This window comes from Arachis stenosperma, chromosome 5 (genome assembly GCF_014773155.1).
Source record: "Arachis stenosperma cultivar V10309 chromosome 5, arast.V10309.gnm1.PFL2, whole genome shotgun sequence".
NCBI lineage: Eukaryota > Viridiplantae > Streptophyta > Magnoliopsida > Fabales > Fabaceae > Arachis > Arachis stenosperma.
In genome coordinates this window covers 140,444,918-140,565,189 of record NC_080381.1, presented here as the reverse complement: position 1 = coordinate 140,565,189, position 120,272 = coordinate 140,444,918, and the positions used below count along the sequence as shown (strand labels likewise).

The 120,272-nt window shown below is 30.7% G+C and overlaps 8 protein-coding genes and 1 non-coding gene across 13 annotated transcripts; 4 read left to right on the top strand and 5 right to left on the bottom strand.

Moving 5' to 3' along the window:
- Positions 1-2,901: 2,901 nt before the first annotated feature.
- LOC130980215 (uncharacterized) lies at positions 2,902-4,480 on the bottom strand. The gene is made up of 2 exons (XM_057903872.1): positions 3,240-4,480; positions 2,902-3,141 (listed from the first exon to the last, which is right to left on the bottom strand). The coding sequence occupies exons 1-2, from the start codon at positions 4,339-4,341 to the stop codon at positions 3,059-3,061; spliced, it is 1,185 nt and encodes a 394-aa protein (XP_057759855.1). The 5' UTR covers positions 4,342-4,480; the 3' UTR covers positions 2,902-3,058.
- Positions 4,481-9,606: 5,126 nt separating this feature from the next.
- On the top strand, positions 9,607-14,225 carry LOC130982122 (polypyrimidine tract-binding protein homolog 3). Of its 3 annotated transcripts, none has more exons than XM_057905988.1 (15): positions 9,607-9,727; positions 10,138-10,204; positions 10,537-10,608; positions 10,705-10,781; positions 10,956-11,034; positions 11,357-11,480; positions 11,756-11,820; positions 11,916-11,965; positions 12,058-12,099; positions 12,208-12,259; positions 12,371-12,428; positions 12,541-12,557; positions 12,846-12,953; positions 13,058-13,201; positions 13,278-14,223. In XM_057905988.1, exons 2-15 carry the CDS (start codon positions 10,148-10,150, stop codon positions 13,665-13,667), a joined length of 1,335 nt encoding a protein of 444 aa, XP_057761971.1. In that variant the 5' UTR covers positions 9,607-9,727; positions 10,138-10,147; the 3' UTR covers positions 13,668-14,223. The 3 variants fall into 3 exon arrangements, with proteins under 3 accessions (XP_057761971.1, XP_057761974.1, XP_057761973.1); XM_057905991.1 differs by having other exon boundaries at positions 9,621-9,727; positions 12,371-12,419; positions 13,278-14,225; XM_057905990.1 differs by having other exon boundaries at positions 9,718-9,855; positions 13,278-14,224.
- Positions 14,226-15,115: 890 nt separating this feature from the next.
- Positions 15,116-19,390, top strand: LOC130979164 (5-formyltetrahydrofolate cyclo-ligase-like protein COG0212). Of its 2 annotated transcripts, XM_057902533.1 has the most exons (7): positions 15,116-15,563; positions 15,818-15,908; positions 16,186-16,412; positions 16,570-16,645; positions 17,171-17,296; positions 17,516-18,915; positions 18,998-19,390. In XM_057902533.1, exons 1-6 carry the CDS (start codon positions 15,177-15,179, stop codon positions 17,668-17,670), a joined length of 1,062 nt encoding a protein of 353 aa, XP_057758516.1. In that variant the 5' UTR covers positions 15,116-15,176; the 3' UTR covers positions 17,671-18,915; positions 18,998-19,390. The 2 variants fall into 2 exon arrangements, with proteins under 2 accessions (XP_057758516.1, XP_057758517.1); XM_057902534.1 differs by lacking the exon at positions 18,998-19,390 and having other exon boundaries at positions 17,497-17,641.
- A 19,571-nt stretch (positions 19,391-38,961) lies between these two features.
- Positions 38,962-42,111, top strand: LOC130981787 (ethylene-responsive transcription factor ABR1-like). 2 transcript variants are annotated; one of them, XM_057905490.1, is made up of 2 exons: positions 38,962-39,948; positions 40,717-42,111. In XM_057905490.1, exons 1-2 carry the CDS (start codon positions 39,342-39,344, stop codon positions 41,559-41,561), a joined length of 1,452 nt encoding a protein of 483 aa, XP_057761473.1. In that variant the 5' UTR covers positions 38,962-39,341; the 3' UTR covers positions 41,562-42,111. The 2 variants fall into 2 exon arrangements, with proteins under 2 accessions (XP_057761473.1, XP_057761474.1); XM_057905491.1 differs by having other exon boundaries at positions 38,964-39,948; positions 40,720-42,111.
- Positions 42,112-56,945: 14,834 nt separating this feature from the next.
- LOC130979309 (mitochondrial import inner membrane translocase subunit PAM16 like 2-like) lies at positions 56,946-60,492 on the bottom strand. Its single transcript, XM_057902719.1, has 4 exons — positions 60,201-60,492; positions 59,522-59,609; positions 57,386-57,519; positions 56,946-57,295 (listed from the first exon to the last, which is right to left on the bottom strand). Exons 1-4 carry the CDS (start codon positions 60,201-60,203, stop codon positions 57,152-57,154), a joined length of 369 nt encoding a protein of 122 aa, XP_057758702.1. The 5' UTR covers positions 60,204-60,492; the 3' UTR covers positions 56,946-57,151.
- Positions 60,493-61,658: 1,166 nt separating this feature from the next.
- Positions 61,659-62,452, bottom strand: LOC130982964 (uncharacterized). Its single transcript, XM_057907121.1, has one exon. The coding sequence runs from the start codon at positions 62,372-62,374 to the stop codon at positions 61,853-61,855; it is 522 nt and encodes a 173-aa protein (XP_057763104.1). The 5' UTR covers positions 62,375-62,452; the 3' UTR covers positions 61,659-61,852.
- Positions 62,453-63,205: 753 nt separating this feature from the next.
- On the bottom strand, positions 63,206-67,558 carry LOC130979444 (protein S-acyltransferase 8-like). Its single transcript, XM_057902891.1, has 5 exons — positions 67,243-67,558; positions 65,496-65,681; positions 64,676-64,975; positions 64,275-64,508; positions 63,206-64,068 (listed from the first exon to the last, which is right to left on the bottom strand). The coding sequence occupies exons 1-5, from the start codon at positions 67,282-67,284 to the stop codon at positions 63,571-63,573; spliced, it is 1,260 nt and encodes a 419-aa protein (XP_057758874.1). The 5' UTR covers positions 67,285-67,558; the 3' UTR covers positions 63,206-63,570.
- A 10,044-nt stretch (positions 67,559-77,602) lies between these two features.
- On the top strand, positions 77,603-82,772 carry LOC130983195 (peroxidase 12). Its single transcript, XM_057907380.1, has 3 exons — positions 77,603-77,849; positions 78,639-78,824; positions 82,049-82,772. Exons 1-3 carry the CDS (start codon positions 77,664-77,666, stop codon positions 82,670-82,672), a joined length of 996 nt encoding a protein of 331 aa, XP_057763363.1. The 5' UTR covers positions 77,603-77,663; the 3' UTR covers positions 82,673-82,772.
- A 28,836-nt stretch (positions 82,773-111,608) lies between these two features.
- On the bottom strand, positions 111,609-111,716 carry LOC130983671 (small nucleolar RNA R71). The gene has a single exon (XR_009087651.1). It is a non-coding gene; the product is annotated as a small nucleolar RNA R71 (small nucleolar RNA).
- Between the last annotated feature and the right edge of the window lie 8,556 nt (positions 111,717-120,272).

Genomic DNA, 120,272 nt, shown 5'->3' with positions numbered 1-120,272 from the left:
GTGCCATTTTGGGGAGTTCACCAATCCAAAACCGGTCAGTTTTGTCAGTTCAACGGTTAACTGTCAGTTCAATTGGTTTTTGAACCGATTTTTTGCCAAGTGATCTTTGAGATTAACCAAACCGAATTGATGACCAATTTTTTAACCTGATTGAACCTCTTTGAAGTGAAAGGGATGGTAACTCAAAAAAATTACAAAAATATGAAGAGAGTGAAAAAAATCTATTACACATATTCGATAGAAGTGAACGGCACTTTAATTTATAAAAGGTATTTATTCTTTTATTTTCTTATTTTTTGCTTGATATTTTGTTTATATTATTTTTATATGTAAACATGACTTTTAACAATGTTTCATTTGACCATAATAGAAAGCGATCAGTTGAAGTATGATGTACACTGTACTCACTCAGAGAAATGGAACATATACATTGCATATCGTCAAAAACAAAAGAAATAGAAGGTTAGGAGATACGGTAATCTCCATCCTTACATGCAAATAACATTAGGCTTCAACTATAGAAAATTGGATTCGAAGGTAGTAACTGAACACGTATTTTCTATAGTAAAAACAGATTCTACTATCAATATAAATTCTTTAAAGAGTAAAGAATAATTGCAAAGATATATAATAATTGAAAAACATTGTAACGAGCATTTTAGGTGGTTATTTACTATGCAAATGTACTTATCAACTAAGATTGATTATTTATTTAACGCATTACTTATAGTTCATTATATTATATAAAGAAGTACATCATGTGGCTGATAAGTTGGCAAACTTTCTTGAATCCAATCAAGATACTATTTGCTTGAACATCCTCCTTCTGAGATTTATTTAAATTTGCTAGCTGATAGTAGTAGAATTTTTTTTTTTTCATTGTAGTGGAGTTTCTTTTTTCAAATTGAGTAAGTTTGTTTTGTTCTTTGGTTTAAAAGGTGTCAAGTATATATATAGCTTTCTATAAATTAGAAACACATTTTATCCTTTATTCCTTTTAAAAATCATAGAATAAGTATCTGTGTTACCAAAAAATACTAAATTACAAAATTTTAAAGAGATTTGTTCCCTCGTGAAACAATTTTATAAAATTATTTAATTATACTATTAAATGGAAATTTTGAAAAATAATGAATATAATTGAGTCATAAATTTTTTTTTTTGAACCGTAATGCTGATATCTTGAAATACATAAAACTTTTTGTATATAGGCATATAGATAGTGTAGTTAGTTGAGGTGTTAGTTAAGCTGGTAATAAGTATCCTTATGTGAAAGTTTGTTAGTACACATTTTAAGATGGAAGGCTATTCCATCATCACAATATTAGGGCAAATCATTTAATCAAGTCATGGTGACAAAAATTTTACACAAATCGCCAAACTAAAATCTAGTTCATGAATCAATGTAAGTTTATATGTAGTTCGAACAAGTTAAATTCGAATTATATTTACATATAATCAAATCACCTTGAATCGAATTATACATTCACGCATACACACTAATTCGAATATTATTCGAATTACACCCACGCACGCATTTTTAAATAATTCCAATTTGACTTATTCGAATTATTCATGGTAATAATTATGCTGTTAAAAAATTAATAATTTATTAAAAAAATTTATTAAAAAATTAATAATTTAAAATTTTAAAAATATATATATTTTATTTCATACATTAAAAAAAGCTAACAAAATATTTAATTACGAGACTTTTTAAAAATATTGATGAGCTATCAATTCAAATCCCATACAATACTCTTTTGTCTATTTTTAATAGCTCATGAATATTTTTTAAATTTTTTTAATAAATTTATTTAAATTATACTACAAAAAATATTTTATTCTATGCAAAACACCATAATAAGCCAACATCACTTCAAATTTACCTATATCAGCCAAAATGAAAATCGATACAGCAATGAGCCAATCGTATTTAAATGTAATTCGAACCAGGCTAGTTCGAACTGCATTTTCATATAAATCGAACCAGGGCAGTTCGAATTACCAAGAAAAAATTGAAAGTAAATCGAACCAGATTGGTTCGAACTAGCATTGCATGTAATTCGAACCAAGCAAGTTCGAATTATAGGTAATTTAGGTCTTCAAGTAATTCGAACCACCCTGGTTCGAATTATTAGTGATTGGGCTATATAAGGAGTTCGAATCAGCCTCATTCGAACCATTCTCACCTTCCCATACCCCACCAAATCTCAGAAAAACGACCCAGATTCTCTCCGACAAAGACCTGAACGGAATACTCTGCTGATAGGGAACGATCCGGCACGGTTATATCGCTTGGACGGAGTCGCCCATATAGCTGGGGTCATCAACGAGGAGGTTAGTACGGAAATAACTTTGTTCTACCGGTACATGTGACTTAGTGGTTTTGCATGTGGGTTAGATGGTGGTTTAGTTGGTGGTTATGTTAGTGGTTTATCTTAGTGGTTTATGTATATGGTTTATAAGTGGTTTAGAGTAACGGTTTATATTAGTGGTTTATGTTAGTGGTTTATGTTAGCGGTTTAGTTGTGGTTGTTTACTCCACAATCTTAAAATCTTCTAAAAAAACATGTTGACTCCTTTGGCAATAATGACAAAAATATGTGATTCAACAATTCTTTTAAATTAGGATTTATACTTAATAAAGAAAAGAACTAATCACCCAATAAAAAAAAGGAAATATAGAAAGCTTTGATATTTTTAGCTTTTGTAGAAAATTGAGGTTAACTACAATGATCTTGTATATCCTAACATATGAAAATATGAAAACCACTATGATACGCAATTAGGATTATGTTGGGAGGAAGATTTGAGAGATAGGATAGAATAAGAATTTTTCTAATTAAAAGCAAGTAGAGAGAAGAGAGTAGAGAGAATCCCAATTATGGACAAGGGGAAAGGAATCCATTATTAAAATTATCCATTACCATTTAGGCATTTGCATTCTTCCTAATATCTATTTACAGTAGTTCAATTACCAGTAAAGCTCCAAACATAGAAATGTCTAACTGAGAGATCTGATAAAATAAAGCATACATGAACAAGGTGAAGTTAGTCATTCTTGTTCAAATGATGTTGTTGGGTTGCTTGGATTGGTCCCACCAGCTAGCTTGGGGACTTTCCTTGGAGAGATGCAATCTGTAACATAATTTTGTTGTGAGGTCTTAAGAATAACAAGTCTTTTAAAAAATAAAGAAAATTTATTCACCAAATCTCTAACAAAAGCAACATTATACCCTGGGAGTATGGATGTTTGCCAGGCATTCCCTTGCTGAGCGAGAAAATAAAAGAGGTGCAGGGCACTTCAAGACTGCGGTCCTCTAAGTTATCAGGCACCATATCGAAGACTCGATTGACGAGTACACGCACAGATAAGAACCTTTGCTGCTCCTCCTCTTGTACCAACCCTAATTCAACTACTAAAATGCAAAGGGATGGAATGCGTTCTGCGAGACCACCGATCATAACGCATACTTTGCTGTTGCCAAGGTCAACCAAGCTGAGGTCTGAGTCCGAAGCTTTAAAGAAGGATGGTTGGATCGCCTCCCACACCTCATCAAGGCGTTGACGGCGATGAACACGATAATCTTGATTATCCACCAGCAAAGCGTGTATGTCATATTTCACACGAGATCGGCCGGGAAGACTCTTCATTCTCCCTGTCAGCACCACGCTGCGATCGCCTACATCCCCAGGGGGCGACACTAACACAAAGGATGGGAGAGAATGATGATCAGAAGGAGAAAATGTGGACTCCAGTCTAGTCCATTTGTTGGCTGGGGGGTCGTAAACATAGCTAATTCCTCGTGCGGGCAAGGGACACAGGAACAGCTTGTCTTTCAGAACGAAACCAAAAGGACAACCAAGATTATCAGAGTCGTATTCGGTTGGAGGAGCGGACACAGAAACCCATTCCCTGGAATTGGAACGTAAAACCCATAACCCCGTACCACATAATCCCTGTGCGTCAAGCTGCCCCACGAAGTAAACGTCACCTTTAATGTTTGCAATGTAATTCGGGAAGCCGGTCGGTAGCGGAGGGATTGCGCCCGTCGCTACCGCCTCAGATATTTCCACCGTATCGCCGCCGACATAGGAGATTTGGTAGATCTTCGTGCCAGAATCGTTTGGCTCAGTGGTTAAGAAAAGTTTCGAGGCGAAGATAAAGGGAGACATGTTGACCTCTGGAAGCTCCAAATGGAAATCAAAGGGAGCCGGCTCAAGATGGGATTTCCAATCCCTAACCTCATTCTTCCCCAATTTTTCTAACTTCTCAATGCGGATGCCAAAGATTTTGTTGTCTGTCATCATCCACAGGCATGCTCCTGTATCCATCATCAACAATATGAACACAGAGAAGAAAGGATTTATTTGTTTGTTATATAGAAGGCAGACGTAGGCTAGGGTTTCGGACTTTCGGTTATAGAAGATTGGATGCAGAGACCCCGTCGTTTATATGAATCCAAGAAAAATTCACATAAATCATTCATTTAACAAATCTAATTGGAATTGGAGGATATATAAGGCTTCTTTGGGTGAGTTTTTAAGAAAAAGATTTTTTTTAGTTATCTTTTTTTAAAAAATTTTATAGAAAAGTAAAAGTAATTTTATGTTTGAATATCTTATGTAAAAAGATTTTTTTATCAATCAATTATGTTTGGGTATAATAATATAAAAGTATTTTTTTGTTTATTTATTATATAAAAAATATCTTTTTTTTTAAGAAAAAAAAAATCTTTTAAAAAAGATGTAAATTATAGCTTCTCAAAAAAGATCTTTTTTTATTTTACTAGTACTTTTACTTTTATTACTACAAATTTGTCAAACACATTAAAAAATAAAAAAAAATCTTTTTCATTAAAAAAAGATTTTTTTTAACAAAATAATGGCGTCCAAACATGCACATAATCTGCCTTTAAAGCTAATGTGATCTTAGCTTATGATCTATGAACTGTGGCAAACTTGGGCCCACTTTGAATTCTCTGAAGGACTCCTCTTCCTTGTTAATCTTAGTTAATTTATTTTGCTTTCTTTATTTTGGTCGAACTTTTTTTTGTTCTGTTAAGATTTTTTATTGGACCCTTTTTTTTTTGGGGAGGGGGTGGGGGGGCGTATATGGCTCAAAGACTACTTTATATGGACTCTTCCATTTCCTTTATTGGGATTATATGACTGAACGGGTCCATATGTTATAAAAATATATCAATTAATATTCATATTAATTTAATATTTTTAATACGACAATAAATAATTAGATGTCAATGTAACTTTTTTTTCTCTATTATCAGTGTATAAAAATTAAATCACATATATAACAAAAGTAGATGATATGATATTTATTTGAGTTTTTTTTTCTTTTGCAAATTAAAAAAGATAAATAAATAAGTTATATATAAAAATGTTGTGTTTTATATTAAATGTAAAATTTAAAAGACTAAGGGCCCGTTTAGGAAACTCTAGAAGTAACTTTTTTTAACTTTTGACTTATGAAAAGTAGTAGTATTAAATTATTAATGTTTGGTGCAATTTTCAAAACCAAATTGTAACTTTTTAAGAAGCTATTTTGGAGCTTATAGAGAAGTTAAAAAAAATGACTTCTCTCATAATACTTCTACTTTTCATTACATTTTTATAAAATAAGCACTTTTAGAGTTAAAAATTCAAACACAAAATAACTTATTTATAAATTACTTTTAACAGAGTCATTTATTGTTTAAGTTATTTTATAAAAAGTAGCTTAATTAAGTTGATTACCCAAACTGGACCTAACTATAATAAATAAGTAAAACTTATAGAAATATATTGTGTTTTAGATGTATAACTTAAAACTCAAAAGATTATATATACAGAAAAACTATATGCACATATATTTTCTGAAAAATATTGCATATGGAATGACTTTTACTCCAATTAGATTAATTTTCTAAACTGAAATAATTTATTTTTTACATTTTACACAATCATGCAATCACATCCGTTTTTTTAGATGATCATTCGCACAGGTAATGTAAAATATAATTATTTTTACTAATGTAACGTTATATAATTGAATACGTGTGTAATAATTTAATTTTTTTATTTCGATAGACAATTTTTTTTTAGTTTTCAACACCCCTATTTATTATTATTTATATTTTTTAAAAGAAATTAAAAGTCTTAAAATTTCAATCAATTGTTTGAGGAACTCAAAAAATGCCTTGTAAATGAATAGTCAACCTCATTTTCAAGGTTAATTAGTCCTGGCTAAAACCTATTAGGTAAGCTATTATCCATTAAAACCACTGACTGTAATGAACAACAATATTGAGCCATCAACAATATATATAGAATGTTGGGAGCTGCTGAAATTTAACCTACTGCTGATTAGGATCACGATCACGAATAAACTTGTCAACATCTTGCTCTATATGCAAAATTGGATAAATTAAATGAGAATGTTTAGATCCAAAATATATAAGTGAATAACATACTACTAATGCTTTCATAAGTGAAATAATAAAGCCTTTAGAAGTTTAGAACAATAGCAAGTAAAATCATCATAGAAAGACCCGTAACACAAATATCTAGTATCATGAATATTTTATTGTGTTTTTTTTTATTGACTCATATGCTCTTATTGATTCACCTATTCTCTTTGACTAAAACTTGATATTTTCTCAATTTTGTGAATGAAAAAGATTATAACCTAAAAAGGTACAAAATGATATATGAACATTAAAATTCTACTAACATGTCTAACTTTATTTAATAGCGAAATAAACACATTAGTATTCAAAATCTGATAAAATAAAGCATACATGAACAGGTTGAAGTTAGTCATTTTTGTTGGAATGCTGTTGTTGGGTTGCTTGGATTCGTCCTACCAGCTAGCTTGGGCTCTTTCCTTGGAAAGATGCAATCTGTAACAACTAAAAAATAAACGGAAATTACTTAAGGAATAAGAAAGGAGAAAAAGAATGAAGAGGAGGAGGAGGACATGAAGAAAGAGAAAAAAAAAAACGGAAAACAAAGCGTATAATTTAAAAAACAATTATAACAACTTAGTTAGACTTAATTAAGTATTTTGTTTTAGTATAGAGATTTATTCTATTTTATTTATATAAAAATTTTCTAATGTTGTTTTATAAATATATGTTTACACAATAGATTTTATTTAAAAGGGAATTTTTGTCCTTTAAAAATTAGCTACAAAGTTGATTTACTTTTTCATAATTAATTTAAATTTTTAATTCAAATTAAATAAATTTAATGCTAAAAGATATTTTAGTCTTTTAAATTAATCCTAGAAAAATATTTTTATCTTTTTAATTTTTTTTTCATAATTTTGTAATAATTTAATATGAATTAAAGTATAAAATAAATTAAAATTAAAATAATAAAATAAATTTTTTTTAACCCAAACAGAATTTTAATGCTTTTTTCTCTCTTCTTAATTGTGGGGTACTTCTCTCTCTCTTTAATTACGAAGTACTAAACCTTCATCTATGAACTTTTTTTCTATTCCCCATTCAACATTACAGCAATTCTGCAGCAGAATTGACAGAATAAAAAATATTAATTGAAAAACTGAAAAATTCTGCAACAACTCCAACAAGCCAGTAATTCATATAATTAACAGAATAAATATTAATTGAAAAAGTGAACTACTCTGCCGCAACTCCAGCAAGCCAGCAATTTATATCATTAACAGATTAAAAAAAAATAAAACACTAAGAAACTCACTGAGTAAGAGAGAGCAGAGACGGCCTAGAGTGGCAGAGAGATGCTCGGCAGGACAGAGGCGACCGACAACAGAAGCTACAACCTAACCTTCAAATGGACCACCCAACGATAACGACGGCGACAGAAGCTTCAAACGGACCACCCGACGACGACGACGTGACAGAATCTTCGAGTGGCGATGGTGGCAACGGCTGGGGGCCACTGCCGGTGCTGATAGTGGTAAGGACGGTGGAGTGGAGGCGTTCTTTTTGGCTTCAGTCACCTCGTTGAGGAAATTAGGGTTGGAAGGAGAGAGGAATGCATTAGGCTGGAAGGGATTGTGTGGGTTAATGGGTTTCAGGTGTTGAGAAACTTGGGCACACTTTGAATTAGGGGTATTCGGGGTCGGTTTGGTTCGGTTTTTTAAAGAAAAGTCACTCGATCCAATAGTTTAATTAAACTATGGTTCAATTTGGTTCGATTTTTTTTATAAAGACCATCCGAACCAAACCAAACCAATTAAAATTGGTTTGGTTTGGTTCGGTTTGTTTGGTTTTTTTAATCAACTCAAAGAAAAGTCTGTCATACTATTTCGCAAAATTATAACATTAAAATCATATAACACAAATATGCAATAACTAACAAAAGTATTGATTCAATGAAATTGAACGACAAAAGAAATCAAAATAAATGAAACTCGGAATCACAATTTCACAAACATGTCAAGGAATTCCTAAATGTAGTAAAACAAATGAACTAACTCTATTAAATGACACAAAATAACACAAGACTCACAAAAAAATGTAGGCAATACATAAATACATTGTGCCCACCTATTTCTCTTGAAACTAAAAGCCGCAACCGAGACATGTGTAGAAAGACCAATTACCTTAGACAATTGCACCTTCTGTTCATCAATTATATTAATTCCAAGTTCTCTTCTTATATCCTGCCAAAGACCAATACCAGATCATGAACAACAAGTACTAGGAATCAACAACAATGAACAATAATGAACAAATAATTAAAATAATTAAAAAAACAGAGGCAGAAACACAACAAAATAAAATTACTAACATTCAGCAACAATGAACAAATAATGAACAACAATCAGCAACAATGAACAAATAGATTGAGCAGAAATTGAATACAAATAAATCACAAAATCAACTCAAAACAACCAAAATCACAGAATCAGAGTTATTAATAAATTAAATCACAAAATCAATTCAAAACAAACAACCCAAATTAACAAAATCAGTAAACAAGTACAGTAATTCATCAGTATCATTAACAAAATTTCAAAACAAGCAAAATAAGTGCAGAAAACCAAAAATTAATTCAGAATCACATAATCACAGAATCAGAATCACAGAACCAGAGAATCATAGAATTTAAACTAAACAAAACAAGCAAATTTGAACCCATCAACTCAGATGCATAGACTACTTGATATAAATTAATATATCAATTAATTTTAATTTCATATTTTTTAATATGTCATTAAATAATTAGATGTCAATGTAATTTTTTTTTCTATTATCAGTGTATAAAAAGTAAATCACATATATAACAGAAGTAGATGATATGATATGTATTTAATTATTTATATGAGTTTATCTCTTTTGCTAATTTCTAAAAAAGATAAATAAAATAAGTTACATATAAAAATGCTGTGTGTTTTATACTAAATGTATAACTTAAAAGACTAAACTATAATAAATAAGTAAAAACTATAAAAATATATTGTGTTTTAGATGTATAACTTAAAACTTAAAAAAGATTATATATACAGAAAAACCATATACACATATATTTTTCTGAAAAATATTAACTTTTACAGTTTTACTCCAATTAAAATATTTTCTTAGCTGAAATAATTTATTTTTTTGTCCAGAAAAAAAAAAAAACTCATTGTTGAGCCAGTTGCGTAGCTGAACGTCTATGTTCGTAAGCAATAGGGCATGAAATTCACAGCTTAGTGCGTCGCTCTCTCTCTCTCTCTCTCTCTCACTCTCTTCAGGCAAGTTCTCTCTCTCTCTGAACGATTTGTACTCTGAGCTGACATGCTACGATTTCGATGAACTTTTTGTGATCTTTGTTGGAAATTGGAGAAGCCCTTTTGCTTCCTAGATTCAGGACTTGAATTGGGTATCTGGTCTTCTGTTTAATTCGCTTGAGCAACAGAAAGTTTGTTTTTTTTTTTTTTAAGCGATTTACACAATTTGGAATTCGAATCTGGAATATTGTCAATTGAGTTTTGCAAAGAAATTGTAATGGGTGAATATTTTGTACCTTTGTTGAGTTAGAGAGTTAGCATTTTAATTCAAAGCATGCCCCAAATTTTACTAAAGAACTTTTTGGGGTTTGTTGCTATCCTTAAATTGGGAAGAATGTTAACAAAAAATATTCCCTTTTTCATTGTTTTTATAGGTAATTTGCAATGGCTGAACCTTCCAAGGTCATTCACGTTCGAAATGTGGGGCATGAGATATCTGAAGTATATTCTTTCTCTCTCTCTCTCTCTCTCTCTCTCTCTCTCTCTCTTGCTACTTTGTTTGGTGTATATTATTCCATTGTTTTGTAACATGATCATCATATCTATATTGTGATATTCACTTTTTTTCTGAAAGGAAGTAACTTTTCTTAAGACCATCTTGTAATCAGTTGATTCAGTTCTACATTCCATTTTCTGTTATTTATAGTGACAGTTTCTTCTTTAGCTATAATGTGGAACTGTGGATTCTAATTATAGTCACTTCATTCTAAGCTGTGTTTTGAATTTCTCTCAAATGATTTATGTATATTGTATTGTTACTCTGTTGATTGCAGAATGATTTACTTCAGCTATTTCAGCCTTTTGGAGTCATCACAAAGCTTGTTATGTTGCGTGCTAAAAATCAGGTTTCTTTATGCCTTCAAATTAGACCATGTGTTTTTCCCTTGCTTTGTGAAATTTCAGCTGAATTAGTTATGTTGCACTATCTATCATCCTTGTAGGCTCTTCTCCAAATGCAAGATGTTCCGTCCGCAATTAGTGCTTTACAATTTTATGCAAATGTTCAGCCTAGCATTAGGTATAAATATATTATGTCACATCTCTTTTAAATCCTTTACGGTATTTCATTGAATGCTATTTTGATAGCTTGACCTTGGACATCATGTTTAGAGATTCGGAAGGGCGCTCCTTGTTCGCATTGAGTTCTAGAATATTGCCGTAATAATCTAATTGTCTTTTTGTTTCATTCCAGGGGGAGAAATGTTTATGTCCAGTTTTCCTCACATCAAGAACTAACTACAATGGATCAAAATCAAGGACGTGAAGATGAGGTTGGCATTTTATAATATTTTCTTAAACATGAAAAAATATGCCCGGGCTTGTTGATTATGTAAAATATGAAACATCAGTAAGCTTCTTTTTTATTTTGGCAGTCACATTTTTTAGTTTTTAATGCGAGACTTTCCTCTATACTATTTATATAGTTCCATTGAAGTGGGTTGTGTTAAGTTAGTATCTTCTGTAGTTTCTCGTTCTTTTTTTTTTTTGGTTGGCTTCTTCCGTATTCAATGTACTTCTCTATTTATTCTCCTTTCTCTCTATCTCTCTTTCTTTCTCTATGCTCTCTGCTGTTGGGAACTGCTGGATGCACAGCCAAATCGAATTCTCTTAGTTACAATTCACCACATGCTGTATCCTATAACAGTGGATGTGCTACATCAAGTGTTTTCCCCCCATGGATATGTTGAAAAGATTGTAACGTTTCAGAAGTCAGCTGGTTAGATTCTCTTGGATTCTCGCTCTCTTTCTTTCTTTTACCTATTCGCTTTTCCACTCTTTTCTTTTGCCTTGGGCTTTAACTCGGTGAATGAGGGAATGGTATTTTGGAATAGATGAATACTTTGGTTGTTCTTTTTTGTAGGTCATTGGAAAATGATGGAAGATTGTTCATTAATATTAGCAAATTTTTTATGCTTCTGCAAATTTATTTTATTTTTAGCTTTTTTGTGTATTCTACTGTAAATTTCATCATATATTTGCAAAACTGTGTAGGCTTTCAGGCTCTCATCCAGTATCAATCACGTCAAAGTGCTGTTACCGCTAGAAGTACACTTCAGGTTGTTTACAATTTACTAGGAGCTAGGCACTAATTGGCTTGTTAATTCTGATATTGGCTTGCTAATATTATGGTTATATTTCTGAAAAATTCTAGGGACGCAACATATATGATGGTTGCTGTCAACTGGACATTCAGTTCTCGAAGTAGGTTAAATTTATCTCAAGTAATTTCATCATTAATTGGTTTCTGGGTTCTAAAACTTACTATTGGATGTTAAATTCATTGTTAATTGCAGCCTTGATGAATTACAAGTGAACTACAACAATGATCGATCAAGGTGATTTTGTTGGTTCTTTCTTTTTTAACATTTAATTTTTCCTACTTCAATATCTTTTATTTACATTTCGTATTCATTGTTTCTGTGTTTTTTAATAATGTTCCGCAGGGACTTCACAAACCCAAATCTTCCAACAGAGCAGAAAGGCCGATCTTCACAAGTATGCTCTGCGTGACTCTTTTCTTTATCTATTTATCAACCAAAATTTCTTGTTGATCTTTTGGAGAGCCCATTCTAATATATTTTTCTTCCTTCATCTTCTACGAAATAGCCTGGATATGGTGATGCAGGAAGCATTTATGGTGTTCAAGGTTCTGGAGGTAGAGGAGGTGCTAAACCTTTTAAGTTGCTTTGGTTGGTTTGTCGTGTTTGTATTATGTGCTAGTTTTTATTAAATATTATGCGCTAAAATTTTTCTTTTCTTTTTCTCTTTTTTCACAGCTGGAGGATATTCACAGGTGGGGTACCTTTCGAGCCAAGTCGAAGTCACTATTTGCTAATTTTGATGCACTATTGAATATATGAGGAAGTCATTATCCTTTTGGCATTTCATGCAAAGTAGCATTTGAAATGCCTAATGGTTTATGTCTCCTTTTTTAATTTATTTTTGCATTTGAAGAAACATTGGTGAATGTACTAAACACCAGGCTTGCTGGATTATTCGTAATTGATTTTGGAGATTGAGTTTTCTGATCTTGAAACTATTATTAATTTGAGTTTTTACCAATTTGTTTTGAATTTTATAGATGGCCAATGCTGCAGCAATTGCAGCTGCCTTTGGGGGAGGCTTGCCTCCTGGGATAACCGGAACAAACGACAGGTGTACAATTCTTGTTGCAAATCTCAATCCTGATGTAAGCATGTTGTCCTGGAATTTCTGCGTTCTGCTATAAAGTTCTCTCTCTCCTCTTTTCCCCCCTTTTTTCTTTAAAGTTGGCTCAAACTCTGTTTATTTCAGAGAATAGATGAAGATAAACTGTTCAACTTGTTCTCCATTTATGGGAACATTGTCAGAATCAAACTTCTTAGGAACAAACCAGATCATGCGCTTATCCAAATGGGGGATGGTTTCCAAGCCGAATTGGCAGTACATTTTCTTAAGGTTTGTTACTTAGGTGCTTATATCTTTACTAGAGGTTCTTGTGATTTTTATGGTTAATACTATCTCTCCAATGTAGGGAGCTATGTTGTTCGGGAAGCGATTGGAGGTCAACTTCTCGAAGCATCCAAATATAACCCAAGGTGCCGAAACACACGAGTATGTGAATTCAAATCTCAACCGGTTCAATCGTAATGCTGCTAAAAACTACCGGTATTGCTGCTCGCCAACCAAGATGATCCATTTGTCAACCCTCCCACAAGACATCACTGAAGAGGACATTGTAAGCCTTGTGGAGGAGCACGGAACCATTGTCAACAGCAAGGTCTTTGAGATGAATGGAAAAAAGCAGGCTCTTGTTCAGTTTGAAACTGAGGAGCAGGCTACCGAGGCCCTTGTCTGCAAGCACGCAAGCCCACTTTCTGGCTCGGTGATTCGAATCTCCTTTTCTCAGCTGCAGAACATTTGATCGAGACTTTTGCTACCGACTCGAGCGCTACCGTCTTACGGTTCTTAAGCTTATTTGGGACAAGGATTCTGAACTTGGGAAGGATAATATTTATGCAGATGATGCCACTTTCATTGTCTTGTAATGGTCGAATTGCTTATTAATATACAGATAAAACCTGTTCTCACTTCTCATTTCACTTTTAATCATTTCTCTTCTCATCTTCATTCCCTCTAATACTAGATCTTTAGGTTCTGACATAATGGGAGTGGGGATAGATTTGTGATTACATAGAGAGGGGCTAATCTACTACCTTATGTTTATGAAATTATTGTTGTAATTTATGATAAGTAGGCCTCTTCCTTTTGTATTCTCAATCCATGTCAATTTTCCTTCTCCAACAACTGAAAAAGAAACAAACCTTTTCCTCACTTCCTCCTTCTTCTCCTACCTTTTCCCTCCACATCTTTCTTCCTTAGATGCACATGGATTGAGATCATGTTCTTATGTTCTGTGTGATATTCTGATCTTCCTTCACCCTCAGGTCTCAACCTCCATTTAAAGAATGAAGAACGTAGCAGCATTTAGGAATGAATCTTTGCTTGGACCCTGTATCTTTGCTCCTTTTATCATGCAATTCAATAGTTTTGACTTTTGATGTTGGTTTGTCATCTTCGAAAATGGGTATTATTGAACCATCATTTTTATCTTAAATTATGTGAATAATTGTTAAAACTAGAAAAAAAGAAAGTGAATTGGGTCATAAGAACTCCAAATATGATGAAATACAATAAGAATGGATGTACTAACGTCTTTTAATAATCTCTCCTGGATTTGATACTTATTGGAGGATGGGAATGGAGTTTGCTTATTTAGGAGAGTCGTCCACTTTGTATCTCTGCAATATTTGAGAGATTAGTCATTAGACTTTCGACTTGATAGATATTCTGGTACACAAAAAAAAAAGAATGAATGTACTATCATTTCAACTTAGGATTATATGAAAACGAGTTTATTACAATGACCACTACCTTACCAAATTTAAAACAAAACATATGCATTATCTCATGAAATAATTAAGAAAAATATTAGGTTGGATACAAGATTGATTAATGATTTTTTTTCTTATTTTCCAAAGTATTTTTAGGCTAACAAACCAATGATTAACCTAAAATCGTTGACCAATTCATTGTTGATGATGTATACACAAGTGGAATTTGAATCTCTCAACAATTACTTGAACAGACGAATAGGCTAATCATTTAGCCAATTCAATTTGGTTACAATGTTGATTAACGAGTATCCATTGAGAAAATATAGTGACATATGTTTTTCTTTTTTGTTTGATATACTCAGAATTCAAACTTTAAACCACTGAAAAAAAGAATTAAAACATATTCACCTAACACGATTCAATAATGAAATAAATAAAGTATATAATAAACCAAAAAAGAAAAAGAAGATAAAAATGAAAATCTAAGAATAGAAAGTTGTAACGTGTAGCTCTGTAAGGTGAAGAAGCTTACGAACATGGATTTACATGCACTCCGTTTATCGCATCCCTTCTTCATTCTCAACAACACCAACACCAACGCTCTCTCTCTCCGCAACACAATTTTAGGGTTTAATCGTCGCAGTCGCCGGTGGTTGAAGCTGGAAGCCACCAACACAAACGGCGCCGCTTTGGACGAAGCTGCTTTCGAGGCGGAGAGGTTGGCCCTCGACGCTGAAGCTCGCTCCGCCATGGCTCAACAAGGCCAAGCTTCCATCTCTGACAGCAACGATCCCAAGGCTTGGAAATGGATCATCCGAAAGAGGATTTGGGATTCCATGGAAGCTCACAACTTTGCTCAGAATCCAAGACCTGTTCATCACCGCATTCCCAATTTCGTTGGCGCTTCCTCTGCTGCTGATAAGGTTTAATGTTTTCTCTTTTCCGTTTATACTTTGTTGTTGTAAGGTAAATTATGTTAATTTTAGTGTTCTATATCATCCTATTGTGATAATAACAATTGTTTGGCATTTAGTTTATAGTTCCAAAATCATATTTTTTTTGAGTAGTTAAGTGAAGTAGTGGTTAATTTCTAAACTTTTCATGAGTGCTTTCCGTTTAGAGTGATTGAGAACTGAATGTGTTCTTATGAGTTGAGCTGAATTGTCAATTTTGACAGATGAGGTTGCTAGATGTGTTTCAAGCTGCGCAGTGTGTCAAGGTTAATCCAGATTCTCCTCAGAAACAAGTCAGGTTTCTCACTCTCTCAGGTTTGATACCATAAGAAGAAGTTGCTTCATGGGTGTCTTCTTTACTTGTTGCTTAATTTCACAGCTTGAGATGTCTTGGTATATATTATAGGGTGCTGAGAAATGGTGATAAAGCACAATGGATTTTAAATTTATATAGGGTCATCGTTAGTGGAAGTGTGATGCTCGCATCATCAGTTGTATGTTCAACTATACATGATTGCATAAAATGGCTCAGCTTAGAACTTGTCATGTTGGTTGAGCAGTTCAAAGTTAAAAATTGGATCTTCACTTGCAGATGGAAAGAAGTTGTTAACTCCTCAGCCACGCTTAAGGACAGGATTTTTCTCTATACTTGAATCCAATATGTTACCTCCAGGTACCATCAAGGAAGCCTGCACTTCTGTTGGGGTTGCCAAGCACGGACGGCCAATTGGGTTAGATGAAAAGATAAAAGTAGATGTTATTGTTATTGGATCCGTTGCTGTTGATCCAAAGACAGGTGCTCGACTGGGGAAAGGAGAGGTTCGGCTCATGTCTTTTAACTTTCTTATTATGTCATGTTTATTCTTCCATGTATTTGGGTTGCTTATCCATTAAAGGCTAGAGCTATAAAAGTAAATTATATTTCCTTGGCAACATATATGATTGTGAATTCCAATGGGAAAGGTATGAAGTGCAGGGATTTGCAGAACTTGAATATGGTATGCTGCGGTATATGGGAGCTATTGATGATTCAACCCCAGTTGTCACCTCTGGTAATTTTGATTCTTACTTCTCAACTTTCCTTTGCCATAATATGATTTTGTGAAACTAAAACGAATTGAGGACAAGAGTAAATTAATGTATATCCTTAGCTCATATTCATGATTCAAGCATGAATATGACAAAAACTTGTTTGTAAAACCTCAAATTTTTGTTTTTACAAAAGGAAACATTTCTCTTCTTTATAAGAGCTAATTTACATAATTGCATATTATTTGTATTTTTTTAAATAGTTGTCTAACCTCTATGATATCCTATTGGTTTGAGGAAGTTACATTAAGGAAGGTGAAGCACCTTTGATTAGTGAAGTCATTTGATTGCACAAACACTGAACTGCTAAGTAGATTATATTCACCCTATGATGCAATCTTTTCAGTTCTATGATAATGATATCATAATGTCTAGTGGTATGCATTACCAGTTTATTCTTGATGTCTTAAGACTTATGGATTACAATTTCTCTTTGTTAAAATACAATGTATACTTGGATATAACATCAGTGATAACTACCCTTGCAGTGCATGATTGCCAATTAGTGGATGATATTCCAGTTGAAAAGCTGTTAATCCATGATGTGCCGGTGGATATCATTTGCACACCAACCCAAGTCATCTTCACGAACACATCTATTCCAAAGCCTCAAGGTTGGTTAGAACAGTGCCATCCAGATTTAGTATTGTCATTTTGCTAACCGTGCCTTGTTTTTAATCATTGTAATGCCATTGAAAACATGTAATATCTGTACTAGTGTTCAACCTTGAACAACGTAGTTTTTCTTTTTTTCTTTTTCTCCTCCTATCTATTGGATGCATAACTTAAATTTTTCGTTTTCTCAAAGAGACAGACTAAAATGTTCACTACAGGAATTTATTGGGATAAATTGTCTCCTGAGAAGTTGGGACAAATCCGTATACTAAGAGAGCTCAAGAAGAGGATTGAAAGAGAGACTGGACAAAAGCTTCCTACTGGCCCTTCAGAGAAATTGCCCCCTACTGCACGAAGAGGGCAACGGGGTTAAGTGGGATTGTGAGTTTTTGATGAATATGTATATAAGAAATTTTTTCAATAAGTTATATATAAATAAAGGGGGGAAAAAAAGAAAAGAAAAAGAAATGTTCAATACATTATTCTGAAATTATTGTTTTCTATCATTGATGATGTTTGGGGAGAAAGAACTACTAGTAAATGTTGCTTATTAACGTGCAAGAGGGATCACAAATATGAAACCTCTTTGTATTTTTATTTCATAGGTGGTAACTCAAAAGTCAAAACACCACTTTCTCCTCTTCTTTCTAGCTTAATATTGAAATTCCCCAACTGTTATATTTAGTTTATGATATGATGACTTGTACAGTTGTACGCCTTTTGGTGTTTTGTATGATGATATATATTATTTTGTTTATATTGTTTCCATCCATACTCAGATCTTACTGTTATATAAAATGCAATATTTGATGCATGTATCTGCGTTTGTAGCATAGGGATGATATGGTACCAGCGAACTGCTCATTTAGAACCTAAGTTTGTGGGAGTTAATATGTTTTTAAAGCAAAGGCAAACTCTGCTGTATTTTATTCAGGGGGAATTAAAGAAATTTTGTACTGACTTTTTGTTAGAACAAGACGCTAAATGCAAATTCCCTTTTCTGCTCAAGAGTTAGTTGTCACTTGTCAATGTCATATGACAGTAACATGGTTAATGATGTTCACTATGCTTCTTTGTTGGATATGTAGCTTTCAGACCAATTTTTTTTATACTTAGTCATGTTATCAGTCTAATAACTAATAGCAGTTCTTTTACAAGGATTCTTTTTTTATTTTTACCTCTTAAAGACTCATCTATTTCTCTTCTTTAATATGTCTTGAACTAATATTTGTGGTTATTAGTTTTTAATGGTAACCTAGACATGATCATGTATCTATTATCTCATCTAATTGGTTACTCTGTCTTGTTATTTGTCTCTTTTGTTTTTCTTTTCATTGTGCTTTATATGCGTGCTATGAGATATATAACTGAGCCTTTGTTTTCAAGAAGTGAGCTTTCTAAATCTATCCTTGAAATAGTGGTTATCATAATAATTTGGTTAGTGTGAATGCTTTAGGCTTAAATTAGAGCAGCCAAAAATTCATGATTTATTTCTGTCCCAACTTCAGTTGGGGGGACAAGAACAGTTGGTGAAGAACGCGGCTTTGTCAAGAACGCAAATGAGGGCAGTTATGCATTAAATTCTATTCTTCCTTGGTTCCTTTCTCCCCTGTGAAAGGTATGTTATATTCCATTTTCTATTTTGCTTTTTTTAAATGTTGCTTTTCCCTTCATTTTAATTGTTTTTTTTTTGTTGCTAGCTTCTTTTGGTTTTTTTTGTTTGGGGGGGAGGGGGGGTTCCAAATAGACATGTGGTGGGTTCAAACATCGTCAAGATTTGATAATGACAGGAACTTCTTTCAACATGATGACTTTTTTCTCTACTCGGACAGTCGGACGTCCACTCCAAAGTATTGTCTAGTTTATTTTCAAGGAATCTGATTTCTAAATTCTTATTGCTGTAGTCAAATGTAGTGTGCATGTGAGCTTGAGAATCATTTAAACGTTTTCACATTGTGAGTTCAAAAGCTTGAGGGTCCTTCTTCAAGTCCTTTTCAGATATCATCTTTCATGTGTTAGAAGTAACAATAGTCTGATGCGAAACACTCATATTTTTGAATGATAAAGTCTCAAGGACCACCAATTTTAATTTATATTAGCCAACACTTTTAGCCACTAGCTCAATACTCTTAGCCCAGTAGCCCAACACCATACTTTTAGCCAATACTTTTAAATATTGCTAGCTAACAGCTGGCCAAAAATAATAAATTGTGCTAACCCTGCAGCATTGCTCCTTTTGAAATTTAAGTAAGCTATTTTAGAAAGATTTACTTCTAGCATTGGTAGGTCATCAAAATATATCTTGTTGGGCATATGAGAATCCTGAGCCACCATATAAGTATTTATCATGATACGTACTGCTTCATATAATTCTCTCTCTCTTTTCTTTTCTTCTTTTTTTTGACAAAATAATACAAGATCTATGTCAAATGCAAAATCTATGTCAAATGTTCAACTATATTCCATGAAACTTTCTCGTCTGAATTTAACACTATCATCTGATAGGAGTCTCTATGCTTTAGTTTTTTTACTTTTACATTTTATTTTGTTCACTTTTATAAACGTCGTTGTTGCTGATGTTAGATTAGTTATCTTGAGCTGTGCATGGGACCAATAATTGCATGTATATTGGTCAAACGCATGGACAGCCGTCAATAAGAATTATACTATTTAAACTACCCTTGCGTTCATAATTACACAGAAGTGTCCAAGTAACATCATCATTATTCAGATGAAATGTCGTCTCACTATCAAACTAAAATATAGCCCTTGTTTACATTTGTGACTGTCTACCAACTTCAATTATAGCTTGATTTTATTTCATCAACAACAACAACAAAGCCTTATCCACTAGGTGCAGTTGGTTACATGGATCAAACGACGCATCAAGTCCTATGATGTCTATAGTAAAACTGTTTACACGTAGATCTCCTTTCATCATTCAAACTCAATGCTGAGTTTACAGGAGGATTAATATATTTTACCCCGAACTAGGTTTGTCCTTTTGAATATGATAAAGTATGCTCCTTTGGAAGAATGTGATCCTTCAATTATATAATAACGGGTAAAGTAGTGGTACTTGTTTGAAGTGGATTTAAAATAGGGTTAGAATAGTTGATAAAATGTGAAGAAAACACAGAAAAGGACAAGTTGAATGACTTTATAATGTGGACTGAATTTTCATGGATGTTGAAGTGTTCAATTTGAGCTTTTGCATTGTATTGGTTGATCACTTGAAACTTGAAAGCTACTTGATTTTTGTCCTCCTTGTTTTGTTTTCTGGCTCTCTAGTTTTGTGGATACCCCACCACTACTTTGAAGCATATCTTGAATTGCTGTCACTATGATCTTCCATTTTCTGTTTATGGTGCCAAAACCACCTTTTTTTTCTGTTAAGATTGGTTAAATGCACTTAAAGTTCTAAGAACAACTTAATATGATAGTTTATTTATTAAATGTTATGATTAAATAACTTGGTATGTACAAACTCACAACTTTTGAACAAAATATGAATTGTCTGACGACAGGATCTTGTGATATTTCATACTATTATTGTTATCTTTGTTGTATTTGTTCATGCTTGACCTTATCTTATGCACATTTCTACATATAGGACAGAACAGTTAACTATAGTACATACATTTTTTTCTCCTTTCTAGAAAAAAAAGGGATAGATACTTTGAATGAGAAAAAGAAATGAGACAAACATAATAAAAAATCCCCAAAAGCACGCTTCCAAATATAACAAAATGAAACCTTCATATAATTATGTATGCTCTAGTCTAATCATAGTGGTAAATTTATTACTTAGTAGACTCTTATTGTGTACGAGGTTGGTTTCCACTCAAATTTTGTACAATATTTGTCACATTCTAGCCCATTTTGTGGACTTTTGAACTATAAGAGGTATATTTCTTTTTTTTTCTTTATTATTATCATAGAGACAAAAAAAGGTTTTTTGGGGGGAGGGGGAGGGGGTTTGGTTACGTTATAAGTATATAATTAAAGTAATAAATAAATTCTTGAAGAATTATTATATTTGTGACAGATTAGTCTCTAAAAAAAAGTACCGATAAAATCTTTTAAGATAGTAGATGTGAATACACTACCTTCAAATTAGTTTCTATGATTAGGATTAAAGAATTTAATTTCATCTAACTTGTTTATATTTAGTCATTTATTATCTTGGTAGATTTTATTGGTATTTTTTTTAAGTATTAATCTGTTTGAAATATAAATCTTTAGGATTTATTTGTGACTTTACTCTTATAATTAAGTGGCATGATTAAGTTCTTTGGATGCATATGCAATCATCTTTTTTTTGGTTTGAATATGCAATCGATTTTAATATGGTGTTTAGTGGTCTAGGTGGAAGTAGACATGGGCCACATTAGCTTAGCATAACATGAGGGAGAATGATAGTTATTTGGCTATTTAAAATAGAAAAGGCTAGAATTTGAAGATCACGACTCACGAGTGAAAAAAGAGTGAGCTTAATTGAAAGGAGCTCCTTCTAGACGAGGCTACTAGCCATTTAAAAAAGGAAAATGAAAACACCATTATACCCACAAAAAAAAAAAAGGGACTATTATATCATGAAAAGATTTCAAAGATATGCATAAGATCGATCTTATTTGAATATCAAAATTTAGTAATACACATATATGCTTAGACTTTGAGTAAATCATTATACCTTTGAGTGTGTGTTTAGTGGATATATTCAGTGAAAAAATTGTGCTTATACGAAGAAGGATAATGCCAGGTAATCAATAATTTTTTTAACAATATGAACGATCACTAATTAAATTAAAATATATTATACTTTTAAATTATTTATCTAAATCTTAATATTAGAATAACTATTTGTACACCTAGTAAAATAAATATCCAATATATTTATTGTTTATATTATTTAGTATTTTTATTGTCTATTTATATTTTTCTTGTGAAAAAAACTTTTAATTATATGATCATTCTAAGAAGAAATCTCATTAATCTTTTGTTATAATTTTAACCATTTATATAAGAACTATCAGTATAAATTTGTGATCTTTTCACTCTTTTATATATGAATGTAGGAATTAAAATTAAACTTATGAAAATATACACGAAAAAAAAATATTAGAAAATCTAAATATAAAAAGATTTATTACTATGGCATTATTTGTTCTAATGATTAATGTTGCAGTACACAGTGTAGCACTAATCAAGGTCCCCGGAAAACCGGAAAAAATAACACGTGCCTTCGAATCACAAATCATGTATTATTAATGCTCAGTCTTCCACGTGATGCCAAAAAAAGAAAATAAAAGTAATAAGGTTATAATTAAGAAAACTCCAATATGAAGTAGATCATTCTTCGAAAATTAGGAAATTTGTGCAGCAAAAATTTGGAGTGTAGTTTCCAGGTTCTAACATCATGTTTGCCCTTTATGCCAAGTACTTTTCATAGGGCCCATGAATATATATAAGTAAATAATGATAATGGCATTTTGGTTAGTTTATTAGTCTGTTTAAACAAGTATCAGATGTTTGAATTTAATTTTATATATATAATAATTCATTGACCAGCAACAAACTTTTAAATAAAGTTCTGATTCGCGATAAATTAGTCCTTAATTCAACGCTAATCACTATAACTATATTTTATTCTCTAATCTCCATCCAAATATTACTTACGTTAGCATAATTGCATTGGTACCCATTATCACCATTCTTTATTAATCTGTCTCACACTTTTTTTTGGTTCATGCATGTGTTGCAGCCTCACTATCGATTAACATTTGGTTCTCCATTCACATTGCTTTTAACTTTCTTTAAGTGTACTTTCACGCTTGATTAACTGAACTCTATATCCATGTGTTTGTTGTTTGTATTTAATTTATCTTATAATTTTCTTTTTTCATTTTAGTTTAAATTAATGGTTCTGAAACTAACAATTAGATTATTCCAATTTAATTTGACCTGAATAAGATCGACTAATTATTAATTGAAAATATTTAGTAACAAACAAAAATTTAATCAAAATCAGCTAAAACTTGTCTTATTTAATATTTATTAATTATTACAAATGTATTTATAAATAAATACATAATAATTGAATTGATAACCGATTTTTAGTGTGTATAACATTGTTTTATAAGCGAACATATAAAATAATAGAGGTTAAAAAAATATAAATTAAGAATTTTCCGATAAATGAAGGAATTGAATTAAAGAATTTTCCTTACTAACAATATCGTACGTAGGGTCATATATACCATCAAATTGATTAATAACTATCCATATAACCTTACTTTCACCATTGCTATGATTTTGTTCTAGATAAAGATCTTAAAGTGAATAAAGAGAGAACATTTTCTTTGTAGAAAGTGGTACACAACGGCTACATTCAAGTCAATACTAAGATATATAGATATGTATGTATCCCTAAAGATTTTATTTCCTCATTATTCTCAAAAAAGGCACACACAAACACAAGCATGCTTCTTCAATGGTGTTATATTCTCTCGCGTGCACTATTATTAGTTCACACTCGTGTACCTTTCATTCCATCATTGGGAAAAAAAAAATCTTATTTTTCTTCTTCAAAGTATCTTATCCTATCATGCATTGCATTTTCTCTTTCATGGAAATTAAATGATAATGTTATTAATTTAATTTTTATAGTGATTATCACTTGAGGCTCTTTCTCCACCACATGGGAATGGGATGCAACTATATATATATATATATATAACAGTAGTAATAATAGTACTAAAATAATCCTATATGATTCTTTTTCTTTTCTATATGAATTATAAACTAAGATATATATCTTATATTTTGGGGGGTGTAGTAGTTTTGTTTTATCCTAAAAGCCTATATTATAGTTTTGGATATTTTTTATTTTTTTAATCCCTTAAATTATGTGGAGCCGTGGAGGGGATTGGAATAAAGTGGATGTACTAAGTGTAGCCATTATCTTTTGTAATATGGCTTTCTTATCTTACTTTGTATTTTATCAAGTTTACTGAGAGGGAAAGGCATCAAATAAGCTCAAAATAATAAGAATCCAAGAAATTCACCAAACAAAATGAACAGAAAAAAAAAATATATTTGAATAATAATAAATTAAAAAATATGTGTTGTTTTTTTCTTTCAGTCCGGTAAGTCAATGACTAATTTTTCACAGAACTGAATTTTATTTAAGGATTTATTGTTGGTCGATAAATTGCTGCATGCACAAAATAAAATTCAAATCACCGACATTTATTTAAATAGACTAATAAATTAATTACTAGACTAACCTGACTTAATTAAAAAACATGTGTTGTTAATTTGATTCTTTTATTTAGTTTTTTATAATTTTTCGCCTGAGACAAAGAGAGAAGAGAAAAAGCTAAGTGATTCCTTCCATATTTGCTTTGTTTTTTTATTCAGAACAATTGCACACTTTTTAGATCAATCCCAACAACAATGACATAACCCACTTGAGAATCAAAATTGGATCCTGCGTTGGGTATGAGCCTATGAGGGACCCATTATCCATATATATATATTCACTTAATTATATTAACAATTGGTCTTTAAGTTTTAACTAGGCATTTCTCATTATTTTTTAGTTAGTTTTTGAAGTTAATTTAAATCAAATTTTCTTAATTTGTATTTGTTAGTTCGACTGTCCCCATGTATGTAGTCAAATGAATTTTATATCATCAAATATTTTAAAAATATTCTATAAATATAAAAAATTAGTCAACAAATTAACTACATATATATAATATATTTATATTATTTTTAATAAAATAATCAATTATTAGAAAAATTAAACTTTTAACCATGTTATAATCAATTTTCTTTTTACAAATACTAAATGTATATATTTCTATACAACAACTTATTAGTTATGTATATATATATATATATAACATAATGACAAATATTTACTTATTTAGTTAGTTCTAACATAAAACGAATGTATTCAAAATCTTATATTAATTGAAGATATCAAGATTAATATTAGTTACACAAAAGACAACAAATAATAAATAATCAAACCTGCTACATCTACCTAATTATTTTTATAATAGACACTACTATTTTGATATCAATATCTTTTTTAATAATCATCATACTTTTTTGCTTTATTAATTCAAAATTAATTTAATTAAAATATATAATCAATTAATAATAATTATATTTTTATACAGGGATCAGAAATATTTGTCGTATAAATAATATTATGCATAAATAACTCTTTATGTTTGTTCACCATTTCTTCCTACATGGAAATTATGATTATTTTCCTATAATTCCATGTCCACCGCCGCAAAAAAAAAAAAAAAAGTCTGATCAAGTTTGCTTAGGAAAATAAATGAATCACTCACACTCATCAGATCACTCTCTTTCTCACATTTTCTTGGAATTGGGTGATTGGCACGCCGCCACGTTTTTGGAGATTTTAATTAATTATTTTTTTCGGCAAATTAATTGGATAATTCAACCAATTAATTAGATTTTTTAATTAATCAATTAGATAGATAATAAAATTAATCGACTAGAAAAAAAAATTGAATGTTTGCTCGTAAAGCAATTGATTATTGTAAAAAGAAAAATAATTCACTAACCAATCGATTATTTAAATAAAAAAATTAATTATTTTTCTGTAAATTAAAAAAAAAAAGATTTTTATTCGCTAACCAATTGATTACTTAAATAAAAAAATCGATATATATATATTTTTTTGTAAATTATAGTTTTTCTTATTACAAAAGAATGCATACCTAACAATTGATAATCGATTATCAGGATCTATCGCTAAAAACAAATTGTTAATCACAGTGAAATATAAACAATTAAAATTATAAAATTTGACAACTGAAAAAGATATTGCATGATGATAGATTATGAAATTATTAATCTTAAAAAAAAAAAAGATTAAAATTTTAAACATAAAAAAATTAAAAATAAATATTAATAAAATATCAAATTGTTAATAATAAAATTATGAAAATAAGATAAATAATGAATAATAAAATAATAATTTTTAAATATATATAATAAATTTTAAAATTAAATAACATATAAAAATTAATAAAAAAATATTATTCGATGATTATTAAAAAATTTTAAAAATATATTTTATTATTAAAAGTATTTAATAGTCCATAACACTTCGAGATCGTCAAAATCGGAGCCAAGAAAGATCTTAAATTCTTAATCATTGTCGATGAGTATGAACCATGAATTTTTTTTTTTTTTTTTTATGTTCTTTCACTTTTCAACGGTGTATTTTGGGGCCCTTTCAAATCTAGTAGCCATAATAAGGCATTGAACCTGACCTCAATCTCTCTCTTTCTAGCCACCAAACCTACATCTCTATATCCCCCCATTCTCATTTTCTTCTTTTTGGATTTTTGAAATTTTTAATTATTTTATATGTTGTCCTATACTCTAGTACATAGCTTATTGTCTATTTACAAGTTGTATGGAAAATAAAATAGAATATTTTAAAACAGAGGAAATTAAAGGAAACTTGGAAGAAAGATTTAATGTGTACATGTTTAATCTTTTGTCTTTCATAAGTTTAAAATAGGTTAAGAGAAAAATAAATTAAATAATTTAAAATTTAAAATTTAAAAGTTTAAATTTATGGTATAAAATTTAGAATTTAGAATGATTGACAGCGATGGCTGAATAATCAAAAACAACGATCGATAGTTATGGTGATTATGACAAATGATAAAATTATGATGGTGTTAAAATTAGTATTAAGAAAAAAAAAAGTAATAGTTTTAAAATAATTGACTAAAATTAATATGGTGGTGTTAAAATTAGTGTTAAGAGAAAAAAATAGTTAAAAAAATAGTTTTAAAATATTTGACTAAAATTAATAATATTGACTTAAAATTATTTTATCAAAATATATAAAAAGTCTCTTTCAATAACAAAAATCTATTATGAATTTAATTTAATTCTTTTTCTTTGTTACATAAAAAATAAAATTATTTAACTCAAATGCACGCATAGTTTTTTCCTACATATTCACGTTACAATTTGGAGCCATAATGTTTATATCAATTTTCAATGTGTAACAATTTATATTCTAATGGCAATTGCTTAGGTCATGCCATACTATACTACTATAAAATATTCTGGTGGGAACGATTAATGTAATATTAAGCCCTAATTAATTAGCAACTGCACGTGTGAGATTTAAAAATTTCCTCCACTAATCAAAGCAGCCGACATAAAAAAAAAAGAAAAATTATTATTTTTTATATATAATAGAGTTATCCAAAAAAAATAACAATATATCTTTAAGAGAATGAATGAATTAAAAAAATAAATGCAAAAACAAACATGTTTCATGATACAAATTAAATATTAAAAAGCAACGATTTATGGATCAAAGAAGTCTGATGACATCAAAGGTGGAGCCTTGGAATGAAGCTTTAATCGTACGGGATTTTAGTCAATAATTATCCAATATTTATAGAAGGGTTGTAAAAAATTATAATTCATATGTGTATTTTTTTTATTAATATGTGTATAGATTTTGTATAATATGTGTAAATTATTATATATATTTATTCATGTGTGTAAAATTAAATAATTATTTTGATATCTTTTTAAAAATTAAAAAATAAGTTATGCTCTCTTTTATATTTTTTGAGATAATACTTAATTTATTCTCTGAACTCACATGCAAGTTACAATTTAGTTTTTTAAAATTTTAATTGTCTTTATTTAATTCTTAAACTTTGTGAATATAATTTATATTAGTCTTTGAAACAATTTTTAACGTACAAATATTAATGGAACATTGTCGTGAACAGCAGAATGTCACACTAAACCTTGTAAAATGATGTCATTTTAGTTTTGGCACTCAAATAATCCAAAAATAACATCGTAAATGGTGTTTATTAAAATTTTACATAACAAAATAAGTGATATGATGCCGTTTTTAAACTATTTAAATACCAAAACTAAAACTGCATTATTTTACAAGTTTTAACGTGACATCTGATACTCTATAACAACGCTCTATTAATGTTTTTATACTGAAAATTGTTTTAGAGACTAATACAAGACACGTTTATAAATTTTGGAGATTAAATAAAAATAATTAAAACGTCAAAAATTAAATTGAGATTCGCATGTAAGTTCAATAACAAAATTAAATATTAACTTATATTTCTTTTAAGATAACTATGATAGTTAATCATTCATGAATAAAACTTATAATATCAAAAAGAATAATCAAATTATAGATGTTATTAGTAGCCTCTTTTATCCACGTAGTGATGGAATTAATAAGGATTAAGCGAGTCAATTCATGAACTATTCTATTACTGGATCTCTTAATTAACATGAGAGAAGAAAATAATTCTAAAAGAATGTGCTAATTGTAGACGGTCAGTAATAAAAATTCTAAAATAATTGAAAGTTTTAAAATAATTTTTTTTGTTGCTTCTCTCATATATTATTATTGTATATAGTAATGGGGTTGTTTTTCATGTATTTAATATAAAATAGTGACACATTTAACTAATTCAAATAGTTAAAATTTAGCTGAAAATATTTTTTTAGAAGACGTATTAAATATATTCTAAAATTACACAAGTATTTTCTAAATTTTATATATAGTTTTATGAGAATGTAAATGATACAATACATTAGTTATCCATTATTTAATTCAAACACAATATTCTAAATTCAAATAATATATATATATATGAGAGAGAGAGAATAATTTATTATCGTTTAATTTTCGGAAAATAACAGAGTAATTATTCAAAAACTAATACAATGTCAAAAGTTTGGTGTATTAATAAACTCTTAATTAAAAACTACTCACCCATTATTTGAATTATTATATTTTCAGAAACTAATTTTGATTGGTTTATTAGTTAATTTATTAATTTAATTTTTTTGTCCGCTTAAACAAGTGTTAGTGTTTGAATTTCATCTTATGCATGTAGCAATATATTAGGCAACGACAAACCTATAAATAAAGTTTAGGTTCGCAACGAGTTAGTTCTTAACATGCTAGATTGGGAATACCGTAAAAAAAAAAAAAACATTTTCAGGCAATCATATTGATTCTCTTTACCTTGATTTTTTTTTTATTTCTTTCTTTCTTTCTTGTTTAATTTTTTCGTAAAAAAAAATTAGGTTAGGTAGGTGTAACAACTAGTTTGATTTCACTACTACTCCTAGCTACAGGCATACTTTAATACTTTGATCAGCGGAAATAAAATCGCATCACAAAATCTTAATAATACGTGTTTTAACGAGTATGGTATTTTAATTTGTTTCTAATTAAATTCCTAATATATTTTTTGACATATTATTCTAATTAATATTTCAAAACATGCACTACTCACTTAATTAATTACTTTGATTACTATTAGGTTTTTGCAAAGAGTACTTGACGATGTGAAGAAGGATTCCAAACATGCATAATGCATGACTTCAATTCAAACTCGATTATATATCTTTCTCCGAAAGGGAAGTAACATTCAAATAAAAGGAAAGATAAATTAAATTAAGCATTGGAATTTTTTGTGTAGGGCCATAGAGAAGACCATAATGGATTAATGGCAATGTGTATGAATGTGTGAAACTATTGATGGTTCAAATGGCAACCCCTAATGCCTCCAAAGGTCAGAGTCAAGAGATATTGACCTTATTTAATTTATTTTTGTATGTAGGTATTAGTCCGCATACAGAATAATATAATAAAGAACTAACTTATTTTTAGTCAATTTTTTAAAATTATTTTTTATCTTAAATTTCAACCACAAATTTTAAATTTTTAAAAAATATGGATTAGAAACAATTTTATATATAATAAAAGAATTAAGTTAAAATTCAATTGCACTTAACTTCATATGAAGTTGATAGTTGAGAACCGTATGTTAAATAAAAATTTAGTCAAACTGTCAAATTATTAAACGACTCTCAACTATTAATTTTATATGAAGTTAACTGCACCTGAGTTTCAACAAAAAAATAATTAGTAATATATATTAGTTAATTAAAATTTTTTATACTTATTCTATATAATATATAAAATTAAACTACTTTAATTATTTTCCATTATATGTAAATATAAAAATATTATGTGTATATAAAAAGTCAATTAATAAATTAATCATATATATTTATGTATAAATATATATGATATATTTAATTTATTTTATATTTTAATATGTATTTTAATATATATCCTATATTAGTATGGTTGATGTAAATAATATAGTAATGCATGCATGACCATAGACAGTGAGTGTTTCAATAATTTTGATGGTAGTTATACCAAATGCTTTGTTTCCTCTTTATTTCAATTTGGATAGGATAGTTTGGCTACCGTCTTTCAAAGAAGTTATTGACTCAACAAATTTGGAAATGCTTCAATGGTTCAAGTTTTTCTGGATAACAATTATAATAATATATAGGGTAAAGTATATATTTTGTTTCTGAAGTTTAACAAAAGTTTTAAAAATATTTTAAAATTTTATTTTGTTTTAATTTTGTTCAAAAAATTTTCGATTTGCATCAAATATATTCTCAACGGGTAAATTTTCAAAAAATATAAGATCAATCTAACAATAATGCATGAAAATTATATTTGATTTGTTTATGTTGAGGGTTGTTCTTATGAAATTGTTGTTGAATTAATCTTAACTTTTTTTAAAAATTAATTGTCAAAGATATATTTGATACAAATAAAAAATTTAAAACAAAATTAAAACAAAATAAAATTTATGAATATTTTTAAAATTTTTGTCAAACTTTAGGACAAAAAATATTCTTTACCATAATATATATTTAATTGTAACTTAAACCCCTTGCTTTCTGCTTCACTACTTATTAGTACTTAGTAGCTATACATTAGCTATAATAAAACAATGACCTAGTTAGTTAAAAATAATATAGGATCTATACATAAATTAGGTCATGATACTTTAATTTTCTTCAAATTGTAATAGTAGCCAACAAAGTGATCTCTTAGAATGCATGTGTTTGAATGAACATACACCAACCCAACTCTTCTACCTTTTAAAAAAGTTGACTGTGATGATCATGTTTGAGGTTGACCTCTAATTCTCTATCTTAGTGTATGTCTCAATCTTTATATTAGCAAGAATTATGCATGAAACTTATTATAAATTATTAAAACTCTTTTCTGCCAGATCTCTATTATTGTTGTTTTAGCAATTAAATTTTTAGCTTAATTTTGTTATTACTTATACGGATTTATTTACACTATAATTTTTAATAAGGTATATATATTGAGACATACACTAAAGTCTTGGCAAATTTAAAAAATAAGATATATATATATATATATATATATATATATAGTTAAAAATTAGAATAAATTAAAAAATAAATAATAAATAAGTCTCAAACTTTTTATCTCAAAGATAAATAAGTCATCGATTAATATAAAAATGTTTCTTATTTTTTAAAATGCTAGATATCTAATTTTTTGGAGGACTAATTTATTCTTGTATATTTTGAATAAAAATTTTTAAATATTTTGCATTTTAAAAAATTAAAAATATTTTTATATATTTAATTAATAAAAAACTTACCTTCTTTCGAATTAAAAAGTTAGAAATTTACGTGTTTTTTTTTCTAAAAAGTATATATTTTATTACAAAAAAGAGCTATTTTAATATTTTTTTAATAGTCATAGTTAAATGTAAAAATTAATATATATTTTTGACAAATATTACAAATGTTAAATTTTTTATGTTTTCTTGATGAATAATTTGATTGTAGAAAATTACTCCTCAATTTTGACACTCATTTATTTTCAGCTTATTTCACTATTTCTTTTTTTCTTTGAGCTCCGTCAATTTTGGCATCACACTACTTTCAGTTTTGAATCATACTACTTATTCTTCATCTTCAAAATCTCAGTTTATTCTTCAGTTTTAAGATTTTATTTTATTTTTTGTTGGAAATTTTTGTTGAGAATTTTTTATAATCAATATATAAGTGTCAAAATAAATAATATTTTTTTATGGTTAATAAATATCACAAAAAATATATTCTCAAATTTTAAATTATTTTTTATGGCTAATATTTATCAAAATAAAATTTAAACTTTTTTATAATTATTTATATATTAGAAATACTATTTTTAACAAAATTTTTATTAACATATTTTTATAGTTAAAATAATATTAAATTTTATTTTTTTGATAAATTTTAATTTTTTTTTACACATATAATCTTAAAAAATAGTCTATATTATTGTAGTATTTATTAGGTTGGTGTATGTCAATCGACTTAGCTAATCAACCCTAGAAGCATTATATATATTATTATCCATTAACTATATTTGTCACAAACCATCTAGATCACACTTCTCAGTTCTCACCTATCCCACATGTAACATATATCAAGAAATTAATGTGAGAAATTTATTTCTTTTACCAACTTTAGTGGTGTGGAATGTTGAATAATATAATATATATGTTCCATGACTATATAGTATGTGCCATTAAAGTGATGGTTTGAATGTATATATTTTGGAGTCAATGATATATATTTTGAAATTTAAGAACAAATGCTGGTCAGAATTCTTTTTGAAAGAGAGATACCTTAAGTGGAAAGCATTCTCTAAACTTAGTTTTATATTTATTTATATATTTATTTTTTTTCAAGGATTATTGGTTGGAAGAAGGAATGTTTTTTCCATGTAATTTGAAGAGTAAAGTGTGTCCATCCATGGATGTGATAGCATGTGACATAATATATGAAAAAAAGTTTATTTTTCTGTATATAAAAATAAATATTAATTTATAACCTCTAACTAAAATTGAAATGTTTGTGAAGGATGTATTTAAATCACAATTTCACTTTATGTAAATTTATTTTCAAATATTCATATAGTTTTATTTTTAATTCATTTAATTTTTAATTTGTGCCAATTCAAACAATATTTAAAATATTTTTAATAGAGCTTGGTTACAAGATAATTTGAAGAACATATGAAGATAATTATCTTACTTGGGATCATTTTTAATTAAAAATTATGTTAAATTGTCTTTTATTTAAAAAATTTAAAGAAGAAGTGTGACTATTTTTATCATAAGTTGAAGAGAGAGTATTTTTGAAAAAACAAATACTGCAAAAAGTTACTTCATAAAGAGACATATATAAACAAATATTCACATTTTTAATAACTGATATGTTATATGAAGATGAATTACTCTAATTTATATTTATATTTAATCAATTATAATTAATTATAAAAAGAAGCTAGATACAACTAGTTATGATCAATTTCCAAAATATATACCTCTAACTCCTTAGACAACATACATCTCAACATCATTCCAATAGAAATTAGATATCCTTGTCTTAATTCATACATAGAAGGCAGGTTGGCACACCAACAATAATATATAATGTACCTTGCTACAACCTAATAATAGCCTAATTGTTTGTTTTCTTAGCCTGCGCATATTTTTTAGAATAGAATAAAATAAGATACTAAAAATAAAATATAAAAAATTAAAATACAAAATTTTATATTTTTGTATTTAATTTTGTGATAAATTAAAATAAATTATGAATATTTAATTTATTCTCATTTTTTATTTAAAAAATTTGAAATAAAATATAATTATAAAAAATTAATAAAAATAATAAAAATAAAAAATAAATCGTATCTCTTATTAATATTTTTGTGTTATTTCTATTAAGATGAACATAAAATATACTAATTTAATGTCTTTAAATATAATATTTTTATTTATATCTTATCTGTCAAATACAATTTTATATTTTTATATTTCTGTCTTAGTATTATATTTCTATCAACAAAGGCAGCCTTAGTTCATGCAAATACATTACATTATTTCCCTTATCAAAAATATTTTATGAACGTTTAAAAACAATTGATCTATTCTATATGTCAACACGTTCTTGAATTTTGGTGTTATGTTTTCTACTTTTGAAACTTACAAATGTTAAGCCCCATCTTTAAATATTTAGGATGCTGTTTGTTTTAAGTTTTTATTTTTTATTTTTATTTTTTTATATTTTTATTTTTAAAATTTTGTAAAAAAATAAAAGATAAAAACAGAAATATTTTTTGTTTTTACTAATTTTTCTTTCTCTCATAAATTTTCATGAAAACAAAAAATAAAAATAAAAAATAAAAAACATAAACTAAGCATACCTTCAGATTTTATCATATCATACTTCCATTTTTTTAAAAAGTAAAAAAAAAAAGGTGACACACTTCCCAATAAATCCTATGATATGTTTAGGGTTTAATAGGAAGTACTTCCCTTCTACTATGCCAACCTCTGCCTTGAAATATGACAATAGAATAACTCTATGCCTCTACGTACATAGCTACATACCAAACCTATTGTCCCCAACATATATTTTGCTATATAATAATAAAGTTTTGGAAGAATTTTAAGTATACCATCCAGCAAGTATATTGATATTTTAATAATTTTAATTATTGATTTTAATTATAAAAAAATATATAATATATATTAATTAAAATTAATAATAAAAATTATTAAAATATTAATATTTTGAATATATTTAAAAAAAATTTTCTAAAATTTTAGTTTTTGATTTTGTTTTTGGATCAATATTTCAGACCATGTTCAACTTATCTTAATAACGCTATAACAAAAAGTATTTAGTGACAAAATTTGGGTGATAATAATATAACAGTTACAATATATTTTATTTAATTTATATTTTGTGTGATAGTTATATATTTGTTATTGTTATATGTTATGATTGGTAATTATATATTTTTTACAGTTATTAAAAATATTTTTATTGATAATTGTATAATTGTCGTTAAAATTTTTTAGTGATAAAATATAAAATGACTAATATTTAATTATTGAATAAAATTATTAGTGGTTATTGTAACTAAAGTAAAATAAATAATTACTAAAAGTATTTTTTTAGTAATATAACTATCCAAATACCATTTTCTTTGGCATCAAATGATCGTAATTTTAAATTCAAATTATTTTGAAACAAAACTTGAAAAGAGGCAAATTAAAGTGGCTGGATATTGGTTATATATGATTTATGAAAACAACTTTTTTTACTCATTTAATTAAAAGGAGAGAGATAGATAGAAGAAAAAGAAAGAAAAGGAAAGGAAATCCATAACTACAAGTAATTGAATTTTTTTATCGCGCGCTAACCAATCTATTATTGTTTTAATGTTTACGTATAACAATGAAAAATCTAATATCCCCAAGCAGCAAGTAACTATATACTCCATATGATTTTATCCCTTCATATTTATGATTAAATTTATTATTTTATTTAATATATATATATGTATATTTCCACACCATTTATTAGACTTATTAATTATTTATGAAAAATGTCTTTGAAAATTATAATATTGACCTTGATTTTTCACTATGCCAACGTTTTTAAATCCAAGTCATAACTATATTACTCAGTCAAATATTGTATTATTTTTAGATCTAATCAATTAGTTTAAAATTTAATTTTAAGTTACAATCTTATTATTTAATGATGAATTGATGATGAAGATGATGAGCTAGCTCTTTTTCATTTTCCATAACTCTAAACATAATATAACAGTTAAATTAATTAGATTTATAAAAAATATTATATATATAATAAAATTAATTATTAAAATTAAATATTATATATTTATATATAAATACATACGTAATTTAATTTATTTTTAATATATAATTTATATTTCTATATATATTATATATTAATAATTAATTTTAGTAATTGATTTTAACATACATATAACATTGTTCTTGATAAATTTAACCTAATAATTCATATAATTATTATACACAAATCATATTGTTTTATTCATTAAAAAGATTAATTGGCACAATTAATAACGGATGGGATCCCACTCGAAATTCATTAACGGATGTTAATTAAGTGGACCTATACTTTTAATATTCTTCTTCGTCTTCATTTTCACCAAAGAAGTTAGAAACACAATAATTTAAATTTTATAAATTTAACAATTAATACACTTTTATAAATATAACATCACTAAGTAATTATAGTATCTTTAAAAAATTATGAGAAGTCATTATAACATAAAAAATAAAAATCAAATTCTACTTCGGGAAATATATTTCGTATGTGTATAATAATTTTTTTAAAAAGAAATTTTGATTTTTTTTTCAAAATTTAATTTGTATTAATAAAGTCTATGTATAATAATATTATTTGTCATTTGTCTTCTAACCACACGTGTATCATTTCATGATCTGACTCACGGCCACGTTGACATTTTCATTCTTTTAAAGTTTCTAGGATTTGCGTTGTCATTATCTCATCATGCTTGAGCCTCTCTTCACTTTTTTTTCTTAATCTCTCTCTATCTAGTTTCTACTTACAAAAAATTTGGATGCTGAGGCTATATATTTATATTCTAGTTAATAATAATAATAATAATAATAATAATAATAATAATAATAGAAATAACTTTTTTTATTTTAAAATTTGTTAAAAAATTTTAAATTATATCACATATATTTTTGACAGTTAATTTTTTAATAAATTTAAAAACAATTTAACGATAATTTTATAATAACAATTTTCAATGTAAATAAATTAGACATAATTGTTATATATTATTATTGAATTAATCTTAAATTTTTTAAAAATTTAGTTATTAGATATATATTTAATGTAAATAAAAATTTTTAAAAACAAAATTAAAACAAAATAAAATTTAAAAATATTTTAAAGATCATTGATAAAATTCAAGAACACATACACTTTACCCTACTAATAATTAGGGCACGGTACAAACAAACACAACTGAAAATTATTATTTAACCATAATCGTTTCATCCATTTCCGTTGTTTTTATATGAACGAGTTAAATAAGATCAATGTTATTATACCTTATTATGAAAAAATAGAATATTATTCAACAATGTGAAAGGAATCACCCCCCACGTTCATTATGGAAGGTGGCGACTGAATGGGTGACCCAGTAAACTATTTGACCTATGTGATAGTCTTCAAAGGGTGAATAATAATATTCACATATATATAAAATTGTAAAAAATGCGAAAATGAGAGATTAATAATATTAAAGTACCATTAAATTGTTTAATAAAATTCACATATCATAACTTGATTTAATTGCATATGATATTTTATTATTTTGTACATTTTAGAAGAGTCAAAATTCAGAATAGGCGTAACTAAAAAATTATCAAGTGTACAAAATAATCAACATTAACATTCCACTGAATTTGAAGAATTCAAAATCATTTTACATTTATGGGTCTAGTGTTGTTGTTCGTGATGAGCACAAAAAACACACTCTTCTCAATTTGGCAACTACATACCTATATCAGAGACGTGCTTTGACCATATACATTCACATGAATTCATTTTTAATTTTTCTCACCCATCTAATAATAATAATAATAATAATAATAATAATAATATTCCGAAATAAATTCCAAATCAAACTATTCTATTCTATTCTCTTCCAAGTTCATTTCATAATATAATGTAGCATTTCTAAATGAAAAAGGTATATGATGCATGTTTCTAGAAAATAATTAGGCAAATTGCCTTTATTAGATAGTATATGAATTTACACCTTTACACCTCCTCATGAATGATTCCAAGCCTAACCCACAATTGATTCATAGCTTATGCCTTTTAGATATCAATTAAATTAAATCCCATCAATGTAAGTTGTAATAGAAACTCAATATAATCAACTTGTGTTAGTTGTAATAATAATAATAATAATAATGTAAGTTGAAACTACACATGCCGGACCCATTAATCTTAATCATGGGCTAATCAACATGCCTAAGCCCAAATAATACTATTAAGCATTAACCCATTCCTAAGTAGCCAAGTCGGTTAAAACTTAAAAACTTAAAACTAGCTTTTTATACGCAAGAAAATAAAATTTGACTGCTTATACTATAGACTAGTATAGTAATCAAAATTCTTAGTAATCAAATTCAAACATGAACTCTTATGTCTTTTATGTTTCTCTCTCTCTCTCTAAAAAGTACGCCGACACTGCTCTAGGAGATGCAAAAATGAAAAGACTGCCGCTATAGGTGTTAACTAGTTACTTCCATTTTAATTTGCATATCTTCAATCTTTTTATTTCAGGAAAGTATAGGGAGCTAATGGTCTAAGCGTACAATGTGTACAATAGAGATTTAGGATGTATTAGAGATATGACTATTAGTGTTACATTATTTTATTAGATTATGCTTTTGAGATGAGTGGGTTCATGACATGGTATTAGAATTTTAGATCTAAAAAGTCAAGGGTTCAATCCTTGGTAAACTCTAAAATTAACTTAAATTTTTAGGATGAATAATTTTATGACATGAGATGTTTATTATCTGTAGTATTCAGATGATTATTTTAGATAATATAGATAATGTTCATTTTATTCATAAACCAAAATTTAACCCATTGTACACATTATCTTAGCACTACCCTTTTATTTCAGTCAAATTAAAATCCATTGTTTAGGTGTGAACATACACATACATACCAAGGAAGCTAATTAGCTAAGCAACCTTATATACTACTACTCTCTTCCCCTTTTTTGTTTTTTTGTTTTTAAATTAAATATAAAAGCTTGGGTTCATGTATTTGTAATTGTACCCCAATAGATATCTTTTCCTTTTTTTGTATTTTAGAATAGCAAAGAGAATTTGATGAGCCGAGAATATATATTATTAAATTAATTAAAAAAGAAAAGAAAATAATTAATTGGATGCCATGTAACTAGTAGTACGTATAGTACTATTTAATTGGGGGCTATATAACTCGCCCACGTTTGATTTTCTCTTAGCTTAGCACACCTTATTTATATAAAAACCGTTTCATTCTTCAAAACATCTCAAAGGGTCTCCGAGAAGCTAATCAAAATCATAAATTTCTTGGTGGACCTTATTAGGGTAAATATTCATCACCAAAAATAGAAAAAAAAAAAGAAAAAAGAAAAGTAGACCAAAAAAATAAGAACATATTATTGTTTACATGTGCTTAGTAACAACGGTGGCGCATCAAAGGGGGTCAGGTGAGTTCATCCGGTTCACGGCGCAGCGTGGCGGTGACGGCGGAGATGAGGAACACGGCGGCGGCGGTGGTGGTGGAAGAAGAAGCAGATCATATGAACAAGAAGTAGGTAACAAGAAAGAAGATGAGGTGGAAAGAATAACAATGCAAGGTTCAATGGAATTGAGTGAGATCATGCTTTCGGCGCTGACAAATAATGTTGTGTCATCAGGTTCTTCTTCTTCTCAATCTCATCAAAGCGGCACCGACTGGTTTGCTTCTGCTTCTCAGCATCATCCTATGATGACGTCAGATTTTGGACACGTGTCTTCTTTGTCTTGTTTTACTTCTTCATCTTCTTCTTCTGCTTCTGCTTCCTCTTCATGGGTTGGCCAAAAGAGAGGGCGTGAAGAACAACACCACATGATTGGTGCTTCATCTTCATCTTCTTCTTCCTCTTCTCAATCTTATCAATATCAACATCAACATCATCAGAATTTGGTTCAACATCCTGTTCCTAGATTCTTTGGAACCAATCTTGGTGACTTCAAGGTGCTACCTTCTCATCAACCAGAATCATCTTCATCAGGTGCAATTCACTTCCTTTGTTTTTTTTCTCTCTCTCTTAGTTCATATTTTTATCATTTTTTAATATTTTAAAGGAAATTAAATTAAAAGACTTGGCAACTTGTTCAAAAAAATTATTGCACCATTAATGAGTATATATATATATATATATATGAACAATAATGTTTGGAAATAATAAAAAATTAGCTTGCACCGTTTAAAGTTATTTTATCTAATATTTATTAATTAGCATTAGAATACTTGTTTAATTTAATATTATGTAATTTTAGATATTGTCTATTATTTAATATTACGGATACTTGAAGGATAACACTGGGTTATATATATTGCAATTCTCTCTCTCATTTAGGTCATGGTTTATATTGCATGCATAAACACTTTTCTCATGAATTGTTGTTTTCTTCCATTTTTTAATACTGGGAATAGATTAATGAACTATAGAACATGATTATGCAACTAATTGAACAATGGCATTTTCTGAGAAATTCCGTTAAGATTAACATTAGTTGCTAATGAAGTTAGTGGTGCTGCATGTTAATCACCTTTCACACTTACCTTATTTCATTAATTCATTTCATACACGTTTTATTAAAAATATAATAAAGCATTAACTTAAACGTATAGTGGTGCAATTTCATGATCACTTTATTAAACTTAAACTCGAGCCAATTCATAAATAATTTTACTAAATTATTAATTAATAATTCTAAAAAAAATTAATTTTAAGGAAAAAATTGGATAATCTTATATATATTTTTTTCTTATAAAGCAGTGACAGAAGAAGCTTCCTCCATCACCACGGCGGCCACGGCAGCCACGGCAGCCACCGTAACCACCATGACACCGGCAACGCCGTCGAGCGAAGCCGCATCATATGAAGAAACAGGGGAGAGAAGGAGAAGGTACAGAGGAGTTAGGCAAAGGCCATGGGGAAAATGGGCAGCGGAGATTCGAGATCCACACAAGGCGGCAAGAGTGTGGCTCGGAACATTCGACACGGCGGAAGCCGCCGCAAGAGCCTACGACGAAGCCGCATTGAGATTCAGAGGAAACAGAGCAAAACTCAATTTTCCAGAGAATGTAAGAGCAGTGCCACGCCCAATTCAACCACCTTTCTCTGCCGCCGCCGCCACAACCACCGCCACCACACATTTCCGCCACCCTCCGCCGCAGATGTACCATCCAGAACCACCACCACCACCACCATTGGTTCAACAACAGCAGCCACAGTTTCAGGGAAACAATGAGATCAGAGACTATTTGGAATATTCTCTGCTTCTTCAGAGTTCTGGTGATTTTCAACAACATCAACAACAACAAATTAATCAACAACCTTCGAATTTGTTACAACAGTTGTACTATAATTCACAATTGGCGGCGCTTCAATCTTCTTCATCATCATCTTCTTCTTCTTCAGTTGTGCCACCAGCTTCGGTGTTTTCAGCTTCTGCTCAACCGTCCTCTGCTTCACTTCCCCTGTTTCCTAGTCAGCAAATGGTGTTTTTCCGGCCACCGGGAAACCAACCTCACGGCGGCGGAGACGGTGCCGGCGGGTTAAACTTTCTCCCTTCAACTTGGTCAGATACCAGTGGCTATCCACCACCACCTGGTTGATATAGAATCTCTTGTTACTCTGTCTTTTTTTTTTTTAATTTTTAATTTTAAACTTTGTTTATTAAAATATATAACTTTGTATTTGTTTTCCTTTTTCCTTTTTCTTTTCTTATTTTTGAGAAAAAAAATTGACCATAAATTCCTTGAACAATTGCTTTTAGGTTTAGAGTTTTTTTTTTTAATTTTTAATTTATTGAAAAAAATATGAGATGGGATTATTATAAGGTTATTAAGAGTTTTTTTTTTAATTTTATTTTCTTAATATATTTGTTGTTTGCCACCTTTTACAAATTAGGTTGGAGATAGAGATATGATTTGTATATTAAATAATATAGAAAACAATAAATAAATATAGAAGTTAAAAAATAAAAATAAGAAGTATAAAAAAAAAAGAATTTCTTATTGTTAAAGTACTTGGGTATTTGTATTTGTCTGATAAAGAGTTTGAAGGAAAAGACAAAGCAGCACTTGGGTTCAAAGGTGTTAATTTGATTCTGTGTATTGTATAAGATGGATATGAATATATGATGTTAACATTTTTTTTTCTCAATTATCCGTAGAAAGATGTAGAAACCCATAGCTTTTTATATAACCTTGTATGTTATCCACTCTACAGCCATAGATATTTTATTAAAAAAAATTATTTGTATACTTTAAATCTTTTTTTGTTTAGTAATATATTTGGCTGTGACTTAGTTATCATCATGATGATTATTCCACGATGATTATTCTTTATCTTTCTGTGTTATAGTGATACATTTGATATATTCTAATCTTACTGATTAAGAGTGATACTATATACATTTGATACAATCAATACTGTTTGGATTAACTCAGATTTTTCATGAAAAGTAATTTAATTGATATTTCCTAAAAGATTACTATTGAATTAAATAATGATTAATGTAAAATTGAATAGTAGTTTATTAATATTATAATGCATAATTATATGATGTTTAAAAAGTTATATTAACAAAAGTAATTATATTTTTATATTCACAATTTTAATTCTTATATGAGAGAATGGATTTTATCAGATAATAATAGTTAATCTTTTAACGCCAACTTGTTTATTATTTAATAAATACGAAATTCTGGTATATATTAATTAAATTGAAGGCAATATATGTAAATTATTTAATACAGGAGTAGAAATAGTAAACAGGTAACTTCACATTTAACATGCTAAATTTGCAATAAAGTTAATTGATATAAGCTTAGTCTACGGTTCTGTAATAGACTATTTAAAGAATACTAAACCTAATAAAATGTCTCATAATTTAAAAAAATTAAAATAGCAAAATAAACAAATAAATAAAAAATTAAATTAAAGATATTAAAACATAAAAATGTTATATAATAAAGAAATAAGTAGTTTGACGAATAAAAATATCAAAAACACTATTCGTATACTAAAATTAATTATTAAAATCAATCACCAATGTATTTATGTATATATATATATATTTGATATAATTTATTTTCAATGCATATTTATATTTTAACATATATTTTATACTGATAACTAATTTTGATGGTTGATTTTGATGTATACATAATATAATGATAAAAATATTTAAATAGCATAAAAACAAATTCAAATCATTATTAAATTTTTAAAATAGTTTTAAACTTAAATTAATTATCAGATTAAATACAGGTGTATGCTTCTACTAGGTCAACTTTTCTTTTTCCACTCCTAGTTCTCTGTCACAACACATGCATCTTCCACTTGCCAAAGGCATGCATGGAATTTGAATTTCAATAGTTGGCTAAAATAATCCAAGACCACCCCACCATTGAAGTGGGTAGTTAGTTATTAACTTTGGCTGATTGATGGTGTGAAAATGTAACTGATTTTTGTGTTAATTTCTAAGATGAGAAGTCCAAGAGATACAGACCAGTCAAACCAAATTTAGTTTAAGAACATGAAGGACTTTATGCATTATTATTATTTGTTCAAACAATCACCTTGTCAAAAGGCAGGCTTATCTAAAATTTAAAGTTAGCTTAGGTTTCAAGGTTTCTTTATGAAATTATCAAATTTGAACAAACTTTTCAGGGTATGAAATTGGTTTAAAAAAAGAAGATTCAACAGAAAAATACTCATTCAAATGACAGATCTAAGTTTAAAATTGCAACAAAATATCGTTATAAAAATTCCTTCCAACTTAACTCTATGGCTCTAGTATTTTTTATTGGCTCTTAATGAGTATCTTCACTTATATACAACTCTCATTCTAAAATTCAATCCAACGTAATTCGTTCGGATAGGATTGTCAATTCGATTCGTAATGGATAGAATAGGTACGGGTTAATGTAGATGTTGCACTAAAAACTTCTCACTAAATGCAAAAAATTCATAACCACTAAAAAAATCAGTTCTATTAATTAATAATATAATACGTTTTTTTTACATAAAAGTCAGTTCTACTTTAAATTATTATTAAGTTATATAATAATATTGCATTTTTTTGGTAATCTGCGGATATAGTCTCTACTCAGAACTGGTAAAATTAGGGTTGGGACATTCTGAACCCGCGAATAGAATTAGAGTTAGATCCAAACTCTACCCTACCTTACCCATTGCCAATTTGCCATCCCCAAGTAAAACACTACTAGAAATAGGGATTTTTTTTAGACAAAAATTTCAAATGAAATTTATTCCGTCTGAATGACTTTTTAATTTTGGACAAATTTGGGACAAATGTTGAACAACATTTAGTGGAGGTTATGAAAGAATATATTATGTCCTAAATTTGTCTAAATTTTGTCCTAAATTTTTTTTGGATGGCGCTAAAATTTTCATACATATTAGCAATACATTTTGGACAAAAATTATAATTCATCTGTATTCATACAGATTTGGGACGCATTTTGAAAAATGTGAATTCTATTCTAAATTTGTCTATAATTAATCTTAAATGTTTTTATTATAGTTAACCATTCGAAGTAGCCAAAATTCTTTCCGACAAATTTGAGACGAAAATAACATCATTTGTAAATTCTGTTTAAAGGTGCATCAATTTTCAAATGTTTATTGAAAATTTTAGCAGTTAGTATAAAAATATTGTTTATATCTCAAATTTGTCTATAATTTATCCCAAATATTTTTACTATTTCAAAATAATTTTTTTCCTAAAATAAATTTAATTATATATAACTTATAAAAAGGTACATTTTTTTGTTTCTAAAACTCAATTTTAAAACCTCTCGATCAAAATATCGATCAAAATATGAAATAATCATCATATAAATTAATATTTTATTTATTATTACACATATTTTAAAAATTAGATTAATAGATATGTTAGTACTTATTTATGCATCCGTCTTTTATAGCAACTAAATTTTTTGTCTTTACAAAATTAGTTTTAATATATTTTAACATTATTCATATATTAGTAACATTATTTTTTAATTCACATAAAAATGTAAAATAAAATAAAATAAAAATAAAATCAAACAAAATTCAATTAAACTCTTTTGTCCTCAAACTTTTCATTAATTTTGTAAAAAAAATATTTTATTTTAATTTATTGTCTCAAAATAAAAGTATAAATATTATTTAATTTATAATAATTAAGATAATATATTTTAAATAAGTCTATTAAAATATAATGAAATTAAATTTTTGTCATTTTTTTTTCTCATAACCATTGCCAAACTCTTAAATTCAATATTTTTTCCAACTAAAAAATATTTATAACCACTCATTCCTGTATATTCCTATATTTCTGTATATAGAATATGGAAACGTTTTCGGATATGTTTAGTTAAGCGTTTGAACCATCAAGTTACATTTAGTTTTTTTGAAAGCTTTATTTGTTATTTGGCTATTTATTCTTCTTCTAAAAACAAACGTAATTTTACCTTCTAATCCAGGTTTATTTAAAGATAGAAATTCTAATTTTTGCATTCACTTTCTTAAGTTAGATTGAAATTTATTTTTTATTTATCAATTTTATCCTTCATTGTTTATATAATTAATTTTATTATTATTTTTTATAATATTTTTTCTCTAATACTCTCTCATGCATATTATTATTTTTTGTTTATATGATTTTTTTACCTGTTATTTTTGTTGTATGGAATAATAAAAATAAAATCATAGCGTATTAAAAGAGAGTACTAAGAATATCTATATAAAAACTATTGTCAAAAACTTTTAGATTTGTTTTTGTCACTTAGATATGTAATTGTTAATTATTTTTAGTACTCTCTTATTATTGTAATTCTCGTATACTATGTTTTTGTGTAATTTTTTTATAATATAAATTATAATCCCATTAAATAAGGCAAATTAAATAAAAAATTAATCATAAATAATAATAATCATAAATATTAGATTCCAAAATAATATTAAAAATAAGATTAGTAAGAGTACTAGAATAAGAATATGATGTAAAAAGAATACTAAATTAAAGTTCTGACGTTAATACTTAAAATTTAAGAAAAATGTATTATAAAATTAATTATATTATAAAATTAATTAATAAAATTTATTTAAATATATAAATTAAAATAAAAGAATAATATAAAAAATTATTTAAGTTGATATTTATTTTAGTAATTTTTTTTATTTAAAAGTGATTTTAAGTAATGTAATCCAAACAATATTTATGTTACTATAATCCATTTTAATATAAAAATGGTCCAATATAAATTACCTTTAACAAAATCAAACCATCATGATTTAAATTAATTCTCAACAAATTAGTACTTAATAAAATAAAATTATATATAATTTAAATTTAAAAATTTTAATATAATTTAAACAATATAATTTAAATATTTTAAATAATAGCGTACATACAAATTTTATATAATTTATTATATTAAATTGATAATTTTAAATTATATATTTAAATAAACACATTTAAATTATTCATCTTTTATTATCTTATAGTGATATCTAACCGAGGTTAACCTCTTTTTCAAGTCTTTTCGGTCGTGTGATCTTTCAAACATGTGGCAATTGAATTTGCCTGTAAAATTCAACAATTTCAAAAATCAATTTGACTATCCCAGCTCGTATTAATAGAGAATTTTAACTCAAGTGACATAATTTAAAATGGTCAATTTAAACACATAACTTAAAATGTTCTATTTAAACTCTAGCAATAAAGTTATGTAATTTAAAACTGTCATCACATTTTTTTTAAATTATCTCATTCAAATTAGTACTCAATAAAATAAAATTATATATAATTTAAATTTAAAAATTTTAATATAATTTGAAGAATATAATTTAAACATTTCCAACAATAGAGTACATGAATAAATAGTGAAATTTGAGTGAAAAAAACTGAGTCAAAAATTTAGAATTTTTTATTTTTGTTGTTTCGTGATAATTCAGGATAAGTGACGAAATTTAAGCGTTAGTAATGACATTAAGTATGTGTTTAAATTGACCTTTGTCAAACTAAAATTTGAATAAAAGTGATTTTTGTAGAATTAATTTTAGATAGATGTAAATTTATGCCAACATGATTTATGTTTGGTAATTTTATACTAAAATTAATTTTGATAAAATAAATATTATTTAAATAATATTAATTAAAATCATTTTAGATAAATAATTAGTTAATTAATAAAAAATATAATATTAAATTATAATGTTATTTTTTTAAGTATATTTAATTTTTTTATATTTTTTATATAGTATTTTTTATATATTAAATTTGTACTATACATTTTCTCTTTGAAAATAATTAACCAAAATAATGCACAGTAATTAAATTTTAAAATGGCAAGACAGAAATAATTTTATTCTAATACCACATGTTAGATAATTTCTGTGATCAGGAAGAGATTGTGAGATACTAGATAGTTAGAGATACACCACAAAAAAATGGAGTCACAAAAAGACTGAATCGTACACTACTTAAGAAAGCAAGGTGTATGCACTCTAATTTTGGATTAAGCAGAGAATTGTGGGTTGATTCAGTTGCTACAACGTGCTACATAGTAAATCGATTTCCACATTCTTCTTTAGATGGAGATACACCTTATAAGGTGTGGTTAGAGAAACATGGAGATTACGAGAAACACAGAGTCTTTGAATGCACGACTTATTATCATATCAAAGACAATAAACTAGATGAAAGAGCTAAGAAGAGAATCTTCTTAGGGTATCCAAAAGGGGTTCAAGGCTATCGTCTTTAGAGCGTAAGTGATTCTAAATTTGTAATCAGCAGGGATATAACCTTTAATGAAAGATCCATGGTAGTTTTGTCAAAAATTTATGACGGCAGATGATGGTGATGTTGAAAAAATTATAAACACTCAAGTGGTAGAGATAGAGTTTAAAAACTAACCAATAGATTATAGTCATGTCCAGGTGGAGCATCTTAATGCTACTCACGAAAATGAGGAGGACAATGAACTTGATTATGAGGAGATTCAGCGGAAAAATACACATGTATGACAACAGCAACAACAGGATTCTTTGGTATCCACTAAGCCAAAGAAAAATTACAAACTCGTACAGAAGCTTGGGTCAGACAAGCTTCTGAGACATTATGGACAGTTAAATTTAGTAGAGTATGCACTCTCGGTAGAGAAAAATGAGCCAGTCACCTTCAAACAAGCTATCAAAGACAAGGATAGTGAGAGCTGGTTGGTTGCTATGGAAGAAGAGATGTAGTCTATTCGTAAAAACAAGACATGGGAGGTGGTCCCATTGTCCGTGAAAAAGACTGCTATTGGTTATAAGTGGGTGTATAAAAGAAAAGAAGACTCTACTAAATCGGATGGTACAAGATTCAAGACTAGGTTAGTGGCCAAGGGATTCGCATAGAAAGAAGGAGTTGATTATAATGATGATATTTTCTCTTGTAGTAAAATACACTTCTATTCGAATGCTTTTAAGTATTGTAGCTAATGGCGATCTTGAGTTAGAACAACTAGATATGAAGACAGCGTTCTTACACGATGATTTAGAGGAAGAAATTTATATGTATCAACCTAAGGGTTTCAAAGTTGAGGGTAAAAAAGGTCAGGTTTGTTGCTTGGGGAAATTGCTTTATGAATTGAAACAATCTCTTTGACAGTGGTACAAGTGATTTGATTTCTTTATTTTAAAACAAGGTTTCTTTAGAAGTAACTAAGATTGTTGTATATACATTTATAAGTTTCTTGGAGGTAATTATATCTATCTTTTATTGTATGTGAATGAGATGCTCATTACTTCCAAGAGCAAGGTGGAGATAGATAGGTTCAAGATTTAACTTGGTGAAGAGTTTGAAACAAAAAATTTGGGTGCTGCGAAAAAAATCTTAAGCATAGAGATTAGAAGATAGATATTAAGTCAAAAATTATTCTTGAGCCAAAAAAGCTACATTGAACGCATTATCGAAAGGTTTGAGATGAAAAATGCTAAGTCGGTGGTGACTCCATTGACTCCACATTTCAGGTTCTCAGGTAAACAATCTCCTACAACAGCAGAAGATAAGACTTACATGGACAATATACCTTACGCAAGTGATGTAGACAGCCTAATGTACGCTATGGTATGCACGCGCCCAGACATTTCACAAGCAGTCAGTGTTATTAGCAGGTTTATGAAAAATCCAGAGAAGACACACTGGGAAGCAGTCAAATAGATATTAAGATATTTAAAGGGTACCATTGGCACATGTTTATGGTTTGGTGGTAAATCATCATGTCAAATTAGCAATTTTGTTGATTCTAATTATGCTGGTGATCTAGATAGAGACGATCTACAACTAGTTATGTATATAAAATATATGGTGCTCCGGTTAGTTGGCGATCGATGTTACAAGCACTATCTACTACAGAGGCTGAGTACATGGCAGTAGCAGAAGAGGTGAAGGAGATATTGTGGTTAAGAGGTTTTCTAGATGATTTAGGTTTTAAGCAAAATTGTGTGAATCTTAGTTGTGATAGCCAAAGTGTGATTCATTTGGCTAAAAATCAGGTTCATCATACTCGTACCAAGCATATTGATATTAGGTATCATTTTGTGCGTGATGTTATAGAGAAAAGTGACATTTCTTTCGTGAAGGTATACACAAATGAAAACCCAACAGACATATTGACTAAAGTAGTGTCAGAAAATAAATTTCAGCATTACTTGGATTTGCTCAACATTATTCCATGTTAAGTATTACATGGCAAATAAAGGAAATACATTTCGTTTGATCCTGGTAAAGGGTATGTAAGCAGTCATTGTTAAGACGATGCAACCGAATACGACTACTACAATTTGTTCGTTCAAAATTTGAGTCAGTTTTTCAAATTGTGACCGAATTGGAGAATTGGGAGAATACAAGAAGAATAAGAGCAAACTTAGGAAGTAAAATAAAGTTTGCAAAAAGTTTTAATAGGAGAGAACTTGTAGAAAATTTTTATAGGAGGATTTTATCCTTATTCATTGAAATTATAACATAGATGATACTATATATATTTCTGTAGCATTGTAATTGAAACATCATCAAAAATAAGAAAGAAGATTAATTCACATCATATTATATAGAGTAATTACATCATATTTTCTCATATTGGCTTTGTTATAGTTAGTGCATTATTGTGGATAGTGTTCAATTTCATATTACTTTATATCTATTAAAAGTCTAAATTCCGCTGCAGACTCAACAAGATTGGAAACCCCAAAAATACTTTTAACATTGCATTTCTCATTGTATTTGTGTTTGGGGATGTTGTTGTGGGGGAGGAGGGAGGTGGTGGGATGAAATTTATAATATGGAGTGTCCATTGTCCATGTTGTTCTATTCAATATTCTCGTGTGTTCATTTAATTTAGTTTTGAAGTAACGACTCTATGTCAAATGTAGCAAAAGCACATGGTTCTTTAGAATTTCAGAAGGACGTTTAATTTAGTTATCAATTAGGTTCTTTTAGTTTAAATTTCTCTTTAAAGTTAGATTCTAAAGATTGTTCAGAAACATCCAAAGATGATCTAAATATTGAGCAAGAACTTTACATGCGAAAAGAAAAGACAAATGAGCAAGAAATGATCACAAAATGTTAAGTTTAATGACGCTGCGCACAAGTTAAAAGATTAAGGACGTCAACTAAAAGCTCAACAGAAAAGAATTGGTTTTACCGATGAAAAGACACTTCATACTTTATATAAAAAGTTGAATCTCCCACTTTCCTCAACCTTGTCTGATCCTGCGAAAGATGAGTTTGGAACAGATTTTAGTGATGATGAGAATGATAACATGAATGATTGAAGTCTGGAGTATATGTTGTTTTTTTTATATTTAGATTAAGGAATTTTTAGGTGAATTAGTTAATATATTTTAATTTATTCATAATTTGCGACCTTTTTAAAAATTTTCTTTGTTTTAGTTTAATTATTTTTTTCTTATTTTAATTTGATTACATTTATAGACAATAGTATTTTAATAATAAATATTTTTTAAATCTTTTATTGAATTAATTTTTTATGATTTTATTATGTATTTATAATTTAAATAATATAATATAAAAAATTTGTTTATTATAATGATTTTAATATAGAAACCAAATTGTATACAATTTATTTTTTTAAATATTTAAATATTAAATAGTAAATTATTTTGTATGAAAATTATTTGAAATATTATATTAAATTTGTAAAAAAATTTGTGTGAAAATATTTTTTATTTTATATGAGATTTGTTTTAAATACGTAAATTATATTAAATTAAATTTGTCTGAAATTTAATCGAAAAGAAATATTTGAATTGTCTAAATTTTGTTTAAAAAAATCGGTTATAGTTGACTAAATTAGTTAGAAATTTGTCTGAAAGGAAGTGTATTTTTTGTTTGAAATTTATCTAAAATAAAATATTTTTAGGTTTGAAATTTATCCGAAATACATTGTCTTTATATTAGCTAATCTGTCTAAGATACGTCATAATAGTTAGAAATATAGCAGATAAATGCTTATTCGAAATTCATTACAAAATCGTTTAAAAAAATTTCGGACAAAATTTCAGACAAAATGTAAATTAGCAACAAGAATTTTTTGGACAAAAAAAATTCATCTCAATTTTGTTCAAAACAAAAAATTTGTCTCTAATTTATGCAAAATTGATCTCAATTTCGTCTCAAAATTCGTATGAGTCATTCTATGAGAATTTTTAATAAAAAATAATAAAAAAATACTTATGGTATGACATAATTTGTATAATCTATCTTCTATAAATAAGTAATATTCCAATCAAATGGTTATTATCTCTCTGCAACATTATTTTAATGATTATATAAGTAATACATAATTTAAATGTAAGTATTTTTCTGTTATTTTTTATTGGATATTTTCATAAAAAAATTTATGCGTCTAACAAAAGAATAATATTTTTATTGTCATTTTTAATTGATAAATTGCGAGTTGTCTAAATAAAAAAATTAGATGGGTTTTACTCAAATTAAAATTCTCTTAACTCGTGTTAAGTTCAAGAGGAATTTCTCTTTTGTCTTGTAGCTTAGTTTTCTTTTGTCTGGACTTTAGTGAGTTTAATCCCGTCTTTCAATTTAAAAAAAAAAACGCAATAATTATCAATTATTTAAAATTATTGTGTTCTCTATTTATTTTATTTTTATTTCATTGTGTATATTACATATTAGTGGAAACTATATATATATATATATATAAATCATTAGTCCAATTAAAACCTGCAATGTTTCATATTGGAGTCACATTCTCCGGTTTACTTCCATTCCCAACAAACCTAACTTTGTTTCCATTTTACTTTAAATATATAGATATATAGAATAAAAAAGATTTGTTGTGCATAAAAAAACGTGCAAAATGATATAATATTAAAATTTGTTTGAAACATTATTTTCGTTTTCGGTGAGCTATGCCTATAATATACAGAACAAAAATGAATCCATGTTATGTCACTCATTTCATCATCAATTATGCATTATGCATCTTTATTTTTGGTCGGTAGTTATAGCTAGTATCATGCATATACATGTTAATTGTTTTATGTCATTTAGTTAATATTTTTTCTATTTAAAGTACCATGTGTTGGTCCATGATACGGTGTACATTGTTGATCCCACCCACCTTTGAATTATTATTTTTTAAATTAATTACGACTAATATATTTTTAAGTGGTTTTTGAAATTTAATTTTAAATGATAAAAATGATTTACACTACCAATATGTCACAATATTAATATAATAGAGCAAAATAAAATTATAATTTATTCTTAAAGCACCTAAAAAATTATCATTTAACTAACAAAAGCTTTCTTTGTTTTTATTTTAGAGCTATATATGCAATTTTAAAATAATAATAAAAGGAGAGACATTATTATTGCCTTTGGCACGAAAAATGTATAAAATTGTTTTCGTCATTTCTTTAAAATAAAACACTTTGACTGTGGAAAAGGGACTAGGATTAGGTGCAAAAACATCACTGGTTTTAAACTTTTAATATTCATTGAACTTGGTAAAATTATTATTGGTAAAAGTATTATTTTGATTTAGATGCAAGAAACAATATAATTACTTATATATGCTGGTAAAATGAATAAAATGATGGAAGAAGAAAAAAATGTTTTTTTTTTTTTTATAAATTATTGATGCTGATACAACCCAAAATATTTATGATATTAAAATCAAAGTGATGTCTAAAACGTAAATTTATCAAGGAAGTAATAAAAAGCCGCCAACTCATCATTTCATTTTTTTTTTATTTCATTGAAGACTAAGTTCGTTTTAAATAAATGTTATGCTACATGTACACTAAAATTGGTTAATTTTTTTTGTTATAGAAATAGAAGTGGTGATATACTTTAACATTATAATTTTTTGTGTTTTTTAAAACTGTAAAAAATATATAAATCGGTAGGTCCAATTTCTGTACTTCAAATTTTTTATTTTTTAACATAAATTGAACGGTCCGATTTGTGTACCTCTAGAAATCAGACGGTCCGATTTCTGTACTTTTAATAAATCGGACGGTCCGATTTCTTCTTCTCTAATGAAAGGATTCTACATTTGAGTATAACACCTAACAATTCACATTTTAAAAAAATACCACTACCACTCTAATATTAAAATAAAAAGTTTCACCAAAATCAGCCACCAGTATAAAATACATGCTGAAATACAAATACACATTAAAAATAAATTAAACTATACATATATTTATACACAAATACATTAATAACTAATTTTAGTGTACAAATAACATTTCTCTTTAAATAATTATATGTTGTTATACTATCTAACAATTTTGACAAAATTAAATTTCATATTTGTCAACTAATATATATAGTGACATGTTATCAAATATAATTGTAAAATATTTACTCAAACATTGCATACCTAACATACCTCACCATTCAAATTAATCAGCTTTTTTACACTAATAAGTATCATAGTTAAAGCACACTTTTCATTTGTACAAAATTATTGATTTTCGCTCCTTATTGAAAAAGACAAGAACTTCTCTTACCAAGATATGATACATGTAACAAGAAAAACAAGTTGCTGTAAAATTTTAATTTTGCTTTGTGTTTGTCTTCATATTTATCTTTATCTAATCTTTGATTACAAGATCATAATGATAACGAGATGAGATTTCGTGTCATTAAGGTTCACGTCTTCCCTCTTAAAAGTACCAAACTTCATTTTCTTTTTTCTCATCTCAAACGTACTTTTCCCGGAAAATTACATAAAACATTGTTTTATGATATTTTTTTTGTCCATTTTGGATTTAATTTAATATTATTATTTCATATCTTCACGTCTAACAATTTTTTTTATTGAATTTTCCGAAGTTGATTCCACGTGTATTGTGAAAGATAGATGACGTGGTCCATAACGTAGGCCACTTACTACTTGGCAATTTTACCATGGCATTTTTTTCAGAAATAAAAAAAAATTTCATATTTTTACAAAAATTATTTTAAAACTTTAATTTTTTAAATATGATTGTTTTTTAAAGTAAGTTCGTCGCAAAAAAAAAATTGTATTTAAAAAATTAAGTTCAAAAATAATTTTTGAAAAAATATAAATTTTTTTATTTCTGAAAGAAACCTTTTTATCATGATGAGTTGATGTTTATTAGATAAATTAGATTTTAAATATAACTAAAAAATATTTAATATATATTTAAAATTTATTATTAAATTAATTATTATATATTTATATAAATTTTTATATATTTTTTAACTAAATTTACCATCAGAATAAATATAGGACAATCAAATTTTTATAAAAAATAATCAAATTTATTTAATAATGAATTTTATTAAATATTAAATATGTATTTTCATCTACTTTAATTAATTGATTATTAAATTTTATGAAATAATTTTGTTTCATTAATGTATAAAAAATAAAAGAACTTTTATTGAGTAAATTTCAGGGTTTAAAACTTGCTTGAATTGGAAAAAAAATAAATGAGAGTTATTGTTTTAATTAAAAATAGAAAAATAATCATACAATAAGAAAAGGACAGTGACGTTAGGATTCGTAAAGCACAGATATAGAACAAAGACGTAGCATATGTGCTGCTTAGAGAATGAGATCAAAACGAAAATATTTTACACGTAGAATGTACTCTATACCTAACTTTGAAGTACATTAAAATAATTTTAAACTCTAGATGTTACATAAAATATATTGGAATTTGTCCTTTCAACTTATATTTATTATTCAATTCAGAAATCAAACCCAAATTCACAATCTTTGGCGTTAACTAATTAATAATTGTTAGGTTTGCCACAATTGCAATCAGAAATATACAATTTTTATTTTAATTATTTTTTCCTTTTAGATAGTTTTGTATAAGTACCCCTAAAATAAAACATCAAATTTAACTATCTAAAGTGCAAACAAAATTCACCTAAGTTTTAAGAAGATACTATCTCAACACAAAAAACTAACTACTAAATTAGCTATTAATTTATTTTTAATGTGTATTTTATATAACATATATTTTATATCTGTGGTTGATTTAGCGACTATTTTTTAGTATATATATAATATGATTAAAATGTACATTATTTCACCTTTATAAATATAACCAAATTCAAGTCTTTATCCTAAGGTATGTCATCTAGCACAATTACCTCCAAAAATAAAATAAGAGTAATGTGTTAAAAAAAATAAAGGAAGAAATTGGATGGGTTGATTTGGATAATTGGTTTGGAGATTAGAGATGAGGATTGAGGAATGAGGATGATTGGGTACCATTTTGGGTAAGGAATGAAGCTATGAAAGACAAGTGTTTTGTATCTATTTTAAAGTTGATATATGTGGTACAAATTATTTCTTCGTTAAAAATTGTATGTCACATTAATGTAATGTCATCATCAACCATATGCAACTTGATCATTCTTTGATAATATAACTTCCACCAATGTAGGTTTTTTTTTTTAATGGTCTTAAGAAGTTGAAAATATGTGAATAGTTAACGGATAAGCATGAATATGATGTTTCTTTTATCAGTTGTTGTGTGACGATGATTTAAATGTTATCGTTCAATGATAGCATAAATTGAAAAAACGTGGTATTTGTTTGTCTTATGATTTCCATCGTCCAATAGTAACCTTCTGTTTTGGATAATTACATTACAAAAAAATGTGTCCAAACTCCAAAGTAACCTTCTATTTTGGATAATTACATTACAAAAAAAAAAAAACAAAAACAAAAGTATCAAAATCAATGTTCAAAAACTATAGTTGATTTACAAAAATCTCAAATTACCCAAATTTATTAATTGTCTAAACTTAAACCAATTTGAATTAGTCGAATAACTTGTTTGTTTAAACAAATATCAAAAATTTAAATCCTACATTCTCTACCCTTAACTAAAAGAATAAAACCCCTTCCCGGTTCCTAACCATTTATGAAAAGGACTTGGCACCCTCTAACCATTAGAAAATAACAACGCGGTCCTTATCCATTCTTTCTATGGGATCGAAAGACTTTTCCAACACCCTTGATCATTAAGCTCTTCCGGTTATTTTTTATCCATAAATTGACAAGAGGGTCCTCTCGGTCACACAGAGAGAATAAATAAAAACCGCATTGTTATTTTCTAATAATCAAGAAGCGCCAAATCCTTTTCATAAATGGTTAAGAACCGAAAAAAAATTTTACTCTAACTAAAACTCTGATTCACAATGAATTAATTCTTAACGAATCATATAAGAAAATACCGGGGGTAAAAAAGAACCCAGAATTTACAACTACTTTTTTCAAATGCTACTTCTTTTGTATTGTGATTTTGGTCCTTGTGTAATGTTTCTACTTATTTATATTGGGAGAAAAAAAAGTCCCATGACGAACATGATCAGCAAAATAACATGTTAGGAACATATATTTATTATCAATATAATAATTTTGTGCACACTTCATAATAAAGTAACAAGATATCTTCAGTGCTTCATGATGTAGCTAGCCTTTGATTATTTGTAGCCAATTCCAATCTAATTAATCATTTACAGATTAGTTTTGATGGTAAGAAATCTGAGCTTCCAGAAAACTATTCAATTCCACAAATTGTATACAACTCTGATGAATTTGCACATCTCAAAGTAGCCCAAAACTAATACATAAAGTGTATGGAACAAAACTGAATATGTCACTCAACTAGGAGTACTACTACTACCCTGGGGACCCTGACCCTTGCTTTGATGAACAGCTTCTAAACATTCCTTGGCGCGATGAACTTTTGATTGCAGGTAGAAACTCCCATTCTTCGAGTTATTCTCAAACAATGTGTCGTATTTCTGCGATCAAGGCAAGAAACAATGTTGAAGCAACCAAATCTACTAAAAGAAATGAGTAATAGTTTGGAAGATATAGAAATGATGACTAACCCTCACGATCTCCTCCCAGGGAGTTTCTTCGGTCACGCCAAGTATCTGCCGAGCCTCTTGCTCGCTCATGGCTTTGCTGGCCCTGCGGATCGTATTTTGTATTGCCTCTTGCGCCACACCGTTTTTCGAGGCATCTGGAACATGACAATAACAAAGATTAGGTCGAAGAAAAAGGGCATTTAGGGCCCCATTGATTCATATATCATAGAACGCAAAGGACAAGAAGGAACAATAGCCTTCTAACCATTTCAGTCAAATAAAAAAGATAACAAATAGAGGAAAAGAAAACTGTGCCTGCATTCGGTTTACCAACATTTTCCATCTACAAAGTAATCAGTAGATATAGTTCACACCATGAATACAAAAGAAATAACGTAGATTTACATTCTCTGGTGACTATTGCAAAACAACATGTAATAGGTATTGAAACTCGTAACGTTTATGGAACAGATAAGCAATTCAGCATTTTGCCATTTAATTCAACTTTCTGACAAGGCCTTACTTTTATATTCGTTATAGATGAGCTCGCTAGGTAATGTTCAAGATTAAGTTTTGGTACATGCATTTCTCTCTATGTAGTTTTTGATTGACAAGAAAACTTGGTGCCCATTACTTTATGAAATGCACACCCTGGGACTAACGGGGGCGGGGAATGGGCAACCCCAGATGCTCTAGACAACCCGTGGTGCTCCAATGGCTAGCACCTCACCCTAAAACTAGTGTTGGGGCAACCAATATCAGTCCAACAACAAAATCCATCTATCTGGAAGCTAAAAAGAGAGATAAAAGGAATCATATTGCACAGTAACACAACTAGGTCATCAATCTACAAACAGGAACTTCAAAAAGAAAAATCTGAACTGAACCTGGAAGAGTGTAGAAACAAAAACTAGGTTCCAATGCAATGAACACCAATATAGCCCACTAAGAGCCCGTTTGGGAAGTAGCAGAAGCTACTTTTTTTTTTTACTTTTGGATTATAAAAAGTCATAATTTGCGTGATTGGCACCATTTTAAAAAAAATTTTTAACTTCCCGAAAAGTTAATTTACAACTTTTTGAAGAAGTAAAAATATATGACTTCTTTACTTTTTGATAAATCATTCTACCACTTCTTTCAAAAAAAAATTAATTTCAAAACAAAAAAAATCTACTTTCTTTCTTGACTCTGTGAAAAATACTGACCCTTCACCACCATTTTCACTCAAGGAGCACTGGTCTTCCACCATCATTCTCACGCAATGTTCCAAACCTCACCATTTTCACGTAATGATTCATCTGATGGAAGTATTGATCCTCTACCACCATTTTCATTTTCAGACAATATTGCATCTAAACAACCTACTGCATATATTCATTCTAAGTATTTTTTTTATCATTTTATCACTCTATTTTTTATTATTAAATTTGTATTTAACTGTTGAAATTTTAGTTTTAATTTTATTTTTTTCACATGTGATTTTATAGTTTGCTATTATTTTCATAGTTAATTATTGCAAGTTCTTAACCCCAATAAAGGAAAAGAGAGTTCTAATAGGAGTAAAATAAAAAACAGCAACAAAATATACATTGACACACATTTTATAGTTATTTTTTATTTTCACCTACCATATCATACACAATATTAGTGATTAGGTTAGGTAAAATCAACATTCAATATTGGAAAGTATTTGTTATCATCGTTAAGTTATTTATCCAAACGCTACAACTTCAAAATAAGTACTTTTATAACTAAAAATCCAAACACAAAATAACTTATTTATAAGCTGCTATTAATAAAAGTCATTATGCTTTAAGCTCTTTTTCCAAAAGAACTTGTTTAAGTTATTTACCCAAACTGGGCCTAAAGCTCATAAGGGGGAGGGGGGTTATAACAGCTATAAATCATCCGACACCAATCAGTACCCCATAAATGCTAGTTAGAAACTGAATGAGTAACAATTGAATGATAAAATAATTTCTCTGCTGGATGATAATTGAGCAATATTAGCATATGGTAAATATCAGGGGAACAAGCAATACTTATAAATAAAGAATATGACAAAATCACGGGATTATAGGAATTGAGGTAAACTAAATGCAAATATGCTGTTCACACAAGTCACAAATCTATCAATCACAAACTTATAAAACATACTAGTAAGCGCTTGGCGATATGCCTGAACAACTGCTCTTGCCAAGATGCCCCCTCCCATCACAATCAAGTTTGCGAGAATCTTTGCTGCCTGCATAAACAGCTCAGGTAATGTTAAAACCCTAAGGCGAGAAGCCGGAAACAATGCATACATAAAAATTGAATTTTTGAAAGACCATTTACAGATAGCAGACTATACCTACTTTCCAAGACCCACCCTCATCATCAATGTATTTCTTATTCACCTTTTAGTTCATGTTTTTTGGCACATACATGATACATAACAAAGTTATTGCTAACTCTTAAAATCTAGATACACAAAACAAATTGAGCTAAACCTAAAGGCAAATCACACTATATTAAAGACATCAAATGTTCAAGGCTATATAATACCAACAAACACAACGATCAATGAAAAATCTCCTATCACCAAGTTGTTCCTCTAGAATCATTCTAGGTTGGCCAACAATACATCAGAAACATCCTCTTAAAATATGCATACCCGATCGAAATTATACAGCAAAAACCTACGGAAAAACCTAGAACTTTCCAAAATAGAGAACAAAACAAACAAAAAAAATCAACTTTAACACCATGGAAAATAAAAAATTCCCTTACTGCTCTATTCCAATAGAAAATCAGATAATAAAATCGAATGGAAGAAGAAAGAAGATGAAGTTACCATAGCTTAATAACCAACGACGCGATGAACCGCAGGAGCTTAGATTTTTCGTCGGAGGGAATGGGAATTTTAGGGTTACGTGACCCCTAATTGAGCTAAGAGGGAGGTGAAATTGGATTGTGGGTTTATCAAAGAAGGAATAATGAATGCAGTGCCACAGGAAAGGCACGATATTTTGCAAGTAAAAAGAAGGAAACGTGTAGAGAAAGAAACGACGGCTACAATGGCGGAAACTAGGGCTCCAAAATGAGTTCTGTGGAACTAGTCCCTTACCATTCACAAACAAATTGGTTTTAGAATATTCCAGAAATGGTGTAATTACTACTATAGACACACATAAAAAAGATTTTTTATTTTAATAAATAAATTAATTATAATAATTATTAAAATAAATATTTTAAAAAATAATTATTGAAATAAATATTCCACTTCTTTTATCTCATTTACACTGTAAACGAAATAAAAAAAATATTTATTTCAATAATAATTTTTTAAAATATTTATTTCAATAATTATTATAATTAATTTATTTATTAAAATAAAAAATTCCACATAAAAATTATCAAATCTTTAAAAATTACATATGCTAATAAAAAGTGTTTTTTTTAACATAATAAAAGGGTTTGGCTCATGGATATCATCCTAATTATTTTTACAATATCCTTCTTTAAATACTAATTTTGTGAAGAAATTATTTTTACACAAATATTTTAGTAACAACTAATATGTATTTTTTTGTATTTTTTTAATAACATAGATCTTTGGAAAAATAAGTAAATAATATTATTATTTATTTTATTATTATTATTGGCTACTATTACTTATGAAGGAAAAGTATAATCTTTAAATATCTTAAAATATATTATGAAATGATATTAAGGTTAATTTTAATGTGTATTAAATAAAAAAAATTATGAAAAAAAAAAAAATCAAAAACTGAGAGAAGCGAGTGATTGTTTATGTGAAAAGCTGAAGATGGTGGTAAAGTGGTAACTTGCTACCCTTATTTAGGTATATCCTACTTTTAACTAAAATATAATAAAAAAGAATTCTCAATGCAAAATTTGACCTGAACATTTTTTAGTGTTTACACAATAGTCTCATTCACAACTTGAATGATATTTCTAAATTTGAAGTTAATCCTTAATAGATTATATAATTCTATTAAAATAAAATAAAAAAATGATCATTTTAATTATTCAATTTCTCCTCTATGATTTTTCCACCTTTTAACAATCTGCATTAATATAAGCTAAAGAATTCATCCTTTCCTTTGTTACCTTGTTAAGTCATAAAATCCATTATTTTCTTAATCACCTTATTATGATATTAACGTTTATGTTTGCCTTAACTAATCATGAAAGCAATAACGATTTCCTCTGCAATTCAACAAAAACAGACAAAAGAAAAGAGTAAATGAAATATAAAACTCAATGGCTACATAAAAACCATGTTTATATATACATATATATACATATGACTATTGTTCTTTATTTTGTGTCACTTCATATTGCACACAAACTTTGTTAACTACTCTAAAAGGCTTTCCCATCCCACAATCACAGTTACCACATCATATCAAGGTTGTGTTTGCGAGTTTTGATTTCAGTATCTGAAATTCCAACTCGCAAACACAGCCTAAAGAAAGTACTTTATGGCACAGGGAGTTTGCTGACGGCAAAGAAAGAGAGGCTGCTAAGGAACAAGACATCTTTGTTGAGATTAGCAATGGAAGGATTGTTGATGTTTTCAGCTGCCAAGGCTCTATCACAAGTGGTTGGTCCGTCGCTGGCCACCTTGGCGTCGTAGCTAGCCGTGAGCGCATCTTGTTCCAACTCACCCAATGAGGATTTGAATGATCCAACCACACCATCATAGAGTTCATTTGCACATTGTGCAATGGCTTTTGAATTAGGATTTGACTTGGCCAATTCCTTAAGGAAGTTTTGTCCTTCCACTCCTTTCTTCAATCCCATTTCCAATATAACCTTTGCAAGTTTCTTATAGCTCCTTGCTGCTAAAATCTTAGGATCATCTTTAAGAAATGCTAGGCACTTCTGACTGTCCTCACCAGCATCTTTGCACACAGATTCATACAAATTGATGCTGCTTGTTGCTGCATGAGACAGAAGGATCAATGAAAGGGTGAGCAACAAGGACTTTGAGGCATTCATTTTTTATTTTTTTTGGTAATTTTTTGTTTTTTATTTTTGTGGAGACAAAGAATGATGGATTCAAGGTCTCTCTCTTATTGGTTTTTGTGGAGAGGGTTGGATTCTTGAAATGTGTTTGAGTTTCTTTATAGTCATTGGAAAGTTTGTTAATTTTAGGATGGTGAGTGTAATTTTAGCAATGTAGCTATATAATGATTGGTTTAGGTGCATCTCTATCATGTCTTTGCTATTTTTTAAATTTTTTTTTCACTTTTTTCTGAGGCTTTGGCATCAAAATATTTATGTAGTTGTAAGAAAGCAACGTTTGAGTATCCAAGCAATCATTTAGAATAATCACCATCAGCCACTTAAGGTAGTGATAAGAATTGAGTTATTTTTATGCAAAGCAATAGTTTTTTTTTTCTTGGTGATTCCTAGTTGTCCATCACATATTTTAGTTTTTTAGAAGAGAATTTTTTTTTTATCATGTATTTCCACCTTAAATTTTCTTAAAATATCATGTGGACTCATAATTAATTTACCATTGTTCACCTAGATTTTATGTTGACTAAAATGTGAACATAACTTAGAAGGAAAGTCATTTCATCAAATGGTAGATGGTACATGAGTAAATGATAAGTTTCGTTTGCTTGATGAAAAATAAACCGAAACCAATACAAAATGAACGGGGGAATTTTCCAGTATGCAAAAAGTGTAGGTCATCAACACCTTAAGATATCCATAATCATGAATTAAAACCAAAATCTTTCTTCAAAGCGTTCTAAGTGGTCAACACCTTGAGATGTCATTGTATCAATAGCATGGATAGAAGCAACTTCACAGATGAACCAGTTTTTACAATGCCTAATCACAATATACGATGAAACTTTTGAGCATCACAACTGGTTATTTACACAAAGAATAAACCCAAGTAAGGATGCAGAGTACATATTGGACTATAGTAAAAAGGGAAAAATAAAAATAAAAGGAGAGAAAAAAAAAAGACACTATTCCATTCTCTCAAACAATGCACACACTTCTATAGTTCTATTCCTTCCGAAAGAGCTAAGATTACCACAAAAAGATGAAACAAGTTTTTTATCCTGAATTCAATTCAATTTCCATTCCTACAATGGTAAGCTCTAGTCAAGGAGAATTCCCCACATCATCTATGTTGTTGCTATGCAAATATCAGACAGGCAACCCCCAAGGTTTGGTCATTGGCGTGCCTCTGAAGCAACAGTACTTCTGCTTTCAGGGGCATTATTGGCAAGGACCTCGGATGCGATTTCCCAGTTTTCACTTCTTCCCCAACTTGAGTGCCTTGCCTCAGATCGAATTGTGGGAGCTCGATCCGAGCCCATAGCTGAATCAACTTCGGATGTATTGTGAGGGGGTCCATTGCTCCCTCTGCTTCGGATATCCTCATCAACAATCTCTTCAATGTTCCGACGCTGTGATATCTTTAATAGGTCTTCACCAATATCTAGATCATCTTCAACCTTGGGTCGCCGATCTCCACTCAAATCTGGTTCGGGGTCCCGGGAAATGACTTGAATGGTTGGCCTCTGTACCTCCTCTTGAACGAGAGCCCGGAAATTGTTCCTTGAGGGACTTACTTTTGTACAGAATACTTCTAGGAAGTTATTAAGACAACCCCGATTGTAAACATTCATCCTGTTATCAGCTCTATACCGGAAGTTTTCATAGGTAGTCTGCAAAAACAAGGTACAATAACCTCCAGTGAAGACATTCTTTAAACAAAGGAACAATTAACAATTTCTGCATTTTCAAAGTCCTTATTGTTCATTACATGGAGAATAATTCTACAAATGATCGTTATCAACATAGTAACGAGCTATCAACAGATACAATAAATAGCAAGATATTAGATTCAGATATACAGAAGGGATTTACTGACCTGATTTGTGCCAATAAGGTACAAATGAAAGCCAGTTAGTCCACCAACAAACCATAAAGAGATAAAACAATATGCCATTAGTATCACAGATGCAGGGGATTCTTTCATTGCCTTCCAAACTGTCCCGTCGTAATGATTCATTAGAACCTTGATGTAAAAAGCCGAGAAGGAAAACACATAGATACACAGAATGGTTGCGGAAGACACAAACAGAAAGAAGAAACGGTAGTTCCTCTGCACATTGCAAAAGCCCAAAATAAATAAATGAGTAAATGACCAAAAACGCCCAAAATAAATAAATGACCAAAAACATAGTTTTTCTTTTAAATAAAGAGAAAATAAAAGAAAGAGAAGGAAAGAAGTAACAAGCCAAGAACATTTGTGAATATCAACTTTCATACCAGTCCAATGCATTGGCCCACCCAGGGGCAATGGTGATCAAAACGTTCTACACAATTGTTGCAAATGGAGCAATGTGAGCAACGAGGGGGACGATATAACATGCAAGTATCGCAATACTTCACCCTTACAGGGAGGCCATTGACCATTATCTCTTTTGTTCGAGGGAACTGAAGGCTCGGCGTTTGACGTCCCCCAATATCAACAGAAGAGTCATAACGAAACTCTTCTTCTGGTGGATGGGAATTCCTTGGAACAATGCCCGGATCACGCGAGGAAGTTAGAAATAGAAGAATCAGCACCTACATACATTCATAAGGAGTTTCTTTTGGTACCTTATATCATCTCCTCAAAGCACCAAACTAAAGTTTTGTAATCACACAGTAAAGTTTTTTTCCATCAAATATTTGATTTCTTCTACTATGTACTATGATAAAAGCAAAACGAATTGGTAAAGAAGCAGAAAGTGAGATAAAGAACAGAGGGGGATAAATCCAGATATACTCAATATAAAAATAATTAAGGGGAAAGCTATATATTTGCTGATTCACCATCACATTGATGTTCTCAGTAAATTCTTGCCAATTTTTTAGGTTAAAGGCAGATAAGGAAGGACAATAAATGGATAAATGAACAAAGAACCAAAAACAATATTTAGATGAGACAGTGAAAAGCAAGTTCTGTCTAATATCCATTCACCTATTTTTAAAATTGGATTATGGGATATGAGCTACAGCATAATAAGTTTCAACTATGCATAATGCATATATGCATGAAAACATCATATGGAAAACAAAGTTGAATGAAAAAAATGCAACTTACATAAATATTAAAGAGAACTGCGAGCACCAAAATAGCATATCCAATATCGTATGAAGGAAATTCATGCCGAAGATGCCTTGCTACAAATACACAAAAGAGGACAACTGGACCAATAATCAGTAATAAGGTGACAAGCAGAGATCTAGCATCAGGTCCAAATATCAACCTTCCTCCACAAAAGAATTTCTGCATAAACATAAGAGCGATGTTTGAAGTGAAACTCAATAGAAGTGAAAATATCATAAACTAGCCAAAACCATAAAAAGAAATTAGGAAGATGCCACATCATTCAAGTGGCTGCCATCAACAATTACAACAAAAAAAATTTTAAAAATAATAAAATAAACAATAAAAATCAAGAGGAGCTTCAAAATTGTATTATTTTTCGGTTTGATTCACTTTCTCACTAGGGTCTCAATCAGTCTACTTGTCCACAATTGCAACTAGCTTTTGTCATACAAGATGGATCAGCTACTTGTCACATTAAGCAAGGATAACTTCTGGTGACTAAAGATAGTGTGAGGGACAAAATATAAAAGACAAGGGTATTGAATTTAAAGGACAGCGACCTCTCAATGAAATGTAGCAACTGGTCCCAGGCCTATTGACCTAGTCCTGCGGCTTCTACTACTAGGCTCCAGCAAAATCCCCAGTTTGGTTGCCCCGAAGGATTTTTGGGTCAGATCACATTGCAAACTAAGCCCAAAATCAACACAAGCTACTCTATAACAAAAATAACAATGAAATGTACAGCCAGGGAGAAGGTAATGCATGTCCTGGTGTATAAAACACAGGAAAAAAAACAAGAAAAGTTGGGGGGGGGGGGGGGTGGATTCAGAAAAATTCAGGAAAGTTATCATTTAAACTGCAGATACTACAGCATATCATTAACAATTGCTGTGCGCAAGATTCCCCATGCTCTGACCTATTAATGCACCCTAAGCCTATGCTTGCCTTTCTTTTATATTTTATTTTCCAACCATGGTAGCTCCATTCAAGCACATAATTAGAAAAATTTTATCAGAATTGAATGTCATCCCAATTCACCATACATCTAGAACATAGAAAAGAAGCAAGGCAATGATTGTGAAACCATCAACACAATTTATTATTTGAACATGGAAACTATCATAACATAAATCCCAGCTCAAATCTTGCGATACATCTTCCTATCTTGCTTAATTCCATAACCCAAAACATGAAAAGAGAACCGTCGAATTATGCATCTTCCAGAGCAATTTGCTAACTTGAGAGTAACGCTCCAAATCAATTAAGACTGTTAAGAGAAACAAAACTGAACTATTGCTTCTACAATCATCTTTCCCACTATATAACTAGAAAAAGAAAATGAAAAATAAACCCAGCAGCACTAAACGAGCTAGTATCAGTTTGAAACTGACAAACTCTTGCACAAAACCTTAGACAAATGGACATAAACTGTTACAGAAGCCACACGAAATTGCTCATTTACAAGTTTCACATCTCAAAGAACCTCACATTATTCTACCAGCTGAACTAACACACCATAAACACTCTTCCAAAATTTTGAAATTCATATCATTTTTTCTCTTTACTCCTAACTTTTCACTCTGAAGCATCAACAATTATAAACAGCATTAAAACCCCTTGAATATAGAAAACCAAGCAAATCACACTTTCACAAACAAAAAAAAAACAACAAATTTAAGCATTAGAAGCTGAAAATTAATGAAGAAAACAGCAGAGAGAAATTTGAAGAAGAACATACATTACTTCCTTTCCATGCTTCGTAGACGCGTTTCGCTGCCATGAAGAAAAAGGAATACGAAAGAGGAAGAAGAAGAAGAAGCTTCTCACACCTAGAACATGCAACTTCTTCTTCTCATGTCTCTCACCACTGAATCGAATCCCTCGATTCAGCGATTCATTGGGGATAAAACGATGCTACGCCTCCTTCTTCGAATGTGATTGAAAAACCCCCAAAAAAATAGCAACTTTCTTCAACCAGAGACACAGAGAGAGAGAATTAGGAGAGAGAAAGAAGAAGAGGAAGAAGAAAGAGAAATGAAGAAAGGGTGCGAGATTCAGAGATAGCGATTTATGTGTTTCCAATTTGCAAGCTCACTTTTCTTTTCTTCTTTTTTTTTAAATATTTTTTTCTCCCTAATTAATATTTTTAAGAAGAATAAAATTGAAATGAAGAGGAAACAAATAAAATATAATTAAAAAAGAAAAGTGAGGAGCAGTAATTGAAGAAGAAGATTGAAGAATGAAGAATGAAGAATGAAGAATGATGAGAAGAGGAAGGTAGTGTTGTTAAAATGTGAGGTGTTATGAATTAAAAAAAAATTGTGAGGTGTGTTGTGTTTTGTTTTGTGTTATGTTATTAGTTGTAAACTTATGATCTCAACCCTCTTTTCTCCACTCAAAAACATAACTGTAATAAAAAAATTAATAAAATACTTAATTTTTAACAAATTTTAATCACTAAATTAGTTTAACTTTTGTTTAACTCAATTTATTTAATTTTTATGTTTATCCCTCTGTTTCAAAATTTAAATTTTAAGACAGGATACTTTTTTGATAAATCTTTTTATTATTTATACAAAAATATTATATGTAATAAAAATAAATTATTAAATTAGTTATTATATATTTATATATAAATATACATGTTTTTTATAAGAAAATATATTTTCATTGGAACAATAAAATAGATAAAAAAAATTCACTAAGATATAAATCAAATGCATATGAATTTATTTATTTTTAATATATATTTTATATATTAATATATATTTATAAAAATAATTTAATTGTTAATTGTTGCTATATATATATATTATCAAAGATAAGAAAATTCGAATTCGCGACCTAGGTGAGATTATGCCATTAATTATTACTATATAAACTGTGTGATTGTTATTCATTTCATAAATATGAAAGTATTAGCTTTACCATTAAAAAATTTCCATCCTAGTTTTGGAGTTGCACATTTCTTTATTGATTTATTATGGTTTTTAATTTCTTTTTTTTATAATGTTTATGTCTATTTATTTAATTAATTACAAGGGTGGACCTGCTTTGAAAGGGTTATGACTTATGATAGAGATAGTCCATTCACACTCTCTCTCTTTCATTCATTCTTTCTCTGTCTATAATTCATCCACCATTATTCACCTTGACACCTCATTCAATAGAAAAATTCAAATTGGAAAAAGAAAAAAAAGTAGTTGTAATAGTAACATTTTAGCATAAATAATACAAAAAGAAATTAGTGAATTGGCCAAAAGAGAAGTCTCAAGTGCCAACCTGGCTTTCCTTTTGCCTTGACCATGAGAATGAGACGAATATATATACTTTCACTAAAATTGTGTTTTAAAATATTAAAAAATTAACTTATTCAATATTTTTATTTTTATCATATTTTTTAAATGATTTATGTTCCATATATACTTTAGGTGAAAAGTGATTTAAATAATTTATTATATTTAGAATGCTTTAAAAAAAACTATTTTTAAGTGGTATAATCACATAAATGAATATGAAATGATTGTTTATGTGAATTAATATTTGATATTTGATATCAAATTGAAAAATCATTATAACTCAAAAATAATAGTTTTTTGCTTATATTCATAAGCTTCAAAATATTATTTTCGTTTATATGCTACTTTTTTAACTTGAAATTACTATCTTTAATTATAATCTAATTTTAAGTTTTTATCAAACATGACTATTCATTGGTAAAAGACTTTTTTCTTACTTTGTAGGTTTTCAAACATACTTTGACTCCGTACCATTTCTCTCCAAATACAGATGTTGCAAATAATTGAGCTTTTGAATTTTTATGATCTTTCTCAAAATAAGTAACTTTGTTAATTCATAAACTTATAATTAAATTGGGTTGGTCTAATGGTTAGTTTACTAGTCCGCTTAAATAAGTGTCAGGTTTGAATTTCGTCTTTTACATGCAGTAATTTATTTGCCATCAACAAATTATTAAATAAAGTTCAGTACCGCAACTTATTAGTTCTTAGTTTGTTGAACTGAAGATATCATAGAAAACAAAAAAAAATCATAAACTTATTAAAAGTGAATATATTAACATATTCAAATAAACAAATTGTTTAAATAATAATAGCTAACTAGATATTCCTTTCCAATGTTGTTCAATTTAATTAAAGCATTTGGCAAGAACTCGGTATTCTCTTAAGTAACAAAGTCAGCTTTTTTATTTGCTTGGGAGATCTATGATTCTTAAATTGTGTCTTTCACTTTCATTTCATGTGTGCTTGGACCAAATAAGAAAATTTGGGACCAAAAAAGCACAGACACTCTTCCTTTCTCTTAAGCCACCATGCAAAAACATGCATAGATTATTATAATTACATAATTATAATTGCATTGATTTAATCATGAATTTTGCTCTTGCTTAGTAATTTTTATAGGTAAAAGATTACATGAAAATGTAGGTCTAAAATACATTCCCGTATAAAAAAAAAAGAGTATATACTTGTTTAAAATATCAAAACATAAATTGATTTCCATAAAATTGATTATTTAAAAAATTATTATACAAATAAAAATTATCATTTTTTTCGATCATATTAGGTATACATTAAAATCAGTTATAAAAATTAATTATTAATATAAAATACATATTTAAATATAAATATTAAATTAGATAATACATATATTTAATAAATAAATATTATAAAATTATCAAAATTTATTGTTTTTTAATACTTTTTAATTAATAATATTTAAAAATATGGACTAAAAAGATGTATTTAGATTATTAGACTAAAAAAATTAAACTGATGACTAAAGATACTAATAACAAAAATTAATAAATTATACTGATCTTGAATTTTTTTATATACAAATATATATATATTAATGATTAAATTTAATGTAAATAGTATTTTTTATTTATTTTTTTAAACAGTTACAAAAAAACGCAGGGTAAAAAAAACTTGTGCCAAAGCTGGTAAAGTTTGATGTTGGAATATTTAAATGGATGGATAATTCATAATTATCCTATGAACGGCTAGAAATCATTTATGAACGACAATGAAAGCCAATAAGTAATCCACTGAAACCCAATTCAATAGCAAATCAAAGAGACAAAGACTATACTTTGTGCATTAATTGTCATAAAAGAATAATTATAACGTCAAATAAAGTACAGGTACTATATTATATTTTCTTTTTTAGGTTGTATACTTTTTATTAATGTGGAACTTTTTATCGAAAAAAATTATATTTGTATTCATGAAAAGATTCAAAATCTTATCACTTCTACAAAATGTACTACATTAGTATTCTTAATTAAAATAAATGTCTTAGCCTCTTAGGATTGATTTTGCTAACATATGATTTAAAGACACATGTTAAAAATATTATAAAAATATTTTTTTACTAAAAGTTATTAAAAATATAAAAAAAATTTATATATTTAAATTATTAAATATATAAAAAATGTTAAAAATTCTAATATTATATTTTTAAAATATATTTTTAAAACACAAATTAACTTTATTTATTTATTTAGAGGAAAATATCATTTCTTTTCTTTTTTTAAAAAATAAAAATGGGGCTAAACGAACCTCTCCTTCCTTTTCATGTTTTAGTGGAAAAGATCCCTATATATATATTAAGTTAAACCCTAGCTAACATGGTTGCTGTTACAATATTTCCTTATTGTATGGAGTTTTAAAACTTCATTAAAAATTCATTTAATCCTATATTAATTTAGTTAAACATAAATCACAAATGTATTGGTGAGGTCGTTAAGCAATTAATATATATTAAAAAAATATTTTTTTTATAAAACTACAAATACATTAATTATAACATTTAATTTATATTTTTAATGAATAATAATTATGATTATTATTGAAAATTTAATATGTTTTATTATTATATAAGTTAAACAATTAATACATACTAACAAAATAAATTTATTTCCGTATTTTATCTTCTGTGCAACACAAATTAAGCTCTCTATATGGTGCATTTACTTTTAATAATTTATGCATCAACATAAAATTTATATTTGTATAATTGTACACATAATTTATGCATCACGCTTTATTTTGATTTTTCTAACTTTACTTTATAATTTAATTTTAATATATGAATATCTAAAATGTAAAATAAAAAATTATCCAACATGCCTATAATAACATTAGCATAATAACTAAAATTATATTTTGATTAATTTGATAAATTATAGTAAATAAATCTGGTCGCATAAATAATTATATTTTTTGTCGAATATATTATTGCTAACATTTTTTATTTTATCTATTTATCATATTAATTTTAATTTTAAGTGATTTTTACTAATTTACCATATTATGAGATATCAAATAGTTAGAAGAAGTAGTTAACAATTTTAATTTTTTTTTTTGTCAATTAACAAGTAATTTGAGATGAAGTTTGTTAGTTAGACATTAATTCAAGAAGTTATTAAGTTTAGAGTTCAATCCAGTAAAATTATTCTAAATATTAAATTTTATTATTAATTATGATATCATTTGTTATTTGACTAGTTTTTCATCTATAAATAAGTCACTAACTTTTTGACAAAAAGATATTTTGATATTTAAAAAGGATTACAGAAGTATTTAAGTATTTGATATGAATATAATTGGATTGACAAAAAATTGACAAAAGTTTAGAGTGGTCTGACTTGATTGTTTTTTTGGGTCCAAAACTAATATAATCGGATTGGATTGGTTTTGGATGGGTAATCAGATTACCCATACATGTATCATGTGAATACTTTTAAATAACGAATTAGAATTAAATTTCTAAAAAAAATTCTACAACAAAAAAAAAAGAATAAAAAGGAAAAAATAAGTAAATGATGATTAAAGTGAGGTTAGGATTATAACAAAATTATATAAATTTTATATTTTCATTTTTTAATATGTAAGATAATTCGGTCAATTTGAGTTCGCAGGACATTAAATTTGATATCCAAACTAATTAAGGTGGGGTATAATCAGTAAAATTTCATTTGACACGATTACTCATTAGATACAAAATTTAATATAATTAGGTCAAATCGATTAGATTTTAACTTTATTGAGTTTGATACAAAAAGAACCTAATTTCAAGATAAATTTAAAATAGTGTAAGAATTCAATTGAAAACTTTTAAACTATAAATACTTAACTATAAATTTAGAGAAATTATAAAACTAATAAAGTAATTTAACCTTAAAACAAATACTAAATAATATATTTGGATCTATTAAAAACAAATACAAATTTCTTCTTTTAAATTAATAAAACAACATTGATTAGATAACTAGTATTTTTTCATTTTAAAATTATCTAAAAGTGTATCGTAATCTTTTTAAAATCAAATTTAAATTTTAATATTATAATTTATTAAACAATAATAATCTTAAAAAGATATTTTGATCTTTTTAAAATTAATCTTAAATAATATATTTTTATTTTTTAATATTTAGGACAAATCTTTAATTTTTAAAGCATTTGAAAAGACTATTAATACTAAATAAAGATTTTAAACTTTTAAATTTTAACGTTATTTTTCAAAAAGAGTACTTTTATCTTTTTAAATTCAATATAAATTTTTAATCTTTAAAATAAATAACTCTAATTTTAAAAAAATATTTTTATCTTTTTAAAATTTATTACAAACTTATTTTATTCTTTTTGAAATCAAATTAACTTTTCAGTTACTTTTAAAAGATATTTTAATTTTTTTATATTAATTCTAAAAAAATATTATTATATTTTTAATTTTTAATTTTTAATTCTTTTAATAATTTTATGATAATCTAATATCAATTCAAAATAAAATAATGTAATCTGATTTGACAATGGCCCAAATTTTTTTATCGCATAAAAACATGGAAAATCCGTAGCTCAAATTCATCTGCTTTTAATATATTAGCCCAACACAAAAATAAATACAAATAATAATGATAAAAACAAATAAAATATAATTTTGTTACTTACCTTATTTGTGGAGTTTCATACTCCAAAAGTTGTAAGGAGCATTTTATCGGATCTCATTTTTCAAATAAGACAGAGATGATAGATGTCACTAAATCAAAGTATCAAACCTTACAGTGCAAACCTCAATATAGAAGAAGAAATTTCTGGGTGGATAATAGCCCACTTGAAAGTTGAAACGTTGGGCTTATTCTTTATCTTTGGCCCATGGTTAGGATCAGATCATTTTTTTTTATAAAAAAGATAAAACGTGTGTACAAAAACATAAAAAGATAAAACGTGAACATCTCATTTTTAAGGAGATAATACTCAATTTGTTCTCTAAACTTATATGCAAATCTCAATTTAATTTCTGAGATTTTAATTGTCTCTATTTAGTCCCCAAAATTTATAAACGTGCCTCATATTAGTCTCTAAAACGATAGTGTTCCGTTAACGTTTGTACGTTGAAAATTGTTTCAAGAACTAACATGAGTTATGTTCATAAAGTTTGGGGACTAAATAGAGGCAATTGAAATCTCATGAACTAAATTAAGACTCATGTAAGTTCAGGGACCAAATTGAGTATTATCTCCATTTTCAAGTTTGATAACAATCAATTTGAGTTGTAAAAAAAAATCAAATTGAGTTGGTGAAGTGGTTAATTAATTATTAGTTCACTTATTTGGCCAAATAAGTGTTAGAAGTTCGAATTCTATCTTATATATACAATAATTTATTGGTCGACGAACTAAATTGGGGTGATTTAGTGGTTAGCTTCTGAGTCCGCTAAAACTAATGTTAGAACTTCGAATTCCGCTTTATACATGAAATAACCTATTGGTCAACAACAAACTCTTAAAGAGAGTTTATATTTGTAACTGATTAGTTTTTAACCTACCGAGTTAGAGAAGGGACCCACTCACATAAAAATGTTGAAACGTCTATTTTTAAAGATATTTTTTAATAATTAAAATTTAACACATATAATTGATTAAATTGTATTATTTTCATTAAAATTAGAACGTACAAATTAATTTGACCTAAAAGTTGGTGAATCAAATCTTGAATTAGTCTAAATTAATATTATTTTTTTATAAAAAATAACTACAATACTCTTATTATACAAAATAATTAAAATACTCCTAATATATATATATATATATATATTAATTTTAATAATTCTAAATTATAGCCCTTTATTTATCTGCCATCATTGGATGAGAATTTAGAAATTTCAATATATATATAAGAATATTTTAATTATTTTTTATAATAAATGTATTGTAGTTATTTTTTTATAAAAGATAATATTAATTTAAACCAGTTTAAGATTTGATTTACTATTTTTTCGGTCAAATTAATTTGATTGGCCTAATTTTGACAAAAATAATACGATTTAATCGATTATATGTGTTAAATTTTAATTACTAAAAAATATTAAAAAAAACATTTTAAATGTCTTTATTTGAGTTACTCCCGTTAGAGAATATCGTAAAAAAAATTATACGTCGGTGACAAATCTTAAATTTTGATCCGTAACATCAAGTTAAAAAATACAATTAAAAAAATAAATTTCAACAGATATGGCGCGTACGGGTGCACAAATCCGGCCCGGTCCAAAGGTCCGGCCCGATCTCGAACACTTTAGGGGCTAATTTGGTGTGATTTTATCGGGTTTAGGGGCGGGTAAGGGTCTCAAAAATAGACCCGGTCATTAATTCGAGTCGGGTCTGTGCCATAGCTCGGGTCACCCGAAGTCGGTCCGGTGGCCCATCATCATACACAATTAATATTTTGTGTTATTAGTGATGAATCATGACTATTCTTATATGGAATTTAAGTATTGTAAACCTTAATATTTTGTGTTATTAATTATTATAAGACTATAAGTTAATGTTTTATGTTTAGAATGCATAAGATTTTAGACTAATGCATAATATTGTGTTATTTGTATTGATTTAAATATTTGGTATTATTAGACAATATTAGTATTGATTGTGGTTTTGCTTTAGTATTGATTGTGGTTATGCTTTAATTTTAAAGAAGGGTTGGTTCTTGTTATATTTTTTTAAGTGAATTTTACCATGTTAAATAATGGTTGGAGTCTTGAAAATTTGGATATTTTTACATGCTAGCTTACAAGAAAGTATCAACGTAATGTAATGTTAACGGCCCGGTTTTCATCCGGTATAATTATGGCCCGAAAATGTATTGGTTTTATCGGGTTTAGGATCGGATTCAGGTCTAATAAATAGACCCGGTGTATATTTCGAGTCGGATCTGGGTCCCATCAAACCCAGGTTCACCCGACCCATGTACACCCCTAATAGCGCACATTAGTTTTCAATTATATTTCTAGTGAGTGTATATACAAAATTGGCATAATATTCAATATAATATATACATAAGATTTCCTTTTATAAAAGTATAATAATATAATGTACAAATAAATATACATGAACCACTAATATATAATTTCTACACAATAATGTGTGTTATAAAATTTTAATTATGTGTTATTGTTACTTTATTTTAAGTTCAAAATCAATAACTACTTATTATTAAAATACAAATAATATTCAAATATCAATAGACAGGAGTATATATACCAATCACCTATAAAAGATTATATTCTTGTTTTCTTTCTTTTTCATTAAGATTATTCTCATATTCTGAGCTTGTTATAATTTTATAAACCTCCATCACTTTCACGAGGACGAATTAAAAATAAATAGATGGATATGCTAATCTCAATAATAGCATGTGTTCGCCACATGCATGGCCTTTCACGAATTAATTTATTGCAAATGATAGCAGTGCTAATTATTAAACAAATACACACAAAAAAGAGAGAGAACGATATAAATAAAAGACACAAAAATTTAGAGATCTAGAACATTATTAATCTGAGTAACATAAAAGTTATTATATATTATCCTTTAAAAATATAAATTTGAGAAGTTACTATTCTATTATTATCAATTCATACACAATATTCAACAGTTATTGGGTTCATGATGAGCTTTCCTCTAAACAATACACGTTATTTTTTTCCACTCCATACCTCCAAGATACGGAATATCCACGAGTAAGATAAAGTATTATTGCTCAAATAATATAGTGGGGTTTATTTTATATCTAATAATAATAATAATTTTATACCAAATTGTTTTTATGGAGTTTGGATACTCTTTTTTTTTTTTTTTTACATTTGTTCCAAAACATGAAAAATAATTATTCAATTCTAAATCTCAAAATTACACATCTACCAACCTTAATTAATTTATTATAAAATATAATAAGAATTTAATTTTGATACATTGTCACTGTAAAATAATTTTACAGATGTATTTAATTATATAACGTCACATTAACAAAAATAATTACTTTTCACATTAACTATCTGAATAGTCATTTAAAAGACCAAATATAATTGCACGACTGTATAAAATATTTTACATTATCATCAGTCCATCAAAATTATACTCATATAATAATTGAAAATGTGTAGAAGGCAACTAAGCCACAAAGCCCCTCTAATAATCCAATGTGTCTATATAAATTAGGGGTGTAAGGTTATCGAATTGAACCGAAAATGATCGCAAAATTGAATCGAAAATTACAACAAACGACTTAACAACTGAAAAAATCGGTTTTTTGATTTTTCTGATAAAACCGATCGGTTAGGTTCGGTTTTCAGTTGACTCGATAAAAACCGAACCGAACCAAACTGAATAAAAAATATACATCTATTTAAATGTTTTAATTATTTTAACCTTTAACCTAACAATAAAAATCCCCAATCCCTAATCATTTTAATGTTTTACTCTTATTATTTTAATTTATTGGCTATTTTAAACATCTAATTATTGTGATTCATATTTTGCTCATTAGAAATAAAAAATATAAAAAAAACTAACCGAACCAAAACACTGTTGATTCGGTTGTTATAAAAATAGCAAACCGAACGATTATGTATCTGTAAAAACCAAATATATTAGTTCGATTGAGTTTTAATTTAAAACCGAACCAAACCGAACCGACAACACCCTAATATAAATAAGTGTTGCAACTTTTGCTAAAATCACAATTCAGTAGCATACAAAAACAAAATATGGGTAGGGTTATTATTATTAGTAGTGCAAATAGGCTCTTGATTGTTTTGTTGTTTTCCTTATTACTATTTGTTCCCCAAATCAATGGGTCCATGTCCTCAAACAGGAAATTAGGAAGGGCTCCCATAACTGCAAAGGGACTATCCTATGATTTCTATTGGATATCATGCCCTAGGGTTGAAAGAATTATAAGGAAGCATCTTGAAGATGTCTTTGAAAAGGACCCTGGCCAAGCTCCTGGAATTCTTCGTCTCTTCTTCCATGATTGCTTTTCTCAGGTACATATATTATATATCATATTAATAACCTTAATATTAATCTGAGTACTATGTTATTTATATATTAAAATAAATTAAATTACATATGTATTTATATATATAAATACATGATAATTTTGATTTGATATTAATTTTGTATATTTTTATTTTGATATATGCAAATGTATTATTATATATTTGAGAAATTAATCACACACGTAAATAATAATGGGTAATTTAATTATATTTCTAGTGAGTTTATCAATAACAAATTATTTAATTTACATAATATACCTTAACATAAAGCTTTTTTTATTCAAATATTCAACATATGTATGTTAACAATCTGTAAACTAAAGTATTATATAGACTGAAGTGTATTGTCTGAACTCTGAAGCATGAGCGATGATCCAATATTATTAGACCTAAAAAATATAATGAATTAGACGATCATGCATGCACGAATTTATTATTATGCATCGAGTTTTTCGATATATTTGAAGCATTGAGATTAAATCTGATTTAGGTATTGGATAAATTAAAAAATATAAATAAACAGATCAAGATGATTTCATTCACTGAGATCGTTCATATATATTTATAATAAAAATGCTATTTGTATATTAAAACTAACCACTAATGTATTTATATATAAATATATTGTTTATTTTTTTACGTGTATTTATATTATTTCAACATATATTTCATAAACATATAAAATGATGCAAATAATACTATATATAGATGAATTGCTTACTATATATAGCAAACTTGAATTCATATATATTATTATGCCCGGAAATAAATCAGGGATGCGATGCCTCTATATTTTTGAGCGGTGCAAGTGGAGAACAGGACACAGATGAAAACTTTGGACTAAGGGCAGAAGCCATTCAGACCATTGAAAATCTTAGAGCTCTTGTTCGCAAACAGTGCCCTAGGGTTGTCTCTTGCTCTGACATCCTTGTTATTGCAGCTCGCGAAGCTGTTCGCCAGGTATATATTTTAGGTGAATGCTATTATGCTTATTACATTGTATTTAAGTGACTAAAAAGGATAAATAAATAATATTTAATAAATTTTATATAATTTTTTTTTATATTAAATATTTTATTTTTTACTTTAAAAGGTAAGTTAGACAATTTAGACACTATAATAAAAGCACCGTATAGAACTCACTTATATTCTATACGAATCTCTAATTTGATGTGTAATATTTTAAGTGTACTTAATGTAAAAGGTAAATATTTTTTTATGAAAAGTTAATAGTTTATAATAGATAAATAATTTAATAAATTGATTAAATTATTATATAATGATTTTTGACGTTCAATTTTATATGAAAATAACCGCTCATGAATTTTTACTTTAATAGCATAAGTATTTTAGAATATTGGTTAGCGAGAATATTTGATAATGAAAAATAGCTAAAAACAATTAAAATTTGTCTTATTTAATATTTAATATTAAATAAGACAATTTTTTTTGTCGGTCTAAGATTTAGTTTGGTAAAATTTTTACTTTTTAAAATAAGCTTATAATAAAAGATAGTTTTTTAAAAATTGTAACATTTATGTTTGGTAAATCAAATTAAAAATACCTTTCAATAAACACAAGCAACAACAATTACTTTTGTTAAAATAGTTTTTAAAATTAAAAAATACAATAATAGACATAAATACAAGCATTAAATTTAAAAATTACTTAACATATGAGGTTATATTAGACTTTTAAATTTTGAAAAGCACAAATCAATTTTAAAAGGTGAATGCTACCCAACCCCCTCTAAAATAACATGTAAGTTACCCTTCATTACGTGTCACATTGTAATTGGTTCTTATCTTAACCATAGTTGGGTTATTTTATAATTTATTATTCTTAAAATATCAAAGCTCCACTCCCGTTAATTGAAGCACATTCCATTCCTCCATTCTTTGTTTATCACTTCATCACCTGGATTTGGTCCTTCCAAGCACCGTCGTGACAAAAAGCGCTAACGTTATCGCCATGCCCTCCCACACAACCTCTCTTCCCAGTATAGTATAGCCAGTACCTCTTTTTGGCGTGAATCACTGCTTACCCACGTAATTAATGGTTAATTTGGTTATTAAATTTTTTTATTAAAAAAATATATCTTTATTTAATTACGTGATGGAACATATATTTATATGTAAATATATATAAAATTAAGTTATTCAAAATATTTAAAAGTATAATTAAAAATCATGAACATACAAATATAATAATAAATTTGTACTCCAAAAAAATAATATTTTTTTATCATACATATATATTTAAAAATAAATATATTATTAAAATTAATAACAGAAATTTAAAATGATAAAATTCAAATTTTTTACCGTATTTTTTATAGTATTTTTATTTTAATTTTTAATTTATTAGTACTTTATTATTTAATTAATAATTAAACAAATTATTTTATGAAAAATTATTTTTTATATTATATTAGAGAAGACCATATAACAGTTTAAAAAAATTGTATAAATATTTAAGAGATAAATATGAAATACATACCTAAGTAATGTTTAGTTTGGTTATTAATTTTTTTATTAAAATAAATCTTTATTTAATTACACGATAGAACATATATTCATATGTAAAATATAATATAATAACTCTATTTAGAGTACTTAAAAGTATAATTAAATCAGAAAAAATATATTTTTTTGTACATAAATTATTTTAAAAATAATAAATGGTTAAAATTAATAACACAAATTTAAAATGATAAAATCTAACTTTCTTACAAGTATTTTTATAATATTTTTATTCTTTTAATTTTAATTTATTCGTACTTTATTATTTAATTAATAATTAAATTTATCTTCATATATTATTTTTTTTATTATCTTAAAGAAGAGACCAATATAACAGTCTAAAAATAATGTAAAAATAATTAAAAAAATAGATAAATTAAAATTTTTAAATACAAAAGTAAATTATAGATAGATATTTAAGAGAAAAATATGAATACATGCCTAAAATAAATAAAACAGACAAAAATAATTCTCCATTTTTCAATAGTACTCCCATTTTGTCTGTTTTATTTATTTTAGGTATGTATTTCATATTTATCTCTTAAATATTTATATAATTTATTTTTTAAACTGCTATATTGGTCTCTTCTCTAATATAATACAAAAAAAATTTTTCATAAAAATAATTTGTTAATTTTAATTAAATAATAAAGTACTAATAAATTATAAATTAAAAATAAAATACTATAAAAATACGGTAAGAAAGTTAAATTTTATTATTTTAAATTTCTGTTATTAATTTTAATAATATATTTATTTTTAAAAAATATATGTATGATAAAAATATGTTTATTGTTGGAGTACAAATTTTATTATTATATTTGTATGTTCATAATTTTAATTAAACTTTTAAATACTTTGAATAGATTTATTTTATTATATATTTTTACATATAAATATATGTTCCGTCACGTAATTAAATAAAGATATATTTTTTTAATAAAAAATTTAATAACTAAAATTAACCATTAATTAGAGGTTGTGTGGGAAGACAGTAGATGGCGATGACGTTGGTGCTTCTTGTCACGAACGCAACGGTGCTTGGAAGGACCGAATCTAGGTGATGAAGTGATGAACAAAAAATGGAGGAGTGGAATGTGCTTCAATTAACGGGAGTGGAGCTTTGATATTTTAAGAATAATAAATTATAAAATAACTCAACTATGGTTAAGATAAGGACCAATTACAATGTGACACATAATGAAGGGTACTTACATGTTATTTTAGAGGGGGTTGGATAGCATTTACCATTTTAAAAAGTTCTATCTTAGTTGCTTTTAAAAATACCATGATCTTTTAAAAGCTGCAAGCATAAATATATGATCTTTTTTATTTATCAAATAAAAAATTAGAAGTTTAAGCTTTTAAAAAGTACAAGCACCTCTTTAAAAAATTTTACCAAACCAAGCATAATGTTACTGATTTGTTAGTTAATGATGCGTATCTTATACCACACTATACTATGTACACACTAAAATTAGCCACCGGTATATATACATATTAAAATATAAATATACATTAAAAATAAATTAAATTTTACATGTATTTATACATAAATATAATGGTAATTGATTTTGATTTACAAATAGATTTTTTTTTTTTTTTTACCATATCTCACATGCATTTGATGTCTATTATTTTGAACCTTGCATGTTTATTTAGTTTGGAGGCCCTGATTTTGATGTGCCATTGGGAAGAAAAGACAGCAAATTCTTCAACAAATCCTCAGCCGCAAATCTCCCAAAACCTTTCTTCAAAACCGGAGAGCTTGTTAAATCCTTCAGCGATAGAAACTTGGATGCCACAGATTTGGTTGCACTCTCCGGCGCACACACATATGGGGTAAGCCACTGTGGATCACTCTTCAACCGGACCACCGACACACAGCCGCCGATCGATCCGGAGTTCAGGAATGGCCTCGTCGGAAAATGTCCCGACGAGGACAGCCCTGTCCCGATCGACCTAGACATAAGGACACCAAACAAGTTCGACAATATGTATTACATTGATTTGTTGAACCAACAAGGTGTGTTTACCTCGGACCAAGATCTTGCTAGTGATCCTAGGACGAGGGAGATTGTGAACCAGTTTGCTTCTAATCAGAAACTCTTCTTTGACAAGTTTGCTAATGCTTTTGTTAAGGCTTCACAGTTGCAAGTTTTGACTGGGAATGATGTTAACGCTGAGATTCGTAAGACTTGTTTTGCTCCTAATGATGGCTTTTCTTCTTCTTCGTCTTCTGTGCTTCATGAGGTTGTGGATTCGGCTGGGACAAACAACATCTAAGTTGGTTAATAATTATTACTTTCTGTGTGTTGTTAATAAGTACCAAAATTAAAGCTAGTTTGTGTCTTGGTTTATCAATAATTATGTATTGGTAATGTCTAATTTATTTACGGGAGTTTGCAATAATAAATAGAATTTAATTTTAATATATTAATAGAATAAAATAATTTTATATTTATATCTAATTATATAATATCATATCAGAAAAAATAATTACCACCTTTTACATAGATAAGTGAATGATTATCTATAAGAACATATGTAACTGGAGGTTAGAGGAGTGAGAGAGAGCGGGGTGGTGGAGGAGGAAAGGGTGGGCGGTGGAGCAAGGAGGAGAGCAGTAGTAGAGAAATTGAAGGGAGAGATGGGAATGGGCGAGGGAGGGAGGAGAGAGAAACAAGAGGAGCAGTGAGTGTGGAGGTTGGAGTGGTGTAGAGAGAAAGTGAGAGGGACGAGGAATGGAGTCATGTCTTTGGCTATCTCTGTATCTTTCATGCTTTCCATTTCCATCTCTATTTTCATCTTCTTTCTTTTCAAGCCTCCTCCTTGTAGCGTTATAATTTTGCTTACGGTAATAAAAATAAATAAAAAATAAGGTGAAAATTCAAATACAGTTCATTTTACGTAAAGTTGATAGTTAAAAATCGGTTAGATAATTTGACTATAATTTTACGTGAAGTCGACTGCATATGAAATTTTACCGAAAAACAAATATATTTTTTGAGAAGGGTTAGAAGTAGAGGTGGCAAAGCGGACCAGCCCGCTCTAATCCGCTCCGCCCCGCCTAAGTTCGTACTATAAATGGGACAGGCTGTCAATTAAAATGAGTTTAAAATACTAGTATGTCCCATTTTATAGTAGATTGGTGGATCGGCAAGCTAACTCGCCTGATTCTTTTTTTGTTTGAAAAATAAAATTTATTAAAATTAATAAAAAAATAATTTAAAAATTAAATATAAATAAAAAATTGTGAAATTATAATATAAATTTATTATTATTATTTTTTTAAAAATTTTTAACTTCAATAAAATTGTTCAAAATAATATTTATCAATATAACCATTTTTATTTTAAAAAATAAGTCACATAATTTAAACATATATACAAAATTGTAAAATAAAGTTAATAACTAAAATAAAAATAAAAATAAAAAATAAAAAAAGTGTTTGAAAATTATATAATTATTAATTTTGTAATAATAATAACTTTTTTATTTAATAAAAAAGAAAAAAATCATTGACCCGACAGTCAGCCCGCTCCACCCCGACAAAATCCGCAAATTTAGTGATACAGGTCTAGTAGATTTTTTTAATTTGACGGATTCTAAAATATAGCCCAACTCGCCCTTTTTAACCGATTATGCAGATCGATCCGATATGTTCGACTCATTTTGCCACTCCTAGTTAGATGGTTAGTAAATTTTGTGATTTGTAGTCATTAATTAGTTATCGTTAATGTTTTTAATAATATAAAATTATATCTAATAATATAAAATTACTCACTTTTTTTTACCAGTTATATACTAACTAAATTTTAATAAAAATACTAATCCCTAAACTTTCTCATAATTTTTTTTTTATCAAAACATGAAGATTTCTCATTTATTTGCTACTTGTGTAAAGTAGATGTGTTATAAGCTTCGCTATATATCTTTTACTTTGGCAGGTTTAGACAACAATCAAGTGCGTCTCCAAGTATTTCAGTGTCTCGATTCACACCTCAATGTTACAAGGATGAGGTTATCACAAAGCAAAGCAATGGAATCATGATACGATGGAGTGGATAATTAGGCTTCAATGAGTGAATGGACTGAAAACTCAGGGTCTCTTATTTGATGATTGGATCAAAATGACAGCAGTGACCAAGAACGTTAGTTTTTTTTTTAATATATTATTAAGATAAGTTCTTAAAAAATTTTGTCTTCCAATGTTTTTGTCTCAAAATAATTTTATTACAAAATATCGTATGCAAAATTTTTTAGGTACAAATATCTTTCAATTTGACAAGTTAAAAATTAATTCGTTGTGGATTTTAACTCTGTTTAAGAGTCTGTCATTGGCTAATAGATTATCATATACATAAAATTGATTCAAATCTCAATATTTATTTAAGCGAACGAGTGAGCTAACCATTTAGATGACTCAATTAGTGAAATAATTTTTTTTATCGTGGCATTATATTGGGTTTAAGAGGATAATGAAAGTTTTTATTCTTTTCTTTTTTTTACTAAGGGGCCAGGCCCATAAAAAGAAACAAAAACACCAAAACGCAAAAAGGTTTATTTCATATGACTTTGCTGGATTTTTTGTCTTGGGCTAAACAAGGCGAAAGCAATACTACACAAGCCTCTAATGTTGGATTGTATTGGGCTCATTGTATAGTTGTTGTCTTCGGCCATTCGGCTTCCTACGAAAATCGATCCAAATACAAAAAGTATAGGCCTACTGGGACATTTGGATTGTTCTTTTATTTAGGGCTTTATAGAGTTGCTGTGTAATAATTATGTTGATTAGGGTTATGTGTCAATAGATTATAGATATATTATATGAGGGTCTTGTATAAAAACATCCTACGCAGTTTCAAGTTTTCAAAGTTATATAGAAGCTTTTCTTTGAGGAAACCGTCATTTTAGTTCTAAAACATACAATTTTTAACAAATCATGAAAAAAAATGATTACACTTGTCTTAAAATTTTTCTATTATTCCTTTAAACAGGTATAATTGAATTATTTATATATTAGAAAAAATTAACAGTATAAGTAATAGATTTAATCAATAATAGGTTTTCTTAAGCAACTGATTAATTGCAAGTTTGCAACAAGATTATTCAACAGGTTACACACAAGATATCATATATGATAATATGACAAAGAGATTAGAATTGTTATTCTTATAGCATTATTATGACAGGTAATACAAGTTGAATGGTAGTATTATTACAAAATATCCTATTACAAAAGATCCTATGCAAAATAAATAGTTAGAGACCTAATCAAATATATAGATGTTGTGCACTATTAATAATTCACACTTACTCTCAAGTACTAGTTTCTCAAGATTTATTCAATTATTTTCATTCATGCTAGAAACATATAGCTTAACTTTATTAATTTATCACAAGTTGGTCACACCTATAATTCAATGTTAGAAACATATAGCTTAGCTATTTTATATACGTAAAATTTTTTTATAAATCTCACCATAGGAACATTAACCAAGTCAAAGTTCCGTGAAGCAATACATTCAAATTCAAGAACTACTGAAATTATTACTGAAGCAATCTTTTCCCCTCAAAAACTCAAATGAAAATGTGAAAGAAAAGTATCACAATACTTTAAATGGAAATAATAGTTAAAGCTAAAAATAATAACAGTCCAGCTTAATTAACAAGATCGGTTGAAACTGATAAACAATCACATAAAATATATATGCACAAATGAGTGATACATACTGTTTTTTTGTCTATTTTATTAAACAACCATTGTAAAACAAAAAAAATCTAAACTTATATAAAAATATTAGAGTATAAAAATATTATAGACTCCTTTGGCACCTGCAGGAGCATAGTCTACATTCCGTCTCTCTTGGCAAACTCACAATTACATGGTTCAACTTCGACATGATTAACATTATTACACTCATGGTTGTATAGGCATATTATATTACACCTTTTTAATACGTTTTTGCAGTTGTATCTCCGAAAACATTTTGTTTTATACATACAAATAAAAATATTAAAATATCTCTTTCTCTTTTTTGACTGCTCCAACATTAGTGAATTTTATGTAAACAAGTAAAAAATGTATAATTCAATTTATAAAGTATTTTATATAATTTTTTTAAAAAATAAAAAAATATAACAATCCAAAGATAAAATCAGTATATATAAATTTATACATTTTATATATTAAGATAATAAAATTTTAATAATTAAATTTAATAAATATTATATCATATTTATTTTAAAATAAATTATTTTAAAATAAAAATAACATTATATAATATAAAAAATATTAATTAAAATATAAAAATATAATATGATATCATTAATTTTACTCTAAAACATATATTTTTATTATAAAAAATAATTTCAAATCAAAGCGAATCAGAATCACCTAAAAACATAACTCGAATCTAACTTTAAAATGAAATTATAAATATAAGAAAATATAATCCATGTTGAACATTTCTAAATGAATGCTATATACATTTTTTGTGCAATCAATGGATATGCACCAAGAAAACGTTCAGCACAGATTTTCAATCTTCCCCATTTGGGTTTCATTTAGGTAGGTTGCAGTTTTTTTTAAAATAGATTCAATTTTTTTTAATTAAATGTATAAAAATATAATGCTTATCTATCCAATTAAATTTTTTTGAGAATGACTGCTATTATCAAAATAGGAGTAATCTTGTTATAATATAAATTCATGCAAAGACAATGAAAAAAATCATATAATTTTGAATGATTGGTAGGTAAATAGTAGACATACTATTTCATTGATTATTACAATTAGCATTTTTTTTAAGATCTTAGAAAAAATATTAAAAAATATAAATATAAATCAAAATTATTAGTAGTTTGAGAAATAGTTTTTATTTCGCATACATAAGAGTATCACTAATGTATTTGTATATAAAAATATATAGATGGTTTAATTTTTTTTAACGTATATTTGTATTCTAACATGTATTATACTGGTCGCTGACTTTTGGTGTCTAATTTTAATATACATCTAGTATAGTCATATTCGAATACTATTTAGGAGAAGAAATTGACACTTGTTTAAGTGAGCTAACACTTGATCAACTCAAATTGATTTAAGGATGTTAATGGGGTAGAGCCGGTGTGGGGGATGCCTCCCTGCTTCCCATCCCCGCCCTCAGATTTGCTCCCATTTCCGTCTCCATTTTTCACCATGGGAAAATATTGTTCCCTATCCCCATTTTCCACAGGGATCTATTCTCCTGGAGGACCCCATTTCCTATTTATCTGATAGTTCTAACTAATTATTAATTTCTATATGAATAGAGCTGCAAGTATCTATTCTATACAAAAACAGCAATAGTTTATACAAAAGGTCTAAATGACACGATGGTGACTTATTTCAAAATAAGCAGGGGGGACACAACGACGAGCCAGAGGACAAAGCCGTGGACGAGGTGAGAGTCGCGGCAACAGAGAGGAGAATGGACACGATGGTAGAGTTACGAAAAGGAACGACGCAAATAGAAAGCACGACGCGGTGAGAGTGATGACACGGTGATGTGTGACGATGTAGTGAGAAAGGAGAGTGGTGAGGGAGTGTGTGTAGGGATGTCAATGGCCCGCCCCCAGAATTAATCCCCGTCCCTGCCCCGTTTCCCGCCATGGGGGAATAATTGTCCCCATCCCCGTTCTCCGCGTTCCCTACATTTTCCGCGGGACCCTATTCCCCATCTCCCTATGTCTAACATTCATATGGAAATTATAATAAAAAAATATCAAAAAATTAAAAAACAAACTACAAAATATTATTACAAACACACAAACATATCTTATCCAAGATTATAAGTCCGGAAATATAACATAGCAAATCATAGTCTATAAAATAAAATCTTGAAAAATAAGGTTAGGGTTTTTCAATGAGTGAAATTACTAAATGATGAGTTTGGAAAACTCCAAAATTAATATGATGATGATCAAACATTATTAAATTAATTAATTACAAAATTATTAATTTAAATTTTGATGCACATATGTTGATTAATAATTTTGTTGCTTGCAGACTTAGCAATTGGGCATAAAGAAATTTAGAGCCCAAAAAATATTGGCAAAATATTTAACCTTGTGCAAAAATTCTATCTAATATGTGGCTAAATTATTTTATTAGGTAACATAAATTGGACCAAAAATTTTTTGTACAGCCCAAAATCATTGTGATTGAAAGTCCAACATTATGGTCCGAATTGAAAGAAGAAAGAAAGTGGAGCATGTGGTTTCTATTACCCATTTGCCTTGGTAGAATCCAAATTTTAATTGATTGAAAAGCATGCTTTCTACGGATACCATTCTCAATGGGTTATGGAATTCAAATTTTGATTAGCCTTAGTAACATGAGAGAGAATACTTACATTGATTTTATTGCTATTATTGCTTTACACGTTACAAGGCATGGGTAATGTAAACTTAACTCATTTTAATTTCTTCTTTAATTCCATTGAAAGCTTTTCTCTGTTCTCTCTTCTCTCTCTTTTGGTCATGTCTAGCAGGAAAAGAGGGTTGAAGCAAGCTATCAAAAAAAAATTACAGAGAAGCTATGTGCAAGCAAGAGGCTAAGGTGATGATGGCCTTAGCAAAAAGAAGATATACAGTATGGTATGACTGAGATCTTTTCCACAAATGGTAAGATGTGGTGAAGTAGTCTCAAGATCACCATGCCTAGAAATGGTGGAAGATCTGTTTCGGTCAGAGTAGAAGATCCCTGGGATATGGCTCGTCTCTACTTTTGTTCATCCATCACAGGAGGTAGCTACTGTAGCTACGTCGGAAAGAAGCAAAAGCTAGAGCAGATGGAGCTGTCAAGGATCAAGGGTTCATCAAGAGTCAGAAATCCTTCTTGGGGATCAAGTCAAGATGGAAGGCTCAGATTGATGAAGCTTGATGAGTTGGGATGAGAGTGAGGTAATTGCATGTTGGTTTTTGCATATGGTTTCCTCTCTCTTTTCTCTGTCCGAACCAGTTTGATGATTGAAGAAGAAGAAGTTGGCTCGGTTCAACCGTTTCAACCTTGGAGGCTTTCCCTTCTATAATAAGGGTGAACAGTCAAGGCTTGAAGCAAGGAGAAAAAGAGAGTAAGCACAGAGTTCTCATAGCTACCAAAGCTAACAGAAGTTCTTCTCCTTCAATGTTCTTCATTTTGTATTTTCTTTAGTTTTGTCTGTCTTGAGTCTCATGGTGAAAAAGACAAACAACTGTAAGGTTTGTAAGAAAAAGCTAGCGAGCGAAAAAAGGCAGAGGGTACAAAATTAAAGAAAAAAGTCATAGATATCCTAGAGGTCCTTTGTACATCTGTGTTGTGTGTCATGATTCTGTGGGAATCCCATTGCAAGTTGGGTTAGCACTTAGCAGCTGAAAGCTTGGTAGGTAACGAAGTCAAGTTCAGGATTGGGGATAGATTCTGGACTTGTCTCGGATAGGAAGGGTAGTTCCTAGGGAGAATTGGTGTCTGTAATCAAGAGGATTATAGTGAAATTCTATCATTGTTGTGATGGAGACTGGATGTAGGCTGCATTGCACTTGGCAGCTGAACCAGGATACTTCTTGGTGTGATTTTCTCTTTTTCTTCTACTCCATTTCTGATTCTATTGCGTAGGAGACAAAATTGAAAAATATCTCCTGGCTGGTTACGAGACAAAAAAAAATGTCTCTTGACTAGTTACGAGACAAAAAAGAAGAAAAATCTCCTGAAGTTATTTAAAAGGGCAGAAAGTAACTATCAGCAAAAAGGGGCTAAGATTCCACCCCCTTTCTCCTAGCCACTGAATACCATTAATTGGTATCAAAACTTGGTCTCAAAGAGATCAAACTTTACAGCTTGGAGAAAAGATCCTGATGGCAGAGAATAGTGGCACAAACCTGATGGCCTACACGCTGACAGAAGGACAGTCAAGCAACAGACCTCCTCTCTTTAATGGAAAGAACTACACGTATTGGAAGGAAAGAATGAAGATTTTTGTTCAACCAGTAGATTATAGACTTTGGAAGATAATCCAGGAAGGTCCTCAATTTTCAACCACTACAGGAGCTAATGGGGTGGTTTCTCTCAAGAATGAAGCCAGTTGGATAGAAGAAGACAAAAAAAAGGTGGAGCTCAACGCCAAAGCAATCAACTTGCTCAACTGTGCGATCAGCTTCGAGGAGTACCGACGAGTATCAAGATGCACAACAGCAAAGAAAATCTGGGACAAACTTCAAGTCACTCATGAAGGCACTACCCTTGTTAAGAAAACCATGATAGACATGTTGAACAGAGAATATGAAATGTTCTCAATGAAGTAAGGAGAATCAATAGATGATCTGTTTGAAAGATTCAACATCATCGTCAATGGCTTGGATGCTATGGGGATCACATATCCTGAATCTGTGCTTGTGAGGAGAATTTTGAGAAGTCTCACAAAAGAGTGGGAAACTAAGGTAATAGTGATATCTGAGAGTAGTGGTCTTGATTCTATGACTTATGATGATTTGAGAGGGAATTTACTTGCTTTTGAAAACACATATTTGAAAAAAGATACAAAAAGGAAAGGAATAGCTCTTAGTTCTGTTACTAACTCTCTAGATGATGAATCCAGTGATAACTCTTCTAAAAATGAATTTGTTTTGTTTGCCAGTAAATTCAGGAAAATGGTGAAACTGGAGGAAAGAAGCAAAGGAAGCGGCTCAAGGAAACCCAAGAAAGATTTCAGTAAAGTGATATGCTACAACTGCAAAGAGGCTAGGCACTTCAAATCCCATTGCCCTAAGTTGAAGAAGGAGGAGAAGCCAAAGAAGGAAAAGAAGAAAGGTCTGATGGCTTTTTGGGAAGACTTGGAAAATGACTCAGAAGAAGATAAAGAATCAGAAACTAAGTCTCTATCGTGCCTTATGGCAGATCACATTGAACAGGTAGTTTTTCATAACCCTGACACTGAAGATCTTCATCTCATGATTGATCATCTCTCTGAAAAAACCAGATGCTTCCTAAGTGAATACCAAGATCTTGAGTCTCAAATCGAAATTCTTAAAGCTGAAAATGATTTTCTAAAAGAAAAATTGAGAGAAGATGAAACCGCTGTTGATCTTGTTGAAGAAAACTGTAAAACCCGGTTAATTAACGGCTAATTAACTCATACATGAGAATTTATTCTAGAAAGCCCAAAATGTGATTTTTATAGCTAAATGTGATAGAGGAGATTGAGACGAGAATTTCCGTACCAATTTTATAGAAATCGGACCAAGATTGGACCGAACGGGCCAAACTGGGCCAACCGGACCCAAAGTGGGCCCTTGGCCCAACATAACTAAATCAAAACCCTAGTTTTCAGCACTTTCTCTCCTCATTAAACACACACACACTGAAAATGGTGGAGAAGAAGGGAAGAACACTCTCTCAAGTTCTCTCCCTTGGTTGATCTTCAAACCACCATAATTTTTGATCTAGAGCTCCGATTGCCGCACCGTTTATGGCCACGCGTTCACCGCGGAGAGCTCTACAAAACCCATACAATTAATCTTGAGGTAATCCACGTTTTGTTCTTCGAATTTCCAGTTTTGATTTCGAATTTTATGAGCAAAAATGTTGAGATTTTGTGCTCTTTGATGTTATAGGACCCAACCCTCTTGAAGGAGAAGGTTAATCTTGTCTCCTTGGATCTTGGGTGTGGTAAGATTCTCAACCCTAGTGTAATTTGTTGTTCTATGATGTTGGGTATTGAGATGTTGTGTATGGGTATGATGATTGTGGCTTAGGTTGTGTATATGTGAATATTGGAGCTTGATTGGTGATATTGAAAAGCTTGAAAAGGGTTTGGTGGTGAAAAATCTGTTCTTGGAGGTGTTGAGGCCTTGAGAACTTGAGGAAAAGTGGTTTGGAAGTGCTCCGGTTGAGCTTGGAAAATCGGCTAAGGTATGGTCTCGGTTTTTCGTATCTAATATGTAATGTGGTAGGAAATACTTAGGATAGAGACCCTAAGATAGGCATTGAAATGTTGATGTTTTTGAATGGTTGAAATATATGATGTGGTCATATATGTGATGGTAATTATTGATGCCTTGATGGTATGATGTATGAGAAATATGCATGTTGTGATATATGCTTGATGATTGATTATGGTTGAATTGTGGGTGAAACCATGTTGATGGTGCGTATGATATTGATTGTGTACAATGATAGTTAATTGGAATAGGTGTTGTTAAAAATTGGCATGAGGAAGAGTATATGATATGTCAATGTGTTTGAGTTTGAGCCACTTGGGTGAAGTGGGTTAAAATGATGGGATAGTGTTTTTGTGAATTGTGGTAAAGTGTCAACGTGTGAGTTGAGGAGGCTTGATGTTGAATTTGATATATGTTGATTGATTTCAAAGAAAAGGGATGAAATTGGCATGTTTTGATTGATTTTGAAAAGAGTTGAAAATGGCTTGTTTTGAAAATGGCACTTTGTGGTTTTGTATGAAAAACATGGTTTTTGGGCATATTTTGACGGGACATAACTTGGACTACGGATCTTTGTTTTGTGCCAAATTTATTTAAAAATGAAATTGGATCCGGGATGTCCATGCCGTTCGAAGAACGGGTGAAAAACGATTTAAAATGAGAAAGTTACGTCCGTCGGAAGATTGGGGGTTGAATCTGTGAATTCTGCAGCTTTTAACTTAGAAAATTTTTAGCAGAATGATCCCCCACGCGTAGGCGCACTTGGCGCGTACGCGCCGTTCTTCTGGAAAGCGCCATCCACGCGTGAGCGTGGTGTGCACGGGCGCGCCGATGTGCTCCACCCAATGCCCAGCTATTTTCCAGAGAGTTGTGTCAGACTTGTGCCAGTTTTGTGCCTGGGGCACGAGAGCACCCACGCGTACGCATGGCTGATGCGTGCGCGTCGCTTGGCTATTTTTCAACCAACGCGTTAGCGTGCATGACGCATACGCGTCGATGAGTTTTGTGGCCATCTGTTTTCATCCCAAAATTGATTTTTGAGTTTTAAAAGCCAAATCTCATACTTCTAAGCCTCCGATATCACCATTTATGTCTTAAATCATTATGATATGCCTAGCAATGAGAAAGGAAGCTAGGGGATGTGGTAACTTGCGCGTGAAGCAAGAGAAAAATGAATGATCAATGAGGATCAAACATGATTATGTGAGATGCGGAGGATGGTGGTGGAAGTGCTTGCTATGCCATGGGCCGAAGGGCCGTAATTGTTAATGAATTGGCTGGTTATGAATTTAACCGAGAGCCGGATGGCTAGATTATTGCCGTGTTACGGCGGAGCCATGATTATGGCTAAGTATAAATGCATATATGTTGTTGAATGAATTGTGAATGTTGTACTTCCACTGTTGGAGATAAGAGTTTCCCTGGAAGGAAGCAGTGGCTAGCCACCACGTGCTCCAGGTTGAGACTCGAATCTCTTTTGACCCTATGTCGTCAGGGTGGCCGGGCACTGTGAAAGCCCCAGATGAGCTTTGTCGTCAGGACACGAGGTTTCCCTCTGAGGCATGCTGGAGACTTCTGGATCAGCGAAGATCCTTTGTTCTCGGGACTCTGTTTTGGTTTATATGTTTTGCTTAGATACTTTTGTCTCCATTAAATAATACAAACTGTGATGACTCCTCTTATGGGAGATTTTGGAGAATAGGTTTCTTTATTTGTGTCCCTTTGGGTTTCCTTTGGGGTTTTCTTATTTTATCATATGTATATATCGCTATGCTCAGATTGGTTATCTTCGCAGCCGGATTTTGAGTTTTGATATTCCTGTTTTTGACACTCCTTTGTATATATATAATCTCGCGTTGTTTTATCCTTTGTTCGTTACGTTATCGATCGGAGTGTTGCGATTTTTGTTTAACCCTTTTTCTTCAAAGGCTCCTAGTTATAATCAATCATTCATACTACTATACGTACTAAATTTTTATTTTAGAGGTCGTAATACCTTGCCATCTCTGAATTATGACTTAAGCATAAGACTCTGTATGGTAGGGTATTACAAAAACAAGCGGTTGAAAGCTGAAATAAAAGGTTGTGAAAACAGCATTCTGTGGTTGCTTATCTAAATTGTTTTGAAGAAAATGAGAAGCTGCTCAAAGAGGTAAAAAGACTCAAAGAGGACTTAGCCACTTTTGCTCAAAGTTCAGAAAATCTAAATCAACTATTGGCTAGTCAAAAATCTCTTTATAATAAAGCTAGGTTGGGATTTCATAAAACTGAAAAATTTGTTAAAAAATCTTCTTTTGCAAATATGGCATCATCTTCTAATGATGTAAGGTTTCAAAACCCAACAAGCTTTGTAAAAACAGCAACTCATAGATTGTGTAGATTATCCAACCGGAATGGACACTTTCTTATTCAATGTTTCTTTGGTGAAAAAATGATTGGAAATAAAGTTTACAAAGTTGTTTTTGATTATAATGGCTTGGTACAAAGAAGATGGTTTAACGTCAAAGAATCCAAAAAGATTTGGATACTTAAGGTCACTTGAGCTTATTTTGTAGGTGTGCATAGCATCCAAGCGAAAAGACAATATGTGGTACATGGACAGTGAGCGTTCTAGGCATATGACCGGAAAGACAACCTTCTTCATTAAGCTTGATGAGTATGATGGAGGGTTTGTCACTTTCGGTGATAACGGAAAAGGAAAGATAGTGGCCATAGGTAAAGTTGGTAAGAGTTTTTCTTCCTTCATAAATAATGTTTTACCTATTGATGGGCTGAAACACAATTTATTAAGCATTAGCCAATTATGTGATATTGGTTATGAAGTTATTTTTAATAAATTGGATTTGGATTGCTTAGTTATTTGTGAAAATTTTGGGAAAATTTTGTTTGAAACTAAAAGGTGTAACAATGTGTATGGATTGACTCTTGAGGATTTAAAAGATCAAAAGGTAACATGCTTTACATCACTTGAATCTGAAAAATAGCTTTGGCATAAGAAATTGGGTCATGCAAGCATGTACCAAATCTCTAAGCTTATTAAGAAGACCTTAGTGAGAGGAATTCCTAATATCAAATTTGATAAGGATATTACTTGTGATGCTTGTCAACTAGGCAAACAAGTAAAATCATCTTTTAAACCTAAAGATAGAATTTCCACTAAGAAGCCATTAGAAATGTTGTATATTGATCTTTTTGGTCCCACTAGAACTCAAAGTTTAGGATGTAAATATTATGGTTTGGTGGTGGTAGATGACTACTCTAGATTCGGTTGGGTACTCTTCCTAGCTCATAAGAATGATGCTTTTCATGCTTTTTCATCTCTTTGTAAAAGGATCCAAAATGAAAAGGATTTGAAAATTTCCCACTTAAGAAGTGATCACGAAAAAGAATTTGAAAATCAAGATTTTGAAATTTTCTGTGATGATTTTGGAATTGCACACAACTTTTCATGTCCTAGAACTCCTCAACAAAATGGGGTAGTTGAAAGAAGGAATAGAAGCCTTCAAGAAATGACTAGGGCTATGTTTTATGAAAATGATATTCCAAAATTTTTGTGGGCTGAAGCTGTAAATACAGCTTGTTATATTTTGAATAGGACTATCATTTGAAAGGGATTAAAGAAAACTCCTTATGAGCTATGGAAAGGAACCCCACCAAATCTTAAGTATTTCCACATTTTTGGATGCAAATGTTTTATGCTTAACAATAAAGAAAATCTTGAAAAATTTGATCCAAAATCCTATGAAGGAATGTTTGTTGGATACTCTACCACTAGCAAAGTATTTAGAATTTACCTCAAGGAACATAGAACCATAGAGGAATCCGTACATGTGTCCTTTTGTGATTCTAATTCAATTCCCAGTGCCCTCTTAGATGATGATACAGGAAGTGAAGCTGATATGAACCATCAACCAAGCCAAGAAAGTCCTAATGCTGTCCCAAGTAAAGAACCTGTCCGTCTAGATTTGTCTCATCAGGATGGAGGAGAAATTTCAGTTTTGTCTCCTGAACCAGTCAAAGAATCCGGAACAGAACAGTCAACTGAAGCTCATCAAGGCAAAACCTTACTTTGAAGGCCAAGAGAATGGAAGTCCTTGAAGGGTTATCATGATTTTATCATTGGTGATTCTTCCCAAGGCGCAACCACAAGATCCTCAACCAAGAATCAAGCTGAACAAAGCAATGTTGCTTTCATGTCCCAAATGGAGCCTCTCAATGTGAAGCAAGATCTTGAAGACCCCTCTTGAGTAAAAGCCATGGAAAAAGAGCTAGCTCAATTTGACAAGAATGAGGTTTGGACACTTGTACCAAATCCAAATGGTAAGAAGGTAACCGGTACAAAGTGGATCTTTAAAAATAAATTGGGTGAAGATGGTAGTGTTGTTCGTAACAAGGCTAGATTAGTGGCCCAATGTTATGATCAAGAAGAAGGTATTGATTTTGATGAGTCTTTTACTCCGGTAGCAAGAATGGAAGCAATTAGGTTGCTTCTTGCCTATGCTGCCCATAAGGGTTTTAGAATGTTCCAAATAGATGTTAAATGTGCTTTCCTTAATGGCTTTATAGATAGAGAAGTATTTGTGTCACAACCCCCCGGTTTTGAAAACAAAGAATTTCTAAATCATGTTTTTAAACTTTTAAAGGCTCTTTATGGCCTTAGGTGTAACATCCCTTCTAGCAAAATACCTTACTTAAGTCAGGGTATTTCAACTAGAAGGAACATTACGTAACCTTCTCTAGTATTAACTACTTAATTATCGAGCCTCTGTATCGATTTTGCGTTTCAGTTTTAAGAAAATGCCAGAAAATTTGTTCTCTTTTTCTTTTTTTTATTCATTCAAGACATGTATCAAAGATAAGCATTGCAAATAATAATAACAATCATATAAGTATTATTAATAGTAACTCTTATACATAAGAAGTCATGTAAACCCAACTACAACACCTACCCCTCTGTTAAAATAAAACCTCAAAGGACAAGAGCGAGGGGACTCTATGAAAGCAATTCAAATCATAAAGAAAACCTACTAATCGCTCGCAGCTTCAAATTGCGTCTTCAAACCTGTGTCACTGAAAGGGTGAAAAATTTGGGGGTGAGAACCAAACCACATGTTCTCAGTAGAGGTCGAGAATGCCGTGAAAGTAAAGAATAAAGCGCAAATAGTTAATTTCATTCAGAGGCATCTAAAAGAAAATTAACCTTCTTTAAAAGTATTAGTTCATTATTCAAAATGCCAGACCCATATTTTCTTTATAAAACTCTTAAAAGTTTCCTAGACTGTATGAATGACTAATTTATTCCAAGCATAGGTTCATTAAGTCTATGCTGAACCAGCTTAATCTTTCATACTTTACTAAACCTCAAACACAAACCAATCACGGCCTCTGGCCTAAGCAATTCAATCAACATCCAATTCACCACAATCCGGTCAATCAGTTACAACCACAAGTAATGAGGTTCAAACACAATTAAGAGCAATTACATCAAGTATAGCAATTAGCAGTTAAACAGAATTATTCACTTAGGCAAACCAATTACAATATACACACCCAAACAATGTCACATAGATGCATATGATGAATGTCTAGTCCTAGTGCAGGCCATGAGCTCATGTGTCGATTGGCTGCCCGCAATCCCGACATTTATCCGGTCACGAGTAATCCCGATTTCCCGAATACGATTTTCCGTTCCTAAATAAATGCGCATATAATAATAGCCGCTCATTTGAGACAGCCTCTGCTTACTGCAGGAAAATATATATATACTCTGCTCTGCTCTGGGGAAGCGGAAAATGGCTGTAGGTAACTTAGTTTCCCTACAGAAACTCTGGGTTGCATTAAGCAACTAATATATATCAAATATAGCTCTGGGTTGCATCAAGCAACTAATATATATATATAAATATAGCTCTGCATTGCATCAAACAACTAAAATATACTCTACTCTCGCTGTTATATTCTCTGTATCTCTTTACTTTTCTCTGAATACTCTTTCATCTGTATCTATATTACTCTTTTTCTCTTTATCTCTTTACTCTTTTGTAATTGTAAATATGCAAGCGGGACAAAACCCACGTCCTTGCTAGCAACTTTATAAACCAAATATATTTTCTCAAAAGAATCAGTAAAGTTGTTATCGTTAAACAAGTCTCAAGTATTCATTTTGATGAAGTCCTTTTACTTTTATAAAAATTTGGACATAATCTCCTTTAAAAATAGGACTTAGCCACCCTTACGGGTCCCAACCAGACAATCAACCAAACTCTTTTCAACCTTTCCAATATCAATTCAATTCAGAAACAAGCAAATTCCAACATTGAAACAGCCATATAACACTAAGGTTCATTTTTGATTTTATGAACTCATAACTCTCACTCAAGCATTCCCAACACCCTATCTTCTTTTCTGTTTTTAATATAGCAAATGAACTCGGAATTGTGCAAACTTTATGTCCAGGCGTTCATCTTGAAATAAGCTTTCTAACAAACCAAAGATCATAATTTTCTGGTTTCTCTAGCCTTAGGAATAAAGGAAAAACCGAGACTGCTCTGCAGTGCGTAAAACCAGAAGAACAGCAGCAGCATGTGACACTCAAAATTCAATATAAAATCCAAGTTAAATCCAATGACTTTGAAAATTAATACAGTTCAACTTCACTCATCCAAGTTTCTTTTCCAATTGGTTTCAGGTCAATATCATTTTTAATGAAGAAGTTGTATAACCTAGAAGCTGACTAATTTTCTGCAGAATTCTGCTTTAAAAGTTAATGAACTTATCTTCTTCCAAGTTCCATAACTTACTCATTAAAACATGAATAGCCCTGAAATTTAAGTCACATATGCTAAACATACTTAGTTTTCACTCCCAATTAGTTGAATCTCAATATCATTCCAGATTCAAAAATTATAAAGCCTCAAAGTTACTAACTTAGAAAACAAAGCCTGACTTTTACTGCATAATACATCTTTCTTTGAAAATCCAAATCTTTAAAAACACAACTCTAACAATTCTAAATTTTTATGAAATTAAATTAATAAGACCAAAGTTTCATATAAAATTGGTTCCATTTTAAAATGCAAACTGGAGAATTTCTAATAGAGGAAACAAGTTCCTGCTGTGTTAAATGCTCAGCAGAAAAACCAGATTCGACTTCCATAATTCAAAAATTTACCATAAATCATAAACTTAGTGAAAAAGTCTCAAATTCAGCAGTCTAGTTCCCTATATTCCCAAGCTCAATCCGGACTTGGTCCCACGCAATTCCGATAATCACAGAAATAGTTATAGTTTTTCAAAGTTTCCGGCTTCTTTTAAAAATAACGCAGAAAATCCAGTTTTACATTTTAACTTTGAAAAATCATAACTAGTTCTATAATTAATTCAAACTTCTCAAAATTGAGTCTTAACAACAACTTTTATCATACTTTACTCAGCCTTTACTCTTATACCATTTCGATTATCGTTGAATAACTGATTCACTTCCAAAGTCACTTTTTAATTTCGAAAATCAGATTTTCAGCAATCTATTTAGTATTCAAAATCCAACCCTTCAAAACCCCTCAAAACCAATTCCAACTCAACCACCAACCAAGTTCATTAACATTACAATATACCAGATAATAATTCAATGGTAACAAATCCAACATAACCCATTAAAATTCAGGAATTCTCAACAATCAGTCATCAAACAATTCCCAATCCACACAATCAATCAATATCACTAATCAACAATTCCAAGTCACAATCTCAATCATTTCAATCAAAATTTCAGCCACAGTTCAATATTCACATAGTCAATCAATTACTCACAGATATTAAATCTATTTGCAGTTATTCAATAAACCTTGTAAGTATTCTTAAATTGAAATCGTTTTAAACCCCCTACCTCGATATCACAATCGCATACTTTAACGTAACAACTCCCTTCCCTTTTAGTTTCATGGCAACAGCAGTGACTCTCACGCAACTGGAATGGCAGAAGCAGTAACCAGAATAGCAGCATTGTTAATCATCACAGCAGTGATCGGGGTTGTAACCAAGCAAAGGATTCAAATTGGGTGGAAATTAAGAGCAATCACAGCCCTGGAAATTTCAAGACAGGGCACATACCAGAATCAACTCAAAACAAGTATAGCAGTGACAATAAAATGTGTTATTAGACAATGATCAAAGAAAAGATCAATCCAGAATTAAAGTAGCATCAGACTCACCAATAGCAACTCTAACAGATTCATAATAGCATCAACGCCGGTATTCCGAATAATAGCAGTAGAGAAACAGGTGCAGCAAAGGGGCATGAACGACGGGGTCGACTAGGATCTAGATTGACGATGGAGACAACAATACAAAACAGGAACATACACTATTGTATTCAGAATGAAAATATAGTAGAGAAATAAAATCGGGAAGTAGAGCACGAGCAAGAGTGTTACAGTTTCAAGAATGGAATTGGGAACGCAGGGGAAGCTGCTGTCGGGTATTTCAGTGGCGCCTCCCTTCAAGCTCAATGATGATTGAACTGTGACGGCGAGCTCCCTTCAACGGCAGCGCTAACGGCGGTGCGCGGCGTTGGCAGTGACGACTCCAACACGGTGACAAAGGCAGAGCTTCTTCTCGGTCAGCGGCTTGCAGCTCACCGTTTCCTCCCAACATCGTTCTTCCTATCCTCTTCGTGGTTCTGCTTCCGACGGTGGTGACACGTGTGACGGGCTCCATGGCTGCGCGGCGCAACCTCCTCCCTCTCCGTCGCGAGTTCGTCCCTCTCTCTTTCTCCTGACGCTCTTGATGACGACGGGCTCCAAGGTGGCAGCAGGAAACTCGAAGGCGTTCGGTCTCCACAGCGACAGCAGTGAGACGCCGGTGATGGCGGGATGGACGGTGGCTGGACGACGATGTGGTGTAGTCCCCTCTCTTCCTCTCAGCTCCCTCAAACGCTCTCATCTCCTCTGTGTGTGTGTGTGTCTGCGTTTTGGGAGAAAGGGGGTAAGGGGTTAGGGTTTGTGAATTGGGAAAATTAGTGTTTCTGAATGTATTTGGGGATTTTGGGATTTAGGGTTAGAAATTAGGATTTTATAAAAGAATATGGATAGATTTGAATAGATATTTTGATAAAATTGAAGAGTAGAGTAATTTTAAAATTAAATATACTCTATTAAAAATATATAAAAACATTATTTATCAACATATTGCTAAGTTCAATCAATTATTTCTAATTTTACATTATAAAATAAGCATATTAATCACATTTTTATAAAATATAGTTTAAACTCAATACTAATTATTCAAATTAAATGATATAACCTTTTATTATTTTTCTATTACCGAAACTTTAATTTCAATTTTTACAAAATATCTAATTATAATAAAATTACTTAAACTTTAAGTATTTATAAAAATCCATTTAATCATTCCTAATAAATAAATCTCCTAGAGCTCAAAGTAATAAAATAAACCATAATTTATTCATAATAAAAGTTACTTGAATTAAATCATACAATTCTTTCTTATTTTTCAATTACTAAAATTATACAAAATATTCCAATATAATAAGATTACGTAAGAATATTAATTGATTCAAAATAAAACTATCTCTGAATCTATTTAATTAATTCTAATAGAATAATTTCTAAAATTATAAAGTTTAAACTTAATAAAATAAAATCACAATTTATTTATAATTAGATTTTCAAAAATGCGGGATGTTACATTAGGCAAGCTCCAAGAGCTTGGTATGAAAGGCTTAGTGCCTTCTCATTGGAAAATCACTTTCAAAGGGGTACCACCGATACTACTTTATTTATCAAAATATCTAATGATGATATTCTTCTTATTCAAGTTTATGTGGATGATATAGTGTTTGGATCAGCCAATGAAACCTTGTGTGAAGAGTTTGGAAAACTTATGACTAGCGAGTTTGAAATGAGTTTAATGGGAGAACTAACATTCTTTCTTGGTCTCCAAATTAAACAAACTCCTAGTGGCATTTTTATTCACCAAGAAAAATATGCAAAAGAATTAATCAAGAAATTTGGCCTAGAAAATTCCAAACCTATGGGAACACCTATGCATCCAAATACTAAACTTGAAAATGATGAAAATGACAAAGATGTGGATGAAACACGGTATAGAGGAATGATTGGCTCACTTATGTATCTTACTTCCTCTAGACCGGATATTTTTCAAAGTGTGGGTGTATGCTCAATGTTTCAATCTCACCCAAAAGAATCCTATCTTTCGGCCGTCAAAAGAATCATTAGATACATTAAGGAAACATGTGATTATGGCTTATGGTATCCTAAATTTGATGGCTTTTGTGCAGTAGGATTTTATGATGCAGATTATGCGGGAGATTGAGTGGATAGAAGGAGCACATCCGAAATGTGTTACTTTCTCGGAAGCTCACTAAATATGTGGTCAAGCAAGAAACAAGCCACAGTTGCTCTATCCACAGCTGAAGCTGAATATATATCTGCCTCTACTTGTTATTCTCAATTAATTTAGTTAAAAACTCAGTTAGAGGATTATAAATTGAAAATCAATAGCATACCTTTGTTTTGTGATAATATGAGTGCTATAAACATCTCTAAAAATTCTGTTTTGCACTCTAGAACTAAGCACATTGAAATTAGATATCATTTTATTAGAGAACATGTGCAAAAAGGTACCATTGATATTCAATTTGTGAAATCCGAAGAACAACTTGCTGATATATTCACTAAACCTTTGTGTGAGGATAGGTTTTGTTCATTGAGAAACAGTTTGGGTATGTTGGATTTGAATTCTGTTAATAAATTGTGATTTTTGATGAATCTATTTGGTTTTGTCTCGTAGGAAGGGAGGAGACAAAATTGGGTACGTGATGAACAGGCCATGATACAGGGGAAGACTGAACTTGATATTAATAAACTTGGGCCCAATCAACTTTTCTGACCCATTCCATGACTATGCCCGTTTTGAGTTCTTCATCAATTTTAAAATAATTCTTTTTGGAAAGTTATCACATCATCTCTTGAGGGGGATTATATGTCACATCAAATCTTTTCACTTACTCCTTCCCTTGATTCAAGAAAAAGATCTTTCAGTTACTTACTTGATTTTAAAAAAAATTTTCCTTGTTGATAACTGATTCATTAATTATCCATTTATCTTTTAACCCTCTCTCCACTCAGCATTAAATGTAGTTGTAACCTCCCACCACTCTCCAATCCTTTCGTCCATCCATTCATCTTCTCACTCCCTTTCTTCACTTTCATATCATGAAAAAGAAGGTGGCTCCTAAAAGAAGCAGCAGAACCCCGTCTACTAAAAATCCTCCATTCTCTTCTACTCCTCAAACGCACACACACATTCACATACATTCTACTTCATCTTCATCCCACTCTTCTCAGTCAACCGAAGCCATAAGGAGGAAAGTCGTTGCTCAGAAAATCTCTTCTCGTAAGAAGATTGGAAAGGAAAAGGAGCCTGTGATAGAAGAAGAAGAAGAGTCACAATTCTCTCCACCTCCTTCACCACCATGAAGATCAACCCCACATGCTTCTGGCCGTAGTTCTCAGCGTATAAAAGGATATGTTCTTCGCAACACTAGAGAGCCTCCTAACTTGGACTCTCTTGACTTCAAGAACAAGTACAACAAGAACCATTCACATTTTGATCCATTAAGGTTCAACTCATGTGCTGCCTATGAGTTTCATTCTCAAGTTCTAGTCAACCGCCACTTGTGTACCTCTTATGTTGTCTCTCTGGAAAATCTGTTTGATAAGGGTGTTGATCTGTCTACCCTTCTTAATAAACTCAAATGGACTCTTCTGCTCAAGATTCGCGAGCCAGTCTACCCAAATCTAGTTCGCGAATTCTATGCGAACATGGTGTACCTTGATGGAGCGATCCACTCATATGTTAGGAAGGTGCATCTGTCTCTAAATAGAGAGACCATCAGTGCTGCACTAGGATATGAAGATAATGGACCAACAGCATATATGACAGGGAAGTGGGGCTCTCAAGTTGGAATCTCTTATCAGATTACTCTCACTCAAGTTTGTGAAAACTTCTCTGCACTGGATGGGACGGTTCTGACTCACAAGGCTCTTGGACCTGTAAGAGCTCTACTTCACCGCATCATTAACCATATTTTGATGCCTCGGAATGGATCATATCAAAGGGTAACCATTTGTGATACCCTAGTTTTATTTTCTATTCTCGCTTTATCTCCAATCTCATTTGCTTACTTGATGGTTCGTCATATGTGGGAATATGTACGTAGTGACAAAAAGGCTAACTTGCCTTATGGTATCTTTCTTACCTACATTTTCGAACACTTTAATGTTGATGTGCTCAATGAGCCTATAGAAAACAGGGTTTCAACCTTGAAAGGGGAAGGAATTTCTGAAGCCATGAAAGGCAAGAAAGGAAAAAGCGATATTGCTTCAGATAGTGAAACTGAATTTCATCCCTCAAAATCTTCCAAACTCTCCGACTCAGTCAAAGATGTGCTGCAAGAATTCTCTCATATGACCCATCTGATGATCAAATCTTCCAAAGAAGTCAGAAAACAAGCTTATGAGAATGAAAAGGCCTGGACAAAGTGTAATGAGATAATCAATTTGCTGATCAATAGCTTTGAAAAAGACATGGCTGCTGCGGATAAGGACAATAAATTCTTTGGCTCAGATTTTAAACTTTCTGATGATTGATATGCTCTTAGCTGCTCTTAACTATGAACTCTGTTTCAGTTTCTTGCTTTCTTGTTTTGGTATTCTGTAACTGTTAGTTAACTGTACTTGGATACTCTGGACCTTTGTATTTTGGTGAAAACAAATATTTTGCTTTTTGGCATGTTATTCTCATTTGTTTTGCAGGACCCCATTGATGACAAAAAGGGGAGAAAAGTTGAGAAAAATTGAAAAAACAGGGGCTGAAATCTGAATGATTAATGATTACCCTTGTGCGACTGCTCCAATCTTTATAGTTTATGATTTATGCTCTGATTTCTTGTTTATAATATGATTTCTGCATTATCATGTTCTGAATTTGGCTGTGCTCTGATATTTTCCTGATTTGCCATTTTTTATGAAGTTTTGTTATTGACACTATATCTCAGAAAATGCTTCATAAAAACATGAGTTATTGTGTTGTTTGGCAAAAATGTTACTTGGCAGAAAATAATTGTGAACATGTTGATATAAAATTGTTGAAGCTTGTTGTTGTGCATTCTGAAAGTACTCTAGCATACTCTGTTTCTTAATGAGCAGAAAATTATTTAGATGATAACAAATCAGGTTTTGATTATCACATCACTTCTACTAAAAAATCAAGCTGTTCAACATTTCTAATATTAAATATGTTGAATACATTGTGGCTTTAAGCTTGGTGTTTAAGGATGTTACAGGTAATGCTTCCTTTAATAAAATGACACATATTAAGGGAGAGCTATGTAACAGATGGAAAGGGCGAGGATTTCAAACCTTTAAAGGGAGTACTCTTAATTCTTACTTTTTCCATTTCAATTTTTAATAATGTTTGTCATCAAGGGGGAGATTGATGAGTTTGGAAAACTCCAAAATTAATATGATGATGATGATCAAACATTATTAAAATAATTAATTACAAAATATTAATTTGAATTTTGATGCACATATGTTGATTAATAATTTTGTTGCTTGCAGACTTAGCAATTGGGCATAAAGAAATTTGGAGCCCAAAAAATATTGGCAAAATATTCAGCCTTGTGCAAAAATCCTATCTAATATGTGGTTGAATTATTTTATTAGGTAACATAAATTGGGCCAAGAATTTTTGGTACAACCCAAAATCATTGTGATTGAAAGACCAACATTATGGTCCAGATTGAAAGAAGAAAGAAAGTGGAGCATGTGGTTTCTATTACCCATTTGCCTTGGTGGAATCCAAATTTTAATTGAATGAAAAGCATGCTTTCCACGGATGCCATTTTCAATGGGTTATGGAATTCAAATTTTGATTAATTTGGATTTATTGCATGCCTTGGTAACACGAGAGAGAAAGCTTACATTGATTTTATTGCTATTATTGCTTTACACGTTACAAGGCATGGGTAATGTAAACTTAACTCATTTTAATTTCTTCCTTAATTCCATTGAAAGCTTTTCTCTGTTCTCTCTCCTATCTCTTTCGGTCATGTCTAGCAGGAAAGGAGGGTTGAAGCAAGCTATCAAAAAAAATCACAGAGAAGCTATGTGCAAGCAAGAGGCTAAGGTGATGATGACCTTAGCAAAAGAAGATCTACAGTATGGTGTGGTTGAGATCTTTACCACAAATGGTAAGATGTGGTGAAGTAGTCTCAAGATCACCATGCCTAAAAATAGTGGAAGATCTGTTTCGGTCAGAGAAGAAGATCCCTGGGGTATGGCTCATCTCTACTTTTGTTCATCCATCACAGGAGGTAGCTACTGTAGCTACGTCAGGAAGAATCAGAAGATAGAGCAGATGGAGCTGTCAAGGATCAAGGGTTCATCAAGAGTCAGAAATCCTTCTTGGGGATCAAGCCAAGATGGAAGGCTCAGATTGATGAAGCTTGATGAGTTGGGATGAGAGTGAGGTAATTGCATGTTGGTTTTTGCATACAGTTTCCTCTATCTTCTCTCTGTCCGAACCGGTTTGAAGATTGAAGAAGAAGAAGTTGGCTCGGTTCAACCGTTTCAACCTTGGAGGCTTCCCCTTCTATAATAAGGGTGAACAGCCAAGGCTTGAAGCAAGGAGAAAAAGAGAGTAAGCATAGAGTTCTCATAGCTACCCAAACTAACAGAAGTTCTTCTCCTTCAATGTTCTTCATTTTGTATTTTCTTTAGTTTTCTCTGTCTTGAGTCTCATGGTGAAAAAGACAAACAACTGTAAGGTTTGTAAGAAAAAGCCAGTGAGCGAAAAAAGGCAGAGGGTACAAAATTAAAGAAAAAAGACATAGATGTCCTAGAGGTCCTTTGTACATCTGTGTTGTGTGTCGTGATTCTGTGGGAATCCCCTTACAAGTTGGGTTAGCACTTTGCAGCTGAAAGCTTGGTAGGTGACCAAGTCAAGTTCAGGATTGGGGATAGATTCTGAACTTGTCCCGGATAGGAAGGGTAGTTCCTAGGGAGAATTGGTGTCTGTAATCAAGATGATTATAGTGAAATTCCATCATTTTTGTGATGGAGACTGGATGTAGGCTGCATTGCACTTGGTAGCTGAACCATGATACTTCTTGGGGTGATTCTCTCTCTCTCTTCTACTCCATTTCTGATTCTGTTGCTGATGAGCGGATAATTTATACACTTTTTGGCATTGTTTTTAGTATGTTTTTGGTAGTTTTAGTTGAGTTTTTAGTATATTTTATTAGTTTTTAGTTAAAATTCACTTTTCTGGACTTTACTATGAGTTTGTGTGTTTTTCTGTGATTTCAGGTATTTTCTGGCTGAAATTGAAGGTTCTGAGCAAAAATCTGATTCAGAGACTGAAAAGGACTGCAGATGCTGTTGGATTCTGACCTCCCTGCACTCGAAGTGGATTTTCTGGAGCTACAAAAGCCCAATTGGCGCGCTCTCAACGGCGTTGGAAAGTAGACATCCTGGGCTTTCCAACAATATATGATAGTCCATACTTTGCCCAAGATTTGATGGCCCAAACCGGCGTTCAAAGTCACCTCAAGAAATCCCAGCGTTAAACGCTGGAACTGGCACCCAAATGGGAGTTAAACGCCCAAACTGGCATAAAAGCTGGCGTTTAACTCCAAGAAGAGTCTCTACACGAAATTGCTTCATTTCTCAGCCCAAGCACACACCAAGTGGGCCCGGAAGTGGATTTTTATGTCATTTACTCATTTCTGTAAACCTTAGGCTACTAGTTATCTATAAGTAGGACCTTTTACTATTGTATTAGAAGACTTTTGGTAGCTATCTTCGTTTTATGCTATCTTAGATCATTGGGAGGCTGGCCATTCGGCCATGCCTAGACCTTATGCTTATGTATTTTCAACGGTGGAGTTTCTACACACCATAGATTAAGGTGTGGAGCTCTGCTGTACCTCGAGTATTAATGCAATTACTAGTGTTCTTCCATTCAATTCCGCTTGTTCTTGTTCTAAGATATCACTTGTTCTTCAACTTGATGAATGTGATGATCCGTGACACTCATCATCATTCTCACTTATGAACAAGGTGACTGACAACCACTTTTGTTCTACAAGCAACCAAGGCTCTAGTGAATGTCTCTTGGATTCCTGATTGCACGATGCATGGTTGATCGCCTGACAACCGAGTGCTCGCCTGACAAACGAGCCAACCATTCCGTGAGATCAGAGTCTTCGTGGTATAGGCGAGAACTGATGGCAGCATTCAAGAGAATCCGGAAGGTCTAACCTTGTCTGTGGTATTCTGAGTAGGATTCAATGACTGAATGACTGTGACGTGCTTCAAACTCCTAGCAGGCGGGGCGTTAGTGACAGACGCAAAAGTATCGATGGATATTATTCCGGCCTGACCGAGAACCGACAGCTAAATTCCGCTATGCTGTGACAGAGCATATGCAATCGCTTTCACTGAGAGGATGGGAGGTAGCCATTGACAACGGTGAAACCCTACACGAGCTTGCCATGGAAAGGAGTAAGAAGGATTGGATGAAGACAGTAGGAAAGCAGAGAGACGGAAGGGAAGGCATCTTCATGCGCTTATCTGAAGTTCCTACCAATGAATTACATAAGTATCTCTATCTTTATCTTTTATGTTATTTTCGTTCATCATCATATCCATTTGAGTCTGCCTGACTAAGATTTACAAGATGACCATAGCTTGCTTCATACTAACAATCTCCGTGGGATCGACCCTTACTCACGTAAGGTTTATTACTTGGACGACCCAGTACACTTGCTGGTTAGTTGTGCGAAGTTGTGTAATGCCATGGAATTGAACTACCAAGTTTTTGGAGTTCATGACCGGGGATTATGAGAGTTGTGAAAAGTATTGTTCACAATTTCGCGCACCAAGTTTTTGGCGCCGTTGCCGGGGATTGTTCAAGTTTTGAGCAAGCTTTTTGTCCGGTAACATCAGTGCCAAATTTCTGATCCGGCAACAAGCACCAAGTTTTTGGCGCCGTTGCCGGGGATTGTTCAGTTTGGACAACTGACGGTTCATCTTGTTGCTTAGATTAGGTATTTTTTTTTCGAAATTCTTGAAGATGAATTCTAGAGTTTCATGATGATTTGTTGAAATCTGGCTGGCTGAGAAGCCATGTCTAATCTCATTGGACCGAGGTTTCAACTTATCATCACAAGAGCTTGTTGATTTTTATCAATCTTGCTTTTGGAGCAGTGATCTGCTAAGGCTTGGCTGGCCTTTGGCCATGTCTAGTGTTTTGGACCGAAGCTTTCTTTGAAAGCTTGGCTGGCTGTGAAGCCATGTCTAATTCCTGGACCGAAGTCTTAGACTAACATTGCACTGATTCCTGGAATTCTCATTAAGAATTTTGATATCTTTTTCCACTTAATTTTCGAAAAACACAAAAAAAAAATCAAAAAAAATTTTCATAAAAACCAAAAATATGTTATGTTCCTTGTTGAGACTCTAGTCTCATCTTAAGTTTGGTGTCAATTGCATACATTCATTCATGTATCTTAAGGATCTTCAAGTAATTCTTGATGATTTCTTACTCTGATCTTTGAATTCTTTTGGCTTGAGTGTTTATGCGTCTCATATAGTGTCAGTAGTATACAAACTGCTAAGTTTGGTGTCTTGCATGCATTGTTATTTCATTCTTGTTGCATTTTGATTATTAAAAATCCAAAAATATTTTTAATTTGTGTCTTTTCAAGTCAATAATACAAAGAATTGAAGATTCAGAACATGCTGCAGAGGAATTATACAGAAAAAGCTGAGCATTCAAAAATGCCCAGTGAAGAAGACAGACTGGCGTTTAAACGCCAGCCAGGGTACCTGGTTGGGCGTTTAACGCCCAAAGAGGTAGCATTTTGGGCGTTAAACGCCAGAATGGAGGCCATTCTGGGCGTTTAACGCCAGGATGGCAAAGGGGGAAGATTTTGTTTTTCAAATCATTTTTTCTTCAAGTTTTCTAAGCTTTTCAAAATCAAATCTTTTTCAAATCATATCTTTTCAATCAAATGTTTTCAAAATCAATTCCTTTCCTTTTTCAAAGATACTTACTAACAATTAATGATTTGATTGAACATCTCAAATATGTTGCCTTTTCTGTTGAGAAAGGTTTAATGTTTGAATCATATCTTTTCTTGTTAGACAAGTCATTGATTTTCAAAATCAAATCTTTTAAAAAAAAAAAAATTGTTTTCAAAACATATCTTTTAAAATCGTTTTTAAATCAAATCTTTTCAATCATATCTTTTTAATCACATCTTTTTCAAAATAGTTTTCAATCAAATCTTTTTAACTTCTAATTTCAAAATCTTTTTCAAAAAAATCACTTGATTTCTTTTCCACTTTCAATTTTCGAAAATTATCAATCAATTTTTAAAATGTTTTTGACATCTTTCTAATTAATTTTAGAAAATTCTCTTCCTTCCTTCTCACATCCTTCTATTTATGGAGTACTACTCCTTCTTAATGCACAATTCGAACTTTATCTCATCAAGTTCGAATTCTTCTACCTTCTGTCTTCTATTTTTCTTTTCCTCTGACACCTCAAGGAATCTCTATACTGTGACATAGAGGATTCCACATCTTCTTGTTCTCTCCTCTTTCATATGAGCAGGAGCAGAGACAAAGGCATTCTTGTTGGAGCTGACCCTGAACCTGAAAGGACCTTGAAGAGAAAGCTAAGAGAAGCCAAAGCACAACTCTCTTTAGAGGACCTGGCCGAACTCTTCAAAGAAGAAGAACACATGGCAGCCGAAAACAACAACAATGCCAACAATGCAAGGAAGGTGCTGGGTGACTTTACTGCACCTACTCCCAACTTCTATGGGAGAAGCATCTCTATCCCTGCCATTGGAGCAAACAACTTTGAGCTTAAGCCTCAATTAGTTTCTCTAATGCAACAGAATTGCAAGTTCCATGGACTTCCATTGGAAGATCCTCATCAGTTTTTAGCTGAGTTCTTGCAAATCTGTGACACAGTCAAGACTAATGGGGTTGACCCTGAGGTCTACAGACTGATGCTATTCCCTTTTGCTGTAAGAGACAGAGCTAGAATATGGTTGGACTCACAACCTAAAGATAGCCTGGACTCTTGGGAAAAGCTAGTCAATGCCTTCTTGGCAAAGTTCTTTCCACCTCAAAAATGGAGTAAGCTTAGAGTGGAAGTCCAAACCTTCAGACAGAAGGATGGAGAATCCCTCTATGAAGCTTGGGAAAGATACAAACAATTAATCAGAAAATGTCCCTCAGACATGCTTTCTGAATGGAGCATTATAGGTATTTTCTATGATGGTCTCTCTGAACTATCCAAGATGTCTTTGGATAGCTCTGCTGGAGGATCTCTTCATCTGAAGAAGACGCCTACAGAGGCTCAAGAGCTAATTGAAATGGTTGCAAATAACCAATTCATGTACACTTCTGAAAGGAATCCTGTGAACAATAGGACAAGTCAGAAGAAAGGAGTTCTTGAGATTGATGCTCTGAATGCCATACTGGCTCAGAATAAGATATTGACTCAACAAGTCAATTTGATTTCTCAAAGTCTGTCTGGAATGCAAAATGCACCTGGCAGTACTAAGGATGCTTCATCTGAGGAAGAAGCTTATGATCCTGAGAACCCTTCAATGGAAGAGGTGAATTACCTAGGAGAACCCTATGGAAACACCTATAATTCTTCATGGAGAAATCATCCAAATTTCTCATGGAAGAATCAAGAGAGACCTCAACAAGGTTTCAATAACAACAATGGTGGAAGAAACAGGTCTAGCAATGGCAAGCCTTTTCCATCATCTTCTCAGCAACAGACAGAGAGTTCTAAGCAGAATACCTCTGACTTAGCAACAATGGTCTCTGATCTAATCAAAACCACTCAAAGTTTCATGAATGAAACAAGGTCCTCCATCAGAAATTTGGAAGGACAAGTGGGTCAGCTGAGCAAGAAAATTACTGAACTCCCTCCTAGTACTCTCCCAAGCAACACAGAAGAAAATCCAAAAGGAGAGTGCAAAGCCATAACCATGGCCGAATATGGAGAGGAAAGAGAGGAGATGGACGCCACTGAGGAAGACCTCAGTGGGCGTGCACCAACCTCCTCTGAGTTCCCCAATGAGGAACCATGGAAATCTGAGGCTCAAAATGAGACCATAGAGATTCCATTGGACTTACTTCTGCCTTTCATGAGCTCTGATGAGTATTCTTCCTCTGAAGAGGATGAGTATGTCACTGAAGAGCAAGTTGCTAAATACCTTGGAGCAATCATGAAGCTAAATGACAAGTTATTTGGAAATGAGACTTGGGAAGATGAACCTCCTTTGCTCACCAAAGAACTGGATGACTTGTCTAGGCAGAAATTACCTCAAAAGAGACAAGATCCTGGGAAGTTTTCCATACCTTGTACCATAGGCACCATGACCTTCAAGAAGGCCTTGTGTGACTTAGGGTCAAGTGTAAACCTCATGCCCCTCTCTGTAATAGAGAAGCTAGGGATCTTTGAGGTGCAAGCTGCAAAAATCTCACTAGAGATGGCAGACAACTCAAGAAAACAAGCTCATGGACTTGTAGAGGATGTTCTGGTAAAAGGTGAAGACCATTACATCCCTACTGATTTCATAGTCCTAGAGACTGGGAAGTGCATGGATGAAACCATCATCCTTGGCAGACCCTTCCTAGCCACAGCAAAAGCTGTGATTGATGTTGATAGAGGAGAGTTAATCATTCAAGTGAATGAAGAATCCTTAGTATTTAAGGCTCAAGGATATCCCTCTATCACCATGGAGAAGAAGCATGAAGAGCTTCTCTCAAAACAGAGCCAAACAGAGCCCCCACAGTCAAACTCTAAGTTTGGTGTTGGGAGGCCACAACCAAACTCTAAGTTTGGTGTTGAACCCCCACATTCAAACTCTAAGTTTGGTGTTGGGAGGTTCCAACATGGCTTTGAGTATCTGTGAGGCTCCATGAGAGTCCTCTGTCAAGCTAATGACATTAAAGAAGCGCTTGTTGGGAGGCAACCCAATGTTTTATAATTAACTATTTCCTTTTGTTATTTTATTTCTTTTGTAGGTTGATGATCATGAGAAGTCACAAAATCCGTGAAAAAAGCAAAAACAAAATGAAAAACAGGAAGAAAAATAGCACACCCTGGAGGAAGATGTTGCTGGCGTTTAAACGCCAGTGAGGTTAGCTGTTGGGCGTTTAACGCCCAGTCTGGCACCATTCTGGGCGTTTAACGCCAGAAAGGGGTACCAGACTGGCGTTAAACGCCAGAAAAGGGCAAGAACCTGGCGTTAAACGCCAGGAATGGGCACCAGCCCGGCGTTTAACGCCAGAAATGGCTCAAAACGTGATTTTGAGCAACATTTGGTGCAGGGATGACTTTTCCTTGACACCACAGGATCTGTGGACCCCACAGGACCCCCACCTACCCCACCACCACTCTCTCTCTTCTTCCCCCATTCACCAATCACCTCAATACCTCTTCTCCAAAAACCCTTCACCTATCAAATCCCATCTTTCTCTTCACCACTCACATCCATCCTTCATAAAACCCCACCTAACCTTCCATTCAAATTCAAACCACTTTCCCCTCCCAAACCCACCCATAATGGCCGAACTCCATCTCCCCTCTCTCCTATAAATACCCTTCTTCACTCCTTCATTTTCACACAACCTAAACACCACTTCTCCCCTTCTTTGGCCGAATACAAAGCCATCCCTTTCTCCCTCATTTCTTCTTCTTCTACTCTCTTCTTTCTTCTTTTGCTCGAGGACGAGCAAACCTTTTAAGTTTGGTGTGGCAAAAGCGTTGCTTTTTCGTTTTCCATAACCATTTATGGCATCCAAGGCCGGAGAAACCTTTAGAAAGAGGAAAGGGAAGGCAAAAGCTTCCACCTCCGAGTCATGGGAGATGGAGAGATTCATCTCAAGGGTGCATCAAGACCACTTCTATGAAGTTGTGGCCTTGAAGAAGGTGATCCCCGAGGTCCCCTTTTCACTCAAAAAGGGTGAATATCCGGAGATCCGCCTTGAGATCCGAAGAAGAGGTTGGGAAGTACTTACCAACCCCATTCAACAAGTCGGAATCTTGATAGTTCAAGAGTTCTATGCCAATGCATGGATCACAAAGAACCATGATCAAAGTATGAACCCGGATCCAAAGAATTATCTTACTATGGTTCGGGGGAAATACTTGGATTTCAGTCCGGAAAGTGTGAGGGTAGCGTTCAACTTGCCTATGATGCAAGGAGATGAACATCCTTACACTAGAAGGGTCAACTTTGATCAAAGGTTGGACCAAGTCCTCACAGTCATATGTGAAGAGGGCGCACAATGGAAGAGAGATTCAAGAGGCAAGCCGGTTCAATTGAGAAGGCATGACCTCAAACCCGTGGCTAGAGGATGGTTGGAGTTCATCCAACGCTCAATCATTCCCACTAGCAACCGGTTTGAAGTTACTCTAGACCGGGCCATCATGATTCATAGCATTATGATTGGAGAAGAAGTGGAAGTTCATGAGGTTATAGCCCAAGAACTCTATAAAATGGCGGACAAGTCTTCCACCTTGGCAAGGCTAGCCTTTCCTCATCTCATTTGTCACCTCTGTTATTCAGTTGGAGTTGACATAGAAGGAGACACCCCCATTGATGAGGACAAGCCCATCACTAAGAAAAGGATGGAGCACACAAGAGACCCCTCTCATCATGAGACCCCTGAGATACCTCAAGGGATGCACCTTCCTCCACAAAACTATTGGGAGCAACTGAACACCTCCCTAGGAGAATTGAGTTCCAACATGGGACAACTAAGGGTGGAGCATCAAGAACACTCCATCATCCTCCATGAAATTAGAGAAGATCAGAGAATCATGAGGGAGGAGCAACAAAGACAAGGAAGAGACATTGAGGAGCTCAAGCACTCCATAGGATCTTCAAGAGAAAGAAAGAGCCGCCATCACTAAGGTGGACCCGTTCTTTAATTTCCTTGTTCTTTATTCTTCTGTTTTTCGAATTTTATGCTTATGTTTATCCATGTTTGTGTCTTGTGATCATTAGTGTCTTAGTGTCTATGCCTTAAAGTTATGAATGCCCTATGAATCCATCACCTTTCGTGAATAAAAACGTGCTTAATTGAGAAAAAAGGAAAGAATTGCGTGAATTTTGAATTTTATAATAGTTTAGTTATTTTGATGTGGTGACAATACTCTTGTTCTCTGAATGTATGCTTAAACAGTGCATATGTATCTTGAATTTGTGGTTCATGAAGGTTGGCTCTTGAAAGAATGATGAAAAAGGAGACATGTTACTGAGGATCTGAAAAATCATTAAAAATGATTCTTGAAGCAAGAAAAAGCAGTGAATACAAAAAAAAAAGAGAGAAAGCAAGCGAAAAAAAAAAAGAGAAAGAAGAAAACCGAAAAAAAAGAGAGAAGAGAAAAAGAAAGAAAAAGAAAGAATAAAGTTGTGATCCAAGGCAAAAAGAGTGTGCTTAAGAACCCTGGACATCTCTAATTGGGGACTTTTAGCAAAGCTGAGTCACAATCTGAAAAGGTTCACCCAATTATGTGTCTGTGGCATGTATGTATCCGGTGGTAATACTGGAAGACAGAGTGCTTTGGGCCACGGCCAAGACTCATAAAGTAGCTGTGTTCAAGAATCATCATACTTAACTAGGAGAATCAATAACACTATCTGGATTCTGAGTTCCTAAAGAAGCCAACCATTTTGAATTTCAAAGGATAGAGTGAGATGCCAAAACTGTTCAGAGGCAAAAAGCTAAAAGCCCCGCTCATCTAATTAATACTGATCTTCATAGATATTTTTGGAATTCATTGCATATTCTCTTCTTTTTATCTTATTTGATTTTCAGTTGCTTGAGGACAAGCAACAATTTAAGTTTGGTGTTGTGATGAGCGGATAATTTATACACTTTTTGGCATTGTTTTTAGTATGTTTTTGGTAGTTTTAGTTGAGTTTTTAGTATATTTTTATTAGTTTTTAGTTAAAATTCACTTTTCTGGACTTTACTATGAGTTTGTGTGTTTTTCTGTGATTTCAGGTATTTTCTGGCTGAAATTGAAGGTTCTGAGCAAAAATCTGATTCAGAGACTGAAAAGGACTGCAGATGCTGTTGGATTCTGACCTCCCTGCACTCGAAGTGGATTTTCTGGAGCTACAGAAGCCCAATCGGCGCGCTCTCAACGGCGTTGGAAAGTAGACATCCTGGGCTTTCCAACAATATATGATAGTCCATACTTTGCCCAAGATTTGATGGCCCAAACCGGCGTTCAAAGTCACCTCAAGAAATCCCAGCGTTAAACGCTGGAACTGGCACCCAAATGGGAGTTAAACGCCCAAACTGGCATAAAAGCTGGCGTTTAACTCCAAGAAGAGTCTCTACACGAAATTGCTTCATTGCTCAGCCCAAGCACACACCAAGTGGGCCCGGAAGTGGATTTTTATGTCATTTACTCATTTCTGTAAACCTTAGGCTACTAGTTATCTATAAGTAGGACCTTTTACTATTGTATTAGAAGACTTTTGGTAGCTATCTTCGTTTTATGCTATCTTAGATCATTGGGAGGCTGGCCATTCGGCCATGCCTAGACCTTATGCTTATGTATTTTCAACGGTGGAGTTTCTACACACCATAGATTAAGGTGTGGAGCTCTGCTGTACCTCGAGTATTAATGCAATTACTAGTGTTCTTCCATTCAATTCCGCTTGTTCTTGTTCTAAGATATTACTTGTTCTTCAACTTGATGAATGTGATGATCCGTGACACTCATCATCATTCTCACTTATGAACAAGGTGACTGACAACCACTTTTGTTCTACAAGCAACCAAGGCTCTAGTGAATGTCTCTTGGATTCCTGATTGCACGATGCATGGTTGATCGCCTGACAACCGAGTGCTCGCCTGACAAACGAGCCAACCATTCCGTGAGATCAGAGTCTTCGTGGTATAGGCGAGAACTGATGGCAGCATTCAAGAGAATCCGGAAGGTCTAACCTTGTCTGTGGTATTCTGAGTAGGATTCAATGACTGAATGACTGTGACGTGCTTCAAACTCCTAGCAGACGGGGCGTTAGTGACAGACGCAAAAGTATCGATGGATATTATTCCGGCCTGACCGAGAACCGACAGCTGAATTCCGCTATGCTGTGACAGAGCATATGCAATTGCTTTCACTGAGAGGATGGGAGGTAGCCATTGACAACGGTGAAACCCTACACGAGCTTGCCATGGAAAGGAGTAAGAAGGATTGGATGAAGACAGTAGGAAAGCAGAGAGACGGAAGGGAAGGCATCTTCATGCGCTTATCTGAAGTTCCTACCAATGAATTACATAAGTATCTCTATCTTTATCTTTTATGTTATTTTCGTTCATCATCATATCCATTTGAGTCTGCCTGACTAAGATTTACAAGATGACCATAGCTTGCTTCATACTAACAATCTCCGTGGGATCGACCCTTACTCACGTAAGGTTTATTACTTGGACGACCCAGTGCACTTGCTGGTTAGTTGTGCGAAGTTGTGTAATGCCATGGAATTGAACTACCAAGTTTTTGGAGTTCATGACCGGGGATTATGAGAGTTGTGAAAAGTATTGTTCACAATTTCGCGCACCAGTTGCGTAGGAGACAAAATTGAAAAATATCTCCTGACTGGTTACGAGACTAAAAGAAAATGTCTCTTGACTAGTTACGAGACAAAAAAGAAGAAAAATCTCATGAAGTTATTTAAAAGGGTAGAAAGTAACACTCAGCAAAAAGGGGCTAAGATTCAACCCCCATTCTCTTAGCCACTGAATACCATCACTAAAAAACTCCTATATTAGAAATAAAGTAAGGGTTATTAAGTAAGTTCAAAATTTCAGGAAATTATCGAGGATGGGGCAGGGGTCCCCGCGCCTGTCTCGGGGAAAATTCGCTCCCCATCCCCATCCCATGGGGAAAATTCCCCACCATTGGGGCCTCATTCGGAGTGGTCCCGTGGGGATCCCCGCCTCCTGGGGATTTTTGACACCCCTATAAGAAATGAATAAAAAACATATATGAGAAATAAACTATTAAAGATAATTTAGTAAATTTATAAAATTTGGGGAATAGCGGGGACAGGGCGGGGATCCCCGTTCGGGTCTCTGCGCGGAAGAATTTTGTCCCCATCCCCATCCCTACGGAAAAAATTCTCCACAATCAGATCCCCATTCAGGACAGTCCCCGTAGGGATTCCCGCGTCTCGGGGAGTTTTGCCATCCCTAAATGGATTAATTAATGAAAATTCTATTTTTTTGGTAATCTAATGAAAATTCTATACTAATTTTTTTGGGTACAGGCATGGGACTCCGACCGAGCCCAGGGCCTACCATGGTTATTTTCTTCAATTTAACAAAATTTTCTGCATAGGCCTTTGTCAATGTAGTTAAGTCAAGACAAAGGAGGCACATTTCTATTATAGTGTTTTCTTTTGGACAAGTATTATTGTCTTTTTTTTCCAGGGTCCAGGCCAACAAACAAGCCCAGACCACAGAAAACCAAATCTCCAGCCCTATTTCAAGTTTTATATTATGAAGGATAAAAAAATAGACTATTCTTACTCAGAATATGACCAAAAACAACTATTCTTACTCAGAATAGTGTTGGTGATCTGGCTTATGCCCACTGTCTTGTTCAACAGATGCTTGTCCAAAAATAAAAAACATAATGGTATTCTCTCGGAAGGAGAGCTGATTTCTCTAGATAGCTAGAGCAACTACTTCGACAGGAAGCTTGTTTATCTTCGGTAGTGGAGCTCTGTTAAAGGAAGAAGGAGAAAATCATAACATCAGCAACCAAAACAATCACAAATTTCTGAATCTAGTTTTTCAGTTTAGCTAGTTAACAATTTAAGCTCATGGCAGCATTAGGTGGAGAAGTTCTTCACCTTGATGGAGACCAGGCTGTTGATGAACAGCAGATCAGGAAGAAGTTGGTTGGAAGAATTTTGACAGAGAAGAATGTAAACAGGGTCACTGTGGAAAAATCAATCAAGAAAATATGGGGAGAGCCTCAGGGTTTGATTATCTCAAGCATGGGCATAAATACATATTTGTTCAACTTCAAGCACGAAGAAGATGCCATAAGAATTCATGGAGAAGGGCCATGGAGGGTGGACGGACATATGCTTAGCTTGCAATGGTGGAGGCCAGAGCTTTCATTTGAAGAGGTAAGTTATAACTCCATCGCTTTCTGGATCCAAGTTCATGCTTTGCCCTTGGAAAAGTTGAATAAAAGGAGTGCTGAAAAGATAGGAAATTCTTTGGGAAAACTATTAGAAGCAGAAGATCCTTACGTTGACGGAAATTTGCTTAGAAACTTTTTGAGAGTCAGAGTAGAAGTGAATGCGTTGGAGCAATTGAAAACAGGATTTTGGTACAAGAGAAACGATGGTAGCTATTCTTGGGCTTCATTCAAATATGAAAGGTTATATGATTATTGCTATAATTGTGGAAGGATAGGTCATGATAAGAGAAGCTGCAAAGAGGAGAAGGCAATGGCTATTGATAACTCAAACTTACCAAGATATGGGCCAGATCTTTCAGCTCCAGGACTCCGATCGATTTCTTCATTGGCTGAAAAAGCTGGAATCAGGCAAGACAGCAACGGAATTAAAATTTCAGAGTCAAATTTATGGGTGGCGCGTGGAAAAAACACACAGAATAGAGAGTGGGAATCGGAAGAAGGAAGAGAAGGCAGCCCTATCCAAGAGCAGGCAGATACTGTAGAAGCTGGAGACACAGGAGCAGACCTACATGTAACTAGAAGATTCCAACAACAG

Bases quoted from the DNA above. Each gene is read 5' to 3' on its own strand.
- LOC130982964 (XM_057907121.1), bottom strand. From the start codon at position 62,374: ATGAATGCCTCAAAGTCCTTGTTGCTCACCCTTTCATTGATCCTTCTG.
- LOC130979164 (XM_057902533.1), top strand. From the start codon at position 15,177: ATGGATTTACATGCACTCCGTTTATCGCATCCCTTCTTCATTCTCAAC. The intron at 16,413-16,569 runs GTTCGGCTCATG...TATGAAGTGCAG, and splicing joins CTCGACTGGGGAAAGGAGAG to GGATTTGCAGAACTTGAATA. The intron at 17,297-17,515 runs GTTGGTTAGAAC...TGTTCACTACAG, and splicing joins ATCTATTCCAAAGCCTCAAG to GAATTTATTGGGATAAATTG.
- LOC130983195 (XM_057907380.1), top strand. From the start codon at position 77,664: ATGTCCTCAAACAGGAAATTAGGAAGGGCTCCCATAACTGCAAAGGGA. The intron at 77,850-78,638 runs GTACATATATTA...GAAATAAATCAG, and splicing joins TCCATGATTGCTTTTCTCAG to GGATGCGATGCCTCTATATT. The intron at 78,825-82,048 runs GTATATATTTTA...ATGTTTATTTAG, and splicing joins CTCGCGAAGCTGTTCGCCAG to TTTGGAGGCCCTGATTTTGA.
- LOC130982122 (XM_057905990.1), top strand. From the start codon at position 10,148: ATGGCTGAACCTTCCAAGGTCATTCACGTTCGAAATGTGGGGCATGAG. The intron at 11,481-11,755 runs GTTAGATTCTCT...AAAACTGTGTAG, and splicing joins AACGTTTCAGAAGTCAGCTG to GCTTTCAGGCTCTCATCCAG. The intron at 11,821-11,915 runs GTTGTTTACAAT...GAAAAATTCTAG, and splicing joins CCGCTAGAAGTACACTTCAG to GGACGCAACATATATGATGG.
- LOC130980215 (XM_057903872.1), bottom strand. From the start codon at position 4,341: ATGATGGATACAGGAGCATGCCTGTGGATGATGACAGACAACAAAATC. The intron at 3,142-3,239 runs GTATAATGTTGC...ATTATGTTACAG, and splicing joins CAAACATCCATACTCCCAGG to ATTGCATCTCTCCAAGGAAA.
- LOC130979444 (XM_057902891.1), bottom strand. From the start codon at position 67,284: ATGGCAGCGAAACGCGTCTACGAAGCATGGAAAGGAAGTAAT. The intron at 65,682-67,242 runs GTATGTTCTTCT...ATGTTTATGCAG, and splicing joins AAGCATGGAAAGGAAGTAAT to AAATTCTTTTGTGGAGGAAG. The intron at 64,509-64,675 runs GTATGAAAGTTG...TGCAATGTGCAG, and splicing joins TGGGCCAATGCATTGGACTG to AGGAACTACCGTTTCTTCTT.
- LOC130979309 (XM_057902719.1), bottom strand. The intron at 57,520-59,521 runs GTATGTTTTATA...GTCATGTTCCAG, and splicing joins ATATCGCCAAGCGCTTACTA to ATGCCTCGAAAAACGGTGTG. The intron at 57,296-57,385 runs GTTAGTCATCAT...CCTTGATCGCAG, and splicing joins CCTGGGAGGAGATCGTGAGG to AAATACGACACATTGTTTGA.
- LOC130981787 (XM_057905490.1), top strand. From the start codon at position 39,342: ATGTGCTTAGTAACAACGGTGGCGCATCAAAGGGGGTCAGGTGAGTTC. The intron at 39,949-40,716 runs GTGCAATTCACT...TTTCTTATAAAG, and splicing joins ACCAGAATCATCTTCATCAG to CAGTGACAGAAGAAGCTTCC.